Source organism: Ixodes scapularis, unplaced genomic scaffold (genome assembly GCF_016920785.2).
Source record: "Ixodes scapularis isolate PalLabHiFi unplaced genomic scaffold, ASM1692078v2 ptg000822l_1__unscaffolded, whole genome shotgun sequence".
NCBI lineage: Eukaryota > Metazoa > Arthropoda > Arachnida > Ixodida > Ixodidae > Ixodes > Ixodes scapularis.
In genome coordinates, this window is record NW_024610043.1 from 199,603 (window position 1) to 342,940 (window position 143,338).

The following is a 143,338-nucleotide window of genomic DNA, read 5'->3' on the forward strand; positions in this document are numbered from 1 at the left end:
TTGTGGTTGGAACCCACATCTGGTCCTTGCAGTAGGATGACTGCACTGCTGCTGGATGCAGGGGCCACCATGGCTGAGGGGCTACCCCAGCACTCACGGCAGCGAGCGTGGATGGAGGGCACTGGTTGGGCACTGTGGGGTGCAGCTCCGCAAAAGCGAGGTCCTTGGCAACTTGGTCCGTTCTTGGCGGCGGCGGAACGTACTTGAGGCGGTGCCATGCACGCTCCATGACGCCGCCGGCTTCCTTCGCAAACTCGCGCAGATTCGCGAACGTAAGCCCTTCGCACAAGTCTTGAAATTTTGGGTGCATCTGACGCCTGACACGTCTCACCTTCTCTTCGTCGGACACCGTCTCGCCGATCCTGTCGTAAAATTCGGCAATGACGTGGATGAAGTGGCGCAAGTTTTCCTGCGGGTGCTGTGTGCGTCGGTCGCGTTCCTCCTTCAGCCAATGCTTGTAATCGACAGACGCAAACTCGACGTGGAACTCCTTCACGAAGGTCTCCCAGTCTTCGAAGCCTCCCGCAAAGCGCCACCAAAGCTTCGCTGTGCCCTCCAGTGCGGCCGGGAGGACCTGCCGCACGCGCTTGCTGTCCGGAACGCCCGTAACCAGGCAGAAATTCTCGAACTTGTCGAGGAAGTCCGTCGGGCTTTGCCTGTCCTCATAGCCGATGAATTTCGGCAACTGGATGTTACCGCACTTCCAAGGCGTCGGCTCCTGCGTGCGCGCATCGGTGTCCTGTTGTAACGGTGTGTTCAGGAGCACGTCCCGCACACACGAAGACAATCGCTCCCGGTCCATGGCACTGCCGTCCGTCTGGGCCAGCAGTTCGCTGACCACGTTGTTCGTGCTCATGTCGGCGTGCTGGCGAGATGAGGACGTAAAACTGCCTCGCAGGACTTGCCGTTGGTCTAGCAGGGTAGTTCGAGTTCAGAGGACGAGCCCCCACTTGTCAGGGCCCAGCGAGCTTCCACGCTAGCTTCGCTTTCGGGTTCAGAACAAAGGCACTCTCATAACCGGAACTGCTTTATTCCGGAGCACTCGCGCTGCACCGCGCGCTCCGCTCGCCATCCCGCGTCCGTCCGTTTTCTCCCCGCTCTCCCCCAGAGCCACCGCATCCCGTGCGCCATCTCTAGAGTCCCGCGGAAGGCGTCCTCGCGATGCGCCGTGGCGCCATCTTGTGGTGAGGCATGCAACTGCATGCCTCTCCTAACAACCTACAGATAAAGAATACCAGTTCATTCCACCGTGACGTCATGTGATAAATGTTGACAGGGGCGTCCTTATTTGACAGGGGCGTGGGGATGTTTTGATGGGATTTAGAATGACAGAGAATTTATTTAGAGGTCGAAGTCTTTTCGCACCCCTCGTCAGACAGACAGGATGTCAAGGAAGGGGCCACGGTCAGTCCTTGATGGAAATTAAGTTTTTCTGAGCCCATTGAAGATTCCTCCCCGTCCGAAAACACTACCTTCAAGGCAAAGTGCCAAGCCTACGTGAAAGTAATTTCAGGATCAAAAACTTTCACTTCCAACTCCAAGCTTCACCTAATTTGGTCTCAAAAAAACTTGAAAAATGTATTGCAGTATCAGTAGTTCTGTATTTGTATTTCTGCCCTCCCTAAAATGTATTCCTGTATTTGTATTTCCAAATACTTTTTGCCTCTATTTAAAATGTATTTCCGATACGTATCGCGATACACTTTTACAGACATATTTCAGTATCAGTATTTTAGGTACTATTTTAAAGTATCCCAGTATTTGTATTTCCAAATACATTTTTGAGTATTTCTGCCCAACCCTGCACGCAGTACATTCGTGCACCGGACAGTCGCTGCAGCTGGTCGTCAATGTTTGGTAATGGGAAGTGTTCTGGCACAGTCTGGCTGTTAAGCCGTCGATAGTCTATGACAAGACGATTTTCTTCATTTTTCTTTTTCACGGGTAGCACTGGGCTAGCATATGGCGACGTTGTTTCGGTGACAATACCAGTCACTTTCCACTCTTCGACAATTTTCTGGATCGCTTCCCTTTCCGCCGCATTAGTCTTGTACGGCTTGCAGCTGACTGGGGTACTTCCAGGTTTCTCTGTGATAGTCATTTCTAGATGGTCGCAACACCCCAACTCAGACAAATTCAGTGCGAAGCAGTCCCTATACTCATTCAGCATCTTCAGCAGTGCATCCACTTGCTGTTCATTGATGTCTTTTCCGACATTCAGCATGCCATGATCTATGGGCTCTTGCTGAGGCACAGTCCTCACTGGGGTTAACTCTTCCCTCTCGGAGAGCAATTCAGCGTGAGCAAACAAACTTCCCTTGAGCAGCTGTTGGTCTTCATCCTTGTCGTTCAACACAGGTATCTCAACCCTTCCGTGTTCAATGTGAAGCAGCATTCCCTTGTCGGTCCCACCAGGTACGATGAGACTTCCTTCACTCTTACCAGTCTCCACTGTCACCCAACACACAGTTCATTTCGGCAGCACCATGGTTTCTTTGACACGCAGAGGTTCCTTGGAAGGCTTTATCAGGGCAAGGTCGATGTCACAAAACGGAAGGTCATCACGGTAGCCAATCCTAAGCTCATCTCCCATGCGCAGGTATGCAATGTGGTCTTGTTCCGTCCAGGTCCTACCGACCAGCATGTCCACAGGCAGGGCACTGTCGTTGACGACAATCACCTTGACCTTATGGCACACCACATCGTCGATTTCAATGTCGACCTCCGAAGTTCCAATGGACCGCACTGTAGATGTGTCGGTGTTCCCAAATCCACACAAGTCTTGGCCCTTGCACACAACTTGTAGGTTACACTTTTCAGCCGCTCGATGACGCAATATGGAGTCTGAACTTCCAGGGTCAATCATCACCGAGAGCTGGTGAGTTCCATTGATAAGAGCAGCCTTCAGGAATTTAGCTGGATCACTGTCACCTGAACTTTGATTCACCACAAAGTTGCCAACAGGGTTTGCTGCTGCGCAGTTTCTCGCCATGTGTCCATACTTTCCGCAACTGTAGCATTTTCGCTCAGCTTGGTCTCGCTTCAAGGATTCCGGTGTTTTCTTGGGTGGCCCCCCAGCACTTGCCTGATCCGTCGGTTTGATCATGTTACTTTCCTGACTTATTGAGCCTCTGGCCACACTCTTCTGATCTGTGAGGCGTATTCCACTAGTTGTCTGCTCAGTTGGACGTGCAGTAGCCCATGACCTTGAGGTTGATGACCCGACGCGAGGTGTTGCACCTGGATCACCGCTGTGTGGCTTGCCCCTTGGAGACATCTGAATCCTTGATTCACTTATTCTCTCCAGCCTTCGCAAGTCTGCCAACAATTCATCCTCGTCCCTGTGCTCCTTTGCCATCAAGGAGATACACGCGTCTCTAGACCGCAGCCCAACCAAAACTTGCTCCTTGGTATCTTGCATACCAAGACCCAACTTCCTGCACAACAAGGTCTTTTCGAGGAAGTAAGCAGTGGTAGACTCTCCCCTCATCTGGATTCTCTCCTGCATCTGCTTCCATTTTTCGGCTGTGCTTGTTTGGCTCACAAAGGTTTTTCTAAAGGCCACCTTGAAGTCCTCCCACGTAGTTAGGTCTTCGACACGGGCCTGAAGCCAGAATCGAGGAGGTCCCTTCACGTGGAGCCTGGCGTTCCTTAGCCTGAAGCTGTCCGGCCAGCCGTGCAGAACTGCCATGGAGTCGATACTCTTGAGCCACGCCCCGGCCTCATGTGACGAGCCTTCGCCGTCGAAGTCGTGAACAGCCTTATTGAGGTCCGGCATAACATTAAACGTTTCCGGTTTCCTCTCGACGAGGTCGAGTAACCTTTGGTTTTATTTCAGTAGCGCTTGCATTATCTCGTTTCCATTGACGTTAGCCATCTTGGGGTTGTCAAGACGTCTTCCTAGGCGTACACACAGTTGCCGTTTTTGTTTTTTCGCCTTCGGTTATGCATCTAGGCCTACAGACGTCACACAGAGCGTCCGCACGCATGGTCCCCACGAGGCAGCACGAAGACTCACGTTTCCGCCGTCGGCACCTCACGAAGACGGTACCCGTTGAGACAGCGTCCACATACACGCAGTCTGCAGGCGACACAAAGAGCCCACTTTCCACGGCCGCTACCTCACGACGACGGCACGGGCTCGGCACTGTCCGTAGCGTCAATTGAAAAGCCAGCGAGCATCACTGTCGGCGCAATCCGACGACATCGGCTTCCAGGATCGCCTTACCACGAAGGTTTCGGTGAATCCCACTTCTGAGATGTTGGCTTTCCTCACATTAAACGAACTTTTAGGAAAATAAAAGACTTTAATACAGGAAAATAAAATTAAAGGTTACACGTGCGGCGAACGCACACTTGCATGCCGCCATCTTTCCCGCATTGCTGGCCGTCTGCCCAATGTTGCTCCCTTCGTTTTCGAATTTCACTAACACTTGTATCCTGGTAGCACTGTAGAGTAGTTGTCCACAGGTAGGGCATGCCAAGCGAGAATCTATAGTAGGAAGAGCACGAGATTAGATGGCTGCCGCATCGTTGCCTAGCTGCCTCGCCCAGTCTTGCTCAAGTTCGTAGTGACGGTCATCTGCTTACATTCGTCAGAGTTCACGTCCTCTGCCATTCTGAGCACCATGAAGTTACAGCCTCAAGGTCATTTTGGAGGTTGCAATGGTCAGTCGGATCAAAAATTGTTTTATAAATAACAGAGTAGACTACGAATTGACGAATAGTTGAGATAATTGAAGTTTGACGATTGCTCACATAAATGTGAAAAAGAGGCCAAGAACGCTGTCTTGGGGGACAGCTAAAGTGACCGGGACGGCGTTGGATGAAGAGCTGTTCACTGAGGCTGGCTGATGTCTGCTTGTTAGAAACGAGGATCTCCATCATATGAGTGAAGGGCTAATCTGCAGAAGAGAAACATTTACGAGTAGTCTTTGGTGAGTAAGGTTAACGAATGCGTTGTCAAAGTCTATGAACATTTCCTCGTGCAAGACCGCGAAAAAACGCTTCCCCGTACATCTAGAAGATTGAAGATTACTCTCACTCCAAGTGTAAAGGATCAGGATGCCGGAACTATCTTGCCCAGTCAGTCTCACCATAGTTCACTCCCGAACATTCTAGGTCGAGTGCAGTAAACAGCTAGTGTAGTAGATAAATGGCCGAGTTGGGCTTTTCCTAGTCACCCAAGGCTCGTTCACACATTTGCGTCGTGCAGCACAGCGCCTCCCCATTGGTCCGTCGTTGGCCAGGCGGCGGTCGTAAAGTCCGCCGCCGGCGCCGACCCCTGGAGCCACCGGCGGGGGTGCTGGACTCCCTTCGTCGCCAGTAATTCGGCCGGCTCGTGCGCAAGTTGGACACGCGGAGTAGGTAGGCTGGCTTTGGGGGCGCATTGCGAAACGCCAAACCAGGGAGTACAAGGAGACATGGGATGGGCGTCATTTGAGGGCAGGGAAGCTGTGAGCAGGATAGAATTTGAGGATCGGTTGAGGCAAATGGACGAGGAGCAATGGGCACGAAAGGTTTTCAGCTATTATACATGAGGAGTATGTGGAGACAGCGCACTAGGAAATTAAGAGGAACGTTTTTAGGCTATAGTGGCGTTACGGAAAATCAGGTCTCAGTTAAGAAGAAAGTTAAGGCCACAGAAAGAGATCGGTGGCTAGAAGGAATGCAGACAAGGACGGCACTGGAAAGCTATAGATTAAGCAAACCAGTTATTGACAAAGAAAGCATTTATGATAATTCTGGGGGAAGCTCATTGTTGTTTGAGGCAAGGACAGGTGTTTTGCGAACCATGCACATACAGAGCGAAGTACCAGGAAATGGATACAGTGTGTGCTGCGTGTGGAGAGGAAGACGAGACGGCTGAGCACTTGATACTCTACTCTTAAGGGCTTCACCCTATGCCTACAGAAGACGACATAGATTTAATAAAGTCATTGGGTTTTAGAGACAGCCAAGGAAAAGTGGATTTCAAGGCAGTAGAGATTACCAAGCAAAGATTAAGTGAATGGTGGCAGAAAGCGAGAGAAAACTAGGTATTTTCTTGCTAACTAATGGCAAAAATGTTTATAGCCTCACTTTCTTTTCAGTGCGGAGTGAATATAGTTTTCACATTTAAATATTGTAAGCTTAAATGGTACAACAAAACGGCTAGGTGGCGTAAGCTACAGCACAATCCAAAGGGCTCAGCCGGATTCATCCATCCAACCATCCGGCGCACTGAAGTGAGGGAGGGGGGTACCCCTTTTCGCGGGAGTTCCACAACTGAGGAAATCTTGTGACGTTGGCTCGTTTGTTTGCGGCAGTTGGTGTCGCGCCCGCTTGCGTCATCTCTTGTCTACCATGCCAAAGCGGCGCCCTATTTTTGAAGACCGGTGGCTTCGCTGAGTTTCCATAGGAGTTGAGCCTTTTTCTTTTTTTACTTTTTCCTCGGGTAAGTTCGCTCTTTGCAAATTTTATAGAAAAAATGTACCACTGATTCTGTACAACGCTGCACAGAATCGCATCATGATAGGTGAAGAAACCGATTTTTGCGGTTGATCTAAAGAGTCTGGCCGCTATTTGAAACACCTTGTATATTCCTTATATTCAGCGTTCCTGATACCGTGGTCCTGATGGGCCGTTTAAATCGCTTCGTCGGAGCTAGACATTCCTCGACCGATCGCGACGGCTGCTGAAAGTGGAAACCCCTTGGCTAACTGCGCGTGCGGTGATATTGTGTTTTGTTTTGTTTTCTTCGCCGACATTTGTGTGAAATTTGGAAGAAAATAAGTGCCTGATTTGCCCTTTTATTCCCATAATTCACTTATTTTCGAACCTACCAAGGTGCAGCTAACCGCTGCCCCTAGGGAATCATGGGGCCTTAACAAGGGTCAGCTGGTCAACCACTATAGAGGTGGCCGTGCTCAGCTGTAGACTTTGGTCGTGCTCTTCTCAGTGCAACGTGGCACAGCAGGGCACGGCATAGTGCACGACGAACATTAGGGAGTTTTAGCAGACCTTTTTTCTCCTCCGCTATGGTGTCCCTAAAGAAAACGCCGCAGCTGCGCATGCGCGCCACCAGCCTCGTCTGCAGAGTTCAAGGTCTTGTGGCAGATCACGGAGAGCTATCCGGGTGCTTAGCGGGCTGTGCAAACGGTCTACTAAACCTTTCTATTGATATTCACTGGCGCGCAAAAATTTTACGTAGGTTAACGTGCAAACAGCCCAGGTTTATTGGTAACGCCCATCGCGTTCGGAACCTGATGGTCATACCTCGGCATTCGCACTCATGAGTACGATCACTCAGCTCATCATCAGATTTGAGGTGATCGTGAGTGAGGCCGCGAGTCCCGAAAAATTGTGAGTTTGAGTGTGAGTGTGATCGTGAGTTATGTGAACTCATGAGTGTGAGTGTGAGTGTGTGCCCTGAGGAGTCATGAGCGTGAGTCTGATTGTGAGTGTGATCGTGAGTTCTGACAACTCATGAGAGTTAGTGTGAGTCCAGCGAACTCATGAGCGTGAGTTTGATCGTGAGTTCTGAAAACTCTTCAGTGTGAGGTTGAGTCCTGAGAACTCATGAGTTTGAGTGTGAGTTCTGAAAACTGATGAGCGTGAGGGCGAGCACGAGTTCTGAGGACTCATGAGTGTGAGTGTGAGCTTGAGCTCTAAGTGAAGCACTCATGAGCGTGAGTTTTGCGATCTCTTGAGTGCAATTGTGAGTTTCGAGGCTCATGAGCATGAGCCTGAATCAAGACGTGAGTCGTAGGGTGGATATGAGTCCGGCGATTGTATTAGTCTGCGTGATGACGTGAGTGTGAGGACCATGGCCATGACGAGTCACGGTGAGCGCTGGTATTATCTTTGCTGGGTTGTTCACGTGAGCTCCCGGGCCATCTTAGTGGGCGAGGAGACTTTCGCCTCCCAACTACTGTGTGGGGTTCAGGGTTGGTTTGGGTGTCGCTCGCCTGATCCTCCGCCATGTAAACGCGCTGGGTCCTGTGGAGGGCGGAGTAGGAGGGGGGGGGGGGGATCTTGTTCTTGCAGGCTCCTCCTTGCCAGCGCCCTACGCAATGTCTCAATCAGTTGTGGAGGGCAGAGGGGTATGGGGGAAGGGGGGGGGGGGGGAGTTCGCTTTCGTCTCTCCTCGGCGTTCGCTCTTCGCTTCACAGCAGACGGCGAGACGCCAACGGACTGATGGCGCCTTAAAGGGACCATGAAGGCAGTTTCGAAGTTTTATTCCACGATTGAAATGGATGTCAGGCACGCCTTAGATACTGTTGACCAAGTTCTAGCTCGAACAGAAGTTTGGGTGCCGCACCAATTGAGCAAACAGGCGCGGTCATAATAGCGCCGGGAACGATGCCTGAGACCCCACCGAGGCGGCGGCAGAAAGGTGAACTAAAGTGCGCCGAAGCGTGACGACAACGGGCTCCTCGTCTGGCGATTGGTTTAAACGATAGACGTGCTCTTGGTTTTGATTTCGGCGGTGAGACGTGATGAAAAAAGTTTATTTGAACGTTGGATAATATTTTGAACTTGTAGTTGGGAATTAATAGGTTTCATACCGTGTATAAAAGCATAATCTGAAGCGATCCCTCCGTTTGTCACTGGTTGAACGCATCCCGCACTGCTACCTCGGGCGCGTAACAAGCATCGAGCCACCATGAACAAAAAAAGAAAAAGAGGTACGAGCGCCGGGGGCGGCGGACTTTTGGTTTTGGTTTCGTGCGTCGTCTCGTGTTCGCTTTGCGAACTGGTGTCTCACCAATGATGCCGCGTTTATGTGCAGTAGTAGGTTGCACGAAAGGTCGGCTAAGGACGTGCGGTCGATCGGGCGACGTTAGTTTGCATAAACTGCCGACCGATGCAGCAATGCGTTTGCGAGCGCGGCGTTGTCGTCCATTTCTTTCAGGTTTTCTTCACAGACCGCCGTGCACTAGAGCGAACCACGGGAACCACACTGAGTGAACACTAAATCCTACCGATGCCGACAGTGCTCCCTGACGTCACTTCTCTTTCCAGAGGCGAAAAGGGAAGAAATCTGAATGTCTGTTTCGGTTTGGCAAATTTATTTGCAGGTACAGAAATAGGAGTCACAACGTTCTAGAAAATATGGTGTGGCATGCCAGGGCCACAATGCTTCCGAAAACACCTTCTTTTAAAAAACAAATTAAATTGCCTTCATGCGGCGCGGTAACGTCGAAATTGGGGAAGCGCCCCCAACGGTTAGCTCTCCTCGTGTGGATTTCGGCTCCTGTTGCCAAGTTGGATTGTGTCAACTATAACGTTCGCACGGCTGCGATAAAATTAAGAGACTCGCATGATCCTCATCAGCACCCAGTCGCACAAACAACTTTATCTTTCCGCGCACCTCACCGTAGCTTTCGAAAATCCGTCATCACGCAGGAAGTGCAACAAAGGCGGTGTCATGATCGATCGAAGCTTCGAGTGAGGTCTTTCACATTGTGCGATATCATGCTTTTATGTGTCGTTTGGGGCAAGATGGTGCAAGTGCATGATAGCCAACCGGCAATGGCCAGGCGGCGCCACGAGAGTGCTGCATTCAGCGCCACAAGCGGCGGTGTCTCTGTTAATGGTGCGGCCAGTCTGCCCGTCAGCCCGTCAGGCCATGGCGAGCGGCGGCGACCCCAATTTTACCCAGCAGCCAGCAGGGGGTAGGGGTACTCGTGTACACGTGCGCGCCATGTCCCTGGTTCTTTCACGCGGTTTTTTAAGACCATCAGAGCTTTGATAGGTCCAAGCCTTTAGAGCATATTCGAGAGTTGTCATCTGGGCACCAGTTTGAGTTGTCTTCACAACTTGTGGGGTCGCCCTATAATAATCGCCGCCCGATTGGTATGCGCTTCGCTCGTCTCCCAGGAGGTGACACAACACAGCGAGAAGGCAACGAATGGGTTTACTTTACTCCCCGGTTGCCCGTCTTCGAGAGCCGGCAGTTCGGACCCGCCAACCCTAGTTGTCGCCTGTCGTTCATAGCTCGCAGTCGGAGTCCGTGTCCACGCCTGTGGATCGTCCTTCCCACGCCAGCGCTGCGTAGGCTAGCTGTTTCGGGCTATCACAGCCAGAGTCTCGCTGCGGAACCACTCCTGGATCGTCATAGCCTAGGCCGGTACGGCCAGGGCTCGCCGTTTCCGCCGGTCCTGGTCGGAACCTCGCTGGTGAAATGCTCCGGGAATCACCATGAGCCCCCCGGCCAGAACGGCTCTATCGTTCCTGCACTGCCCCAGCCTCGTGCAGCACGCTCTTCCTCCTTCCTAGCCGGCTGGCCCCCGCTCGCGCCTCGCTTGACCGTCCACTTCTTCTCCCGACGCCCCCACACACTAGAATAAAATGTGGGTAATCAGAACCAAACTCTGCATGCTGTACACAAGCCTGGTGTAAAAAGGTGACAGGCAACAAAGTGCACGTGTGAGAAGGATACTTACGCTTCGCATAAGCTCTTTTTAAAAAGAAAGGACTCAGCATTAAAGGGACCATGAAATGACTTTTTTACTTTTTCCAGATAACTTTTACAATAAACCGTCAATGTTCGCTGAATGCCGAACAGGCATCCGTTTTCGTCTCGGTCTATTAACTTCTACACAAAACATTAATGAAATATCGACTTTTTCTTGACCGCAAAACAAGCCGTGACGTACGATGTTTCCGGAACCGGAAGTTCTCTCTGCAGTAGGAGATGGGAGCGTTAGCGAGTTGGGGTGCGCCGGTGGGTTTTACTGCGCCGATGTCACCGACGTATTTTCTGAATCGGCGCCTCTCATCGCCGCATCGCAGCTGAACGAAATTCAATGAGATACGTTGCGCTACAGCGACAGCATGGGACTAGTCCCATACGCCGGTATGCCTGTTGGGAAGTGCAGATGGGAACAATTTGCCGCGGCGTTTTTAGCGGTCTCGGAGATGCACGAGCGAGCCGACGTTAAAAAAGATACGTTTGAACTGTCAGCAAGAGCCACGTAAATACCTGTTCACACTCGGAGCGGACGCGCGCGTTTGATGAAGTGCTGTATTCGCGCTGTTGGTAAGCGCTTCGGGACCGATCTTTTACAATTGCAACTCGATACTGACGCGACACTCGGCAAAGAAAGGTTGGACCGGTATTGCACGTATACCTCCCACGAACTGTTACAGCTCGACAGTGACGTGCAGTCTGTCAGAATAAAAATTGCATACCAATAACAAAGTGTACATACCGTGCTACGAAGGTAATCCATACAGCGTTTATTTCAGCTCTATATCACACAAAACAAGGAGAGGATCGACGAGGGTCCCTTTTCGACGAGTGTTCGTCAACACTGCCTCGGAAAACATGGGGAAGAGATTGACCTCCCCTCTTAACCTAAAATTGAGGTCAGCGATCAAACTATAATGCGGAAGGGTCCACAAGGGTAGCGCGGGCATATTCCATTCAGTACGCCAGCCGGTCGTAGGCAGACGGTCTTACGACGAAGCAGCGCTGCGCCGAGTCGGAGTGCCTGCTAGGCCTATATTCTGAGAACTTCGTCGGAGCGGGATTCGCGGCTGTTGTCGCTCTTCTCGGGTGTTTGTGGATCCAGCGTTCTTGTTCGTCGTGGTTTGTTTTAAGTACATTTCTTTCTTGCTGCTTGAAGTCGGCACGCGCGAGATGAACACGTAGAAAAATAAACGTTCAGTCAGTCAGAGTTTTGAGAGGAAGGAAACCAAAGGAAATAACCGTTCTGCACTTGGCCCTGCCCTACTGCGCACGCGCAGTAGTTGCTTCGTTTACCACACGATAGATGGCGCTTGGCTCTCAGCATTATCAAATTTGGCAATTTTCGCCACACATCTCTAATTATGCTACAAAATGTGGATCTGAATATTATTTAACAAAACTTTTAGGAAACATTCGCCGGCTATTTATTGTTTACGATCGCGGTGCTGGTGAGGTAGGCTCTTACCCAATAGGCGATGTGGATTCGGCTGACGTGCACCGATTCTGCGTATGCATCGTAGTGAAAAGGCAGAGCTTTCGAAGGAAAGAAGTCGCAAAAGAGTCCAGTTTTCTTTTAAAAGTTCTATAGCAAATAATTTTTTTTGGCTCCCTAGTCTTGTGTTTTTGTGTTCCTTTTCACACCTTTTACGACGTGCGGTGGATGAAATTCGATTTTAAAATCATTTCATGGTCCCTTTAAGTTTGGTAGCCGAAACAAACAAAAACTTGTTCTACGAAAATTCACTATTTGAAAACTCGTAGATTTGGAAGGTTTTGGTTGCGACCGCGCGTGCCGAACGCTGCGTGCGGTCGCAACAAAATGCACGCCTATGACCCCTACGGGGAGGCACTCACTTGATCGAATGACGTTTTAGCGAGCGCCCACGTTTCACCGAATGACACCTTAGCGAATAGTCGGACGCCGCGAAGCGGCGTTTTCGGGTGGGCCAAATGGGTTCACAATTTCGTAATGAGCCGTCGCAGACTGTCGCCGCGAAGCGGCGTGCGCAGAGCGGCGGATGGGTTAACGCGCGCTCCCGTTATTCGCTAAAAACTCGATTCGCTCAAATGTCGCTGTTCGCTAAAACGTCATTCGCTCATGTGATATGGACCCACAACTGGGTACAACTACGACTGACGGAACGGGCCCACGGGGATTCCGCTTGAAGACTTGATCGCCTGATTTTCGACATCACAGCGAAGCAACAATCGGCCCGATTTTCTCTTCCGTACTTCTCTATGTGGCTGTCCGAGAGACTCGTAAAACAACTTGTATAAATATGTTCTTTTGCCGAGTAGCTTTCGAAACGAGTTTGTCAGACCACTTTCCAAATCTCCACATCTATTTTCGTTCACTTCAACAATTAATGTAAAATTCACTTACTTGATGCGTCGCACTGCAGTAATCCACTTTGTCGCCGCGTCGCTTCCCAAGATCTTTAACAGGAAGCGGTAAAGTTTGACGCTTGAGTCACCTTCGCGACGGTGGCAGTCTTTCACGCAGCAGTCGCGACGTTTATTTTGGGGGGAAACTCTAGGAGTACACTGTAAAAAATTTCCGTAATTTTACAAACACTTCGTCGTAATTCTGACGGACAGTGTGTCCGTTTCTTAGTTAACGGACATAAAACCCGTTTTTCTTTAGGTTGAATAAAATAGTACAGTTGTGTGCCAAAGAGTACCATAGTAGAGGATAAAAGCGTTAGAAGAGCAATTCGTTATAGTAAAGAGGCCAAAGGCTATACCAAGAAACCCGCAGTACCCTGCAAAAGGAACAAATAAAAGTGGGGGGAAACACAAAATAGAAATCAAGTAAAAGTCTGCAATTCACGTTAAAGCACATAGGCACTGCTCTACCTCAGTGGGAGTGAAGGTAGCGAGTATCCTGTCTACAGATGTTTTCGAGCTTGTGATGATTGTTAGGGGGGTTCTGCGTGAGTGCAAATAAAGGGATTGCCAGAACAGTGAAGACCACACCAAGAAGGAAGGCTGTTGCTCTACAGTACGAAATGGTTGAAAGGCATCAGCACAATTCTTGCAAACAACTCCCTTCAGTGCTGTCTCATGAACTTGCAGTTCCACAACGCTGTTTAGGAGGCATAATAAGACAACCCGCTGGAGGGCCACACTTGAGATCAACTCTGGTCGTCCAGTGAAGGGCCAGAATTCTAGCCAATGTCAAAGCAGTGAGTGATCCGGAGTGAGCTTGGCTGCCGAAGAATAGTGTATAGTTTCCCTTCGATGAACACTTTCAACTGATCTTACAAGATCAACCTCACAGGAGTCTCATATGGAGCTGCGATACTCCAGGTGTGGCAGGACCAGGGCTGTGAAAGGCATGGGTGTACCAACCGGTGGGTCAAAAGGGGCGCTTGTCCCCCAGTTCTTAGAGTGCGGGGGGGGGGGGGGGGGGGGCAAGTCATGTGTTTTGCCCCCCCCCCCCCCCCCCCCCCTGAAACAGCCACCACTGGGCAGGGCAAACACTGGCTGGCAGCGCCCAAGGGATACCAAGGTCACCGCTTCTCGGGCCCGGGGGGGGGGGGGGGGGGGGGGAGGGGGGGGGGGGGAGGGGGGGGAGGGGAAGGGGGTTTAGTTTGCCCCCCCCCCCACTCAAAACCAAGTTGATACGCCACTGGTGAAAGGCACCTAAGTTTGTTATGGCCTGGTCTACTGGACACGCTAAGTACAAAACCCAGTGTTCCGCACGTTTTGAACAAAACTGTAGTCGGGTTGTGCGAAGAAGCATAGCTGGCTGTTTATATAGTAGACCTTGTCGATGTTGTTCTGCAAACCCTGGTGGTTTCTGGGGCCACCTGATGAGCGCCACCAGTATCAGTTTGTCCGTAACAGCAGCAGAGTTGATTGCAGGGATCACGATTAATAAACATGTTGAGAACAAGTGGACTGAGCACACTCTACCGTCGAACTGTCGAGTATTTGGGGCCACTGGAAATGGTTCCATGGTATACACTGCACTCCGAGCGACTCAACCTGAAGACGTCTAGTATGCACACATTTAATTAAATCGTGTTAATGAGCACCAGTGGCTCGCTGGGCAGGTCATAGGACTCAGCTTTCACGGAAGCCAGGTAGCATGCACAGTATAGCAGCCCCTTGCCATGCTTGTGAGAGGTTCCAGCTCCAGGTCGTGGCGTCGCCAAAAGGGTAGTAGAAAAGGTACCACGATCAGCACACCCCTACAGTTCTTAGCACGATCCTTTCTGTAAGCAGTGTGCTCCACTGTAGCAATTGACAAGGTGACTGCCATAAACCGAATCCTGCATCCACGCTTTACATGCCCCTAGAACTGTTCAGGGATGCGTCTGATAGAGTGAGTGAAGGTGCAGCAGCTTATTCGGGACCAAGTGCCCTGTTTGAGAACCACACTGCGAGTTGGAGCAACGCAAACCAGGGAGTACAGGGATAGGGTTCGTCTGGGCGGGCCAGGGTGGTGGAACACGGGGGGCAGCGTCGCTGGTTGCCAGGGAGCCAGAGTGCGGTGTCCGTACTCGACACAGCTGTCGCAATGATGGGCTCGAGGTTTGTGGGGACGGCAGCGAAATTCAAGGCGGCGGTAGTACACTGTGTAAGGGACATGGGTTCCGATGAAGGTGATGATGGCTGAACCTGTTGTGCCTACCCGCCTTGCGTGAAGGATGTCAGCTTGATAAGACTCCAGATCATTGATGATCTCGTCGGGGGTGGCCTCCGAGGCAATTCCACGTATAACACCTCGGCAGGAGTTGTTTGGAGCGGCTAGGTAGGAGTGGACGGGAGAGGAAGTGTTTTGTAAGGTGATATTGGTGATGCGAAGTAGCCAGTTGACGATCGCTTCGTGATGGGTGCGGAGGACGGTTATTTTGCCGGAGGCGGAGCGACACGTCGGTACATGTATGAGCAGGGTGCTGTGCGGCTTGCAAGAACGCCGGCAAACTGTCAAGAGGCAGCGCAGCTGCGTCAGCAGGACGGACTGGGAGATGCACTATAACTACGTGAAGTTCGGGGTCAAAGTCGGCCGGAAGACGAGATTTGCGGGGCTTTCCAGGGGTGATCCATTTCCCACCTTGGTCATCTCGCTCTAGAGAGATTTTCATGTCCTTGCTCAGGATGGACGCAAAGATATTGGTGTGCTGCGAAGCGGCGATGTCGGCTGTAGCCATATTCGAAGCAGAAACGAGCGTGCCGCTCGCAGAACGAGACTCGAGCGAACCGATCTCGGCGGACGTGCTGCGGCGGGCCGACGGAGCGCGGCGATGTTTATACCAGGATCACGTACAGTCGCGTACAGTTCTCTGGGGTTTGCGGAGCCCGGAGAAGACGTCCGCTCTCGTCGGAGGTTTGCGGCAGTCTCCGGACACTGAAGGTAAGGGCGTTCACATCGAAGAGTTCACTATTGAAGGGGGGCTACTGAGGTTTAAAGAGCCACTGATCGTAGCAATCGCATTCCAAAGACACCGCGTTGTCGTAGATTGTTTTTCACCGGCTACGTCCTGTAGGGCTGAAGCCAGGGCTGGGGGACCCATCGCCGGAAACGCGGAGGAACCAAGCAACGACGTGAGGCTTGTCGAGTCGGTTAGTGGGTGCCGACGACATTCGAGCAACGCTTTCAAGAAGACTGGATATTCTTTCCGGCGAGGACACAATACTTAGACAGCATGCTTGGGGCTGATGAGGATCGCAGGAGGTGGATAACAGGACAACCAATGCACAGCAAATAGGTCGAGCACGGTACAGGGCACAATAGTGGTCGCCGCCATGTTAAATTGAAACGAAGCTGTCGAAGCCAAGCTCCAGTTTAGTACACAATGCGCTTCGACATACTTTATTACAAATAATTTTATAAATCTTAAAACAATTTTTTGTATCTTAAAGTTTTAATTTAAGTCGAATAAAACAAACAAATTTACGTTGCGTCAAATGAACTTGGTCAGAACTCGGAGCCAACGAGCATCGCCGCATCGCCATCGCCATCGTAACAAAACGCAAAAACTTTCAAAAACGAAGCGAGGGAAGCGAGTTTCAAAACTTTCGCAACTTTCGGGCGCTCTCAGACCTTAGGAACAAACATCGAAAAACGTTCTTGGAAAAGGGAAGTGTCCTAGGTGCCGGCGTGTCCATAAAACCAGCTGTGGACATGAGTCTAATTGGTGAGTGCTCGCTCACTCGTTTTACTTTTTGAGTCCTTTCTGTTCGGAGCGTTTATGACGTGATCCTTTTGTGTACAGTCGGCATGAAAGCGAACGTGTGCGGTTCCTTGTCGCACAGGTGCGTTCCGCATTGGATGACCCTCCAGCTTTTGCCAAGGAAGCCACGGAACCGACGTGTCACTGCACGGGCACTCAGATTGCGGGAACGCAACCAAAGGCAAAGGTCCCACCGGAGGCAAGGGGGGCCAAGCGAGGCACTTGGTGAGTGTATCAGGGAGCTTGATTTCTGCAAATCGGGTGGCGGCTTGGTACCAGATAGCTAGGCGGTGTGTTTTGCGGAACCCATGACTGCTAAAGGTACCCGTTAGTGTGATGGCGCTTGTATTCGTTCCACTGTGGGAGGTTAGATTCAAGTACAATTTTCGTCCTCGGAAACTACTCGACATTGCGTGACGTGCACCTTTAGAAGTAAGGTCTGTATTGATGATGTTCCTTGCGAAGAGTTAGAGTATAAACGAGTTCTCTCTCGACTGGGGCACTGACTTCTTATAAAAGAATTCTGTATGGTGCACTTATTTACTAACCCTCTGGCAGTACTTCACTGTAAAGGTTAGGAGAAAAAAAACGCGCATTGACTACTGTCAAAAGAAACAGAAAAAAAAGTGTTTTAAACTACTTCCTCCTCAGCTCATAAGCAAAGGGAGAAATCACGTGGTCGCAATTCACTGGAACCCAAAATTATCCCAGCAGTCTGAGAGTCAGCAAGGGCAAAGCCCTTAATAAATTGCATGCTTCACATTTTGGCAAGTGCCAAAAACTATAAAGTATAAAACGCATGTAAGCAATTAAGCAAATTGAATTGTATGAACGCGAAAGACGCATGCAACTCACTTCAAATGCCTTTCATTTCAGGGCTACACTGCCATTTGCGTCCAAGTGCTGCACGGGCCTCGTGCACTGGCACTTTGACACCACTTAATAAACTAACACAAACTTATCCAGGGGTTTTAGGTGAGGTTAGGCATCCTACAGAAAGGTGCTGCTCAGTGAATAGACGATTCGCTATTTTCCCGAGCGCCCCGGCCCGCCCGCGAGGAATTGTGGGAGAAATTGTCCTCACCTGGCCGCTCTGCCTTGAGATCGCATTGCCTTGTCGCTTGCCTTCTCTTAATCTTGTTTGTCGATTCCATTACATATTTTTATCCATTCCAGTGCATTGTTCATCGCTTCTAAGGGTTTCTATTCTCTTCTGTTCACAATATTTCTTGTATATATATAGTATTTGTGGCTTTATTTTGCCTTTTTCGACGGGAGTGCCGACGGACAACACGCCGCTTCGCGCGTCCTTTCCCAGGATGAGTACTACCATTGCTACAGATTCCTATCGTGCTGTTAGCTGTTTGTGTTGTTCAATTTGACCCGCGTACGGTCGAGAGGAGCCGTTTATGAACACCCGCGCACATGTCATAGGGATAGGCACAGCTCTGAATCAACTATCGTGAGGCGAAAGCCGAGCACGCTGTGATTTGGCCACCCACGCTCGCTCCATTTACTCGCACTGTAGCGTATGCCTTCGAGTGCCGCTTACTTAACTAAGATACAGCACACCGCTGTATCTTAGGGGGGCATGGCAGGGCCCGAGGGTGGGGCCCTGCCCTGCCCCCCTCTCCCCCCCGCGGATCTCACCAGGGGGGGCACGAGCCCCGATGCCCCCCCGAAGTCTACGCCTATGCTTAGAAGCAATAAAAAATACATTGAAATAGATAAAAACAGGTAATGGAATCACAAAACAGAGGATTAAGACGAGGCAAGCGACAAGGCAATGCAATCTCAAGGCAGAGCGGCTAGGCGAGGGACAGTCTCTTTCACAAATCCTCTTGCTTGGGGGATTTTGCAAAAGGGCTATTTATATCAAGTTCAAAATGAACAGCACTCTTCATTGATGGCTGGTTCACACAACGAACTGATCCACGGACGGATTGATCATGTCCGCGGTTCATCCGTCTCCCAAGCGCATCCAGATGAAGGAGCAGACGCGCAAATGACAGCCAGGACGAGCTGAACATGTTTGCGACCACACTGTGGCACTGTTGTCCAAGATGGAAATCAACATTTGCTGCTTTGAACAAGAACTGTGCGCCACTGTTACGTGCAGAGTGAGACATAACACCATGATAGGCTTAGTGCGAAGCGCCACTAGCCTTACTAAACCAAACCATGGCAGAGACAGAAGCATGGTCCTGCTCGAGGAGACTTTGGCGTGGAGGCGGTGAAGTCCTGGGCCCGCTAAGTGGCATTTGGAGATGCCTTCACTCACTTTGCACTTGCGCCTTCAGTACACCACAGCCACAAGAAAGGGCTTGCTGGGTGAAAGCTTGATTGGAGATTCAAAGTGATTGCGACGTGGTGGACGCGTCTTTACAGAAGCTTTTCGACGCAGATGAGTACCAGATTCTGCGTCGTGTCAGTTGGGCAAAGTTCCTCATGCCAACCTTTTTGGTATGAGAAATGAAATGAAAGAATATTTTGTTGCAATAGTTTAGGTCATTTTTTTTTTAAAGCCTTACTTGCAACTTTCAGGAAAGCACAAGCATTACAGACCAGCTGCCCTCACAATCATGACCCCCCCCCCCCCTTTCTCTTCCTGGTAGTTGCTGTCGGTGAGTAACCTGATAGCCTTGGGCTTTTCTAATAGAAATTAGCGGTTCTTGTACATGTGCAAATGTGAAAAGTATGCTACTGCCATGTTTGTCAGTTTTGTAACTCTTTATTCCCTCAGACCGCAAATTTGTCTTCAGCTTGGTTCACATGCACAGCACATTCATGGCATGTTGTATCCAAATATATCTATTCTGGGTTGGATGTGTGTTGGGGGGGGGGGGGGGGCATTACTTTGCTGGTTGAGTTGGTAGGCAGGAGATTGCGCGAAACAAAAGTGTAGATAAAATACAACTGTCACTTTTACTATGAAAACTTTTTAATACACGACTGGCAAAAAAATGAGAACATAAAAAGGTATGACGTCCCGTCCTCCTCTTACTCTTCACTTTCTGTACCTAGTCCGGTAATTTAGGATCATATACTACTACATAAGATTCAACGACGTGGAAGGTGTTGGTGCACCTTAACCCATTTTGGACGAGCCTCGCTCGTCCACCTAGGGCCGTTCCTAAACCGTTTAGGATGAGTGTAACTCATCCGCACACTATACCTCGCCCCTTGGCTCTTTTTGGACATCCCAGGCTTGTTCCGAGCATAGTTTGCGGTGCTGCTCAGAGATGGCAGCATGTATTTTTTTTATTGTACACATTTTTAAGGATGGCGACTGATTGTGGAGACATGTGCAGCTTGGGCCGTACGTGCAATAAACATTGAAAAAACAACTTAGGATCAAAAACTGAAGAAAAAAGAAACGGTTAAGGTAAACAGTGTGTGACATTATTATGCAGTTTCCTCGTTCCTTCGACAATGTCTAATTGGATACGAGACACACTTTTATGACGTGCAGGCAACGTCAACAAAAATGTTTGGCGTGAAATGACACGCCAAAAATACAATATAAGATAGCTATACTGCTAGGACCCATTGTATGTTCCTGTAACCCTGCTAGATTTGTTTTGAAAATTACGCGATAGTTTCGTGGATAAATCCACTTATATGTGAATCCTTCGGAGGGGCGGATCCAAGCAGAACTGGAGTTTGGCTTTGTAGCCAGCCTCCAGCGCGATTTCTCTTTGAACGCACTCACAGATTTGGCTATCTTAAAGGTCTCGAGCTTCAGTTCTCTCGTTTACCTTCCACGTTTCGAGCATGCGGTTTGTGATGATTACGTCTACGACATCGCTCGCCTTGTCAAAGTGTTCGACATTGATTGCAGCAGCGATGAGTATGATTGCTATCAAGAGTGTTGAAAGCTGTTCATTTTGACTGCGACCCGCTGGCGACCAGCTCCAGCGATGATGAGCTACGGACGAACTCGTTTTGGTCACTGTCGCCCTGGAATATCTCGCAGGTGCATGCAGGGTGGAAGGTCAATGGGCCGGCGGCGAGAGCGAGAAAAGCATTTGGGTTACCGAGTTGCGCGAGCGGTTTTGATCGTACCGCGGCGAGGAGAGCTTGGGCGATCATGGGGGCCCCTAGAATGAGAGAGCGTTCATGGTCACATGCTTTATGGGCACCATGAGTGACTAACTTGGGCAGTGTTGCCTGGTCGCCAGATGAAAATGATACAAATTCGTAAATTGAATAGTGCAATTACCAGAGCTCTAAAATTGCGTAACTTGGTGTATATACTATGTAGTCTATGAGCAATCCATTTCAAGAATAATAGATCCGTTTAATTTGTGTCATAACCCCTTTAATGACTGCAGACTCCGCTGTCCACTTATGGCCAATTCACATGATGAACTTATCCGCAGATAAATTTATCAAGTGACAAGACGTCCACGGAACATTAGTCCCCCAAGCACATCCATACGGAGGAGACGAGCAGATGACAGCGAGGACAAACTGAACCTGTTCCCGACCCTGCATTTCCGAAAAATGCCAACATCGCACTGTGGCACAGTTTTCCAAGGTCAGAAGTGATGTTTGCGACTACGATCACTGTGCTATTATGAAAAAGTATCGTGTGCTGCTGTTACATACCGATCGAGACAAAGCATCATGACAGGCTTAGCGCGAAGCGCTACTAGCTTTACCAACCACGTGACACAAGTATCGTCCTGCTTCAGGAGGCTTCAGCGTCTAAGTGATGAAGTCCTGGTGTTGCGGAGGGGCATTTGGAAATGCCTTCACGCACTGCTTGCTTGTGCATTACTCTTCAGCACACTACAGCCGTAAGAAAGGTCTTGGCTGGGTTGAAAACTGGGTGGACATGCAGGGAAGCTTGCAACTTTCTAGGCAAGTTTTCACTGATCTTCTTGACACCTACCGGAGGAGTACCAGAACCTGCGGCTTGTCGGCTGGGCAAAGTTCTTGCAGCTTCTTTCACGAGTGGAAAATAAGAATGGTTCGACAAAATGCAACAGTGAATTGACAAAGTACAGTGCACTATCTTTGTTTGGCTCATTCGAAAACCAAAAATATTGCTCTGCTGTTGGTGCTCTACCGTAAACGCTTTTTCTGTTACTCACCCGCTAAAAATCTGGGCATGGAAGTGCACTTTGCCTTTAAGTCTGAGCGTCTGCTGACGAGGTGCAAATCGGAGGAATAGCCGACATGATGGTAACGTGACAAACGTTCCACGAATGAAAATTGCGATTCAATCCATCGCGTCAATCTGCCATTATTTGACAATTGTCCTAATATGGTTAATTGATCCCTATTAAAAAAGAACAATTGTTCTCTGAAACAATGTAATGAAAGGAAGTTTTTATAAACAATGCCTGCTCCTTTGACAACGGAATAGTATGAGCCTTGGTATAACAGGAACTTTCCGTAGATCAGACGTACGTTTACTCCATGCTCAAAGTAAAGACATGAGTTTGTCTTGGCAATGCCAACCTCCTGTGTATGATCTTTGAAAAGTCCTTAATGACCGTGGTCAAGGGAGAGGAGTTTCTGCTTTCAAGAACAGGATGGGGTGAAAGAAAAAGTGTCTTGATGAACAATGAATGCTCCAGCTAATCCACTCAGCCAAGTTTCTGCAACATAAACTAGGCTCCAAGAGAAAGACGTAGGATAAGCACTTCGAAATCTTTAGGATTTGCCAAGGGATGAAATTAATTAGATGCACAAAAAAGTAGGGGGAGGAGGATGGCAAGAAAATTTTGGGGCCTGTGTTCTTACACTTGAATTGTTTGTGCAGGAACCATTACTGAAGCAGCACTTCATTCCTGATGCAATAATTTATTGCTAGTCAAAGCCTGTTTCCAGAAAAGCACATCAGGTGAGCGGCTTTTTTCTTTTTCTCTTAAACATGAGGTGCTTTTTAACGTTGCCCTCCAATCTCAAAATGTTGTCCATCCGTCTGTGCGCTTTGTCGCTAAATTTAGTGGGGACATTTTTGTTGCGTGACCTCTGCACAAGTTCAGTTTCCTCTCTAAATTTAGCAGAAAATTGATGTCACAGGACCTACAGACAATTTCAAGCTCTCTGATAAATTTAGCGGAAAAATGGATGTCCCGTGAACTATGCAGCAATTCAGTTTTCCCTCTAAATTTAGCGGAAAAATTGATGTCATCTGACCTATGCACCAATTCAGTTCCCCTGCTAAATTTGGTGGGAAAATTGATTTCACATGATCTGACGTCATGTGACCTACAGACAAATTCAGGTTACCTGCTAGATTTAGCGGAAAAATTGATTTCACGAAACCTATACACCAATTCAGTTTCCCCACCAAATTGGCAGAAAAATTTATATTGCGTGATCTGACGTCATGTGACCTAGAGACAAAGTAAGGTTCCCGCTTAATTTAGCAGAGCGATTTATGTTACGTGACCTTTGCACCAATTCCGCTTTCCCACTAAATTTGGCAGAAAAATTGATGTCGCGTGATCTGACGTAAGTTTATTCATTACACATTCAGTTTAAAATAAAATGAACAAAAAGAAAACTACCTTTTAAATACTTCCTTTAATGCATTATAGCACTTTGAAGGTAAAAGTCACTTCCAATTTTAAATAATGTTGTTACTTTAAAGAAACAACTTTTCTCTAATTGTTTTGATTGAGCACCAGTGTTGTAAACTGCTAATAGGAGCCTTGAACAGTAAAGTTTGCACATCAGAAGGGTTGCTGATTTTTAACAGTATCTTTTGTCTCTTCCAACTCTTCGTTTCTGGGAAAATAAGTCATCGCTAGTCAATGCCTGATTCCACAGATGCATATCAGGTGAGCACCTCTTAATGAAACAACTTTGCCCTCATTGTTCTAATTTAACACTAGTGTGGAAAATCTTGTTTTACTACGGTTCTTGAGGTGAAAACGGGTATAGTATTTCAGGTTAAAAAGTCAAATTTGGGGGTTTTACGTGCCAAACCAACGACGGGCATCTGGCACGCCCCAGCGGAGGACTGAGGACTAATTTGGACCATCTGGGGATCTTTTGATGTGCGACCGAAAGCTCGATTACACGGCGCCTTCTCCGCAATAAGCCTCCGTCAGATTGCGGGCTCCTCGGCCGGGATTCGAACCCGCCACATGGGGATCCGTAGGCCAGCGCTCTTGCCTCAGAGCCACCGAGGCGGCTATTTCAGGTTAATGAAGTACTTTATAGGCACCATGTTTAAAGAAAAACTAAAAAAGTCCTTGAATTACAACAAAAAAAAAAAGTTAGAATGTGGACACCTTAAAAATGGTGTCTTAAGTTTTCTTTTGATATCGTTAGTAGGAGCGTCAATCATTCATTAAAATTTCAGTGTAGCCCTGCATGTTGCGGCACACCGAACAAAGCAGAGCGCGTAGTAGCCGGGAAGAAGCCTTCAATTTCTGTTGCTGAAAGTTGAAATATGCTCATGCATCAATTTCGAATCGTTGAATCGTTGACAGACTCGCTCCGGCAAAAGGCCCATCTCGACTTTGCTGTTTTCAGTTCTCGACAAAAGACACACTTGTAGGCACGGGATCCTCAAATAAAACGTTTATAAACACCGATGCATGAGCATGTTTCTATGTTTATAAACAGTGATGAATGAGCATGTTTCAACTCTAAGTAACAGAAATTGAAGGTTTCTTTCCAGCTACATTATGTACTAATTCTGAAGATAAGAAGAATCTAGTCGCATTGTGACGGTCAGCATGGGCTCATGGCTCTCTGGTATTGCGCAGGAGATTGGGATTCAGGCAAAGCTATAGAACTAACTTTTTGACAATCGCTAGCCACACCTGGCGACGAAAATCAGCCTTCAACTAAGTGTTGTAGATAATAAAATTGAGTCAATGTCACCACTTCGAAATATCTATATTAAAATAAATTCAGTTCCAAAATGTTACAAGCTGAAAGCAAATATCAGGAGAAAACTTGCACGCACCTTGCCAGCGCACCCTATGTTCATCGACGGTACAGCGTTAAATGTGATGCCCACTTCATTCACAAAATGTTCCGAGCACAGTCGAGAGGATGGTGTTGGGGAAAAGTCTTTTCGATTTAGGGACGCAAGCCACTACTGCCGGAAATCGGGGTCATGTGGAAAGCGATGGAGCTTAAAGACACTGCAGTCGCACTCGCCTTGCCGGATTTCGTGCAAGCTACACAGGCTCTCGGACAGTATTCAACGCTTTCTGTCGTTATTCGTGCACCTTATAACTGAGCAATGGTGTCTTGATGACCGGGGGACTGTTGCCATCCAAGCCCGTGGCTCTAATTAAGTTTGGGAGTTCGGGCAATGCTTACACCGAACACCGGCAAAGTCATCTGGTGCTTTCACTGTCTTTAAAGCTCCAGCAAGGGGGAAAGCGCCGGTAGCCCTTTCCCCTTTTATCTCTCGCACTCTTTTAGTAGAACAGTTTATACGCGGTTCTGCTCTGCTTTAACGTTAAACAAACTTCTTACCAAGCACCGGTGCACTGCGGAAAAGCAACACCAGCGGAAGCAAGCTCCACGGGTGTTGCTTCTCCGCAGTGCACCGGTGCTCCGAAAGAAGCGCGCTCAACGGTGCTGCGAGAACAAAAAGTATGAATTACACGAAAACATTGTTCGAGTTAAGCGGCTTATGAATACATTGAAAACTTAGCGAGTCAACCAAAGTTTCGAAATTTGTTTTACTTAACCAGAAGCATTAAATATCCGAGTTTGAATTATCGCGAGCTTACTGTATATACTAAGGGAGATCTGGCTCAATCCAATGTGCTTAATATCACTGAATAGTTGTGCGATTTTAATTGGCTAGTTTTATTTCTCAAGCACTTGATATGTTCGGTATTCAAATCAATGCAAATTTTTACTTTGGTTCAATTTAGGGGGGGTTTATTTTATATGTCATGTTTAGTAGGAGCTAGGATAGTTGGTAAGCACGTTGCTCACTTACTTTAACCGTGCATGCCATATACAATTTGTTGCGATTGTGTTTGAATGCAAATCCTCTTCTGCTCTTTATTTCAAGCTGCCCTTACATGCACCATGAAGATACCGAGGAGGTCTTCAATTGAATGACAACTTCAAGGACAAGCATGGAGGGGCATCTAAATGGCCAGCACAAGGACAACTGTAATGTAAATTTTCTCCAAAGTTAAAGCAAGGCATGCCTTCTTCCAATAAAGGTATTGTGGCGAAACTTCTTAATTGGTTTGTTTGTTGAGCTGTCATCTATAGGAACAGCTGAGCTCACAAAAACAAAATCCTGGCATTGAGAAGTACAGGTTGTGTGCTCTTTCTCTTTTGCAAAACATGAACCTTTTGGTTGAGGATGAAAGATTATTCAAGTTCATATATTAAATGACAGAGCTATGAACCCTCCATACCAATCTACCCCAAAAGCTTCATGTGACTTAGGCTTGCTTGAATATGGAAGCTTTTTGCACTAAATAATGAAGCACTTGACCTGAACGTCTTTTTGAACTGGACTCTCCGTAAAAGAAGGCATATAATTTTGTAGAATGGCGAAATGTTTGTAGCCCACATTATGGACAGCTATCCATATGAAATGTGAAAGCTGTCCGCACTAAATAACGAAGGACTATACCTTTCCGCCTTATACAAGGCCAAAGCTACGAGTCATCCGCACCAATCCTGCACCTCTAATACGTCAGGTGACACCCCTGGCAGATCTAGAGCTCTGCCAGGTGAGTCGCCCGATGTATCAGAGGTGCAGGTGGTACGGATGGCTCGAGGCTTTGGCCTTATAAGGCGGAAAGGTATAGTCCTTCGGTATTTAGTGCGGATAGCTTTCACATTTCCTACGGATAGCTGTCCGTAATGTGGGCTACAGACGTTCCGTCGTTCTACGAAATTATATGCCTTGTTTTTACGGACGGTCCAGTTTCTAGATTACGGCAAACCATACCGGCAATATTGAACCAGCAACTTTTACCCGTAAAATGGAAAACGGATAACTGTCTGTAAAGTGAACTACGGACGTTTCGTCATTTTACGAAATTATATGCCTTGTTTTTACAGACAGTCCCATTTCTAGATTACGGCAAACCATACCGGCAATATTGAACCAGCAACTTTTGCCCGTAAAATGGATTGAAAATTTTTTACAGTGTAGGCGAGACATCACAGGAACCCGGTGAGGCCATAGAGACGTGAAGTTGAGACTTACTTTTACGAAAAACGGTTCCAAAAAGGCTCACGCCGATCCGAAATGCCACGTTCACCCGTGGCTTCTAAAGGCGCCCGCCCGCAGTCCCCGCGACCCGGACCCCCGGGCCGCCCATGCCAACCCAATTTGTTTTATTTTGCGGCCGCTAGATGGCGCAACGCGTAGTGCCAAACTAAGGTCCCTGTATGCCAAACTGCATTGCTGGTTATGACTTAGCAAACCGTGGAAGCTGCGACTCAGTTATGGTTAGGGGTGTCGCGAACCGGCCGCGGTTCGAGTTCGACCTGGTTCGACTTTTTCAAACTTTTAGTGGAAAGTTCGACGAACCTTGTATTGAGGTTCGACTCGTGTGCGCATGCGCGACAGGCTTGCCAGTTGGCTTCGGATTGGATTGTGATGGCTAAGAGATTAATTAAGTGCAGCGCTGATTGACTATTTCAGCCAATAAAGTACTAAAAATTAACGACAAAATGAATCCCTGGAGAAGGGGAACAAGAGGGACAAAGGACAAACATAAATCTCCAAACACAGCTAGGTGACTGGTGAGCGACCAAAAAAAACCGCCTGATCCGGATGGACCGAAAAATCCGCTCGGACCAGGCGGATTTTTTCGGTCGCTCATCAGTCACCTAGCTGTGTTTGGAGATTTACGTTTGTCCTTTGTCCCTCTTGTTCCCCTTCTCCAGGGATTCATTTCGTCATTCTTGTCCAGCTCACTTGCACCTTTGCATTTAATTGCATTATAATCCTAACCTTAAATTTGCAAGCTTCACCCTTGTTGGTGTTAGACTGGTGGCAGCTGATAAAACCCGTTTGCTCTACTGACGTCTAACCCCTGGTTAGCTCAGTTGGGTAGTTGATTCCACTCCCGGCCGCAGAAGCGAAAGGACGTGTGAGCATGAGCTCCGTCGGAGCGGGTTCAGCGGCCGCTGGCCGCGGTAACAGGAACATGGCTTCTGCCGAACAGGACTACCAAGTTATCCTGCCAACGCTTCCAACAGGTACAACAATTTTGAATACTGCTTTTTTGCACGCCGATGTGACCATGAGGCCATACCGTCTGGAACATTTTCGTGACGCCCTGGTTGGCCTAGCGCTGCTCCCCGAGGTGGTCGCCTTGGGGGCGTACCAGTACAACCACGTTTGGGCCGTCACCTTCAAGAGTGTCGAGGGCAAGAAAAAACTGCTCGCCGCCGGGGATTTCACAGTCAAGGAAGGACGGTGCGTCGTTGTCGACCCAAGCAACCAGGACACGCGGCTGAAGCTCCACTGGCTGCTGCACCACGTCCCGGACTACGAAGTGCGAGTGGCCTTGGCGCAATACGGAAAGGTGACGGAAGTCACCAGAGACATGTGGCGGGCCCAGGGGTGCGCCGGCATGTGGTCCACGACGCGCTCGGTGTCCATCAGGCTCAAGGCCGGACTCACAGTGGACTCCCTCCCTCATCAGCTGCGCGTCGCTGGGGACCTGGCGCTCGTGGTTGTACCGGGCAGGGCGCCGCTGTGCCTCCGGTGCCGAGGGAAAGGCCACATTCGTCGAGAGTGTCGTGTGCCGCGTTGTGCTCTGTCGGCGCTTCGGCCACGAAGACAGCCAGTGCGTAAGGACGTACAGAGCGCGACACTGTTAGCGCGAACAAGCGGTCGCCGGTTTTTCCAGTTTTTCTCTTTGAAACCAAGGGATTTCATCCAAGTTATTATTGCTACAGAAAGAGGTAATTTAGTTTTATAAAGTAAGCGATAAAATTTCGCGCTCGCTAATACTATTTAGAAGTAAAATGCGAAAATGTGCCGATGTCGTGTTCGCGCTAACAGTGTCGCGATGTGTACGTAAGCGTCACGGGGCCCGTGGGGAATGAGGACACGTCTGAGTTACTCATGGATGTGGTCGAGTCCCAAGAAGCAGCCGGCGGCGAAGGTGGCGAGCCTCCCACAGAGGCGACGCCCACCGAGCTTTCCGCCGGGGGCAGAGCCGACAGCGGGAGCGACGGTGGGCGACGCCGTCAGCCTGAGGCGCAGCCTGAGGGCGATACCCCTGCTCCGAAAGGTGTCACAGAGACCGCAGTTTCGGCTGTGGCGGCGACGCCCAGCGAGGAGTCGGAAGCCATGACCGTCGAGGAGGCAGGCTCCAGCGGCGCAGTCCCCAAGCGGGCTCGCGAAGACGTCGACGAAGGTCTAACCGTAAGTGCGGCCCTTCCCGGGGAACCGCCCCGAAAAGCGGCTCCTGTGCGTCGGGCAAGCATCAAGCCTAAGCCCAACATCCCTCCGGAGCGGCGACCAACGGCGACACCGGCGACACCGGCGACACCGCCCCCGTAGAAGCGAAGGCTCTTTTTTTTTTTTGTCGGGCACCTCTTCTCGGATTGGAAACCGACAGGACTCCGAGGGGACGATGTCCTTGTGCCGCCGCTTTGTGGACCGAACTTTCGGCGAACCCTCTCGTCGGACCCACCGGGCGGCACACCGGGACTGTGAGTCTGTCGCCGGTTTTCAGCGACTTGAGGTGAGCACCATGCGGCCCGTTTGATCTAGTGTTAGATGGCAGTAAGCCTTGAGACAGCACTTCGCGTCGCCACGCTGAACGTGCGAGGCCTGGGAGCAAGGCGGCGGCAGTACCAGCTGAGCCGCCTATTCCTGGAAAACGACCTTGACGTAGTCGCTGTCCAAGAGACAAAGGTGGAAGGCGAAGAGCAGACGAACCGCATGGTGCAACCTTTCAGATCACGATACAATGTATGTGTGTGCCACTCCGTTGGTACATCAGGGGGTTGTGCTCTTTTTTTGCGTAATTCTTTGGAAATTGTAGAAGAAACAGTGATTGTCTGTGAATCAGGTCGCTTGATTGTTTGTGATTTTTCTTTTTCGGGGTTGCTGTGGCGAGCTATCTGCGTTTATGCGCCAAACCGGGAGAGTGATGGGAGAATTTTTTTCGAACACGTTGAATCTTATCTAAACTGTGAAAGATTTGTTATTTTTTTGGGTGATTTTAACTGCGTCTGCGCAATAGAAGACAGGGCGCGACAGCTGCCGCTTCGGGACCAAAGTTCTTTATTTTTTAACTCGTTAGTGCAGGAGTGCAATTTAGAGGACGTCGGGTTTGTTTTGTCGAAGGCAGATTTTCCCCAGTTTACACACTTCCAACGCGAGAGTCATGCGAGGTTAGACAGAGCGTATATCTCCGCAGCCCTGGTTTCACTGTGCAAAAATTACGAAGTGAAACACGTTTCTTTCAGTGATCATAGCCTGGTATTTTTTTCTATCGGATCAAAGGAAACAAAATCGCAGTTCAACTGGGAATTGTGGAAATTTAATGATAAGCTGCTGAGAGATGAGATTTTTATAGACGGGGTAAAACAAAGCATTGGGAAATTGCTGGAAGCTGAGTCGGGAAATGCTGTTGAACTGTGGGAGCACTTTAAAGACGAAGTCAAAATTAACGCGATTGAAAGATCGTGTATCTTACGCCGCCAGGAAAAGCAAAAAGAAAAAGTGCTACAGTGTCAGTTAGATTTCCTTTTAAGCGTTGAATGTGCACAACCCGGAAAGTTTACGAGAGAAATAAAAGAAGTTAAAAGTAAACTGGAGCTTATCGATATCGAAAAATATAGAGGAGCCGTGATAAGAGCCCGCGCCGAACGTCTGTGGTTGGGTGAAACGCCGACGAAGCGTTCACTTGGGGACGAGAAAAGTATTGCGACGCAAAATGAAATAAAAGAAATAGAGCATGGGGCCCTGGTGACTCGCGATAAAAAGACCATCGAACGCGCTTTCGTGGAATATTACCAAGATCTTTTGGGTCGCCGCAGACACGTGGAAGAAGGATTTGCCAGCGTCCTTTTGCCCCTCATGCCAAAATTAGATGATGAAATTAAAGCCGGCCTTGAGGCACCGATTAACGTGAGAGAAGTAGAAGGCTATTGATGAACTGACTCCAGGAAAATCGCCCGGTCCCGACGGCTTATGTGCCGCCTTCTACAAGGCTTTCAAAGCTGAAGTGGCTGAGGTCCTGCACCGCACGATAACGGAGGCGTACGATAGAAAAGCAGTGCCTCCATCCTTCCGGAAAACGTATATAGTATTAATCCCCAAAAGTGATGATCCCGCGAAACTGTTGTCTGTTAAGTCCTACCGTCCCATTAGCCTAACAAACGTAGACTATAAAATCGTCATGAAGGTCTTAGCGCGAAGGCTGCAAGGTGTAATAAAATCTATCGTCGGACCCCATCAAACATGTGGCATCAAGGGGCGAACGATTGCAACTAACATACACGTAGCAAAAAGTATCTTGGAATGTTGTGATGCTTTCGAAGGTCGCGTAGCTATGTTGCAGCTTCATTTGGAAAAGGCGTTCGATAGAGTAGCACATGACGTCCTTTTTTGTATTTTAGAGCACGTGAACGTTGGGTCTTTATTGTTGGAATGGGTTAAAATGTCCTACGCGGAGTGTTATGCGAGTGTGATTGTTAATAAGAAAGTTACAGAAAGTTTTCAAGTCCTCTCCTCGGTACGGCAAGGGTGCCCATTATCGCCATTGTTGTTTGCTCTCTATTTAGAGCCTTTTTGTTTAAAACTCCTTTTTAATGAAAGAATACGCGGTTTTAGGTTGTTGTCGAGCGAAGTCAGGATACTTTCATACGCAGACGACATTGCCGTCTTCTGCGAGGACAAAGAAAGCGTTTGCGAGGTAGTCAAAGAAGCACTTAATTTTTGTAAATTTTCGGGCAGTGTTATCAATTGGGATAAATGCGTGGGCTACTGGCTTGGTAGCTTGGAAAGTACACCAGCTGTTTTTGAAAGAGTTACTTGGTCTTGTTTGCCGGGCAGGTACCTCGGAGTGCCGCTTGAGCACTACCGCGATTCTACTGAGTATTGGAGGGAAGAGGTCGAGAGGGCTCGGGATAAAACGGCAAAGTGGGGGGGTCTAAATCTTTCAATGTTTGCCCGCTCCACAGTTTGTAATTTGTTTATCGTTGCTAAAGTCTGGTACGTGCTCCAGGCTTTGTGTATGTCTAGAGTAAGCGTTCAAAAGTTTCACCGAGTGTTCGCGATTTTTGTGTGGGGGTCGGTGTGGGAGCGAACCGGGCGTACAAATTTGTTCCGCTCTGTGAAAAGTGGCGGGCTAGGCCTGGCTCATCTATTTCTGCGGCAAGTGGTGTCAAGATTTATGTTCCTGCGGGATCAGGGGGATGCTTTTCTGCGGTCTGCATTACAAGTTAGGCTCCGTAATGCATTGCCGGAGTTTGTTGTGTCCTCGAGTGATGTCAGATGTACCCGGGTTCGAGGTTTTCTGCGCGAAGTGATTTTGGCTTTCCATTTTCTCAAGGTTCGATTTTCGTTGGAGTACTTAAGCGAAGTTACACGAAAGCGCCTGTACAAAGACTTAGTCGAGGTGGTCTTCCCTGTGCCTTTGTATCGGACTCTTTTCAGTGAGGGCCCGGGCCAGGATGTCCTTAAAAGAGTTAAGCGGATGCCAGTAAGGCCAGCCGTGAAGTCTTTCTTTTTTCAGCTACACACCGGCACGCTTCCCGTTAAGCCATGGCTTGAAGAAAAAGGCATTTTTGTTCCTTGGTCGATTAACTGCCTCTTGTGCCGGAAACCCGAGACTATCGATCATATTTTCTTGGATTGCTGGGATGCGATATTCCAGTAGGACATTATGCAGCGTACTTTAAAAAAGGGTCTCCAAGTGTCATCCTATGGCATCCGTTTTCTTCCCGTAGAAAATGAAGGGGGCGTTCCCTACGACATGTTTATGGCCTTGGCCCTGCACAGCATGTGGAAATCGAGGATGGCTGTGCGACATGCTGACGTCGATGCTCGCCCCGTGCGGGATTACTTTATCGAGCATATTGTTCACTTAAGAGAATTGTACAGAGCACAGAGTGAACAGCCTGACTGGATTCCAGTGTTAGACAGTCTTGTCGCCCTGAGAGTCTTTTAAACCATGTGCGCCGGCTAGGCCGAGCCGGATGCTTTTAACCTTCCAATTTTTGTGCGATTGTTCAACTACGTTTATGTTCCAAGCCGGCAATAAAGAAAAAAAAAATCCTCGTTAGTATAGTGGGCAGTATCCCCGCCTGTCACGCGGGAGACCGGGGTTCGATTCCCCGACGGGGAGTTATCTTTTTACGACCGCAACTCCGTTTTTTTTTTGTTTTTTTTTTTCTCCCACTACTGTGGAACGTCCATTCAGCGGCTCGAGTTTGACTCCCGCTTTTCCCATCCTCCTCGTTAGTATAGTGGTCAGTATCCCCGCCTGTCACGCGGGAGACCGGGGTTCGATTCCCCGACGGGAAGTTATCTTTTTACGACCGCAACTCCGTTTTTTTTTTGTTTTTTTTTTCTCCCACTACTGTGGAACGTCCATTCAGCGGCTCGAGTTTGACTCCCGCTTTTTCCATCTCTCCTCGTTAGTATAGTGGTCAGTATCCCCGCCTGTCACGCGGGAGACCGGGGTTCGATTCCCCGACGGGGAGTTATCTTTCTACGACCGCAACTCCGTTTTTTTTTTTGTTTTTTTTCTCCCTCTACTATGGAACGTCCATTCAGCGGCTCGAGTTTGACTCCCGCTTTTCCCATCCCTCCTCGTTAGTAGGATTCCACTTCCGGCCGCCGCAGCGTACGGACGTGTCAATCATGAGCTCCCCGGGAGCGGTTTCAGCGGCCGCTGGCCGCGGTAACAGGAACTCTGACGCTGTTGCCCAGGAATACCAAGTCATTCTGCCGCCACTTCCAATAGGTACTACAGTTTTGAATACAGTTTTTTTGCATGCCGACGTGAGTGCAAGGCCCTACCGTCTGGAACATTTTCGCGAGGCCCTTCTCAGCGCGACACTGTTCGCCGAGGTGGTCACCATGGGGGCGTACCAATACAATCACGTGTGGGCGGTTACCCTCAAGAGTGCCGAAGGAAAAAAGAAGCTGCTCGCCGCCGGCGAGCTGGCCGTTAAGGGGCGCCGGTGTATCGTGGCCGACCCGAGCAACCAGGACACACGCCTGAAGTTACACTGGCTGCTGCACCACGTTCCCGACGATGAAGTGCGAGTGGCCCTGGCACCCTATGGCAAGGTTACGGAAGTCGTCAGAGACCAGTGGCGGGCCGCGGGCGTGTGCTCAACAACGCGCTCGGTGTCCCTCAGGCTCAAGGCTGGAGTCACGGTGGACGCCCTCCCACATCAACTGCGTGTCGCCGGCGACCTGGTCCTGGTGGTCGTCCCAGGCAGGGCACCGCTCTGCCTTCGGTGCCGGGGGAAGGGGCACATACGGAGGGAGTGTCGTGTACCGCGTTGTGTGCTCTGTCGACGCTTCGGTCATGACGAGAGCCAGTGCGTTAGGACCTACGCGTTCGTCACGGGGCTCTTAGGAAACGAGGACGAGGCTGAACATCTTATGGACGTGGCCGAGTCCGAGGCAGCTGCCTGCGACGAAGCTGGTGGACCACTTCTAGGGGCAACGCCCCCTGACCGTACCGCTGGGGATAAGAAAGATTTTGAGGGTGAAGGAGAGCAGCGCCTGCAACCTGCAGAGCCAGTAATAGGCGACACCCCTTCGGCGGAGGGCACCAAGACCGCAAATTCGGTCCCTGCGACGACGTCCTGCAAAAAGCCGGAAGCCATGAGTGTCGAGGTGGCAGGCACCAGCGGCGCTGTCGCCAAGCGAGCTCGTGAAGAAGGCGTCGACGAAAGACCCAACTCCGGTGAGGCCCTCCCCGATGAGCCGCCTCCCAAAACGGCTTAAGTGCGCCGGGCAACCGTCAAGCCGAAGCCCAACATTCCGCCGGAAAGACGTGCGTCGGTGATATCGCCCCCATAGCAGCGAGGGCCCGCGCTCGGCTAGGCGGCCGCTTATTGAACTGGAGACCGACGTGACTCTGACAGGACGGCGGCTTCGCGTCTTCACGGCGAGGCATGTAATGAGGTGTTCAGCGATCCCATGGGTGGGTGCACCGAGCGACGCAACAAGACTGTGAGTTTGTCGCCGTTCTCAGCGACCCGAGGTAAGCACCATGCGACCCGTTTGCTCTAACTCTTAAATGGCAGTGAACCTTACGATACCTCTCCGCGTCGCGACGTTGAACGTGCGGGGCCTGGGAGCAAGGCGACGACAGTACCAGCTCAGCCGCCTTTTTCTAGAACACGATCTAGACATAGTCGCCGTCCAAGAAACGAAGGTTGAAAGTGTGGAGCAAACGGACCGCATGGTGCAGCCTTTCAGAGCTCGATACAATGTCTGCGTGTGTCACTCTGTTGGAATGTCAGGAGGTTGTGCTCTGTTTCTGCGCAATTCGTTGGGTATTGTTGAAGAGACAGTAACAGTATGCGAAACAGGCCGTTTAGCTGTTTGTGACTTCTTTTCTGGCTCACAGTGGCGGGCAATATGTGTTTACGCCCCAAATCGTGAATATGAACGAAAAGTGTTCTTTGAACGTGTTGAATATTACATAAAATGCGAAAGACTTGTCATTTTGTTGGGGACTTTAACTGTGTGTGCGCAGCAGAAGACAGAGTGCGCAGGCAGCCTGTTCGGGATCAGAGTGCTCTATTTTTGAACCTGGTATTGCAAGACAGTAATTTTGAGGATATTGGCTATGTGTTGTCCCATACTAATTCTCCCCAGTTTACGCACTTTCAACGTGACAGCCACGCTCGCTTGGATAGGGCGTACGTCTCTGCGTGTCTTGTTCCACTGTGTGAAAACTATGAAGTTAAGAACGTATCTTTTAGTGACCATAGTTTAGTCCTCTTTACAATTGGGCGAAAAGAAGTAAAATCACGGTTTAACTGGGATCTTTGGAAATTTAATGATAAGCTTCTGAATTATAAAACTTTTACGAATGATATGAAAGGACGCATTGGACAAATGCTGGCGTCTGGGACGCGAAACTTTGCTGAACTTTGGGAGCAGTTCAAGAATGACGTTAAAATAAGAGCGATCGAAAGATCATGTATTTTACGCCGGCAAGAAAAAGAGAAAGAAAAAGAGTTGCAGTGTCAGCTAGATTTCGTATTAAGCACGGAGAGCGCGCAACCCGGAAAGTTTACAAAAGAAATTAAACAAGTTAAAAGCAAACTGGAACTTATTGATGTAGAAAGATACAAAGGAGCTGCGATAAGAGCCCGCGCCGAGCGTCTGTGGTTGGGTGAAACACCAACCAAGCGCTCGCTTAACGATGAAAAGAAGTACGCATCACAAAATAACATAATAGAAATACAGTACGGCGCCTCCATGACTCGCGAAAAAGAACTAATTGAACGCGCATTCGTGGAACATTATCAAGATCTTCTGGGGCATAGTAAGCGTGCAGAAGAAGGATTTGATCGCGAGTTTCTACCACTCATGCCCAAGTTAGATGCCGAAGTTAAAGCGAGTCTCGAGGTACCAATTTGTCTGCAAGAAATTGAACGGGCAATCGATGAACTAGCTCCTGGAAAGTCGCCTGGGCCCGATGGCTTAGGCGCTGCTTTTTACAAAGCATTCAAAAGCGATGTAGCTGTGGCTTTACACCGCGTGGTAATGGAAGCGTATGACAAAAAAGAGCTGCCACCGTCTTTCCGTAAAACTGATATCGTTTTAATACCTAAGTTTGACGATCCAGCAAAGCTTTTATCGGTGAAGTCCTACCGCCTTATAAGTCTGACCAACGCAGATTATAAAGTGTTCATGAAGGTTTTAGCAAGAGGGTTGCAAGGCGTCATATCATCAATTGTTGGGCCTCATCAAACATGTGGAATTAAGGGACGAACAATTTTCACCAATATCCATGTCGCGAGAAGTATTTTAGAGTGTTGCGATGCATTTCAAGGGCGAGTAGCCATGCTGCAACTCGACTTGGAAAAGGCTTTCGATCGCGTTGTGCATGATGTTCTTTTCCGCATTTTAGAGCACGTCAATGTTGGCTCGGTAATTCTAGAGGGGGTTAAAATGTCTTACACGGACTGTTCTTCGAGCATTATTATTAATAGGGAAGTTAGTAAAAGTTTTCAAGTTCAGTCGTCGGTCAGACAGGGGTGCCCGTTATCACCCCTGTTGTTTGCTGTTTACCTCGAACCGTTTTGTCTAAAGCTTTTGTATAATGAACGAATAAGGGGCTATCGGTTGATGTCGAGTGAAGTTAAGGTTCTTGCCTACGCGGATGAGATAGCTGTTTTCTGTGAGGATACAGAAAGTGTTTGAGAAGTCGTAAGGGTGGCTAATTTATTTTGTAAGATGTCAGGTAGTGTCGTCAATTGGGGTAAGTGCGTGGGATTTTGGCACGGCAGCTGGGAAAGTGCACCTCGTGTTTTCGAAAATATTCAATGGACCCGTTCACCGGCAAAGTACCTCGGGGTGCCACTCGAGCATTACCGTGACACTACGGAGTATTGGAAAGAGGAAATCGAAGAGGTCCGAGCGAAAACACTCAAGTGGGGGGGTCGTGATTTGTCAATGTTTGCTCGCTCGACAGTTTGTAACCTTTTTGTTGTGGCTAAAGTCTGGTATGTACTTCAAGCGCTCTGGATGACGAGGGCCAGCGTTCAGAAATTGCATAGAGTCTTTGCAGTTTTCGTTTGGGGATCAGGATGGGAACGCACTAGTCGTACCAACCTGTTTCGCTCTGTGCAAAGTGGGGGGCTGGGATTAGCCCATTTGTTTCTTCGGCAGGTTGTGGCCCGTTTTATTTTCTTGCGTGATCAGAGGGATTTATTTTTGCGGACTGTATTGCAAGTTCGCCTCTGTTATGCACTACCCGATTTTGTTGTCTCGTCTAGTAAGGTTGATTGTCCTGGGGTGCGTGGTTTTCTGCATGAAGTTGTCCGAGCCTTCCAGTTCCTGAAGGTGCGTTTTTCATTTGAGTACCTGAGTGTTGTATCGCGAAAACGTTTGTACAGAGACTTGGTAGACGTGGTGTGGCCAGAGCCTCTTTACCGATCTTCTTGTTGCGCTGGCCCTGGCAAAGATGTTCTCAAAAAACAAAAAAAAATGCCTGTTAGGCCATCTGTAAAAACGTTCTTTTTTCAACTGCATAGTGGCACACTCCCTGTTAAACCCTGGCTTGAGGAAAAAGGACTATTTGCTCCCTGGTCAGTTAACTGTTTGCTATGTCGAAAACCAGAAACTATAAACCACATCTTCTTGGACTGCTGGGATGCAGTATTCCACTGGGACATTTTACAACGAACTCTGAAAAAGGATCTGCCAATAACAGAGTATGGCATTCGTTTCCTCCCCGTTGGCAGTGAAGGGGGCGTGCCCTATGACATGTTCATGGTATTGAGCCTGCACAGTATGTGGCGAACAAGAATGGCCGTGCGACATGCTGACGCAGATGCACGTCCCGTGAGGGACTATTTTATTGAGAGTGTTGCGTACATCAGGGAAGTGTACAAAGCCCAAAATGAGCAGCCTGAATGGCTGCCTGTGATGGATACTCTGGTCGCCCTGAAGGCATTTTAAACCATTTGCGCCGGCATGGGAAGGGCGGGCGTTTTTTAACATTTTGTGTTCTGTGTGTTGCATGTATTTGTTTGGTATGCCAAGCAGGCAATTAAAAAAAAAAAAAAACTCCTCGTTAGTATAGTGGTCAGTATCCCCGCCTGTCACGCGGGAGACCGGGGTTCGATTCCCCGACGGGGAGTTATCTTTTTACGAGAGCAACTCCGTTTTTTTTTTTTTTTTTTTTCTCCCACTACTGTGGAACGTCCATTCAGCGGCTCGAGTTTGACTCCCGCTTTTCCCATCCCTCCTCGTTAGTATAGTGGTCAGTATCCCCGCCTGTCACGGGGGTGACCGGGGTTCGATTCCCCGACGGGGAGTTATCTTTTTACGAGAGCAACTCCGTTTTTTTTTTGTTTTTTTTCCCACTACTGTGGAACGTCCATTCAGCGACTCGAGTTTGACTCCCGCTTTTCCCATCCCTCCTCGTTAGTATAGTGGTCAGTATCCCCGCCTGTCACGCGGGAGACCGGGGTTCGATTCCCCGACGGGGAGTTATCTTTTTACGACAGCAACTCCGTTTTTTTTTGTTTTTTTTTTTTTTTTTTCTCCCATTACTGTGGAACGTCCATTCAGCGGCTCGAGTTTGACTCCCGCTTTTCCCATCTCTCCTCGTTAGTATAGTGGTGGGATTCTGCTTCTGGCACTCGCCGAGAACGGTCGCAGGATGGCTGGCTCCAACGGAGCTGCGACAATGGCCCCTGTTGGCCGCGGTACTTTTGCTGCGTCATCGTCTGCCGACGACTACAAGGCGGTGTTGCCTCCCATCCCAATGGGTGCTACGATTTTAAATTCAGTACTTTTGCACTGCGATCTGAGAGGCCGCCCCTATCGTATCGAAGATTTCCGGCAAGAACTGAAGCGGTGCGCCGTCCTGTCCGAGATAGTGGTGCTCGGTGCTTTCCAGATGAACCATGTCTGGTTAGCCACGGTGCGAACGCCGGAAGCCAAGAAGCGGCTCATCGACTGCAAAGAGTTGAAGGTGAAGGACCTGAGGTGTGTCGTCATCGACCCCAGCAGCACGGAAGTCCGCCTACGTCTCCATTGGGTCCCGTATCATGTGACGGACGACGCGGTGGGCAAGTTTTTGGAACCCTACGGCAAGGTTATAGAAGTCGCACGTGAGAAGTGGCGCGTCGAGGGATTCCAGGGCATCGATCGAGTCAACTACCCGGGTGGCAAGCATGACGCTGAAGAGCGGCGTCACGCCCGACGGAATGCCTCATCAGCTGCGGCTTCAGGGGGCGAACGTCCTTATCGTAATCCCGGGGAGTGCGCCGGTCTGCCTGCGCTGTAAGCGTGCCGGGCACATCAGGCGCGACTGCCGCGTGCCTAAGTGCTCGGTGTGCTCACGTTTCGGCCACGAGAAGGAGGAGTGCGTAAAGACCTACGCCCGAGTAACTGGTGGAGCGGCGGCGGAAGACCTTTCGCCCCTAACCATGGATGTCGACGAGGCTGAGCGTTCCGCTCAGGGACAACAAGACGAAGCTTCACCGTCTGGTGAGCCCTGCAGCCATCCTGTTTGAGCGGACGGCTCGACTGAAATCTCGCCTGTAAGGGACAAGAAGGAGGTGGCTGGTGGCATTCCTGAACCAGGCAGCGCGGCACCCCCTCCCACGGCGACGCCAATGGAGAAGACCGCAGCCCCGCGCGAGGCCTCCCCCCGACTTTCAAGAAGGCGCCTTCCGAAGGTCACGACACTATGGACGAAACCACCGAGTCCATCAAGCGTGGCCTCGACGAGAACCCTCCATCGACGCCGGGCATGACACCCAGGCCCAACCCTTGGATGGAGAGGACAAAGAAGGGGCGTTTCCAGCCCACGCCCACCTTAACCCCAGATGACCGGAGGCGACTCAACAGCAAGTAAGGCGGCTGACGCCTGGTTACAAAGACTGACGTCCGAATGCCAATGCAAGTGCTACAGCAAGACACATGATTTGTACTTTCCAACCAGCAATAACGGTCGCATCGCTAAATGTTCGAGGTTTGAGCGCCAGGAAAAAACAATACCAATTACAGCGTTTGCTGCTTAAAGAGAAACCCGATTTCTTAGCGGTGCAAGAGACTAAAATGGCTGAGGAGGAACAGGTTGCTAGTGCGCTTAGGCCTTTTCTGCAGTCGTACGAAGTTTGTGTCACCCACGCGGTTGGTTTTTCTGCCGGATGTTTTCTTTTTCTTAAAAAATCCCTGCCCTTGTCGGAGTTAGCTGTAACCACCGACACGGAAGGGCGGTTCATCATGTGTGATTTTTCCTTGGCGTCTTTTCAGTGGCGAATTGTTTGTGTGTATGCGCCTAGTACGGTTAAAGACCGTGTTTCCTTTATTATTGGCTTACGCCGTTTTCTAGATTGTAATAAAACGATTGTGTTGTTGGGCGATTTTAACTGCGTTGTAAGGGCAGCAGACAGGACGCCCCTGAGGCGGAGCAGCGACAACAGTGCGCAAGTTTTAAGCGAACTGGTTGAAGACTTTGACTTGGTTGACGCCGGAACGGTGACGAATGAAACGAGCGAGATTCGTTTCACCCATTTCCAAGCGTCGTCTCATGCGCGCCTAGATAGAGTATACGTATCGGCCTCCGCGGCAGCAATGCTAAGAAAGTATCGCGTCACACCAGTGTTTTTTTCGAATCATTGCATGATTTCGACAACGATCGGCGAAAAAGCGCCGCCCAAGGCCAAGTTTAACTGGAAGCTGTGGAAGCTTAGCACAAAACTGCTTGATGATGAAAGTTTTCTTACAGCGGTAGATAACGTCTTCAAAACGTTTTTTAAAGCCGCAAGGGACGATGTATTCGAGACATGGGAGCTCATCAAACAGGAAGTAAAGATGCTCGCTATCGAAAGGTCGTCGATTTTAGCGTACGAGGCACGTTGCGACGAACGTGGCTTAATCGAAGATTTGCAAGCTCTGTCAAGAGCTGAGTGTGAGCGACCCGGCACAGCTTTTAAAGATTTGGAAACGGTTAAGCAACACCTGGCGCATTTTCATCAAGAGCGTTACCGCGGAGCCATTGTTCGGGCTCGATCAGAGAAGTACTTGATGGGAGAATAGCCTACTAAACGGTCTTTGGCGGATGAGAAAAGGTTCGCGCTTCGCAACGAAATTGGCGAAATCGAGTACAACGGAGTGATTAACACGAGCCCCGGTAGTATTGAGCAGGCGTTTGTCGCACACTAGAGGCAAGTTTTTGAAACCCAAGTTAAAGGAAGGCAGGACCCTATGTGTGGAAAACTTCTAGAGTCCCTGCCGCAACTAACGGAAGAGGAGAAGGAAAACCTCACAGAGCCGATCACTCTTCAAGAGGTCGAGAGAGCAATAGACGATTTGCCGAGCTCGGAAACGCCAGGACCGGACGGGCTATGCGCCGAATTTTATAAGAAATACAAAAGCGTAATCGCTCCGCTTTTTTTAGAAGTGATTTGTAAAGCATACGAAAGGAAAGTACTGCCGCCGTCTTTTTCACGTACATACACTGTGTTAATTCCCAAAAGTGATGACGTTGCGAAACTACATCAAGTCACTGGTTTTCGCCCGATAACTCTGTGTAATGTAGATTACAAGATTTTTGCTAAAATCCTAGCGAGGAGGTTCCAGAGTTTTGCCTGCCAGCTCATTGGAGATCATCAGACCTGTGGAATACAGGGTCGATCTATTTTGACGATTGTGCACGTTGCCCGAACTGTTTCGGAGGCATGTGACGATGGCATGGGCCAAGTTGCCATGCTTCAACTGGACCTAGATAAGGCTTTCGATCGTGTTAAGCACGATGTCCTTTTTGATGTTTTAAAGCACGTGAATGTGGGCGAGCGTATTTTGGACGGGGTTAAAAGGGCGTACCAAGAGTGTACCACTAGGCTCATTGTGAACAGGGAATTGACTGAACCGATACGTGTGCGAACATCCGTAAGACAAGGATGTCCCTTGTCGCCGTTATTGTTTAACCTCTATTTGGAACTTTTTGGTTTAAGTGTTCAGAACAGTAATCAATGTCACGGATTCCGGATGGAAAATGAGGAGATAAAAGTCATGAGCTATGCAGATGATGTCGCGGTTTTTTGTAGCGATAAGCCAAGTATTAGCGCGGTTGTGAAGTTGGCAAGAGACTTCTCTAAGGCTACAGAGGCAGCCATAAATTTGAGCAAGTGCCGTGGGTTTTGGCACGGAGAGTGGGCCACAACCCCTTTGGTGTTTGAAGGGGTGTGTTGGGACCGTGTGCCGTGCACTTACCTCGGTGTGCCACTAAAATGTTACAGGCAAAGCAAATCCTATTGGTCGGGAGTCGCCGCCGACCTGGACAGACGCGCTTCCCGTTGGAAGCAGCGTGAGCTGTCCATATTTGCCAGAGCGACAGTATGTAATATTTTTCTCATTGCAAAATTATGGTACGTGATGCAGGCCATTCATTGTGCTCGCTTGAATGTGCAAAAATTTCACCGTGTTTTTGCCGCGTTTATCTGGAATTCAAAGTGGGAGCCGATGAGGAGAGACAATCTTTTCCATCGGATTCGTCACGGTGGTCTCGGTCTCCCGCATTTGTTTTGCAAACAGATTGTGTCCCGATTCTTTTTTCTACGAGACCAAGAGCATCCTTTCATACGTACATTTATACAAACCAAATTGTCTCCTCATTTACCATCTTTTCTCGTTTCGTCCCATGGCGGCGAACTTAAGAGATTAGTGGGATATCAAAAGGAGGTGGTAGACGCAGTGTTATTTTTGTCTGCCCGTTTTTCTTTTGAGTATTTGTCTGCTGTTAGCAAGAAAACACTTACACGCGATTTATTGATAAGTTTGTTTCCAAACCCGTTGTATAGAACTGTAGTCTGTAGCGGGGGCCAAGATGTGCTCAAGCGAGTGAAGAATATGTGCGTTCCCGCTTCCGTTAAAACGTTTTTTTTAAAACTGCATTCCAATATACTGCCCGTTAAGGTGTGGCTTCAAGGAAAGGGTGTTGATGTTCCGTGGTCGGTAGACTGTATTTTATGTAAGAAACCTGAGACCATCGAGCACGTTTTCATTTTTTGCTGGGATGCGGTATTTTTTTGGGATGTGCTCCAGCGCACGTTGAAGAAACAACTGTGCATTAGCCAATCAGTTATACGTTTCTTGAATGTGAGTAACGATGATGGCATACCTTTTGATATGATTATGTTGTTGGGTTTGTGCAGTATTTGGAGGTCGCGCATGGCGGTCCGTCATGCCGACCCTAGTGTGAAAGAAGTGCATCATTATTTTTTCAACCTTGTTAAGCAAGTGGAAAGTGGTTTTCAAACCGTAAAACGAAACCCGAGTGGCTAGAAATTTGTAAACCGCTCCTCGAAATGCGAGGATTTTAATGAGCCTTGCAATAAGCCTTGCAGAGCACTTTTTTTTTAAAGTGACATGACCGTTTTTGCATTCCTCCTGCAATAAAGAAATAAAAAAATCTCCTCGTTAGTATAGTGGTCAGTATCCCCGCCTGTCACGCGGGAGACCGGGGTTCGATTCCCCGACGGGGAGTTATCTTTTTACGACAACAACTCCGTTTTCTTTTTTTTCTTTTTTTTTTCTCTTATTACTGTGGAACGTCCATTCAGCGGCTCGAGTTTGACTCCCGCTTTTCCCATCTCTCCTCGTTAGTATAGTGGTCAGGGGATTCTACTTCCGGCCGCCGAAGCGTACGGACGTACTATCATGAGCTCCGTTGGAGCGGTTCCAGCGGCCCAGCCTGGCCGCGGTATAAGGAGTGCTGACGCTGCATCTCAGGATTACGAACTTCTTTTGCCGACGCTGCCGTCAGGACCGTCCGTTCAGAACACCGTTTTTTTACATGCCGACGTGAAAGCCAGGCCGTACCGTCTGGAACACTTTCGAGACGCCCTCGCACTGGCGGCACTTCTCCCCGAGGTGCTTACCTTGGGGGCGTATCAGTATAACCATGTGTGGGCAGTGACCTTCAAAAGCGACGAGGGGAAAAAGAGGCTGCTTGCAGCTGACGAGTTCAAGGTTAAAGACCGTCGCTGCGTCTTGGTGGACCCGTGTAACCAAGACGTCCGTTTGAAGCTCCACTGGCTGCTGCATCACGTCCAAGACGACGAGGTACGTGCGGCCCTGGCACCCTACGGAAAGGTGACGGGGGTTACACGGGACAAGTGGCGCGTCTCAGGATCCACAGACATGGCTTCGACGACGTGCTCGGTATCCCTCAAGCTGAAGCCCGGAGTCACGGTGGACGACCTCCCCCACCAGCTCCGCATCGCAGGTGACCTGGCGCTGGTGGTGGTGCCCGGCAGGGCGCCACTTTGCCTGCGGTGTAAGGGCAAGGGCCACATCCGACGGGAGTGCCGAGTGCCGCGCTGTGCGCTCTGTCGCCGCTTCGGCCACGACGAGAGCCAGTGCGTCCGTACCTACGCCAGCGTCACGGGACCCATGGGGCTCGATGATAATTCAGAGCACCTCATGGACGTTGCAGACGCCGAGGAGGCCGCATCGGGTGCCTCGGACGGGGCAGACGTCAAGCCGGCATCGGAAGCCGAAGAGAAGCAAAGCAAGGTCGACGCTGCATTGGGTGCAGAAGCTACGCGGCACGCTGGGGAGCCTGATGCTCCACCGGCTGAGAGGGCTGCAACGAGCAGCGTAGAAACCAGCGTCGTCGAGAAGTCTGCCGTCGACGCGACCATGCTTGACGATGAGGCCTCGGCAAGCTGCCCTAACATCAAAAGGTCTCGCGAGGACGACGTCACGAACCCTAGCACAGCAAGCCACGAGGAGCCGCCTCCGAAGGCGACACTGCTCAGGCGACCACGGCTCAACATGAAGCCGAAGGTTCCTGTCGACGACCCAAGGGTGGCCAAACCACCCCCGTGACTGTCTGCGCCGGCAGCTCGTCTCCGGACTCGGTACGGTTCAACGCCAGTTCCGCGTCGATACGAGTGGGAGGGCCTTCGACCTAAGGTAAGCACCATGCGGTCTCTCTCTTTGTGGAATGGCCCTAAAATTAGCAGCGCCCCTACGTGTTGCCACAATTAACGTCCGTGGGCTGGCAGCGAGGCGTCGGCAGTACCAACTCAGTAGATTGTTTGCGGAAAACTAGCTCGATATTGTGGCTGTTCAAGAAACAAAAGTTGAGAGCCGGGAACACACGGACCGCATGGTGCAACCTTTTCGAACACTTTTTAATGTGTGCGTTGCGCACTCAGCGGGGATGTCGGGGGGTTGTTGTCTGTTCATTTGCCAGTCGGTAGGCATTACCGAAACGGCCGTTGTTTCGTGTGCGTCCGGGCGATTTGTCTTGTGCGATTTTTCTTTTTCAAATATTGAATGGCGTGTCCTTTGTGTTTACGCGCCGAATCGGGAGTGTGAACGTAAGGTTTTCTTTGAAGGTCTGAGTGCGTACCTCGATAGTGATAAGGTTATCATTCTTCTCGGAGATTTTAATTGTGTTTGCGCGCCAGAGGACCGTGCGAATAGTGCCCGTATTCGAGATCAAAGTGCTTTGTTTTTAAATGATAGGGTCGCGGAGAACGCACTCGAAGACGTAGCATGCCTTTCTTCCAAAGGTAGCGTTCCGTTCACTCACTTCCAGGACTTCAGTCATGCCCGATTAGACAGGGCCTATATCTCGCTTGATCTGGTTCCACTTTGTGATCACTACAGCGTCCAACCTGTCTCGTTTAGTGATCATGCGTTGTTAATGTTTACGCTTGGTCACAAAGAAAAAATGCCTAAGTGGAATTGGTTGCTGTGGAAACTCAACAGTAACCTACTGAAGGACGAATTCTTTAGAGCTAAAGTATATGAATTATTTAGGAAGTTACACGAGGATGAACAAACATTGTGGGGTGTAAAGTGGGAACTATTCAAAGAAGAGGTGAAAATGAAAGCCATTGAAACAAGTAGCACCTTAAATTACGAGAAAAAGAACAAATAAAAAGAACTGCGGCGTCAGTTAGAAATCTTTCTAATCAAAGATAGCGCCAAACAAGGCGAGTTTGCGTTAGAAATAGGAGATATAAAAAACCAGCTTGAAGTCATCGATTGTGAGAAGTACAGAGGGGCGGTTGTGCGAGCGCGTTCTGAGAGGCTTTGGTCGAACGAAAGACCGACGAAGCGCGCGCTTAGCGATGAAAAAAGGCAAGCCCAGCGCAACGAGATAAAAGAAATACAGTATAAAAATACTATCACCCGCGATAAGAAAACGATTGAGCGAGCTTTTGTGGAGTACTATCGGGAGGTTTTTGGGCAAGGAGCACCAATAGGCGATGGTTTCGAACGCGAATTTTTATCGCTCATGCCTAGGCTGGAGGATCACGTTCGTGAAAGTTTGGAAGCACCGATTAGCGTTCGCGAGTTAGAAGCGGCCATTGACGAGCTAAGCGTGGGAAAGACGCCCGGACCGGACGGTCTTGGCGCTTGTTTTTACAAAGCGTTTAAGAAGGAGGCTGCAGAGTCCCTATACGAAGTGCTGAAAGAGGCCTACGATAAAAGTATTTTACCGCCGTCGTTTTTGAAACCGCATACGGTTCTCATTCCGAAATCTGATGACACCGTAAAACTTTTGTCCGTGTCATCCTTCCGACCCATTTGCTTAACGAATGTAGACTACAAAATTTTCATGAAGGTCCTGGCTAGACGATTGAAAAAATGTTATAAAAAGTCTCGTCGGGCCGCACCAGACATGCGGTATTAAAGGCCGCACCATTTTTACGAATATTCATGTTGCCAGGAGTGTCCTTGAATGCTGTGACACCTTTGAACGCCAAGTAGCGATGTTACAGCTAGACCTGGAGAAGGCATTTCATCGCGTGTCACATGAGGTTCTTTTTCGGATTTTAGAGCATGCGAATATAGGTTCTGTAATTCTAGATGGTTTAAAAATGGCATACGCTGGGTGTACAACATCGCTAATAGTCAACAAAAATATGAGTGCCGGTGTGAACGTTAATTCTTCTGTAAGGCAAGGTTGTCCCCTGTCTCCCTTGCTCTTTGCGATCTATTTGGAACCTTTTTGTTTGAAAATAATCAACAGTGAAAACATACATGGCTTCACGTTACAGTCATGTGAAGTGAAGGTTCTCTCGTACGCAGACGATGTGGCTGTCTTTTGTGTTGACCGAGAAAGCGTGCGTGAAGCCATTAGTGTTGCCTCCTCTTTTTGCAAAAATACGGGCAGTGTAATTAATTGGGGTAAATGTGCAGGTTTCTGGCACGGCAGCTGGGACACAACGCCTCATATCTTTCTGAATGTTCAGTGGACGTCCTTGCCCGTGAAATATCTTGGTGTGCCACTCGAGCACTACAGAGATAGCACCCAAATGTGGAACGAAGCGACGGAGAGAGTGAGAGAAAAAGCGGAGAATTGGAAGGGCAGGGACTTATCGATGTTTGCGCGTGCTACAGTATGTAATTTATTTTTAGTAGCAAAAGTGTGGTATATACTGCAGGTTATCGCTATGTCGCGCCTCAACGTACAAAAGTTGCACAGAGTTTTTGCAATCTTTATCTGGGGTTCAGTCTGGGAGCGTTCTACTCGTACAAATTTGTTTCGCGCTGTTCAAAGTGGTGGCCTGGGATTGTCCCACCTGTTTATTCGGCAGATTGTGTCTAGGTTTATGTTTTTACGTGACCAAAGTGATGTATTCTTACGTACTGTGCTGCAAGTGCGATTACAAAATGCGTTGCCGGAATTTGTTGTTTCGTCCAGTAACATATTGTGCCCTAGTGTTCAAGGCTTTATGCGCGAAGTTGTTCTTTCATTTCAAATGCTAAAGGTACGTTTTTCTTTAGATTACCTCAGTTCAGTCACTCAGAAAAGACTATATAAAGATTTAGTGGATGTTTTGTTACCAGTGCCAGTCTACAGGTCATTGTACTCCGAGGGCGATGGGCAGGATGTTCTAAAGAGAGTTAAAAAAATGCCAGTTAAGCCATCCGTGAAGTCTTTTTTCTTTCAATTGCATAGTGACGTCCTGCCAGTCAAGCCTTGGCTGAAGGACAAAGGCATTTTTGTACCGTGGTCTATAAACTGCATCCTATGTAAAAAACCTGAGTCGATTGAACACGTCATAGAATGTTGGGACGCCGTATTCCACTGGGACGTTCTTCAGCGTACGCTGAAGAAAGACCTTCCTCTAACTGCACAAGGCATCCGTTTTTTACCTGTCGAGAACGAGAATGGTGTCCCTTACGACATGTTTATGCTTCTCGGCCTCCATAGTCTATGGAAGACAAGAATGAGTGAACGACATGCGGACGTTAATGCGCGCCCCGCAAGAGAAAACTTTATAGAAAGTGTAGCACATATCCGGGAAGTCTATCGAGCAATGTCTGAACCTCCTGATTGGTTGCCAATTCCGAATGAATTAGTGTGTCTGAAAAGATTTTAACGCAATAGTGTTAGCCCCAAAGTGGCTGACACGATTCCTCTTTGTGAGCATTCTTCAAGTGTACGTGTGTGCGTGTGTTTTGTCGCCAAAATGTAAACAGGAAATAAAGAAAAAAAAAGTATAGTGGTCAGTATCCCCGCCTGTCACGCGGGAGACCGGGGTTCGATTCCCCGACGGGGATTTATCTTTTTACAACAGCAACTCCGGTTGTTTTTTTTTTTTTTCTCCCACTACTGTGGAACGTTCATTCAGCGGCTCGGGTTTGACTCCCGCTTTTCCCATCCCTCCTCGTTAGTATAGAGTCTGTGGCCGACCACCGAAGTGTTCGGACGCAAGATGACGAGCTCCCAAGGAGCGGTATCAGCGGCCGTATCTGGCCGTGGCTTATCTGATGTTGAAGGCTCCGCTGACTATAAGATTATTTTGCCACCCCTGCCCAACGGATACATCGCTAAAAATTCTGTTTTTTTACATTGCGACGCCCGCGACCGGCCGTATCGCATTCAAGATTTTCGAGAGGAACTTCTGCGTTTGAAGGTGCTTCCTGAGTTGGCGTCGGCGGGCGCCCACCAGATGAACCACGTGTGGATGCTTCGCATGCACACGTTAGCAGCAAAGCAGTGCCTAATCGACGCCAAGGAGCTGCGAGTCAAAGGTGGGCGGTGCCTGGTCCTTGACCCCGCCAACACCGAGGTCAAGTTGCGGCTTCACTGGGTCCCTTACGACGTGTCCAGTTGTCAGGTACGTCGAGAACTCGAGCGCTACGGGAAGGTCTCGGACGTCAGCCGGGAACACTTCCGCGAGAGGGGCTTCGAGGGCGTCGAGGCAAACACGAGGGTCGTCCAGATGACCCTGAGAGACGGCGTCACGGTGGATGACATCCCTCATGAGATTCGTCTCGAGGGGTGCAAAGTCCTCGTGCTGGTTCCCGGACGAGCTCCTCTGTGCCTCCGCTGTCGGCGCAAGGGGCACATCAGGAGAGACTGCCACGTCCCCCGGTGCACGGAGTGCCACCGGTTTGGCCACAAGAGTGCGGACTGCGTCCGCACTTACGCTACCATGGCGCAAGAACGGGTGGACAACGATAAGAGCGACTTGCAAATGGACGAGGCGGAGGCGGAAGACGCGGCCGGAGGAATCACACCCCCCACCGCAGATCCCAAGAACACGAGCCCGGACGTCCGCCCGACCACTCAGGTCGAAGCCTCCACCCGAGTGCGACGCCTACCGCTAGCGACGACCGCTGAGTCTGGGAAGAATGCGGCTAGCACCACCCAGCCCTCCTCCCGGATGACGCAGAGTCCGGTAATGTCCGGGGCCAACGCCGGGGACGACCAGCAGCCCCAGGAAGACGACAGCGGAGCAGCGGAAGCCATGGATGCCGAAGCCATCCTGGCTGGCAAGCGGCAGCTGGACGATGCTCTCGCCGAGACCGCTCCCGAAGACGAAGGCGGGGGCGAACCGCCCTGGCACCACATGGGACCCAAGAAGCACCGAAGAGCACCGCCCAAGCCCCGCATCCCCGCGGATGGTCGCCAGCGCAAGGACTCGTTGTGAGTGAATGACGCTCGGACTTTTTCGTATGTGCTTAGTTATAAAACTGGTTTAAACGGGTGAACCTTTCCTTTTGGCAAAAGATCGTTTAAAAGCCTTTTTTCTTAAATGACACCTGAACGTTACCAACCTTTTCGTTGCGCCACATTAAATGTGCGAGGGTTTAACTCTAGAAAAAAACAATACCAGGTGCAAAGGCTTTTAAACGAGGAAAACATCGACATCCTTGCCGTCCAAGAAACTAAAATGCACGAGGACGATCAAATTGCACTCGCATTAAGACCATTTTTAAAGGGGCACTCAAGTGCTTTTTGGAGAAGCTTGTTTTTAGAAGCATATTGTTTGTTGGGCTTCAGTCAATAAAAATGACCAGTTCTAAATGGCAAGGCGCCCTAGTAAACTCACAGCAATAGAAATACACAGGCACTATATCCTCTTGCGGGGTCCATCCCGTGTCTCCACCACCTCCATAGAATTCGACCAATAGAAATAGCGAACTACGAGAAGATTGCTAAAGTTATTATTATTGCTCTTTTTAGGCACATGCACATTATATTTTGACAACAACGTCAAATCTTTGGCTGTAGGTGACGTAATACAGCTATTATTGTTTGAAAAAGAGCGAACTACGTTTTCTCCTCGCCTTGTTACGCGGGAGTGATGTGCCCACGCGGCGACGCGGCTCCGTCGTGGAAAGCGCGTGGCTCGCAGCTTATCTCGCCGCGAGAACGAAAAGGAAGAGGATCTTCTTCCCGAGGCTCCCACTTCCCGTTCTCAAAGCAAGGTTCACTGAATCGATCGACATCCACGTGTTGAAACGTTTATTCGTCTTCGCTTCCGTGGAATGCCGAACGTTTGTGTGGTAAAGTTGTGCCCGAATCGAAAGGTAAAAAATATTCGAAAAGGTCTCCCGTTTTTCGCTCTGCCGGAGAAGGATCCACAAAGGCACGAATGGTTACGTGTCGCCGGGCGAGATGACGACACCGAGGACTTGAACCGGACTCCCCGTTTCTGTGCCAAGCATTTAGAGACGTCTGCGTTTTCCAGCGGTGACTGCAAACGCCTTCGATGCACAGCTCTGCCGAGACTTCTGCTTCCCGTCGCCGGCAGGACCGAGGAGCCCCCGAGAAAGCGCCAGAGAGTCCTGGTGAGTGTTTTGTCAAAGATTCATGAGCCTTGCATTGTGCAGCAGTCCGCGTGGCATATACCGGGAGTTTCCGATGAAAGATATAATCGCATCTTTCGACCTGGGTAAGTAAACTATGCATCCCATAAAACTGGAACTCCATGAGAATGTGACGCTAGCGGTTAGGACAGAACGCGAAAGGTTGCAAACACGACGTTACCCGAATCAGAAAATGATTCGAAATAAAGTTCTTTATGGGCCGATGTTAGCCCTAAGTCTAACGTCTTCAAAACAATAGATGCCTATTTGCGCGCTTGTAGAAGAAAGAAGACGATCTTGTATTTCTTGCAGACAAGTGTCCCTTATTGATATAAATCCTACAAGCGTCCATAATGTCATATATTGTTTTGAAGATATTACGCTTAGGTGGATGTCGGCTCACAAAGAAATTTTTGTTTCCAAATTGTCTTCTGATTCAGGTAACGTAGGTTTCCTGAATCTTTCCGGCACCCATGAATGCCGCCTTTACGAGGCCTTCCAAAAGGGAACTTGTGGAGGCAAAGAGGTCCCGGTTCGGCCAGGTTACCCCGTGAGGGACCCCCTCAAATCCCTCCTGTCACCCGTGCACTCGATGGTAAGTTTCCAAGGCCCCTTCACCTGCCAGGTGAAGCCAAGTTCCAGGCTGAGATAACACGTTTCGTTTCGCAGGACACCTGCCTCGGCCAAGCGAACACGCACGGAAGGGGGGATCTTGCAAACCCGCTCCTTATCCTGTTACGAGAGCCCGACCTGCAGTAATGAGAACGTCAGTTGTAACTGCAGTAATTTGTCAAAGATGATGAGATCCATTGTGATAATGAAGTTTCGATTCCAGGATCATCGACCAGCCGATAGAGCAACACGAAGGCTCAAGTTCTGGGAGCTGCCATGTAGTCAGATGTGCCGAACCTGCCAGGGGAACTTTGACAGCGTGAACCATAACGGAAAAAGCCAGTGCTGCAGCTTTTTCTTTATTATGTACTATTTGCAAATAGGTTAAAGCAGTGCAGATCATCGTGACCCTGATAATTTTGCCCTACATGGCACTAATTACTGCATTGTTTCATCAATAACACAAAGGAAGTAGTGACCAGTAAACTCTTGCAATTTTATGCAGCTCTTTACAAGGGATCCTAGTCTAAATTCACAAGCTTAGTATGCTGTCAATGTTTTCCTAATTGCGGTACTGAAACCCCAAGCATTATAAGCAATATGGCTTACAAATTCGTCTGCTCTTTGCTACGTTTGATCACTTCCTGCATGCGACCATAGGCTTTTGTACTCTCCCAATGGCAGCATGGGCTTGGCTGCTTCATTGTTGCGCGTTCTTTGTGCTATCTTTTTGTCGCCGTTAATTGGTCTGACCCTTGTATTCTAATGCACCAAAAAAAAGTTTAGAAACACTCACTGTCATCACATTTTTCCATGTCCCCCAAACGTAATACAGTATTGACTTTTCTTTTCATGTGCTCCCACGCTGACATCCTGAAGAGGCTGCGCCTTGGCAAAGCAGCTCTCCCGTTAGTTTCTAATAAATGGGGTTTTCATCCAGGAGGTAGACTGGAACTGTAAAAATTAAATTTGGGCAACTGTGCATGACAGCACAAGGACACCTAACCTCAACACCATTCATACTTGGAAAGGGAAAAACAGTTTCCAGTCTACACCACGGTCCCCCCCCCCCAATCTGCAAGCAACACTGTCTCCTTTCAATCATTGACTTGTTCACAAAGCAACCTATTATATTGACACACCTTGCTAATTGATGCTCTGGCTTGTTTTATCACTACCTTTTGCATGATTATCCAAGCTCCAAGGAGCATGCTGAAAGTGCAGTTACACACAGTGGCATCTGCAACAGTTGCAAACGCCAACACATGCACACTCAACACTTGGCTACATCCCCATCTCTCCCCTTTGAGTGTTAGCAGAAGATCCAATTTTAGCTGAAAAGAATGTCAAGTAAAGATGCATTTTTACTGGGTAACTTTTATGTGCATTGCAGGAATAAGAACAAGAATTCCTAATTAGTGTTCGAGTCTTCCTAGCCAATTTGGCTCCGAGAACACAGCACTTGGCTAGGCTTTACATGAAAACAATCTGTCCATGCTCGTGTTCTCCAGTCTTTCCCTTCGTCTGTATCTAGTGGCGTTGTTCCAAAAATAATGTGTTATTCACAAAATCCGTCAAGTCGGTAAAAAAAATTATCTTGAAAAAACGTGCTTTTTCTCAAAGGTTATGGGAAACTCTCAAAGTGCCTTGGATTCGCCTCAATGGCTCGTAGCATCCACAGCAGTCGGTTGTTAGGTGACACGGAGTATAGCAGTAAGTGCTCAAAGGCGCCAAGAAGATGGCAGCCAATGAAAACTCCCAACGTTCTCGCTGAAACATGAAAATCGATAATGACATTGAACTGGACAAAAATAAGTTGTCATCTGGTTCTAACGCCTAACATTACATTTGGGCGAAGAACGACTGCTGGGCAATGCATTGTTTAGCGCTTTTATTTTTTCAAAGGGAGGGGTACCGAAACCCGGAGTAGGTGTCGCTGGCAAAGTGACCTCTAATTGCCTTGACCATGCAGGAGGGCAGTGGTCGCCTGTTCTTCTGTCCAAGTCTCCGCCACAGCCAAAGCACACACTGCCTATAAGCAGCGAACCGGAAGTGCCTGAAATAGTGTCCACATTTATTGAATGTAAGGAACACCCACCAGCCATACACCTGAGGCAATGACCAGACTAATCAGATGTAATAAGCAATATTCGCTACTCTGAAATCTACACCTCTCTTGTGATTGTTTCCCCGGAAAAACCATTATATATTATGGTTCTCTTTTATGTTTCCTTTCGCTGTGCATGTGATGTATTTGCAAACAAACAAATGATCGGCACAACTAACTATACACCAACTCATGTTTATAAACAAACTGGAGCGCCCCCAGCAGACGCCACCGGCGCCGCGCATGCGCAATGGAGTGTGGGCAAGAAGCTCGCCTTTGCCCATAAACAAACCATTGAAATGCGATGTTGCCGGCGTCTGTGTGACTCCCCTTGTATTTTTTTGCGTTTGAATAGTTGACTACGTTTTCCTTGCAATGTCTGACTACTCGAGCAGCCTCAAGAACCGACGAGAGACAGTAGTCCAACTCTGACTCCATGTCAGTCTATAAAGCCACGTAACATCTATTCTCCCGGCAGCCAGAAGAATAATTTCCCCGAAATTCAACCGGCAGTTGACTCCCATTGGACCATTGACTGTCGCCAAGGGAAAGCGGAGGCGAAGAGGGGGGGTTTAACACTGGCCCGAGGGATACACGGGCGATGAAGTGTCCCTACAGCGTGCAATTCGCGTAACGAGTGTCGATGAAACGTCAGCGTCGACAATACGTGTCCAGGAAAAGTTGTCCATGAAACGTGTTTCCATGAGATGTTGAAAGAACAAGAAAATCTGCATTCTACCGGCAGTTGTATGGTTTCAGACAACCAATGGGAGGCGATCGTCGGTAAAATTTCGAAAAATTATTCTCCCAGCTGCCGGGAGAATAGACGCTGTCATAAAGCTACCCGTCCTTATCCTTGGCCCGCGGCTTGGGAGGCATGGGCATGGAACCAAAAACGCACGGCAAACAAGAAAAAATCAGACACGCAAAGCGAAAATCATTCAAAAGCAGTTGAACGCTAATGATGATTTCTATTCAAAGCTATCACGCCGCTTCAATGCGTACGCAAGAAAAACGGGGGCCGAGGCAGAACAGCAAGTTTCGCGACCGGTAACACGAAGTTATACTCACTCGTTCGAGGTTGCCCCCATGTTTCTTTCACCATAGTGGCGCATGTTCAACAAGGCCAGCTGTAGCACACCCGGATCGAGGCACAGCCCCTCGAAATCCGGGTGGCTTGTCACGCAGCTCTGCCGGCCCTGCTGCTTTCGAACGGCGGCCGGGTAGTCACGGCAGCAGACACACTCTGCGACGGTTTCCATCGGCACGCAGCAACTGCATTGGCACCTTAAAACAGAAAACCAGCATCAGCTATACATATGAGAGGTATAATAAACAGCTCATCACCTACCATTTGGTGTTCCCAAGCCGCTGGGTTGCGTCGTCGGTTTCGTCGTCTTCCTCTTCCTCCGGTGTCGACATTGAGCATCGCGAACTGTCGTCCGAGTCCGTCGCGTTCGGGGCATCGGCGTCGCGCGTAGGAGTGGCGTCGTAGGAGATTGAGCTGATATCTGCCGTCCGCCGAAGAATTTCCACCTCCAACGGTGTTAGATTTGGCAGGTCCATCTCCGCACGACGCAAGACCCGAAGTAAACAAAATGAGTCCCAACGAGAATCCATCAAATACGCGCACATTCGGAAGATCACTCCGCCGGTTCGAAGGATCAATCCGCCGGGAAGCCGTCACTCGTGATTGGATGGCGCACGCCCTTCCCTGCTGCCTTCCCGTCCGACAGCGCCCCTGACGGCGTGCGCCTAGGCGCAGAACAGCGATCTTTGATTGGATTTCTAATAGGGAAATCGGCCGCCCTTGAATGTAATTTTGGGATTTCTAGGATGCTTAGAGCCCGCAGAATGAGTTATGACAATAAATAGACGATCTCACAATTAACTTGAGTGCCCCTTTAAGTGCGTACGAAGTGTGTGTCAGCCATGCTGTCGGTACATCCGCGGGATGTTTTTTGTTTCTTTCGAAGCGTATTGCGCTTACTGACCTTAAGGTCACTACAGATAGTGGGGGTCGCTTGATTTTTTGTGACTTTTTGCTGGGGGGTTTGCAGTGGCGTGTATTGTGTATTTACGCCCCAAACAGAAACTTTGAGAGAGAGAGCTTTTTTTCGTCAGATAACAGAATATATTAATTGCGAAAATTATATGATTTTTTTAGGAGATTTTATTGTGTGTGTAATGTCCGAGATAGGGCATCAGCGAAATCGCCTAGCGATAGTAGTAGTACCTTGTTAAGAGATATTTTGGATGAGTATTTGTTGACGGACGTTGCGGATATGCACGTCGAACGTGAGGAACTTCGTTTCACCCACATTCAGCAGTCATCGCATGCGCAATTAGATCGCATATATGTGTCCGCGGAATTAGGCCCTATTACAGTGGCATACTCTGTCAAACCTGTGTTTTTCAGCGATCACTGTCTCGTAGGCGTAACGGTTGGGGAAAATGTAAATCGTCACGAAAATTTAGCTGGGGTCTCTGGAAATTTAATGTCAACCTCCTCAAGGATAAAAGCTTTACTGATGGAGTGATTAATATTTTAGATAAATTAGGCGAAAATAAATACTTAACTTTTCACTGAGAAGTGGGAATTATTTAAAGAGGAGGTTAAACTGTTAGCTGTAGAAAAGTCGTCCATCGCCAACTACGTATCAAAGAAAGAAGAAAATGGTTTGCAGCAGTACTTGCTCGCGCTTCTCAAAGACGATAGCGAGTGCCCTGGTAGATACGCTGAAGAGATAAAGGTAGTTAAGCGTGAATTGCAACGTTTTCAAAATAATCGCTATCGTGGTGCGGTTGTGCGGGCGAGGGCGGAGAAGTTTTGGCTCGGCGAACAGCCCACAATGCGAGCACTGGCGGATGAAAGATGCTTGGCGCTGGCAAAAGAGATAACCGTTTTGGACCATGAAGGCGTCATCTGCAAGGACAAAGACGGCATTCAAAGAGCATTTGTTGCACATTACACGAACCTCTTTGGAAACAAAGGTGAGCCGAAAGAAACAGCCGCCTTGAAAGGTCTTCTCCAGATAGCACCTGAGCTATCCACAGAAACAAAGAACTGGATGGAACAACCCATCACAAAGTCGGAGATTGACCGAGCCATTGAGTCTCGCTGCTCATAAAACGCCAGGTCCAGACGGCCTCTGCGCTGAATTCTATCAGCATTTGAGAGACCAGTTGTCGGTCTTCCTTTTCGAAGTAATCCGTGAGGCTTATCGACGTCAAGCGCTTCCGCCCTCGTTCCTACAATGGCACACGATACTGATCCCCAAGTCTAAAGATGAAGCCCAGAGATGTAAGGTATCGAGCTATATACCGTCCTATTGCGTTGAGCAACGTAGACTATAAGATCTTTGCGAAGGTGTTGGCGAGACGACTTCAGCACGTTATATGCCAGTTAGTTGGGGACCATCAGACCTGTGGAATTAAAGGGAGGGCAATTCAAACGAACATTCATGTCGCGAGGACTATTCTCGAAAACTCTCGAGCAGAGGGAAGCCAGGTAGCGATGATTCAAATTGACCTGGAAAAGGCGTTTGACAGAGTATGCCACCGGGTGCTGTGGGAGGTTCTAAATAAAGCCAATGTAGGTAACATTGTTTTTGAAGGAGTCAAGATGGCGTACTCAGGTTGTACGACGCGTCTTGTCATTAACAATTCCTTGTCAGAAAAGATTAATGTCCTATCTTCTGTGCGACAGGGGTGTCCCATGTCTTCTTTATTATTTTGTCTCTACCTTGAGCCGCTCTGTCTAAGTGTTATCAGAAGCGAGCACGTAGAGGGGTACACAATGGGGAACGTGGAAGTGAAAGTACTGGCATATGCTGATGATGTTGCTTTTTTCTGTCAGGACAAGACTAGCATTTCAAAAGTTCTAAATTTGTGCAAAATTTTCTGTGATGCTACAGGTGCTAGTATTAACAAAAATAAATGTCTCGGGATATGGTACGGCAGGGGGGCGATGCGCCGGTTTTTTTTTTTAGGGGATTCATTGGACATGTTCCCCGGGTAGATACCTGGGAGCTCCTCTGGATCACATGGAGAAGAGTTCGCCTTACTGGGAAGGTGTGATAGAGGATTTGAAGGAACGCACGAGGAAATGGAGGGGTCGTAACATGTCTATTTTCACCAGGGCTTCTGCTTGTAAGATTTTTTTAACCGCGAAGCTCTTGTACGTTTTGCAAGTGCTATACTGTGCGCGCTGCAATATTCAAAAAATGCATAGAGTTTTTGCGCTTTTCATTTGGCAATGTGCTGGAGAACCGATGCGACGAGATAACCTTTTTCTACGTCCGCTCAAAGGCGGTCTTGGGCTGTCTCATTTGTTTCTTAGGCAGTTAGTATCGCGTTTTATTTTTATGAGAGACCAGAGACACCCATTATTACAAGTCATGTTTCAAACGAAACTTACCAGTCATTTGCCAGAATTTTTTGTATCGTCCGTTATCGGTTCCCCAGCAAAGATGGTTGGGTTCGTTAAGGAAGTAGTTGCCGCCTTTCGTTTTTTGAGTGTACGGTACTCTTTGGAATACTTGGCCACCGTCAAAAGGCGGACCCTGTACCGGCACCTACTAGAAAGTGTTTTTCCTGTACCTGTTTATCGTTCACTATATGAAAACGGACCTGGAAATGATGTGTTATGCCGAGTTAAGAAGATAAGAATACCTCCAACCCCAAAATCTTTTTTCTTTCGCTTGCATTCTGGATCGCTGCCGGTAAAAACCTGGCTTTGGGAAAGAGGTTTGCCTGTTCCTGGGGGCGTTAACTGCCCACTATGTAAAGTCCCGGAAACAGTAGAGCACTCTTTTTTGTACTGCTGGGACGCTGTTTTTCTATGGGATGTTCTCAAGAGGATTTTGAAGAAAGAATTAGTCATAACATCCTATAATATACGTTTTCTGGCTGTTGAACGTGAAGATAATGTTCCCTATGATCTTTTTATGCTGCTAGCAATATTCAGTCTCTGGAAATCTCGCAAGTCGGTTAGACATGCCGAGCACCCACCAAAAGGGGCAAGAGCATTTTTGATTGAACTGGTAACCCAGGTGAAGAGTGTCTATGAATACAGTGAGAGTTTGCCGGAATGGGCAAACCTATTTGATGATGTGATGAGAATGAAAGAATTTTAATTGTACGGCTGCCTACAAGTGCTGGGTAGTCGTTTTTATTGTTTTAAAACGCTGAATAAAGAAAAAAAATCCTCGTTAGTATTCGCAACTCCAACGCCCTATAGGTGGCGGGGCGGTAGTTCCAAGATGGCGGAAGAGACGGGGATAGATTCTCCAGGATATCCCGAGCGCCTGCTCGCGCTGACGCTGTTCAGCGCGCTTAAAATGCTTTATTTGTCCACAAAGGCGAAGCGGTTAGGGAAGGTTAATATTACAGGTGACGGAGATGCTGATGCACGTTAGGAAAACGAGCATGCTGTTATTTAAAAGTTGCAGAAACCTCAAATTGCGAAGCTTTGTGGTGAGCGAGCGTGTTTTAGGCACCGGCCACGTTACTGTTTGTGGCAGAACATTTTTGAGGGTGATGAAGATATGTTTGCGCTTTGCCTGGCCATTAGTGCTATAAAACGAGAGCCGCGAACGGTGACCGTCAAGCTTCGGAAGAGCAGCATTCACAGTATTGGTGTCTTCACGTCACAGCCTCACAACTCGCTGCTCACCGTCTCGGTTTTAGTGTATTGCAACACGTAATCAAACTGCTCTATGATTATTGATAGAAAGTTTGTTACCGCAGGCTATAGCCTGCGGTAACAAAATGGTACACCGCACGGTATACCGTTCGGTGTACCATTACAACGGCAAGCTCTCGCTGCGCCTTTGAAACACTATTTTCTGTGCGCTCCAGGAGAGTTGCCGTGCTCATCACTCTAAAAAAAAAAATGTTGTAGTTTTTACACCGCTTGTTACATATACGACACTCCAAAACTTCAGTTCGCCGTGCAGCCCACTGACGTCAAACTGACGGCCCCAACTTTTACGAGAGGCTTGACGACGGCGCAATATATAGATATTAAACAGCTAAAGTACGCATCAAAGGGTACCGAAAGAAAACAACAACAAAAAGAAACACCAAGGTTCTGCAGTAGGGCGAAAAAAAAAAACGATTACTTTTTTTTTCCGGTCATTTACACTCACTTAAGCTATTTTAATAAGTTGCACAACTCGGCTTTCAAGCCGCTCGTGAAAGTTGGTAGCGCTGGTTGAACGTCAGTGCGCTGTACGTCCAACTGAAGTTTAGGGGTGTCGTGCGACTGCCTATTAACATAATCGGCGTTTTAGGTGTTTTATTTATTGCTCTATCACAAATAAATATTTTAATTTAACGTACATTTTTTGTACCGTGTTATTTGCAACATTGCGGTCCCTCTGGCCAAAACTGCGCGTTCTAAGCTCTCGTCACGAACGGCTGGCTAACACAGACGCACTTAAAATGCTTCGAGCATTTCTTTATTTGCTTTGTAATTACCTGAAAGCAAGTACGGGTATTCTGTCTTTTTAAAGTGCTTGGAATAAATAGCCATGTTCCTTGTAACGGCCTTAAAACACGAACTCATTCCCGATTTGTGTTGCTCGACATACCGTTGCGCGACGAGTTTTCTCCTACTTATGGCAAAGAATAGACTTTTCGTAGACCGTACTATAGAGTTCTTCATCATTAGCGGGAGCGTCTTCCGTCACGTTGAGCACAGATTGAGCTGGCGGCCATGCACAAGACCAGAAATCCGCAGCGTATGCGATACACGAAAAGTCTCTAATGAAATTAGACATCTCGGTTCTTCGCGCAAGGCTGTTGCAAGACGGAGAACAAGAATTCTTTTTTTTTTTTTTTAACGCGCTCACTTTTTTTGTTAAAACGGCTTCGCATCAAGGCCGACAGTCCCTGCCACCGTTTCCGCGCCGCCGCCGCCACTGCCGTCCCCGGTCCTCTGGTTCTCCGTTCGTCCGCTTGAGGGCGAGCGGCGCGCTGGAGTTGCGATATTCCACTTCCGGCCGCCGAAGCGAAAGGACGTGTGAGCATGAGCTCCGTCGGAGCAGGTTCAGCGGCCGCTGGCCGCGGTAACAGGAACATGGCTTCCGCCGAACAGGACTACCAAGTTATCCTGCCAACGCTTCCAACAGGTACAACAATTTTGAATACTGCTTTTTTGCACGCCGGTGTGACCATGAGGTTATACCGTCTGGAACATTTTCGCGACGCCCTGGTTGGCCTGGCGCTGCTCCCCGAGGTGGTCGCCTTGGGGGCGTACCAGTACAACCACGTTTGGGCCGTCACCTTCAAGAGTGTCGAGGGCAAGAAAAAACTGCTCGCCGCCGGGGATTTCACAGTCAAGGAAGGACGGTGCGTCGTTGTCGACCCAAGCAACCAGGACACGCGGCTGAAGCTCCACTGGCTGCTGCACCACGTCCTGGACGACGAAGTGCGAGTGGCCTTGGCGCCCTACGGAAAGGTGACGGAAGTCGCCAGAGACGTGTGGCGGGCCCAGGGGTGCGACGGCATGTTCTCCACGACGCGCTCGGTGTCCATCAGGCTCAAGGCCGGACTCACCGTGGACTCCCTCCCTCATCAGCTGCGCGTCGCTGGGGACCTGGCGCTCGTGGTTGTACCGGGCAGGGCGCCGCTGTGCCTTCGGTGCCGAGGGAAAGGCCACATTCGTCGAGAGTGTCGTGTGCCGCGTTGTGCTCTCTCTCGGCGCTTCGGCCACGAAGACAGCCAGTGCATAAGGACGTACGCTAGCGTCACGGGGCCCGTGGGGAATGAGGACACGTCCGAGCTACTCATGGATGTGGTCGAGTCCCAAGAAGCAGCCGGAGGCGAAGGTGGCGAGCCTCCTACAGAGGCGACGCCCACCGGGCTTTCCGCCGGGGACAGAGCAGACAGCGGGAACGACGGTGAGCGACGCCGTCATCCTGAGGCGCTGCCTGTGGACGGTACCCCTGCTTCGAAAGGTGTCACAAAGACCGCAGTTTCGGCTGTGGCGGCGACGCCCAGCGAGGAGTCGGAAGCCAGGAGTGTCGGGGAGGCAGGCTCCAGCGGCGCAGTCCCCAAGCGGGCTCGCGAAGACGTCGACGAAAGTCTAATCGTAAGTGCGGTCCTTCCCGAGGAACCGCCCCGAAAAGCGACTCCTGTGCGTCGGGCAAGCCTCAAGCCTAAGCCCAACATCCCTCCGGAGAGGCGACCACCGGCGACACCACCCCCGTAGGTGCGATAACCCGTTTTTTGTTGGGCACCTCTTCTCGGACTGGAAACCGACAAGACTTTGAGGGGACGATGTCCTCGTGCCGCCGCTTTGTGGCCCGAACTTTCGGCGAACTCTCTTGTCGGACCCACCGGGCGGCACACCGGGACTGTGAGTTTGTCGTCGTTTTTCAGCGACTTGAGCTGTGCACCATGCGGCCCGTTTGATCTAGTTTTTGATGGCAGTAAGCCTTGAGACAGCGCTTCGCGTCGCTACGCTGAACGTGCGAGGCCTGGGAGCAAGGCGGCGGCAGTACCAGCTGAGCCGCCTTTTCCTGGAAAACGACCTTGACGTAGTCGCTGTCCAAGAGACAAAGGTGGAAGGCGAAGAGCAAACGGACCGCATGGTGCAACCTTTCAGATCGCGATACAATGTATGTGTGCGCCACTCCGTTGGTACATCAGGGGGTTGTGCTCTTTTTTTGCGTAATTCTTTGGGAATTGTGGAAGAAACAGTGAATGTTTGTGAATCAGGCCACTTGATTGTTTGTGATTTTTCTTTTTCGGGGTTGCAGTGGCGAGCTATCTCCGTTTATGCGCCAAACCGGGAGAGTGATAGGAGAACGTTTTTTGAACGCGTTGAATCTTATCTGAACTGTGAAAGATTTTTTATTTTTTTGGGTGATTTTAACTGCGTCTGCGCAATAGAAGACAGGGCGCGACAGCTGCCGCTTCGGGACCAGAGTGCTTTATTTTTGAACTCGTTAGTGCAGGAGTGCAATTTAGAGGACGTCGGGTTTGTTTTGTCGAAGGCAGATTTTCCCCAGTTTACACACTTCCAACGCGAGAGTCACGCGAGGCTAGACAGAGCGTATATCTCCGCAGCCCTGGTTCCCCTGTGCGAGAATTACGAAGTGAAACACGTTTCTTTCAGTGATCATAGTCTGGTAATATTTTCAATCGGATCGAAAGAAACAAAATCGAAGTTCAACTGGGAATTGTGGAAATTTAATGATAAGCTACTAAGAGATGAGATTTTTATGGACGGGGTAAAACAAAGCATTGGGAAATTGCTGGAGGCTGAGTCGGGAAACTCTGTTGTACTGTGGGAGCGCTTTAAAGATGAAGTCAAAATCAGGGCGATTGAAAGATCGTATATCTTACGCCGCCAGGAAAAGCAAAAAGAAAAAGAGCTACAGTGTCAGTTAGATTTCCTTTTAAGCGTTGAATGTGCACAACCCGGAAAGTTTACGAGAGAAATAAAAGAAGTTAAAAGTAAACTGGAGCTTATCGATGTCGAAAAATATAGAGGAGCCGTGATAAGAGCCCGCGCCGAACGTCTGTGGTTGGGTAAAACGCCGACGAAGCGTTCACTTGGAAATGAAAAAAGATATGCGACGCAAAATGAAATAAAAGAAATAGAGCATGGGGCCCTGGTGACTCGCGATAAAAAGACCATCGAACGCGCCTTCGTGGAATATTATCAAAATCTTTTGGGTCGCCGCAGAAACGTGGAACAAGGATTTGCCAGCGTCCTTTTGCCACTCATGCCAAAATTAGATCACAAAATTAAAGCCGACCTTGAGGCACCGATTAGCGTGAGAGAAATACAGAAGGCTATCGACGAACTGAATCCAGGGAAATCGCCCGGTCCCGACGGCTTAGGTGCCGCCTTCTACAAGGCTTTCAAAGCTGATGTGGCGGAGGTCCTGCACCGCACGATAGCGGAGGTGTACGATAGAAAAGCAGTGCCTCCATCCTTCCAGAAAACGCATATAGTATTAATCCCCAAAAGTGATGATCCCGCGAAACTGTTGTCTGTTAAGTCCTACCGTCCCATTAGCCTAACAAACGTTGACTATAAAATTGTCATGAAGGTCTTAGCGCGAAGGCTGCAAGGTGTAATAAAATCTATCGTCAGGCCCCACCAAACATGTGGCATCAAGGGGCGAACGATTACAACTAACATACACGTAGCAAGAAGTATCTTGGAATGTTGTGATGCTTTCGAAGGTCGCGTAGCCATGTTGCAGCTTGATTTCGAAAAGGCGTTCGATAGAGTAGCACACGACGTCCTTTTTTGTATTTTAGAGTACGTGAACGTTGGGTCTTTATTGTTGGAATGGGTTAAAATGTCCTACGCGGAGTGTTTTGCGAGTGTGATTGTTAATAAGAAAGTTACTGAAAGTTTTCAAGTACTCTCCTCGGTACGGCAAGGATGCCCATTATCGCCATTGTTGTTTGCTCTCTATTTAGAGCCTTTTTGTTTAAAACTTCTTTTCAATGAAAAATACGCGGTTTTAGGCTGTTGTCGAGTGAAATCAAGGTACTTTCGTACGCAGACGACGTTGCTGTCTTCTGCGACGACAAAGAAAGTGTTTGCGAGGTAGTCAAAGAAGCACTTAATTTTTGTAAATTTTCGGGCAGTGTTATCAATTGGGATAAATGCGTGGGCTACTGGCATGGTAGCTGGGAAAGTACACCAGCTGTTTTGGAAAGAGTTACTTGGTCTTGTTTGCCGGGCAGGTACCTCGGAGTGCCGCTTGAGCACTACCGCGATTCTACTGAGTACTGGAGGGAAGAAGTCGAGAGGGCTCGGGATAAAACGGCAAAGTGGGGGGGTCTAAATCTTTCAATGTTTGCCCGCTCCACAGTTTGTAATTTGTTTATCGTTGCTAAAGTCTGGTACGTGCTCCATGCTTTGTGTATGTCTAGAGTAAGCGTTCAAAAGTTTCACCGAGTGTTCGCGATTTTTGTGTGGGGGTCGGTGTGGGAGCGCACCGGTCGTACAAATTTGTTCCGCTCTGTGAAAAGTGGCGGGCTAGGACTGGCTTATCTGTTTCTGCGGCAAGTGGTGTCAAGATTTATATTCCTGCGGGATCAGGGGGATCCTTTTCTGCGGACTGTATTACAAGTTAGGCTCCGTAATGCATTGTCTGAGTTTGTTGTGTCCTCGAGTGATGTCAGATGTACGCGGGTTCGAGGTTTTCTGCGCGAAGTGATTTTGGCTTTCCATTTTCTCAAGGTTCGATTTTCGTTGGAGTACCTAAGCGAAGTTACACGAAAGCGCCTGTACAAAGACTTAGTCGAGGTGGTCTTCCCTGTGCCTTTGTACTTTGTACAGGTCTCTTTTCTGTGAGGGCCCGGGCCAGGATGTCCTCAAAAGAGTTAAACGGATGCCAGTAAGGCCAACCGTGAAGTCTTTCTTTCTTCAGCTACACACCGGCACGCTTCCCGTTAAGCCCTGGCTTGAAGAAAAAGGGATTTTTGTTCCTTGGTCGAGTAACTGCCTCTTGTGCCGGAAACCCGAGACTATCGATCATATTTTCTTGGATTGCTGGGATGCGGTATTCCACTGGGACATTATGCAGCGTACTTTAAAAAAGAGTCTCCCAGTGTCATCCTATGGCATCCGTTTTCTTCCCGTAGAAAATGAAGGGGGCGTTCCCTACGACATGTTTATGGCCTTGGCCCTGCACAGCATGTGGAAATCGAGGATGGCTGTGCGACATGCTGACGTCGATGCATCGCCCCGTGCGGGATTACTTTATTGAGCATATTGTTCACTTAAGAGAATTGTACAGAGCACAGAGTGAACAGCCTGACTGGATTCCAGTGTTAGACAGTCTTGTCGCCCTGAGAGTCTTTTAAACCAGTATCCCCGCTTATCACGCGGGAGACCGGGGTTCGATTCCCCGACGGGGAGTTATCTTTTTACGATAGCAACTCCGTTTTTTGTTTTTTGTTTATTTTTTCTCCCGCTACTGTGGAACGTCCATTCAGCGGCTCGAGTTTGACTCCCGCTCTTCCCATCCCTCCTGGTAGTATAGTGGTCTGTATCCCCGCCTGTCACGCGGGAGACCGGGGTTCGATTCCCCGACGGGGAGTTATCTTTTGACGACAACAACTCCGGTTTTTTTTTTTTTTTTTTTTTTCTCTTCTCTTAATGCTGTGGAACGTGCATTCAGCAGCTCGAGTTTGACTCCCGCTTTTCCCATCTCTCCTCGTTAGTATATTCCACTTCCGGCCGCCGCAGCGTACGGACGTGTCAATCATGAGCTCCCCCGGAGCGGTTTCAGCGGCCGCTGGCCGCGGTAACAGGAACTCGGACGCCGTTTCCCAGGAATACCAAGTCATTCTGCCGCCACTTCCAACAGGTACTACAGTTTTGAATACAGTTTTTTTGCATGCCGACGTGAGTGCAAGGCCCTACCGTCTGGAGCATTTTCGCGAGGTTCTTGTCAGCGCGACACTGTTCGCCGAGGTGGTCGCCATGGGGGCGTACCAATACAATCACGTGTGGGCGGTTACCCTCAAGAGTGCCGAAGGAAAAAAGAAGCTGCTCGCCGTCGGCGAGCTGGCCGTCAAGGGGCGCCGGTGTATCGTGGCCGACCCGAGCAACCAGGACACACGCCTGAAGTTACACTTGCTGCTGCACCACGTTCCCGACGATGAAGTGCGAGTGGCCCTGGCACCCTATGGCAAGGTTACGGAAGTCGTCAGAGACCAGTGGCGGGCCGCGGGCGTGTGCTCAACAACGCGCTCGGTGTCACTCAGGCTCAAGGCTGGAGTCACGGTGGACGCCCTCCCACATCAACTGCGTGTCGCCGGCGACCTGGTCCTGGTGGTCGTCCCAGGCAGGGCACCGCTCTGCCTTCGGTGCCGGGGGAAGGGGCACATACGGAGGGAGTGTCGTGTACCGCGTTGTGTGCTCTGTCGACGCTTTGGTCATGACGAGAGCCAGTGCGTTAGGACCTACGCCTTCGTCACGGGGCCCTTAGGAAACGAGGACGAGGCTGAACATCTTATGGACGTGGCCGAGTCCGAGGCAGCTGCCTGCGACGAAGCTGGTGGACCACTTCCAGGGGCAACGCCCCCTGACCTTACCGCTGGGGATAAGAAAGATTTTGAGGGTGAAGGAGAGCAGCGCCTGCAACCTGCAGAGCCAGTAATAGGCGACACCCCTTCGGCGGAGGGCACCAAGACCGCAAGTTCGGTCCCTGCTACGACGTCCTGCAAAAAGCCGGAAGCCATGAGTGTCGAGGTGGCAGGCACCAGCGGCGCTGTCGCCAAGCGAGCTCGTGAAGAAGGCGTCGACGAAAGACCGAACTCCGGTGAGGCCCTCCCCGATGAGCCGCCCCCCAAAACGGCTCCAGTGCGCCGGGCAACCGTCAAGCCGAAGCCCAACATTCCGCCGGAAAGACGTGCGTCGGTGATATCGCCCCCATAGCAGCGAGGGCCCGCGCTCGGCTAGGCACCGCTTATCGAACTGAAGACCGACGTGACTCTGACAGGACGGCGGCTTCGCGTCTTCACGGCGAGGCATGTAATGAGGTGTTCAGCGATCCCATGGGTGGGTGCACCGAGCGACGCAACAAGACTGTGAGTCTGTCGCCGTTCTCAGCGACCCGAGGTAAGCACCATGCGACCCGTTTGCTCTAACTCTTAAATGGCAGTGAACCTTACGATACCTCTCCGCGTCGCGACGTTGAACGTGCGGGGCCTGGGAGCAAGGCGACGACAGTACCAGCTCAGCCGCCTTTTTCTAGAACACGATCTAGACATAGTCGCCGTCCAAGAAACGAAGGTTGAAAGTGTGGAGCAAACGGACGGCATGGTGCAGCCTTTCAGAGCTCGATACAATGTCTGCGTGTGTCACTCTGTTGGAATGTCAGGAGGCTGTGCTCTGTTTCTGCGCAATTCGTTGGGTATTGTTGAAGAGACAGTAACAGTATGCGAAACAGGCCGTTTAGCTGTTTGTGACTTCTTTTCTGGCTCACAGTGGCGGGCAATATGTGTTTACGCCCCAAATCGTGAATATGAACGAAAAGTGTTCTTTGAACGTGTTGAATATTACATAAAATGCGAAAGACTTGTCATTTTGTTGGGGACTTTAACTGTGTGTGCGCAGCAGAAGACAGAGTGCGCAGGCAGCCTGTTCGGGATCAGAGTGCTCTATTTTTGAACCTGGTATTGCAAGACAGTAATTTAGAGGATATTGGCTATGTGTTGTCCCATACTAATTCTCCCCAGTTTACGCACTTTAACGTGACAGCCACGCTCGCTTGGATAGGGCGTACGTCTCTGCGTGTCTTGTTCCACTGTGTGAAAACTATGAAGTTAAGAACGTATCTTTTAGTGACCATAGTTTAGTCCTCTTTACAATTGGGCGAAAAGAAGTAAAATCACGGTTTAACTGGGATCTTTGGAAATTTAATGATAAGCTTCTGAATTATAAAACTTTTACGAATGATATGAAAGAACGCATTGGACAAATGCTGGCGTCTGGGACGCGAAACTTTGCTGAACTTTGGGAGCAGTTCAAGAATGACGTTAAAATAAGAGCGATCGAAAGATCATGTATTTTACGCCGGCAAGAAAAAGAGAAAGAAAAAGAGTTGCAGTGTCAGCTAGATTTCGTATTAAGCATGGAGAGCGCGCAACCCGGAAAGTTTACAAAAGAAATTAAACAAGTTAAAAGCAAACTGGAACTTATTGATGTAGAAAGATACAAAGGAGCTGCGATAAGAGCCCGCGCCGAGCGTCTGTGGTTGGGTGAAACACCCACCAAGCGCTCGCTTAGCGATGAAAAGAGGTACGCATCACAAAATAACATAATAGAAATACAGTACGGCGCCTCCATGACTCGCGAAAAAACTAATTGAACGCGCATTCGTGGAACATTATCAAGATCTTCTGGGGCATAGTAAGCGTGTAGAAGATGGATTTGATCGCGAGTTTCTACCACTCATGCCCAACTTAGATGCCGAAGTTAAAGCGAATCTCGAGGTACCAATTAGTCTGCAAGAAATTGAATGGGCAATCGATGAACTAACTCCTGGAAAGTCGCCGGGGCCCGACGGCTTAGGCGCTGCTTTTTACAAAGCATTCAAAAGCGATGTAGCTGTGGCTTTACACCGCGTGGTAATGGAAGCGTATGACAAAAAAGAGCTGCCACCGTCTTTTTGTAAAACTCATATCGTTTTAATACCTAAGTTTGACGATCCAGCGAAGCTTTTATCGGTGAAGTCCTACCGCCCTATAAGTCTGACCAACGTAGATTATGAAGTGTTCATGAAGGTTTTAGCAAGAAGGTTGCAAGGCGTCATATCATCAATTGTTGGGCCTCATCAAACACGTGGAATTAAGGGACGAACAATTTTCACCAATATCCATGTCGCGAGAAGTATTTTTGAGTGTTGCGATGCATTTCAAGGGCGAGTAGCCATTCTGCAACTCCACTTGGAAAAGGCTTTCGATCGCGTTGTGCATGATGTTCTTTTCCGCATATTAGAGCACGTCAATGTTGGCTCGGTAATTCTAGAGGGGGTTAAAATGTCTTACACGGACTGTTTTTCGAGCATTATTATTAATAGGGAAGTTAGTAAAGGTTTTCAAGTTCAGTCGTCGGTCAGACAGGGGTGCCCGTTATCACCCCTGTTGTTTGCTGTTTACCTCGAACCGTTTTGTCTAAAGCTTTTGTATAATGAACGAATAAGGGCCTATCGGTTGATGTCGAGTGAAGTTAAGGTTCTTGCCTACGCGGATAATATAGCTGTTTTCTGTGAGGATACAGAAAGTGTTTGAGAAGTCGTAAGGGTGGCTAATTTATTTTGTAAGATGTCAGGTAGTATTGTCAATTGGGGTAAGTGCGTGGGATTTTGGCACGGCAGCTGGGAAAGTGCACCTCGTGTTTTCGAAAATATTCAATGGACCCGTTCACCGGCAAAGTACCTCGGGGTGCCACTCGAGCATTACCGTGACACTACGGAGTATTGGAAAGAGGAAATCGAAGAGGTCCGAGCGAAAACACTCAAGTAGGGGGGTCGTGATTTGTCAATGTTTGCTCGCTCGACAGTTTGTAACCTTTTTGTTGTGGCTAAAGTCTGGTATGTACTTCAAGCGCTCTGGATGACGAGGGCCAGCGTTCAGAAAGTGCATAGAGTCTTTGCAGTTTTCGTTTGGGGATCAGGATGGGAACGCACTAGTCGTACCAACCTGTTTCGCTCTGTGCAAAGTGGGGGGCTGGGATTAGCCCATTTGTTTCTTCGGCAGGTTGTGGCCCGTTTTATTTTCTTGCGTGATCAGAGGGATTTATTTTTGCGGACTGTATTGCAAGTTCGCCTCTGTTATGCACTACCCGATTTTGTTGTCTCGTCTAGTAAGGTTGATTGTCCTGGGGTGCGTGGTTTTCTGCATGAAGTTGGCCGAGCCTTCCAGTTCCTGAAGGTGCGTTTCTCATTGGAGTACCTGAGTGTTGTATCGCGAAAACGTTTCTACAGAGACTTGGTAGACGTGGTGTTGCCAGAGCCTCTTTACCGATCTTCTTGTTGCGCTGGCCCTGGCAAAGATGTTCTCAAAAGACAAAAAAAAAATGCCTGTTAGGCCATCTGTAAAAACGCTCTTTTTTCAACTGCATAGTGGCACAGTCCCTGTTAAACCCTGGCTTGAGGAAAAAGGACTATTTGTTCCCTGGTCAGTTAACTGTTTGTTATGTCGAAAACCAGAAACTATAAACCACATCTTCTTGGACTGCTGGGATGCAGTATTCTATTGGGACATTTTACAACGAACTCTGAAAAAGGATCTGCCAATAACAGAGTATGGCATTCGTTTCCTCCCCGTTGGCAGTGAAGGGGACGTGCCCTATGACATGTTCATGGTATTGAGCCTGCACAGTATGTGGCGAACAAGAATGGCCGTGCGACATGCTGACGCAGATGCACGTCCCGTGAGGGACTATTTTATTGAGAGTGTTGCGTACATCAGGGAAGTGTACAAAGCCCAAAATGAGCAGCCTGAATGGCTGCCTGTGATGGATACTCTGGTTGCCCTGAAGGCATTTTAAACCATTGGCGCCGGCCTGGGAAGGGCGGGCGTTTTTTAACATTCGTGTTCTGTGTGTTGCATGTATTTGTTTGGTATGCCAAGCAGGCAATAAAGAAAAAAAAAAACTCCTCGTTAGTATAGTGGTCAGTATCCCCGCCTGTCACGCGGGAGACCGGGGTTCGATACCCCGACGGGGAGTTATCTTTTTACGACAGCAACTCCGTTTTTTTTTTTTTGTTTTTTTTTGTCTCCCACTACTGTGGAACGTCCATTCAGCGGCTCAAGTTTGACTCCCGCTTTTCCCATCTCTCCTCGTTAGTATAGTGGTCAGTATCCCCGCCTGTCACGCGGGAGACCGGGGTTCGATTCCCCGACGGGGAGTTATCTTTTTACAACAGCAACTCCGTTTGTTTTTTTTTTTTTTTTCTCGCACTACTGTGGAACGTTTATTCAGCGGCTCGAGTTTGACTCCCGCTTTTCTCATCTATCCTCGTTAGTATAGTGGTCAGTATCCCCGCCTGTCACGCGGGAGACAGGGGTTCGATTCCCCGACGGGGAGTTATCTTTTTACGACAGCAACTCCGTTTTTTTTTTTTTTTTTTTTTTTTTTTCTTCTACTATTGTGGAACGTCCATTCAGCGGCTCGAGTTTGACTCCCGCTTTTCCCATCTCTCCTCGTTAGTATAGTGGTCAGTATCCCCGCCTGTCACGCGGGAGACCGGGGTTCGATTCCCCGACGGGGAGTTATCTTTTTACAACAGCAACTCCGTTTTTTTTTATTTTTTTTTCTCCCACTACTGTGGAACGTCCATTCAGCGGCTCGAGTTTGACTCCCGCTTTTCTCATCTAACCTCGTTAGTATGGATTCCACTTCCGGCTGCCGCACAGTGCGGACGTGTTATCATGTACTCCGACGGAGCGGTTCCAGCGGCCCACGCCGGCCGCGGTATCAGGTTCGAAGAGGCCCAAGATTATCAGTTTATGCTGCCTCCCCTGCCCACCGGGTATGTTGTTTTAAATACAGTTTTCTTTCACGCCGACATGAAAGGTCGACCGTATCGCGTTGAAGATTTCCGGGACGCGCTGCATCGTCACGGTACGCTCCCCGAGGTTTCGGCCATGGGGGCGTACCAAATGAATCACGTGTGGGCGGTAACCTTCAAGTCGGCGGAAGGAAAAAAGAAGATGCTGGAGACAACCGAGCTCATCGTCAAGGGTCGCCGATGCGTTGTCGTCGACCCCTCCCACCAAGACGTAAGGGTAAAACTCCACTGGCTCCTCTTCAACGTGGCCGACGACGACGTGAGGGAGGCCCTGACGCCCTACGGCCGGGTTCTCGAGGTCACAAGGGAGCGGTGGCGCGTGGACGGCTGCCAGAGCGTTGGTACCATGACGCGGACGGCGGTACTACGGCTGAAGGCGGGAGTAACCTGCGAAGACATCCCGCACCAGCTGCGGGTGGGTGGCGAGCTCGCGCTCGTCGTCGTCCCTGGCAGGGCCCCGCTGTGCCTCCGGTGTCAGCAGACCGGGCACATCCGGAAGGAGTGCCGCGCCCCGAGGTGCAACCTCTGCCGCCGCTTCGGTCACGAGGCGACTCAGTGCGTCCGCACCTACGCGGCCGCCGCTGCTCCAGTGGGGAGCTTGGAACGATCCGAGCTCCTGATGGACGAGGGAGAGACCGAGGATGCAGCCACCGGCTCCACGGTCAACACGGACCCGGGGGCGAACACCCCATCGACATCAGAAGGAGGAGAGAGCTCAGGCGTCATGGACTCGGAAACACCTGCTGCCGCGATGGAGCAAGGGGCGTGCCAGGAAGAGTCGGAGGCGGCAGCACCCGCACCAACCGGGGCGGAAGTCGACGACGACAAATCCGTCATCAAGAAGACTGCTGACGACGTGGCCATGGCCGACGCTCCGGCTGGCAGCGTGGCAGCGAAGAGGACCCGAGACGACGGCAACGCGGACAACGACGAGCTGAAACGGGTGGAGCCGCCCCCCAAGACGGTGCCCTTGTGGAGGCGACGTGCACCCGTCAAACCGAACGCTCCGGTGGACGACAGGACGGCCGGCAAGCCTCCGCCGTGAGGCGCACGCCAGAGTTCGTGAGGGGCTCGGATCCAGTGATCGCGAGGGACGGGTGCCAGTCTCGCGGCGCGGCAGAAGAGCCGGGCTGTTCATCCGAGGTAAGCACCATACGGTCTCTCTTTTCCTGAATGGCGACAATGTTGAATGCGCCTTTTCGTGTCGGGACCCTTAACGTCCGCGGGCTGTCGGCCAGGCGCCGGCAATACCAGCTGAGCCGTCTGTTCGACGAACACGAGCTCGATATCGTCGCCGTTCAGGAAACCAAGATCGAGAGCCAGGAGCAGACGGACCGTATGGTGCAGCCTTTCCGAACTCGTTTCAATGTATGCGTAGCGCACGCTGTAGGGACATCGGGGGGGTGCGCTTTGTTTTTGCGAAAGTCGCTGGGGGTATTGGAAAGTTTTGTTCTGTCCTGCGCGTATGGACGATTCGTACTGTGCGATTTCTCCTTTTTTAACGCCGATTGGCGAGTCATTTGTATCTACGCGCCGACCCGCGAGGGCGAGCGCAAGGTTTTTTTTCAAGGTATTAGTGAATACCTCAAATGTGACAAGTTTATTATTTTTCTTGGTGATTTTAACTGCGTGTGGGCGCCTGAAGACCGCGCAGATATGACCCGGGTTCGCGATCAAAGCGCCTTTTATTTGAACGATGTTATTTCGAATTATTCATTAGAAGACGTCGCTTGTGTTTCGTCCAAAAGTAACGTCCATTTCACCCATTTTCAGGGTTCCAGCCACGCCCGTCTCGATAGGGCATATGTTTCTCTCGATTTCGTTTCAATGTGTAATCAATATTCTGTTGTACCTGTTTCGTTTAGCGATCATGCTCTTGTCATGTTCACGATCGGAAGGAAGTTGAAAAAACTTAAGTGGAATTGGTCGCTTTGGAAAATGAATAGTAGCCTTATCAAAGACCAAGTTCTCAGAGCTCACGTAGAAACATTGTTTAGAAAGATACGCGAGGACGAGCAAACAATGTGGGGGGTACGTTGGGAACTTTTTAAGGAGGACGTGAAGCTTTTTGCCATAGAGCGAAGCAGCATTTTAAACCACCATAAGCGGCAGAAAGAGAAGGAACTGAGAGACCAGCTGAATGTTCTTGTAAAAGAAGAAAGCGCGAAGCCGGGGGAGTTTTTAAATGAAATCAGACACTTGAAAAATCAGCTTAAATCACTTGACTGCGAAAGATATCGAGGGGCCATCGTCCGTTCGCGATCGGAGAAGCTGTGGCTGGGCGAGCGGCCCACGAAGCGTGCCATAAGCGACGAAAAGAGGCACGCTAGGCGCAACGAGATAAAAGAAATTCTTTACTGTAATGCGATAACGCGCGAACAGGCAGATATCGAGAAAGCCTTTGTAGAGTATTACCGCGGGCTGCTTGGTCAGTGCCCGCATAAAGATAATGGTTTCGAAAAAGATTTTTTACCGCTTATGCCTTCGCTCGACAGGCACGTACGAGAAAGATTAGAAGTGCCTATCACAGTCAGTGAGCTGGAGGCAGCAATCGAAGAGTTAACCACGGGTAAAACGCCCGGGCCTGACGGACTCTGCGCCGAATTTTATAAATCATTTAAGAAAGATACCGCTGCAGTTCTGTACGAGGTATTAACCGAGGCGTATAAAATATCTGTGCTACCGCCATCCTTCCTAAAGCCGCACACCATATTAATCCCCAAGTCAGACGAGTTAAACTTCAATCTGTTTCATCATATAGACCAATAAGCCTCACAAATGTTGATTATAAAATTTATATGAAAGTCCTAGCTACTCGGTTGCAAAGTGTTATAACCTGTCTTGTTGGGCCACATCAGACCTGCGGCATAAAGGGTAGGTCCATTTGCACAAACATCCATGTTGCTCGCAGCATTTTAGAGTGTTGCGACGCCTTCGAGAGACGTGTTGCAATGTTGCAAATAGACTTCGAAAAGGCGTTCGATCGGGTGGGTCACGATGTACTTTTTCGTATTCTTGAACACGCAAACGTGGGTTCCGTTATTTTGGGTGGGTTAACGATGGCATATGCGAATTGTTCAACATCTATTATCGTCAATAAGAATGTCAGCGAAAGTATCAATGTTTACTCTTCAGTGAGGCAAGGTTGCCCCCTATCCCCGTTATTGTTCGCGATTTATTTAGAACCCTTTTGTTTAGGGCTTATTCATAATGAATGCATCCGCGGCTTTAGCTTAAATTCAACCGAGGTTAAAGTCCTCTCCTATGCGGACGACGTCGCTGTCTTCTGTACTGACCAGGAGAGTTTGCGTGAAGTGGTCAAAGTCGCGGCTTCCTTTTGTAGTCAAACGGGTAGTGTAATAAATTGGGGTAAATGTACAGGGTTTTGGCACGGAAACTGGTCCGCCGCGCCAGGTGTTTTTCTGAACGTCCAGTGGACAACCTTGCCGGCGAAGTATCTCGGTGTGCCGCTCGAACACTACCGAGATACTACGCAACTGTGGGACGTTGAAACGGACTTGGCAAGGGCAAAAGCGGAAGGTTGGAAGGGGAGGGATTTTTCAATGTTTGCGCGAGCAACAGTCTGTAATTTATTTATAATCGCTAAAATATGGTACATTTTACAGGTATTATCTATGGCGCGCCTAAATGTACAGAAGCTGCACAGGGTCTTCGCGGTTTTTATCTGGAGGTCGAGCTGGGAACGCTCTTCCCGCACTAATTTGTTTCGCTCCGTGAGTAGTGGAGGTTTGGGATTGTCCCACCTTTTCATTCGCCAGATTGTATCGCGGTTTATGTTCTTTCGAGATCAGAATAATGCATTTTTGCGTACAGTCCTGCAAAACCTGTTGCAGGATTATCTGCCCGAATTTATTATATCGTCTAGCAACCAAAATTGTGTCAGTGTTCGTGGGTTTATGCGAGAAATAGTTTTATCTTTTCGGATGCTAAAGGTTCGTTTTTCAATGGAGTACCTATGTTCAGTTATTCGTAAAAGGTTGTATAAAGACTTGGTAGATGTTCTTTTGCCTGTACCCCTCTATAGGTCCCTGTATCATGACAGACCAGGGCAGGATGTCTTGACGAGAGTGAAGAAAATGCCGGTTAAGCCGTCTATCAAGTCCTTTTTCTTTCAATTACATTGTGGTGTGCTTCCTGTTAAGCCATGGCTCGAGGAGAGAGGTCTTTTTGTCCCATGGTCGGTTAACTGTCTGTTGTGTAAGAAACAAGAAACGATAGAACATGTTTTTCTGGAGTGTTGGGACGCGGTCTTTCTATGGGACATACTTCAGCGAACGTTGAAGAAAGACCTCCCCCTCGATCCATACGGCATACGTTTTTTACCGCTTGAGAACGAAGGCGGGGTTCCGTACGATTTGTTCATGCTCCTCGGCCTCCACAGCCTCTGGAGGACGAGGACAGAAGTGAACAACGCAGATGTCAAGATACGCCCCGCTGAAGATCATTTAATTGAAAGTGCCGCGTATATACGCGAAGTGTATCGCGCTTTGCAAGAGCCCCCCGACTGGGTATCCTTGCTTGATGAATTGGTCAATGTAAAACGTTTTTAGATGTAACCGCGGGGCCTCTCAGAGGTTCACGCGCTTTTAACATTTTCATATATGTGTGTTTTGTTTTTCTGTTATAGCGTTTCAATGTCTAAGCAGGCAATAAAGAAAAAAACAATCCTCGTTAGTATAGTGGTCAGTATCCCCGCCTGTCACGCGGGAGACCGGGGTTCGATTCCCCGACGGGGAGTTATCTTTTTACGACAGCAACTCCGTTTTTTTTATTTTTCTTTCTCGCACTACTGTGGAACGTTTATTCAGCGGCTCGAGTTTGACTCCCGCTTTTCTCATCTATCCTCGTTAGTATAGTGGTCAGTATCCCCGCCTGTCACGCGGGAGACCGGGGTTCGATTCCCCGACGGGGAGTTATCTTTTTACAACAGCAACTCCGTTTTTTTTTTATTTATTTTTTCTCCCACTACTGTGGAACGTCCATTCAGCGGCTCGAGTTTGACTCCCGCTTTTCTCATCTATCCTCGTTAGTATAGTGGTCAGTATCCCCGCCTATCACGCGGGAGACCGGGGTTCGATTCCCCGACGGGGAGTTATCTTTTTACAACAGCAACTCCGTTTTTTTTTATATTTTTTTTTCTCCCACTACTGTGGAACGTCCATTCAGCGGCTCGAGTTTGACTCCCGCTTTTCTCATCTCTCCTCCTTAGTATAGTGGTCAGTATCCCCGCCTGTCACGCGGGAGACCGGGGTTCGATTCCCCGACGGGGAGTTATCTTTTTACGACAGCAACTCCGTTTTTTTTTTTGTTTTTGTTTTTTTTTCTCCCACTACTGTGGAACGTCCATTTAGCGGCTCGAGTTTGACTCCCGCTTTTCCCATCCCTCCTCGTTAGTATAGTGGTCAGTATCCCCGCCTGTCACGCGGGAGACCGTGGTTCGATTCCCCGACGGGGAGTTATCTTTTTACGACAGCAACTCCGTTTTTTTTTTTTTTTTTTTTCTCCCACTACTGTGGAACGTCCATTCAGCGGCTCGAGTTTGACTCCCGCTTTTCCCATCTCTCCTCGTTAGTATAGTGGTGGGATTCTGCTTCTGGCACTCGCCGAGAACGGTCGCAGGATGGCTGGCTCCAACGGAGCTGCGACAACGGCCCCAGTTGGCCGCGGTACTTTTGCTGCGTCATCGTCTGCCGACGACTACAAGGTGGTGTTGCCTCCCATCCCAATGGGTGCAACGATTTTAAATTCAGTAATTTTGCACTGCGATCTGAGAGGCCGCCCCTATCGTATCGAAGATTTCCGGCAAGAACTGAAGCGGTGCGCCGTCCTGTCCGAGATTGTGGCGCTCGGTGCTTTCCAGATGAACCATGTCTGGTTAGCCACGCTGCGAACGCCGGAAGCCAAGAAGCGGCTCATCGACTGCAAAGAGTTGAAGGTGAAGGACCTGAGGTGTGTCGTCATCGACCCCAGCAGCACGGAAGTCCGTCTACGTCTCCATTGGGTCCCGTATCATGTGACGGACGACGCGGTGAGCAAGTTTTTGGAACCCTACGGCAAGGTTATAGAAGTCGCACGTGAGAAGTGGCGCGTCGAGGGATTCGAGGGCATCGAGTCGACTACCCGGGTGGCACGCATGACGCTGAAGAGCGGCGTCACGCCCGACGGAATGCCTCATCAGCTGCGGCTTCAGGGGGCGAACGTCCTTATCGTAATCCCGGGGAGGGCGCCGGTCTGCCTGCGCTGTAAGCGTGCCGGGCACATCAGGCGCGACTGCCGCGTGCCTAAGTGCTCGGTGTGCTCACGTTTCGGCCACGAGAAGGAGGAGTGCGTAAAGACCTACGCCCGAGTAACTGGTGGAGCGGCGGCGGAAGACCTTTCGCCCCTAACCATGGATGTCGACGAGGCTGAGCGTTCCGCTCAGGGACAACAAGACGAAGCTTCACCGTCTGGTGAGCCCTGCAGCCATCCTGTTAGAGCGGACGGCTCGACTGAAATCTCGCCTGTAAAGGACAAGAAGGAGGTGGCTGGTGGCATTCCTGAACCAGGCAGCGCGGCACCCCCTCCCACGGCGACGCCAATGGAGAAGACCGCAGCCCCGCGCGAGGCCTCCCGGCCCCCCCCCCCCCCCCCCCCCCCCGACTTTCGAGAAGGCGCCTTCCGAAGGTCACGACACTATGGACGAAACCACCGAGTCCATCAAGCGTGGCCTCGACGAGAACCCTCCATCGACGCCGGGCATGACACCCAGGCCCAACCCTTGGATGGAGAGGACAAAGAAGGGGCGTTTCCAGCCCACGCCCACCTTAACCCCAGATGACCGGAGGCGACTCAACAGCAAGTAAGACGGCTGACGCCTGGTTACAAAGACTGACGTCCGAATGCCAAGGCAAGTGCTACAGCAAGACACATGATTTGTGCGTTCCAACCAGCAATAACGGTCGCATCGCTAAATGTTCGAGGTTTGAGTGCCAGGAAAAAACAATACCAATTACAGCGTTTGCTGCTTAAAGAGAAACCCGATTTCTTAGCGGTGCAAGAGACTAAAATGGCTGAGGATTAACAGGTTGCTAGTGCGCTTAGGCCTTTTCTGCAGTCGTACGAAGTTTGTGTCACCCACGCGGTTGGTTTTTCTGCCGGATGTTTTCTTTTTCTTAAAAAGTCCCTGCCCTTGTCGGAGTTAGCTGTAACCACCGACACGGAAGGGCGGTTCATCATGTGTGATTTTTCCTTGGCGTCTTTTCAGTGGCGAATTGTTTGTGTGTATGCGCCTAGTACGATTAAAGACCGTGTTTCCTTTTTTATTGGCTTTCGCCGTTTTCTAGATTGTGATAAAACAATTGTGTTGTTGGGCGATTTTAACTGCGTTGTAAGGGCAGCAGACAGGACGCCCCTGAGGCGGAGCAGCGACAAGAGTGCGCAAGTTTTAAGCGAACTGGTTGAAAACTTTGACTTGGTTGACGCCGGAACGGTGACGAATGAAACGAGCGAGATTCGTTTCACCCATTTCCAAGCGTCGTCTCATGCGCGCCTAGATAGAGTATACGTATCGGCCTCCGCGGCAGCAATGCTAAGAAAGTATCGCGTCACACCAGTGTTCTTTTCGGATCATTGCATGATTTCGACAACGATCGGCGAAAAAGCGCCGCCGAAGGCCAAGTTTAACTGGAAGCTGTGGAAGCTTAACACAAAACTGCTTGATGATGAAAGTTTTCTTGCAGCGGTAGATAACGTCTTCAAAACGTTTTTTAAAACCGCAAGGGACAATGTATTCGAGGCACGGGAGCTCATCAAACAGGAAGTAAAGATGCTCGCTATCGAAAGGTCGTCGATTTTAGCGTACGAGGCACGTTGCGACGAACGTGGCTTAATCGAAGATTTGCAAGCTCTGTCAAGAGCTGAGTGTGAGCGACCCGGCACAGCTCTTAAAGATTTGGAAACGGTTAAGCAACGCCTGGCGCATTTTCATCAAGAGCGTTACCGCGGAGCCATTGTTCGGGCTCGACCAGAGAAATACTTGATGGGAGAACAGCCTACTAAACGGTTTTTGGCGGATGAGAAAAGGTTGGCGCTTCGCAACGAAATTGGCGAAATCGAGTACAACGGAGTGATTAACACGAGCCCCGGTAGTATTGAGCAGGCGTTTGTCGCACACTATAGGCAAGTTTTTGAAACCCAAGTTAAAGGAAGGCAGGACCCTATGTGTGGAAAACTTCTAGAGTCCCTGCCGCAACTAACGGAAGAGGAGAAGGAAAACCTCACAGAGCCGATCACTCTTCAAGAGGTCGAGAGAGCAATAGACGATTTGCCGAGCTCGAAAACGCCAGGACCGGACGGGCTATGCGCCGAATTTTATAAGAAATACAAACGCGTAATCGCTCCGCTTTTTTTAGAAGTGATTTGTAAAGCATACGAAAGGAAAGTACTGCCGCCGTCTTTTTCACGTACATACACTGTGTTAATTCCCAAAAGTGATGACGTTGCAAAACTACGTCAAGTCACTGGTTTTCGCCCGATAACTCTGTGTAATGTAGATTACAAGATTTTTGCTAAAATCCTAGCGAGGAGGTTCCAGAGTGTTGCCTGCCAGCTCATTGGAGATCATCAGACCTGTGAAATACAGGGTCGATCTATTTTGACGAATGTGCACGTTGCCCGAACTGTTTTGGAGGCATGTGACGATGGCATGGGCCAAGTTGCCATGCTTCAACTGGACCTAGACAAGGCTTTCGATCGTGTTAAGCACGATGTCCTTTTTGATGTTTTAAAGCACGTGAATGTGGGCGAGCGTATTTTGGACGGGGTTAAAATGGCGTACCAAGAGTGTACCACTTGGCTCGTTGTGAACAGGGAATTGACTGAACCGATACGTGTGCGAACATTCGTAAGACAAGGATGTTCCTTGTCGCCGTTATTGTTTAACCTCTATTTGGAACTTTTTGGTTTAAGTGTTCAGAACAGTAATCAATGTCACGGATTCCGGATGGAAAATGAGGAGATAAAAGTCATGAGCTATGCAGATGATGTCGCGGTTTTTTGTAGCGATAAGCCAAGTATTAGCGCGGCTGTGAAGTTGGCAAGAGACTTCTGTAAGGCTACAGGGGCAGCCATAAATTTGAGCAAGTGCCGTGGGTTTTGGCACGGAGAGTGGGCCACAACCCCTTCGGTGTTTGAAGGGGTGTGTTGGGACCGTGTGCCGTGCACTTACCTCGGTGTGCCACTAAATTGTTACAGGCAAAGCAAATCCTATTGGTCGGGAGTCGCCGCCGACCTGGACAAACGCGCTTCCCGTTGGAAGCAGCGTGAGCTGTCCATATTTGCCAGAGCGACAGCATGTAATATTTTTCTCATTGCAAAATTATGGTACGTGATACAGGCCATTCATTGTGCTCGCTTGAATGTGCAGAAATTTCACCGTGTTTTTGCCACGTTTATTTGGAATTCAAAGTAGGAGCCGATGAGGAGAGACAATCTTTTCCATCGGATTCGTCACGGTGGTCTCGGTCTTTCGCATTTGTTTTGAAAACAGATTGTGTCCCGATTCTTTTTTTCTACGAGACCAAGAGCATCCTTTCATACGTACATTTATACAAACCAAATTGTCTCCTCATTTGCCATCTTTTCTCGTTTCGTCCCATGGCGGCGAACTTAAGAGATTAGTGGGATATCAAAAGGAGGTGGTAGACGCAGTGTTATTTTTGTCTGCTCGTTTTTCTTTTGAGTATTTGTCTGCTGTTAGCAAGAAAACACTTACACGCAATTTATTGATAAGTTTGTTTCCAAACCCGTTGTATAGAACTGTAGTCTGTAGCGGGGGCCAAGATGTGCTCAAGCGAGTGATGAAGATGTGCGTTCCCCCTTCCGTTAAAACGTTCTTTTTTAAACTGCATTCCAATACACTGCCCGTTAAGGTGTGGCTTCAAGGAAAGGGTATTGATGTTCCGTGGTCGGTAGACTGTATTTTATATAAGAAACCTGAGACCATCGAGCACGTTTTCATTTTTTGCTGGGATGCGGTATTTTTTTGGGATGTGCTCCAGCGCACGTTGAAGAAACAACTGTGCATTAGCCAATCAGTTATACGTTTCTTGAATGTGAGTAACGATGATGGCATACCTTTTGATATGATTATGTTGTTGGGTTTGTGCAGTATTTGGAGGTCGCGCATGGCGGTCCGTCATGCCGACCCTAGTGTGAAAGAAGTGCATCATTATTTTTTCAGCCTTGTTAAGCAAGTGGAAATTGTTTTTTCAAACCGTAAAATGAAACCCGAGTGGCTAGAAATTTGTAAACCGCTCCTCGAAATGCGAGGATTTTAATGTACCCTGCAATAAGTCTTGCAGAGTATTTTTTTTTTAAAGTGACATGACCGTTTTTGCATTCCTCCTGCAATAAAGAAATAAAAAAATCTCCTCGTTAGTATAGTGGTCAGTATCCCCGCCTGTCACGCGGGAGACCGGGGTTCGATTCCCCGAGTTATCTTTTTACGGCGGCAACTCTTTTTTTTTCTCTCCCACCACTGTGCAACGTGCATTCAGCAGCTCGAGTTTGACTCCCGCTCTTCCCATCTTTTTACGGCGGCAACTCTTTTTTTTTTTCTCTCCCACCACTGTGCAACGTGCATTCAGCGGCTCGAGTTTGACTCCCGCTCTTCCCATCCCTCCTCGTTAGTAAAGGGGATTCCACTTCCAGACGCGATAGCGAAGGGACGTGTCATCATGTGCTCCGTCGGAGCGGTATCAGCGGCCCAAGGACGGGGTAACAGGAACACGGAATCTGATGCCCAGGAGTATCAAGTAATTTTGCCGCAAGTTCGTACAGGTACGGCAGTTTTGAATACCGTTTTTTTACACACTAACGTGAGAGGAAGGCCCTACCGCCTGCATCATTTCCGCGACACCCTGGATGGCTTGGGGCTGTTTTCCGAGGTGATTGCCCTGGGGGCGTCACAATACAACCATGTGTGGGTGGTCACCTTCACGACTGTCCAAGGGAAAAAGAAGCTGCCCGCCGCGAGTGAGCTCCGAGTCAAGGCAACACCGCCTAGACTATGTCAAGGCCTCCGCAGGCTCCCGTGACGTCGTCGAAGTGAGATCGGCCTGGAAGCTAGCTTCACCCACTCGGCAGGTTTTGTAATGCGTTTCCTATAATCTCTTCGTCCTCGGCGCTGAATTTTCGAGAATGGAACACTGACAATACGTTTTACTTCAGAAGAGCTCGTAAGAATTAGGACTGGTTGAGCTAGTTGGTTCATGATTATTTAAAAGGTTAAAAGCGTAAAACAAGACGAGGACGAAGAAGAAACGCACACGAAACAGACTGGCACTCGCAGGACACGTTTCAATTCGTGATTTGTATTCATTCTTCGAATTCTCACTTCCATGTCGCCTATGTCTACAAACATTTAACATTAAAGCATACTTTGTTCTCTCAAATTCTTCCGAACATTCTGATTGCTCTCAGAGGCCTTGTCAGTCGTTTGTTTATGTTTTTAAACCCGGGTGCGTGACAGGTGTACCTCCACTCGCGTCACGTCGCGGCCTAGGGTATTACCGGTAAACACGCAGCAACTTTTCCAATTTACTTTAGAAGGAAAATTTGTCCACAATATGGGATCGCAGCATTGGTTTAATAATTTGTAAAAGATGAAAAGTGTGTAAATAAAAATTGATTGCAAGGGCAGCTTCCCACTTTGTGAATTGTGGCTTTCTTATATGCGAAACATTTATTTAAATCAAAAACTGAAAATTTACCGAATGCTCAGATGTCCTGATCTTGGTCCGAATGCAAGTGGCGGAATGCTTTGTCTTTATAACAATAAAATCAATAATGTTTGAATCAAGCAACAGCTCAAACTGCCTAATTACATTTCTGATGTATGTTTATCTCTGCATTGTACCAGGCCTTAGCCGCGAACGAGCTCTTCAGAGGCTGCCATCATTTTTTCTGGTCTACCTTGCCAAAGAAAGACTCGTGTAAAAACCATATTGAACTTTTTGGAGTCAACTTCGCAGTCCTCATTGTCAGTACTTCCATGGAACCACCGGAAAGGAGGGCCCCTGTCATTTCATCGACACATGTTTCATCAACTTTTTACGACTCTCGTTTCATCGACACCAAAGCGCCGTTCACACTCTTGCGACTGAGTGAGACCGAAAGAGACCAGACCGGTTTTTAAGCCTTTTGCGACTTCTTAGGACCGGATGCGCTGCAACGGGGCTGGTCCTAAGAGATTGCAAGAGGCTTAAAAACCGGTCTGGTCTCTCTCGGTCTTACTCGGTCGCAAGAGTGTGAACGGGCCTTGATTGTTTCGCTGATACTTCAACACCGTGCTGTAAAGTTTCATCGACACAAAAATTGCACCCTGCATGAACATTTTGTTGTGCGTTTATCACTGGGGCACATGTTAAACTATCTGACCCACCAAGTTCACGAAGTTTTGCGGCGACAGTCTCCAGCAGTTCATTAAAAAAATGTGGACCCATTCAGCCCACCCGTACATGCCGCTTCGCAGCAGCGTGTAAAAGTGGTCCTGCCCTCGTGCATGTACCCGTACCCTTGCTCAACAACAAACCAGCGCACCCCTAACCAAACAAAAATCTTGTCGACGAAACATAGCAAGATATGTCGATGAGCGAGTGTCGATGAAGCAATATGTTTATAAAACATCGCAGCGTTGATAAAACGAGCTGTTGGGGAAATGTCATTCGATGAAATGAGTGGCACCGCAAAAAAGGCCTGTTTCCGAGCCGCGTTACTTAAACACTATCGCAGGCATACTTTTTAGATACTCATTGCCAGACAAAATGCACTTTAAACAAACAAAAAAATGAATTTCACGTCCCTCTGCTGTTAAAGTTCACGACCTGGAATTGGATACGGAGCAGCTGGTTCGTATCCATCAGGCAAATTTTAAATGGTCCTGGACTAGACAAGATGTACTCGTTATCGGCGTTATTATGCAAAGTACAGCGGGCTCGGGCCTGAGAGCTAAGGGTTAACGTGGGGCCCCCCAAGCCAAGGGGTATGGCGAGTGCACACCGACAGTGGGAAGCGACCACCTACCTATCTGATCTCGTTGCAAGTCTTAGACCACAGCCTTCAAAGGGCTCTGCATGATTCGTCGTGTGGGATAACTTGTTAGCAGCCCACTAGACTGATCCTACAATTCTGCTCCACCAGTACATGCCCAGGCCTTCCAGGAGGCGACCCACTTGATCCGGGTGCAAGAAGGGATCCCAAATCGTGACGTGCACTATATATTTGACCTCTTGGCCAGCTGATGGGGGCACTACAGCAGCACCAACGGAAAATGGGATTACGCCGGTTACAGACCATAGCATCAAAATTCCCAGAAATACCTTCATTCATTCTAAACCAGTTTCAGAAGTCACCCAAGCACTCAAAAACGACCTTTCAGTACTTCGCAACTCTGTCCTTGGCAACAAGTCTGGCTGCAATCTGTGCATTGTGGTTCTTAACGGCTTCAAAAAGGTGTGATTTAATCCTTTACACTGCACTAGTCCGGGAGGCTCAAGACCGAGGTCTCTGTGGAAGACCGCTTCACTTCATCACAGCGTTTCTGCAAGACGGATGATATCAAGCTTGAGTCGAACTGAACTAGGCCAGTTACTGGCATTGGCATTCCTCAGATCTCTGTCCTCTCACCAACCCTTCATCAATGTTGTAGCCGACTTTTCCTCACCCCTACAAAAATATGTATGGACGTCCTATGTCCATACTTTTGCCGTTCTATTACCCCTTTGTCCATCCTATGGATTCCTGTAGACAGTTCTTAGACCGTCTATGTACCACTGGTTTGCCACAGAATGGACACAACAATGCTATAGAGATCTTCGTGAAAGAAAAAGTTTTTTCATTCCTTCCTATTTCCGTTCTATGGTCCCGGTGAGTCTATGGACATCACATTGCCTCTCTATGGTGTGAGCTATATATTGCTACATTAAAGGGGTAGTGAAACGAAATTTTAGCGCCGATCTTGTTGCATAAATATGGGCTAGGGACAGGCACCACCTCGGAAATATAAATATTGCGCTGTAAAACACAGGAGAACTAATTTTAAACATAATTAAACGATTTCAAATTCTCATCTGGTGGATGGGGGGAAGTTCTCGTGACATCACTTGTGCCAAAATAGCAGCGCCGTTCTGCGGCAATACGGCGTGCCGGCAGAATTCGCCTAGGCCTGAACGCGTTCGCAAAGCCTTGGCGGAGAAAGCCAAAGCGTAGTTGGCCACAGTGAGCTCGTTCTCGTTGCGGCTCTTTGCACGACACGGCCCGAGCATGCTTCTGGCACGGCCGTTATTAGTAGCTGCGAGTCGCGAGCTGCAAGCCGACGTTAAAAAGGATATGTTTGAACTACGAGGGTGTCAGCAAGAGCCACGCAAATGCCAAATACCTGTTCACACTCGGAGCGGACACGCGCGTTTGATCGAAGTGGTGGATTCGCTCTGTTAGACCGCGTTTCGGTAAGCGCTTCTGGACCGATCTTTTACGATTGCAACTCGATACTGACATGACACTCGGCAAAGAAAGGTTAGACCGACATCGCGTAGCTCCCACGAACTGCTATAGCTCGACACTGACGTAGCGTCGAGTCAGAATAAAAATGGCATACTAATAACAGAGTGTACATACCGAGTTGCCAAGGTAATCCGTATGGCGTTTATTTGAGCTCTATATCACACAAAACAAGGAGATATAATCAATGAGAGTCCCTTTTCGACGACAGCGTTCGTCACCCGCTGTCTCGGAAAACAAGGAGATCGAGATGACAAGGGGGAAATATTGACCTCTGAAATTTAGTTCAGGGATCAAACTACTCATCCGGTAAGGGTCCACAAGGGTCGCGCGGGCATATTACATTCAGCAGGCCAGCCGGTCATGGACAGACGGTCTTGGCCAAGGACCGCCGGAGCAACGGTGCGCCGAGTCGATGTTGCTGCTAGGCCTACTATATTCTGCCGAGCTCGCTCGGTCGGCAGAATCGTGGCTGTTGTAGCTCTTCTCGTGTGTTTGTGGATCCTGCGTTCTTGATCGTGGTCTGTTTTAAGTACTCCTTCCTTTTTTCTTGCTGGTTGAAGTCGGGACGCGCGAGAAGAGCACGAAGAAAAATAAATGTCCGTTAGTGGCCGATACCAAGTAACTGAGCGACGCTGTCGGCCTTGTTGATTTGATCGTAAAAAGTGCGTAAGACAGCTTCGGAGCTGTCGTAGGATTCTGTCATAACCTGCGAAAAGGTTACGACAATTTCGTTTCGAGAGCACGGGTTTTCTCTCAAATTTGTCGTACGCACTTTTTTCGTCGTGAATTCGCTTTGAGAATCCGGCCTCAGAGCTGGTTTTGTGAGTGCTGCCGTGGTTGCCGACTTGCCGTGGTCCCGTGGTGCAGCGTGCGTGCAGCCCTTGCACATCTCAAACGGCCACGTTGTCGCAGTCGTAAATCGTCGACGCGCCACCAAGTGGCAACGCTCGTAACCACAACATTCACGCCGTAGCCTTTCCCGACCGGCACAAGTGACGTCACGAATGCGCCCAATATCCCAAGACGCATCGCGCTCTCCGATGGCCGATTTTTGAGCGCGCGCCCAATCGGGCCCATCAGGGTGAAAAATATAGCCATCCGTTCAAAATACAAACGCGCGATTATGATTTATGATTATCATTGACCATATTGAACCTATTTCTGACCATAATAGGTGTATTTCAAGTTTCGCTTCAGTATCCCTTTAATAAAGTGATGCCGGGTAGATGTTTTCTTTAGGTGTAGCGAGGTGTCCGAGTTAAAGAGTTGTTAATTAAGTTCCGGCTATCAATATGTTACATTGATGTCTGAAGCATATCCAACCTCAGGGTATATTCATTGTGGAGATGGAACTGTTGTATGTGCCGGAATAATGTTTTTACTTTCTCAGTGGGAGGTAGGTATATGTGGGTCGCTGCGGCCCCAGTAGATATTCGCAACTTTCACAACCCATAGGGGGCGCACTGGTGCCTATCAAAATTGCGGTCATCTGGATGATCGTTGTAAAACAGCGGTATACTAGGCTGGGTCTACGCGCGACGCGTAAGTAATTCTACTTATGCTGTATACGCGCCCAGGTAGCACGCCAGAGGAATGCCCAACTTGGGCAAAGGTCTGGCAAACATAAGGGCCCAACTTTGGCGCAGTTAGGTTTTTGCACCATGGCACTCATCAGTGCCAAAGTACGGTGCCTAACTATAGCCTTAGTTGGGCGATCCTAGGGCATGCCGAAGTTTGGCTCTTCTCTGGTACGCCAGAGGAGTGCCAAAGTTGCTGCCATACTTGAGCCATAACTGCCATAGTAAATCCTAATCTGGGAATTTGCGGCATGCCAAGGTTTGGCGTTTCTCTGGTCCGTCAGAGGAGCGCCAAAGTTGGTGCCATACTTCAGCCATAACTGCCAGAGCAACGCCTAATTTCTCTATTTGGGACATGCCAAAGTTGGTGCCATACTTCAGCCATAGCTGCCAGAGTAACGCCTAATTTCGGTATTTGGGACGTGCCAAAGTTTGGCGTTTCTCGGATCCGCCAGAGGAGCGCCAAAGTTGGTGCCAGACTTTAGCCATAACTGCCATAGTAAATCTTAATCTGGGAATTCGGGGCATCCCAAGGTTTGGCGTTTCTCTGGTCCGCCAGAGGAGCGCCAAAGTTGGTACCATACTTCAGCCATAACTGCCAGAGCAACGCCTAATTTCGGCATTTGGGACGTGCCAAGGTTTGGCGTTTCTCTGGTCCGCCAGAGGAGCGCGAAAGTTGGTGCCACTCTTCAGCCATAGCTGCCAGAGCAACGCCTAATTTCGGTATTTGGGACGTGCCAAGGTTTGGTGTTTCTCTGGTCCGCCAGAGGAGCGCCAAAGTTGGTGCCATAATTCAGCCATAACTGCCAGAGCAACGCCTAATTTGGGTATTTCGGACACGCCAAAATTTGGCGTTTCTCTGGTACGCCACAGGAGTGCCGAAGTGTGCCATACTTGAGCCATAACTACCAAAGCAGCGCCTAATTTCGGTATTTCGGCCTCGCCGAGTTTGGCTTTTCTCTGGACCGCCACAGTTGTGCCAAAGCAAGTGCCAGACTTGAGCCATAACTGCCGCAGTAAATCTTAATTTGTCGATTCGGGGCATGCCGAAGTTTGGCTTTTCTCTGGCTACCCACTGAAGTACCAAATAAGTGCCAGAAGTGGCAAAGAAAGCCGAGAGGCCAGCCCAAGTTACGAAAATCTCTGGTGTGTCACAGAAGTGATCTTTCACGCGTCCGAGGAGAGAAATAAATTAAATAAGCGTTGGAAACACGATGGTAAGATGTCATCACCTCCGTTCACAAGCAGCACGGCAATACTTTGCAGTATCGTGCCAGTGCCGGCCGAAAGTCGGTTCCAATATCGCTCAACTGTCCAGTTTTGCACCACCGTTTGATACCCGGCAGGTATTGCCGTACAGCTGTTTCGTCCCGGCCTAGCGTTCGCGCAATATTGTGCGAAAACTCTACGATGCGTCTGCTTCGTATTGGCCGAACGTCGTGCAAGTATGTGTACATTGCATGTCATTTCTTGCATATCCAATCACATATACGGACAAACAAATTTTTTTCGATCGCCCCCAGAAGTTTATTAAACAACTATCATTGAACAGAGTGTATTCTCAACATATTTACAAAGGTCACACTTCTCTGTAAAACGAAAAGCAAATTATAAAATACAATTAACACTCTCCTCATGCCAAGCAAAACTCATCACACAAAAACCGCGGAGATTGAGAGGAAAGCAGGACGACTATCAGAATCATGCTTGTAGTGCACTTACTAATAAAAGAGCGATATCATGTAATCCTTGATAGATGCATAATCCAACTCAGGCACCCCACAAACACATTCGAGGATTCGAGGACTGACGTATTGTCGTCGGCGAAGAGCAGTTTTTGTCGAAGCGTGTCCAACAAACACATCACAAGTATTCCACGAACTCCGGTGCAAAAAATGGCTGTTACCGAAAAATTGGCATGGACGTATTCCGACCGTTTACGACGAAAAAACACAGCAGCGTCTGCAACGCACGAAAGCAACAGAACACTGAAGAGCAGTTCGAAAACCGGACCTACGTGGCCCGCTTATTTCTATAACTAGGCAAACGGCGAAAACGACAGCCCCAGAGATCCCATCAGCGTGTGTCACAAACTCTGGCGCCGGCCGTCTCTCCCGCGAACTTTTTTCTTTCTGTTTTTGTGCTGCTCGCCGTGCCACTTCGCCAATTTGCCTTTTCGGTGAGCCGCCTCGCGTGGCGGCGACACAAACGGGAAGACGAAAGCCAGTTTTGTTTGTTTCTTCTTGTTTTATTCCGGGGGGTACCCTCGGCGCCGACAAAGGCGGGAATGGCGCCTTTGACGCCGCCGTGGAGAGGGACGGTTCGGGACGGTCTTCGTGGGGAGCCGGGGTAGTTTTTCGGGGGAGAGCTTTTTGGATCGTCAAGGGGACGTTCGTGGTTGCGGGTTAAGTCGGCGGGAATGGCGGTCCGGCAACGCGATTTCTTCTGAGGCTTCTTCATCGTCACCGCCGCCGTCCTCCTGCCAGCTCACCACCGCCGAGAGCCCGACGATGCCCCTCCGACACCAAATTTGAGTGAGACCCGTCCGTACACTTCGGACTCTTCCGGACGTTTTACTTTCACTTGCTCTCCGTCCGTGGCTCCTTTGTTTCATTGTCTTTATTTTGTATTGCTGTAGCGCGCCAACCGTTTCTCTATTGTTTCATTTGGTTTTAATACTGATTGAAGTTCCGTGCTATGAGGTTTTCTTGTTGTTGTGTATCGTTTGCCTTTGCGCCAACCTTGAATTAACATTTCTTTTTCTTTCAAGTAAATATATTGTTCATTGTTCAGTCTATGTGTCCGCCTGAACTCATTCCGTTCTTCCCCAACTTGAGCACACGCGCCAACCGCGCGGGCTGACCGACCTCAACAAAAATAAATATTGTACTCAGTCGTTGTAGAGGGCCGGCGGGCGAACCGTCAAGGGGAATCGCGCCTCTAACCTCCAGGCGGGGGCGACTGTGACAGCGTGACAGAGAAAGTCACGTGAAAATTTTTCGTCCAAACGTTTTTGTCCTACGCGTCCTACGTAGAGAGGTCACGCTGGGTCACGCGTTTCGCTTCACCCTTTTTCACCCTTCGCTTCACCACGCTTTTTCAACTTTTTACTGTTTAGCTTTCCTCCTCAACTCATAAATTGCGCATTGTACCAAAGAGTTCAAGAAGTCGGAAAGGGGGGAGTCCCCTCTTGCTCGGAATCTCGCTTGACTAGCGGGACACAGCCATTGTCCCCCTAGAAGATTAGCCCGTCGCTCAAAATTCTGACTAGTTGCTTTCCCCACACCGTTCACCCCGAAGCTGACAGTGCTGTGGAAGCTACGTGCTCGTTGGGCCAGCCACACATTTTCCACGTGATCATGCTCTCTCGCGCATACCGACCCGCAGAGAATGAGGTCAGGTGATGAAAGGGAGGCGGCTAATTGGTCCGGCAAGCGCGTAGCTTCCACCGCAATGTCAGCTTAGGGGTAAAGGGATTAAGTGAGGTCCGGTGTCGTGTGACGTGCGCTTGGGCCCTGGTGACGCGCTGCGGGGTCCGCGGATGTATCACAGTGAAAAGGCGGAGAGTTTACGAAGGGAAGGAGGTACGAAATAGCCCGCTATGTTTTGCAAATTTTCGTAGCGAAAGTCAGGCTTCTGACTTTCTACCTTGGTTCTTTTGGCCCACTGAACGATGTGCTATTAGTAAAATCCCAATATAAATTGATTTACTCCAGCCTAAAATTCGTTTCATGGGTCCTTCAAAGCGGCTGTCGCGCTCGCTGACAACCACATGAAGACACAAAAGCAGGTGGGGAGGATTTGCAAAAGGAGAGGTCGAAGGGGAATCAACAACGCATAAAAGGAAAGGCCGCTTCTGCCGGTGACCTTGTCGCCTTGCCTAGTCTGTCAGCGTGCGGCTTCCATTGAGGGCCTCAGAAAGATAATCGGGTATAGTTCGGAATCCGGCCCGGAATCCGCCTTCAAAACGGGGACCCTCCCTAATGAGGGGGAGAGGGAGGGAGTCTCACGCTGATTGCAGCGATAACGTGGGGAGCTTTTGGTGGGTGGGGTGGTCCGCTCCGTATGCTAAGAAGGCTGCGGTCATTATGGTAGAGAGGAAGGGGGAACGGACGGGTCATTATGGTAGAGAGGAAGGGGGAACGGACGGGTCTCGGGAATGTGTGGAAGGGTTGGAGGGGACAGGTGGGGTGGGAGTGATACGGCCTCGGGCGACCTCGTCAAGCGCTGTTAGCGGCCGAAAAGTAAACTTCAAGGCGTCTTGGCTTGACTACGCCAAATGGTTTAGCTCGGCTAGGAGAAAAATACATCGGCTAGAGTGACGGCGGAGAGCCGCGAGGGCGGCGGATGGCGCTTTCGACTTCTTCATGTCGGGTCGGATCTTGTTGGCTATTCGAAAGTGACGGCGCTGTTCCCACGACCGACAAACCGCGCTGTCAACGCGAACACGACATCGGCGATTGTGTGCATTTTATGCGAAAATTGTATTGTGTTAATTCCGTTCCAGTTTCACAAGTAATGTTTCTTTGTGCGTGTGTGTGTGTGGACGTGCTAGGGCTTGTGCATTAAACAACCCAGACTCCGGTTGAATGCGTATCGTCCCGTCGACCGTTTCACCCCGCGATCGCGTCGGCCGCTTTGATCATCATCCTCCGTGATCATCCGCGCGAAGCTCGCCTTGCACCGGTAGACGTGCTCAGTCGCCCACTTTGCCGATGGTGGTGACGTACAAAACCACCGATGAACGCACGTATGGTTGTCACGCAGCGCTCAGTTCCGCGCAGCCCATACATTTTACCAATGATCCAAACTCGAATACGAATACCCCAGAACCGCGCGAGACGGCAAAGCCCGCCGAGGAGCCTCTTTGCTCTCCTACTTCTGCGTGTTTTCTCGTACTATGTCGGCTTTGCGGAGTAAGAAAAACAAGGGGAAAATAAAAAAATAAAAGTGAAGGGCAACCACACGCGCGTCTCTTCGTTTTATTATTTGTGTCCCCGTCTCGGATTAATAATGAGTCGTTCTCCGTCTATACTCAGTTTCACCTTATGTTGTACCGCAGAGAAGGCCAGAAGCGCGAGCTCATAGCGTTGGCACCCTTCAATGGTTCAAACCACTGCTTCATGCACCACACAGGTGACTGTGGCATAGTGACAAGCACAACCAGGGTGCTTGCTGTTTAATGTCAGAAACACTTTGGAAAATGCAGTTACCACATGACCCTGAAGTCCTAGAGAACCTTAAACCTTGGTGCCATGCAAAATAACTAAGCTAAAGAAACCGCCAAGGAAGAGTCACAACAGGTGCAACCCACAGGTTATCGTGACTCCACATACCGGGCCGGGCAGCTGTAAATCAGCGAGCAGGTGTCGTAGAGTAGCTGCCACTGCAAGCGGTGCAGTGTCTCATAAAAAGAAACGGTTGCTGGAGAAAGCTCCCATGAATGCAAAGTCTGTGGTGAGCTTGGAGTAGTGATAGTGATCCTGAAGCAAAAAGGATTCAAGCCAAGCCTGTTCCAGTGTTCCATGACGTATGGCATCCTCCCCTTACCAGAATTCCTGGCTGTTATTTTCCTTCCTTACGTGTGCGTGCCCCCATCAGCAGCAGTAGTAATAATTGCACGTTGCTTCGACAGGACGTGCTGATGTGGAGGGGCCTGGTGGCAGAGTGTGTTAGCCCACTGCAGCTCGCAGTGTGTGGAGCGAAAACTTGCACTGATCGCCCCTGCCCGTTTTGACCTGGATGAGCACTGCACCTACACGTGGGCGTGCATTACTGCTATATGAATCATTTTAAAGACTTTGGGCTATCGGTTGTACCCGCACTAGTCAAATTTCTCACATAGAGCGTGACAAAGTGTCACCATGCGCTGCCAGACCGACCTTCCTTCTTCTGGACAAATAATGTCCAATTTTCTTTGTTCCTGCTAATTTGGCAGTCGAGTAAAAGAGAAAAAAAAAGAACTACTTTTGTGTGTGATGGGAAACGTATAAACCTCTCCATATACCAGGTTTACCTACAGCCACCTGAAAACATTGCACCTCTTCAAGTGTGAAAGAGGGTAGGCCTGCACGCAATCCACTACACTCTGTTTCACATTAATTTGGGAAACTGTAGAAACTGCGGCATCTGTGCAAGCCGGAGGAGTCTGCTGTGAAATTAGCACACTTGGGAAGAACATACCCCATGTACCTAAAGACATTAGATGGTTTTAAAAAGGCATTCATACTTTCAGTCGGCTTGCAAACTCTAGCAAAAATGTTGGTTTGTACCATAGAAGTTTCAATTTCCCCTGCTTGAACTACTAGGAAAATAACTTCAAATTCACAATAGTGCTGAACGCAACTAAAACACATGGCGGAACGGTGGCCCGAGTCGGCTAGCACGTCTCAGCTCCGGGCATGTGGAGCGAAAGCTTGCGCTGCAGAACCTGGGATCGTGGGCTAAATCCCAGCACTTGCTCATTTCGATCTGGACAAGGATCATACCAGTAGGCGTTTGTGTAATCACTACTACATGATGCACGTTAAAGATCCCAGGCTTTCGGTCATACTGCCCTGGCTAAATTCCTCATCTACAGCGGCAAGCTTGGCACCATTCGAGGCAGGCCGACCTTTCGCTGTCTAAACATCCTCAACACAATGCTACTTTTTTTTTTTTAACTGAAACACGTACAAAAGAAAACATGCCTATGACCTTGTACAGTAATGCATCGAACTGTTTGTGAATGCTTGTGATACACAAACGGGCAAAAGGCAAGAACAAGAGCATGCACATTCACACTGTGGCAGCAAATACACCACAGCAGCCTCCTTTGCCGTTGTTGCCATGGCGGATGGAAGAGCAGGGCAGCGAATGCCGATATGACTGAAAACATTGTAAAAGTTATTGCTTTGCTTTTAATAACAGTTCAAAAAAATTTAGATTAATAGCTTTTCAAAACAAAGCCACGGTAGCAGTACTTTTTGGCGCAGATGGAACAGTCTGCCGCGATGGTGAGGAAATGCTGTAGCCGTTGCCTTTTGCCAAGTTATGGAGAAACACAGCACAGATCATTCCACTCGGAGAGAAGACGCACCCATGAACCAGAGCACTCAGACGGGGCTTTTCCTCGGTGCGTCGTCTGCGTCAAGAAACGAGCTGTACAAATGATTCGTTAGCATGCAACATGGTTCCAAATCTCACATTTAAGCTATTTCAGGTGCAAATTTAGAAGTGGGGGTTAGCATGCAATGCCATACTTGATGAAGAGATTAACAGGGCACAATTGTGCAACCATCTCCTGTGCAAAGGAAACAGAAAACTGAAAACAAGCACATAAACAATGTGCACAGTCAGTCTGCTCTGGCAACAAAACAAAAAAAGCTTTACACCAATTTGGATCGGAACTCATTGAACCCCCTAGATTATGCATATTCAAGGCATTTCGTCGACGAAAAACAAATCCGCCGCCTCAAACCCAGTGCTTGCTAAGCCTTCCAGAAAAAAAAAACAAGGGTGCTTACATTATTGTTGATATTTGTGGCAGCGTTATACACCAACTCATGTTTACAAACAAACCGGAGCGCCCCTAGCGGACGCCACCGGCGCCGCGCATGCACGATGGAGTGTGGGCAAGAAGCTTGCCGTCGCCCATAAACAAACCATTGAAATGCGATGTTGTTGGCGTCGGTGTGAGTCCCCCTGCCCTTTTTCGCGTTCGAATCGTTGATTCTACGTCTTCCTGGCAATGTCTGACTACTTGAGCGGCCTCAACGAAATTACCGGGGCTCGTTACACCGCAAAACTTTGCGTGAATAATGCGACATGCAGCGATTCATTCCGCGCGGACGCCGCAGAATGCATGCTTAAGCCTGATTCGCATGATAAGATTTTGCTCGCAATTTTCAGTTGCAACGTCGCTGGGGCTGCAAAAGCATGAACCATAACTGAAATGGTCGACGTCAATACTGAAAATCGCAAGCACAATCAGACCAAGTGAACCAGGCATAACAAGTCAGTGACGCCCACTGGTAACAATGATCAACATCTCCTTGTACCTACTGTCTATATCGAGCCTGCTTAACAACCTTCAGACTTCAGTGTCTTGAGGCCTGCACTTCTTATCACAAGTACCAGGCCAACATTCGGTCTACGGGCCGGTGTCGTCTAAAAGAGGAGATGACAAGCAGAAACGTTTGAAAGAGCACACAACAGTGCGAACGATCAGGCGGCCGCTTAACCTGAAGACGCACTCAGCGTAGTCCGCAGGTGATTCGTACAACTTGACGGTTTTCTGGCGTTCATGTTCATCAAATAAATCTGATGACCACAAGTATCCGTGAACTCAACCCAGAGTGCTTCCCGCCCAAGCAATCGTGGTCCGGCGGCGTCTGGTTTTCCCTCTCAACGGCACATATCCACGTTCTCGAACGAACCGAGCACAAGAATACTGACCTTCAAAGCTTTCTCGACTCTTTTGGTACAGGCCCAGTCGCAGAGTTCTGACGAGAGAGCAGGTTTTTGTCCGGTTCCTTTCAAAACAATGCAGGAATACACGTCTCACATGGGGTACTTTCGCCCACAGCCCCAGACCGAAAGTGCGCCCCACACGCCACCACCGCGGTGTGACGTAACAGAGCCGAGTTTGTGTATACAGAAGAGAGGGCGGGGGGACATATAAGTCACATACCTGCCTTTTAGATGTGGCACATGGGACAGAACGCTTGGTACGTTCAGAAGTAAGTTGGATGTGATCAATTATATCCGTAAATAACAATCGCACATTTGTAATTCGAGTGGATGGCCATATTTTTTGCCCCAAACAACCCACCCTGGCAGGCGCTCGACAAGTTGCAGTCGGAGAAGAGTTCATTTGTTACGTCGCTTGCTTCGTATCCCACAGACCACAGGCCACGCTACTTCCAGGCTGGCGCGATTATTGGCTTTGCCACTTGGCGATGCCAGCACGTCACTACTTGGCCCTCTGAGACGCCCCAGGACCGGCCATGACAGCCACGGCTTCGCAGTTGCGTTCAGGTGGACGCGCCAAACTTCCATGGAGCGGCACTGCTCTAGATTGGCATTTATCTGGTGGTCTCATTGCCTATGCTCCATCCCACAAGTCGTCTGCAGCAGGTGCAAAGGCACGAGCACGTTGCTTTCAAACGTGCCATTCTTGCGCAAGTGCTCATGCAAACAAAGCTCACTGCAGTCCTATGCCCCCGTGCCCTCGCCTTCGTCTTTGCTGCGCACACCCTGCGAAACCGAGTATAGTCGACATCTATGGCTGGTATCAGCACAATTGAAAGCGCGATAAATCTTAAGCTGTCTCTAGGTTCGTATGTAAGAACAATCGTGCATTTGCGTCAAGGATCGAGGGAACCAACTATGAGTTTTGCAAAGTATGAAATCGGAACCATATTAGTCTCTCGTGCAATAGACGTAGTAGCCGGAGGCAGTGCCGCCAGTAGGTGAAATTTCTCTGGACGTAATAATGGAATACCTATGCTAGGTGATTAACGCATGAAAGGAGCAGCAGACAACATACCGAGCCCAAAACAGCCATTCAGGCGCTGCACAAACGAACAGCATCACACAAGCAGTAAGGAGGGGGCCGCTAGATGTTTAGTACAGCCCACCACAAGGTACAGCTGAAAATGGCGAAATGCCCGCACTTGGCTCGTGCCCTCTCCTTCGTTCGCCCTGCCGAATTCCGTGAAATTGCCCAGATGCACATAGACAGCACGGCAATCGGACAACATGACGCCACCCTGAAAGCCCCAAGTTGAATGATGTATAGCCATTGACAGGTGTCACCACAAAAATAAGAGTTGCAGCTGCTTGCTTTGGCTTCAATGGTACAAGCTGTGCCAACAGCTCCATCGACCTACTTTGCACAGCTAATACAACCAATGCTAGACAATGATACAATTAGATAGCCAAAGCGGTGCAAGTGACAGCACTCCTAAGCCCCATATTTATTGCTGTAGCAGACACATGGGCCATAGTCGCTTGCTGTGTTCGCTATAGTTAGTAATAGCACCCGAACGGCAGCATGGCCTTGCAGTTGTCCCATCTACGGCACAAGCTTATTGCCTTCAAGAATGCTTTGGAATCTCGTAAGCTTGGAGCATGATGGGGCCTAGAGCCTGTGCAGCCAAAGCACAACGGGAGGTGACGAGCGGGTGCTGGAGGCCTGCCTGCTTACCTACAGTGACACGGGACAGGTTTATGAACCTCCGAAAGGATGAGTTCACATGAAATTCACAACCGTTGCATTGTGGATATCGCATTATTTTTGTGTCTGCACGCAAGGGCAACATTTGAGACGCCACGCAGAGTGCTCGCTCATTGCCCGGCAACATCAACATGACTTTTGAGGCGGTTCGCTAGCTTCCGAGCGGCAGGTCACAGCTGCTGTATTATATTGAGTGGTGCCATCTACCCGAAGTCAATGAAAGTGTTCCCTCCCCGCTTCCCACTTTGCTGTTGGCCGGCGACTGACGAGCCTGACCTTCGACGCCCAAGTCGGTTTTCTCCGGTTTCCCCAATGTGCCCTCATGGCACATCATAAATCGAGCGATCCGAAGGCGGTGTACAGCTGAGGAGCAGAACAACTGCCGGAGTTATTTGGCCGAAGTCCGAAAATCGTTTCGTGGCCCCTTTAAAGACCAGCTTTGCTACGCACAAGCAATCGAAAGGATACAAACGTTTAGATATGCCCAACTACCTCGCATAAGGGTGGGTCCAGGAGCCGCCACTGAGAGCAGAATGGTCGACATCCCGCAGGCCAGCTAGGCTTGATGTTTACAAGATCACGGCCAGTCAATCCGGTTTTGGTGGCGTGTCGTCATGTACACAATTTTGTGCTGCACACACGACTGGTTGGATTGTTTTCATCACTACAGAGCATCGCTCGTTAGAGAAATCGAATGGCTCTTCTTAGTGCTTGTACAGTCGGGGACAAGAGTCCCCAGGACGGGTGAGCTGTGACTGAAACGCATTGCTGTGCCATCTGCCGGCTGGTTGGCTGGTTTCGAGATTACACAAAAGCGGATGCGCGTCCTACTGTGCCTGCAAACATGTGTGTTTTCCCGCTGGTCTGCGGCGCGGCGCCTAACTCGGAATCAGGCGCGTGGTAGGGGCTCGGAGATAGCGCTTACTGACACGGCACCTATAAAGCAAGAAGTCACGGCAGCTCAACTGAGCGATAAACTCGACTGGTTATAAAGCAAGGTGAGCTGACATGGCGAAATGCGGCGCAATGTCGCAGGCGGTATCTCCAGTTTCGGAATGTGCAGCAGATGCTCGTCAGCCGCAAGCGCCATCTCCGAGGCAGTACCACGCGCCCAATTCCGAGTTAGGCGCCCTGCCACAAAATAGCGGGAAAACACACGTTTGCGGGCACAGTAGAACGCGCATGCGCCTTTGTGTGATCTCAAAACCAGGCGACCCGCCGGCAGATGGCAGAGCAATGCGTTTCAGTCGCAGCTCGCGCATCCTGGGGACTTTTATACCCGGCTGTACAACTCACCGCAGGCAGGTTAACTTTACCCTGACGAAACATCCATGAAACCTATATGGCAGTTTTTTTGCATTAGCAAACCAACACACCAATCTGACTGGATTTCGCAAGCAACAAAAGTCTGGCTCCTCTACGAGATGATGATCATCCTTTTGGTGCTCACGGCTTTCAGTGGTGGATAATTGTACGCACTCAAAGATCTGTACACCTTTGATGACTCGCATGTAACGAAACTGGTCTTAAAGACTGGAGATCAGGTGGTCGTGGATATCCGTCGACTCGCAGCCACAGCTCACTGTCTTGGACATGTCACCACTCCCAAACAGACCTCCAACAACTTTCTAACTCCCCTTGCAACAGTAGTGGAAACCCCAGCACAAGCACACCGGAGGAGCACTTTCAAGTACAGCACCTTCCACAGGAATACAAGGAAGGCACGAAACCAAACAAAACAACAAAGCACCTCGGTGATGGCTCGCTACCCTTCCTGGAAGAAACAGATTAGTTGCAGGCAGTATGACAGGCACGCCCGTAAGAGACCATGTTGGAATCTAGGCTTCATCACTTTGCTTATGGTGAATTCCCCTCACAGTTCTCAAGCGCTCCCAAAGCGCTCCATTTTGAGCGCACATATTCCGCTTGCAGATCTGGCTCGACTTGGTCATCTTCCGCTCATAGATCTCTGGCAGCTCCCGCTCATTGGAGCGCCTCCAACTCCACCGAACTAGATCTACAGGATTTCAGAGATCTACATGCAAGTTGACAGAGCACGCTACGTCATTTCCCCTCCCTCGGCGGTGGCTCCACCGACGGCAATCGCTGTGCACGCCTTGCCGCTTCGAGGCGGCCGAAAGGTATGCGACGGTGCCGAATGCGGAAGTCTTCCTCGTTCTTTGTGACATGGGCTCCGTGGTATGTATAATTTCGTCCGGCCTGTGTTGTGTGTTATTTCTGCAGCTAAGCAGTGACAGTTGTCACTGGTCATCGGAAAGATCAGTCAGCTGAGGCGTCGGTGGGCTTGTTAATTTCAAGCAGCGGCCATTTTGAACGGCCGAGGGGAGAGCAGGGGGGGGGGGGGGGGGGGGAAGGAGTCCCTCTAAAAAGGCGAGTTCATCTTCCCCTCGTCGTTCCGATGCGGGGCCCACAGAGCGGAATTTCGCCTCCCTCGCGGATTTTGGAAAGCACTCCAGATCTACGAGTGGAATTCACCATTAGTTTGAGAATCCAAAAAATAAACGAATGTGGACAAATGCAGTTTTGTTTTGCTCTTTGTATTTCCTTAAAATCCTCGTGACTAGGAATCGCAGTGAACAAACAGAAAAGAAGATAAGATTAGACGCAGGGTAATATGCAGCCTCTTATCTTCGACGATATCCGTCGTTCCGCTCTCGCTCCTCAATAGATTGCCGGCAGCTTCCCCGGAGGCGACGCTGACGCTTTCCGGACATGCGGGAAGTAAAACATTTGATCAAAGCGGGGCTCTTTGACAAGGCTGAGTCACATGTTCCTTGCAAAACGAACTTCACTTACTGACGATGTTCTCGAATGCCGACGTCAGAGCGCGCTTTCAAAGCAACAAGCGCACACCTTTTGTGGTGTTACGCGGACAGCACGAACGCGCGCTGCCCCAACAAGCAGTCTCGACAACGCAACCGTTTGTTTCGTTGTGGGATACGACAACAGATTACATAAAAGCATACCTCCGCAGGCACGATTTCAGCTACAGCTACAAATCGTGCCAGGTGCGCAGAGAAAGAAACGAACGAGAAGACGTTTCGAGCAAGAGTTATTTGAAGAAAGCGATTGTTATTTCTGCATCCTTAAATACTTCTTACTGTACTAATATAGAGATTGCCTGGAAATGCTCGAAAGTTGACCATGGAAGTGAAAGTGAACGTACCGACTCATCTCGCAGCACAAAAGTCGCCATCTTGACATTCCGATTTGGATTTGGATTGGATCGATGAATGGATGATGGATGGATGGATGGATGGATGTTAATGGCTGTTCCCTTTGTAACGGGCGGTAGCTTGCGCCACCTAGCCTAAGTCTAAAAAGACAAAAACGTGATTCCTCCCGCCCTTTTAAGACCAATTTTTCTCCCCCTAACTATCACCAGGCAGTGTGGGATATCACCAGGATGACCTTCGGGGGATCGGGCAAAAAAACTAAAAAACATCACCCCCCCTGCCTCCTCCCCCCGGCGAGGGAGTCGCCAATTTTCCTCTGGTCAAACCTTTTCGGCGTTACCCCAGCACCGGACCCACTGGGAGACAGGGTTGAGACTTTGGGCCGGAGCCACGCGGGAGGGAGTCCCAATTTTCCTCTGTCCCGCCTGTTCCCAGCTGTGCTAGTTAGTTGTCCATCATTTAATTTTCCCTAGATAATTTCCACCAATCTTCTAATCGTCTCTTTGTCACTGTAATCTTTTTCTCTACCATCCTTCCATCGTCGCCAGTGAAACCCAGGGCCCCGGCCAAATCCGTTACCCCTTCAAGGAGGGCAGGACGAAGCCTCGTGCACTTCAAAACCAAGTGCTCCAGTGTCTCGCTATCATTATGGCAGGCGGCACATAATGTGTCGGTCTCCTGAAATTTAGCCCTATATGTCCTTGTCCTCAAAACTCCCGTTCTTGCCTCGAACAGCAAAGCACTTCCCAGTGAATTGTCAAATAGCCTTTCCTTTCTTATCTCCTGTTTTCGTGACCTGTACACTGCTAAAGCTGATTTCTCCTGCATTCTCCCCTCCCACATTTTCCTCTCCGCCTCTTTCACCTTCTTTTTCACTGACGTAGTCTGTTCAGCCCCATCACCAGTGTGTAGATATTTAAATGTAAGCTTTCGGGTTCGGTTTGTCCATTTTGTGTTTAAACTTTTCATGTATAAATACTTGAATACCTTACGTGCCCACCGCGTATCCTCCATTTCAGTCAACCTTTGTTCAAATTTCAACTTACTAATTGCCTCCCTGCTCTCAAAAGACGACCATCCCATGTCCCCCTGTACTCCCTCATTTGGTGTTTTTCCATGTGCTCCCAGCGCCAATCTGCCTACGCTTCTTTGTCGAATTTCTAGCCCTGATTGAACCTCAGATTTCATGCACAGCACTGCATTGCCAAAAGACAGTCCTGGCACCATCACTCCCTTCCATATACCTCTGACCACTTCATATCTGTTATAGTTCCATAGTGCCTTGAGCTTCATAATAGATGAATTTCTTTTCCCTTTTCTAATTGTATTCTCCTCGTGTTCCTCTAGATATTTCCTTCCTTCATTGAGCCAGACCCCTAGATATTTGTACTTTTCTACGTGTTCTATCACTGTGTCCTGTATCTCCAGGGGTTCCCCCTTCTCATCGTTGAAAACTATTATACCCGACTTGTCCCTACTGAATTTTAGTCCTAAACTGTCCCCTTCCCCGCTGCAAATTCTAATCAGTTCCTGTATTGTCTCACGGCTTTCTGATACGAGTACAATGTCATCTGCATACATTAACCCTGGCAATAGTTGATTTACCTTATGTCCTTCCTCCATGTAATTCAGGTCAAAACCTAGGTTGCACTGTTCTAATCTTTTTTCCATCTCACTGAGGTATATCATAAAGAGCAGGGGAGACAATGGGCAACCCTGTCTAAGTCCTCTTTTTATTGCTGCTGGTTTTGTAGTTTCGGCTTCCCATTTTATAATCACCCTATTCTCCGTATAAACCCGTTCTAGGAACTTAACCGTGGTTCCCCCTAGGCCATATCCTTTTAGCTGTTTCCAAAGTTTTTCCTGATTCACATTGTCATATGCCCCTTTGATGTCCAAAAATGCTACCCATAATGGCCTTTGGCTTGTCATTGCTATCTCTATGCACTGAGTGATTATGAACAAGTTATCATCTAATCGTCTATCCATCCTGAAACCGTTTTGGAGCTCCCCCAGAATCTGCTTTCTCTCTGCCCATTCTTCCATTCTTCTTTTTACGATTTGCATAGCTAGTCTGTATATTACTGAAGTTACTGTGATTGGTCGGTATGATTTGATACTGTCTTTGTTTCCCCTGCCCTTATATAATAATCTCATTCTGCTCAATTTCCAGTCACTGGGTACCTCCCCTCCCATTAGTATCTGGTCAATCACCTGCCTTAGTTTCAATTTGCTTGTTTGGCCTAGAACTTTTATCAGTCTCATTGGTATGCCATCTGGACCTGTCGCAGTTCCAGCCGGAACCCTTCCTTCTGCTTTCTCCCATTCCCCTATGGTCGTTTCCTCTCCTTCACTATGATCCTCCTCTTGTGTTGTGTAGATGCTATTATTCCCTATGGCCTGATCTGATTCTAACTCTGAAAATGCTGCTTCGATTGTATGTCTAATGTATTCCCTTGCCTCTTCCCCCTCTACCTTTGTCCCTTCCTGTGTGATTAGTGTCTGCTGGTACTCCTCAGTCTTTTTTCCCTGTGCACTGATGTGTTCCCAGAACCTTTTTGCCGCATTCCTATCCCTTTGGTTTATCTCTATCATCCCTCCCAATTTTGGCCTGTATTAATGTTGATGCCTCCCGCTTTCGTTCCTGAAAGTCCTCCCATTTTGCTGTCACTTCGGCTGGAGTGGCCCCCTTATTTTTTGCCCATCTGTGTTCTCTAGATGCCGCTTGGCGTCTCAATATTGCTGCCTTAACCTCTTTATCCCACCAGCTTTTGAGCTTGCGTTTATGTTTCCTTCCTCCTTGTCTGGTTCGATATTTCTCTAATTCTCTTTTGAAAAGAGTAACTAAGTCTTCATATGTCCATCCTCTTTCCGGTAGCTTGGATACTATGTTCTCGATCCGCTTAGATACCTCCTGTAATTGTTTATCATTTAAGTTATTTCTACCCTCTTGTTTTTGATTTTGTGTTTCTGATTTTACTGTGCCAAATCTGATCTTGATTCTCTTATGGTCGCTCCCCAGACTTTTTGTGCTTTCCTCATCTATTTCCATACCTCCAAGTCTGTTGTATATCTTCCGTGACATTAAACAGTAGTCGATAGTAGAGTGTGAGTTCTTTCTCTCCCATGTTATTTTTCCATCACATTTTACCTGGGCGTTAACCAATACCAGATCAAGAGCTTCACAGAACTCCTCTAACATCCTGCCTGTTGTATCCGTATGTCCATCAAAGTCTTCCAAATGTGCATTCATGTCCCCCAGGATAATTATTTCCTTGTTAGTGCCGATTTCCCTAACGTCTCCTGATATGCATGTTAAGTGTTCTGCGTTTTCCTCCCCTGCATCGCTCCCTGTTTTTAGATACACAAAACCCAGGCTGGCCATGATAACGGCTGGTGACCAGTGTTGCCGAGATGCTCGCTTCTTTTCTTTTTTTTTTTTCTGATTGCAATCCAATTTAACATTTTTTTTCAAGATTTTCTAGATTCCGCCGGGGAGATTTCTTAACTTACTGGTAGCCTTTTTAAAACGTGTTAAAATTATTTGTGAAAATTTAAGTGAAAAGTAAACCAGATCATGGCTAATCAACACCTCGCTTGCGTTTACGATTTTTGTCCTTGTGATCCGGAGTTTGATCTTTCCTTCTGTTCGTTTTGAACGAAATCATTAGGCTGGATATGCCCGAAAAACAATTTACGCAGGTTAACAAACCTTCTAATCTCTGTTATTCCCCGACACGTCGTCAAAATCCCGGGCCCTGGGATTTGGAAGATTCGTTAGGCCTAAGGATTGTTGGCCCGTCGGTCACTGGGATAATGGCTTAATGTGCCATATCAGCGGAGTCAGCATGTTTTCTGATGGGCTTAAGCGGCTAAAGCCAAGGTGCCATGCTGGTTGCCGCACCGCGGCATTCAGGCAGTTGTGGAATACGGGAGAATGAATTTCGAGCGAACGCGTTTGTTTCATTGATACGTCTTCCCACGTTTTGGGGACATTTCTTTTGTTGCGACGTTGCCATGAATATGCATGGCACCCTTGGTTTGAGATAAATAGGTCTGGTTGCGACAACGTGTACGCCGCTACGTTTAGGTAGTTTAGTGACACCGGGTTCTGCGTACTGCGAAGACTTGTCCCGATGACTCTCGTTGCTGTCTATCCAATCACTCTGATCCAACGCAAGTGTGGTGATTGTGCTAGCCCGCGTATTTGATGTTGTTCTGTCATAGCAAAACTCCCTTCACCAGCAAGCTCACTGGAGCAAAGGCTACGGACCATACAGAGCTCACTGGAGCTAAGGCTTTCGGCAAATCGTTTCCAAATCAAGGATTTGTTAGAAATAACATAAATAGCACAGACGTTCGGTAAAACCGAGACTTTGTCTTCGTCTCGGGTGTACCAAAGTGTTGAAAAATTTAGTTTTCTCATTTGTAAGGGCTGTTACTTTTCTCCTGTGCTTTGGATATCTAGATGGTAGTAGTGTGTCCGTGATAGTATGTAGCACCACACTTGCGTTGGATCAGAGTGATTGGATAGACAGCAACGAGAGTCATCGGGACAAGTCTTCGCAGTACGCAGAACCCGGTGTCACTAAACTACCTAAACGTAGCGGCGTACACGTTGTCGCAACCAGACCTATTTATCTCAAACCAAGGGTGCCATGCATATTCATGGCAACGTCGCAACAAAAGAAATGTCCCCAAAACGTGGGAAGACGTATCGATGAAACAAACGCGTTCGCTCGAAATTCATTCTCCCGTATTCCACAACTGCCTGAATGCCGCGGTGCGGCAACCAGCATGGCACCTTGGCTTTAGCCGCTTAAGCCCATCAGAAAACATGCTGACTCCGCTGATATGGCACATTAAGCCATTATCCCAGTGACCGACGGGCCAACAATCCTTAGGCCTAACGAATCTTCCAAATCCCAGGGCCCGGGATTTTGACGACGTGTCGGGGAATAACAGAGATTAGAAGGTTTGTTAACCTGCGTAAATTGTTTTTCGGGCATATCCAGCCTAATGATTTCGTTCAAAACGAACAGAAGGAAAGATCAAACTCCGGATCACAAGGACAAAAATCGTAAACGCAAGCGAGGTGTTGATTAGCCATGATCTGGTTTACTTTTCACTTAAATTTTCACAAATAATTTTAACACGTTTTAAAAAGGCTACCAGTAAGTTAAGAAATCTCCCCGGCGGAATCTAGAAAATCTTGAAAAAAAATGTTAAATTGGATTGCAATCAGAAAAAAAAGAAAAGAAAAGAAGCGAGCATCTCGGCAACACTGGTCACCAGCCGTTATCATCCATTCATCGATCCAATCCAAATCCAAATCGGAATGTCAAGATGGCGACTTTTGTGCTGCGAGGTGAGTCGGTACGTTCACTTTCACTTCCATGGTCAACTTTCGAGCATTTCCAGGCAATCTCTATATTAGTACAGTAAGAAGTATTTAAGGATGCAGAAATAACAATCGCTTTCTTCAAATAACTCTTGCTCGAAACGTCTTCTCGTTCGTTTCTTTCTCTGCGCACTTGGCACGATTTGTAGCTGTAGCTGAAATCGTGCCTGCGGAGGTATGCTTTTATGTAATCTGTTGTCGTATCCCACAACGAAACAAACGGTTGCGTTGTCGAGACTGCTTGTAGGGGCAGCGCGCGTTCGTGCTGTCCGCGTAACACCACAAAAGGTGTGCGCTTGTTGCTTTGAAAGCGCGCTCTGACGTCGGCATTCGAGAACATCGTCAGTAAGTGAAGTTCGTTTTGCAAGGAACATGTGACTCAGCCTTGTCAAAGAGCCCCGCTTTGATCAAATGTTTTACTTCCCGCATGTCCGGAAAGCGTCAGCGTCGCCTCCGGGGAAGCTGCCGGCAATCTATTGAGGAGCGAGAGCGGAACGACGGATATCGTCGAAGATAAGAGGCTGCATATTACCCTGCGTCTAATCTTATCTTCTTTTCTGTTTGTTCACTGCGATTCCTAGTCACGAGGATTTTAAGGAAATACAAAGAGCAAAACAAAACTGCATTTGTCCACATTCGTTTATTTTTTGGATTCTCAAACTAATGGTGAATTCCACTCGTAGATCTGGAGTGCTTTCCAAAATCCGCGAGGGAGGCGAAATTCCGCTCTGTGGGCCCCGCATCGGAACGACGAGGGGAAGATGAACTCGCCTTTTTAGAGGGACTCCTTCCCCCCCCCCCCCCCCCCCCTGCTCTCCCCTCGGCCGTTCAAAATGGCCGCTGCTTGAAATTAACAAGCCCACCGACGCCTCAGCTGACTGATCTTTCCGATGACCAGTGACAACTGTCACTGCTTAGCTGCAGAAATAACACACAACACAGGCCGGACGAAATTATACATACCACGGAGCCCATGTCACAAAGAACGAGGAAGACTTCCGCATTCGGCACCGTCGCATACCTTTCGGCCGCCTCGAAGCGGCAAGGCGTGCACAGCGATTGCCGTCGGTGGAGCCACCGCCGAGGGAGGGGAAATGACGTAGCGTGCTCTGTCAACTTGCATGTAGATCTCTGAAATCCTGTAGATCTAGTTCGGTGGAGTTGGAGGCGCTCCAATGAGCGGGAGCTGCCAGAGATCTATGAGCGGAAGATGACCAAGTCGAGCCAGATCTGCAAGCGGAATATGTGCGCTCAAAATGGAGCGCTTTGGGAGCGCTTGAGAACTGTGAGGGGAATTCACCATAAGCAAAGTGATGAAGCCTAGATTCCAACATGGTCTCTTACGGGCGTGCCTGTCATACTGCCTGCAACTAATCTGTTTCTTCCAGGAAGGGTAGCGAGCCATCACCGAGGTGCTTTGTTGTTTTGTTTGGTTTCGTGCCTTCCTTGTATTCCTGTGGAAGGTGCTGTACTTGAAAGTGCTCCTCCGGTGTGCTTGTGCTGGGGTTTCCACTACTGTTGCAAGGGGAGTTAGAATGTTGTTGGAGGTCTGTTTGGGAGTGGTGACATGTCCAAGACAGTGAGCTGTGGCTGCGAGTCGACGGATATCCACGACCACCTGATCTCCAGTCTTTAAGACCAGTTTCGTTACATGCGAGTCATCAAAGGTGTACAGATCTTTGAGTGCGTACAATTATCCACCACTGAAAGCCGTGAGCACCAAAAGGATGATCATCATCTCGTAGAGGAGCCAGACTTTTGTTGCTTGCGAAATCCAGTCAGATTGGTGTGTTGGTTTGCTAATGCAAAAAAACTGCCATATAGGTTTCATGGATGTTTCGTCAGGGTAAAGTTAACCTGCCTGCAGTGAGTTGTACAGCCGGGTACAAAAGTCCCCAGGATGCGCGAGCTGCGACTGAAACGCATTGCTCTGCCATCTGCCGGCGGGTCGCCTGGTTTTGAGATCACACAAAAGCGCATGCGCGTTCTACTGTGCCCGCAAACGTGTGTTTTCCCGCTATTTTGTGGCAGGGCGCCTAACTCGGAATTGGGCGCGTGGTACTGCCTCGGAGATGGCGCTTGCGGCTGACGAGCATCTGCTGCACATTCCGAAACTGGAGATACCGCCTGCGACATTGCGCCGCATTTCGCCATGTCAGCTCACCTTGCTTTATAACCAGTCGAGTTTATCGCTCAGTTGAGCTGCCGTGACTTCTTGCTTTATAGGTGCCGTGTCAGTAAGCGCTATCTCCGAGCCCCTACCACGCGCCTGATTCCGAGTTAGGCGCCGCGCCGCAGACCAGCGGGAAAACACACATGTTTGCAGGCACAGTAGGACGCGCATGCGCTTTTGTGTAATCTCGAAACCAGCCAACCAGCCGGCAGATGGCACAGCAATGCGTTTCAGTCACAGCTCACCCGTCCTGGGGACTCTTGTCCCCGACTGTACAAGCACTAAAAAGAGCCATTCGATTTCTCTAACGAGCGATGCTCTGTAGTGATGAAAACAATCCAACCAGTCGTGTGTGCAGCACAAAATTGTGTACATGACGACACGCCACCAAAACCGGATTGACTGGCCGTGATCTTGTAAACATCAAGCCTAGCTGGCCTGCGGGATGTCGACCATTCTGCTCTCAGTGGCGGCTCCTGGACCCACCCTTATGCGAGGTAGTTGGGCATATCTAAACGTTTGTATCCTTTCGATTGCTTGTCCGTAGCAAAGCTGGTCTTTAAAGGGGCCACGAAACGATTTTCGGACTTCGGCCAAATAACTCCGGCAGTTGTTCTGCTCCTCAGCTGTACACCGCCTTCGGATCGCTCGATTTATGATGTGCCATGAGGGCACATTGGGGAAACCGGAGAAAACCGACTTGGGCGTCGAAGGTCAGGCTCGTCAGTCGCCGGCCAACAGCAAAGTGGGAAGCGGGGAGGGAACACTTTCATTGACTTCGGGTAGATGGCACCACTCAATATAATACAGCAGCTGTGACCTGCCGCTCGGAAGCTAGCGAACCGCCTCAAAAGTCATGTTGATGTTGCCGGGCAATGAGCGAGCACTCTGCGTGGCGTCTCAAATGTTGCCCTTGCGTGCAGACACAAAAATAATGCGATATCCACAATGCAACGGTTGTGAATTTCATGTGAACTCATCCTTTCGGAGGTTCATAAACCTGTCCCGTGTCACTGTAGGTAAGCAGGCAGGCCTCCAGCACCCGCTCGTCACCTCCCGTTGTGCTTTGGCTGCACAGGCTCTAGGCCCCATCATGCTCCAAGCTTACGAGATTCCAAAGCATTCTTGAAGGCAATAAGCTTGTGCCGTAGATGGACAACTGCAAGGCCATGCTGCCGTTCGGGTGCTATTACTAACTATAGCGAACACAGCAAGTGACTATGGCCCATGTGTCTGCTACAGCAATAAATATGGGGCTTAGGAGTGCTGTCACTTGTACCGCTTTGGCTATCTAATTGTATCATTGTCTAGCATTGGTTGTATTAGCTGTGCAAAGTAGGTCGATGGAGCTGTTGGCACAGCTTGTACCATTGAAGCCAAAGCAAGCAGCTGCAACTCTTATTTTTGTGGTGACACCTGTCAATGGCTATACATCATTCAACTTGGGGCTTTCAGGGTGGCGTCATGTTGTCCGATTGCCGTGCTGTCTATGTGCATCTGGGCAATTTCACGGAATTCGGCAGGGCGAACGAAGGAGAGGGCACGAGCCAAGTGCGGGCATTTCGCCATTTTCAGCTGTACCTTGTGGTGGGCTGTACTAAACATCTAGCGGCCCCCTCCTTACTGCTTGTGTGATGCTGTTCGTTTGTGCAGCGCATGAATGGCTGTTTTGGGCTCGGTATGTTGTCTGCTGCTCCTTTCATGCGTTAATCACCTAGCATAGGTATTCCATTATTACGTCCAGAGAAATTTCACCTACTGGGCCCGTTTGCTCGAAGCTGGTTAACTAACCGCGGTTAACCGGATTTCCCTACGACGGGGAATTTTGGGTCACGTGACCGGCAGAGTAAGGACGGCGGGGAAACATGGCGGTGCCCCGGTGAGTGAGCTCCGCTCGCTTTGGAACTAATACGTCGCAGTAGCTGCAGTAGCGGGCGCGTTAGTCAGCAATGAATGGTGCAGGAGGTTTTCGCGCTGCATTACCTCACTTAAAACGCAAAACATGAGCAATGACCTCGCCGCATTTTTTAGATAGACTTTCGACTCTGACCATTCCTAGGCCTAAATGAACGCGATAGTTGTCGGCATGGCAACGTTTTTGGAAAGTGGATTGCCTTGACTCAATCGGCCGGGTATTGATAGCACACAGAAGCATGGAGCGTTCCCATAGACCTCTTGCTAAATTTCAAAAGCACCGAGGTGCATGCTACGAGTGTAGTTACACACGCTGCACCTGCTGGCGTCTGCAGTAATAACTGTTCTGAAGCAAAAAGCCTAAAACAAATGTTGCCGTGCACGGGCGTTCGTCAACGATTTATTATGATTATTTACTTCAAATCTTTTATAAGTGGAAGGCCAGCGCGCGCGGATCATAGAATTACACTTCCTGCGTTCTTCTCGATGTTCGGGTAATTTAATAGGTCAATTTTCAGTGGAGCCAAGCTACAGGTTTTTCAATTTATGAGTTCTTACATGCTGGCCAACCATGCTGCCGGTGTACCGCCCGCCTTTCACTGCTCACTTCTTTCTCATCGTTTTTAGGACTCAACTTCGTCGTCCTCTTTCGAAGTCGGAAGGAAATTTCAACGAGGCTTTTCTTCACTTCATACAGCCAAATATTTAGAAAATTTCCAAACAAGGGTTGATTTAGTTTTACCTTGCCAATTATTTGTACCACGAGCAATAAAAATGGTTTCTTAAGCTCAAATGTATGCCACGCTGCGTCGCGAAAACCAGGCAGCGCGCATTTTTTGGGTCCCCCCATTTCGGGAACCTTTCCACAGAAGCCACTTATATTCGCTACAGCCAGTAGGTGACACCAGCCACCGCCCCATAATAAAACACGGAGCTATCGCTCATCCAGCCCTCTTCAAACTTGGCTAGGTACTTGTAGGTACCTAGTAGGGAAGGTCGGTTAACTTTTAACCGCGGTTAGAGTTAACCGGCTTCGAGCAAACAGGCCCTGGTGGCACTGCCTCCGGCTACTACGTCTATTGCACGAGAGACTAATATGGTTCCGATTTCATACTTTGCAAAACTCATAGTTGGTTCCCTCGATCCTTGACGCAAATGCACGATTGTTCTTACATACGAACCTAGAGACAGCTTAAGATTTATCGCGCTTTCAATTGTGCTGATACCAGCCATAGATGTCGACTATACTCGGTCTCGCAGGGTGTGCGCAGCAAAGACGAAGGCGAGGGCACGGGGGCATAGGACTGCAGTGAGCTTTGTTTGCATGAGCACTTGCGCAAGAATGGCACGTTTGAAAGCAACGTGCTCGTGCCTTTGCACCTGCTGCAGACAACTTGTGGGATGGAGCATAGGCAATGAGACCACCAGATAAATGCCAATCTAGAGCAGTGCCGCTCCATGGAAGTTTGGCGCGTCCACCTGAACGCAACTGCGAAGCCGTGGCTGTCATGGCCGGTCCTGGGGCGTCTCAGAGGGCCAAGTAGTGACGTGCTGGCATCGCCAAGTGGCAAAGCCAATAATCGCGCCAGCCTGGAAGTAGCGTGGCCTGTGGTCTGTGGGATACGAAGCAAGCGACGTAACAAATGAACTCTTCTCCGACTGTAACTTGTCGAGCGCCTGCCAGGGTGGGTTGTTTGGAGCAAAAAATATGGCCATCCACTCGAATTACAAATGTGCGATTGTTATTTACGGATATAATTGATCACATCCAACTTACTTCTGAACGTACCAAGCGTTCTGTCCCATGTGCCACATCTAAAAGGCAGGTATGTGACTTATATGTCCCCCCGCCCTCTCTTCTGTATACACAAACTCGGCTCTGTTACGTCACACCGCGGTGGTGGCGTGTGGGGCGCACTTTCGGTCTGGGGCTGTGGGCGAAAGTACCCCATGTGAGACGTGTATTCCTGCATTGTTTTGAAAGGAACCGGACAAAAACCTGCTCTCTCGTCAGAACTCTGCGACTGGGCCTGTACCAAAAGAGTCGAGAAAGCTTTGAAGGTCAGTATTCTTGCGCTCGGTTCGTCCGAGAACGTGGATATGTGCCGTTGAGAGGGAAAACCAGACGCCGCCGGACCACGATTGCTTGGGCGGGAAGCACTCTGGGTTGAGTTCACGGATACTTGTGGTCATCAGATTTATTTGATGAACATGAACGCCAGAAAACCGTCAAGTTGTACGAATCACCTGCGGACTACGCTGAGTGCGTCTTCAGGTTAAGCGGCCGCCTGATCGTTCGCACTGTTGTGTGCTTTTTCAAACGTTTCTGCTTGTCATCTCCTCTTTTAGACGACACCGGCCCGTAGACCGAATGTTGGCCTGGTACTTGTGATAAGAAGTGCAGGCCTCAAGAGACTGAAGTCTGAAGGTTGTTAAGCAGGCTCGATATAGACAGTAGGTACAAGGAGATGTTGATCATTGTTACCAGTGGGCGTCACTGACTTGTTATGCCTGGTTCACTTGGTCTGATTGTGCTTGCGATTTTCAGTATTGACGTCGACCATTTCAGTTATGGTTCATGCTTTTGCAGCCCCAGCGACGTTGCAACTGAAAATTGCGAGCAAAATCTTATCATGCGAATCAGGCTTAAGCATGCATTCTGCGGCGTCCGCGCGGAATGAATTGCTGCATGTCGCATTATTCACACAAAGTTTTGCGGTGTAACGAGCCCCGGTAATTTCGTTGAGGCCGCTCAAGTAGTCAGACATTGCCAGGAAGACGTAGAATCAACGATTCGAACGCGAAAAAGGGCAGGGGGACTCACACCGACGCCAACAACATCGCATTTCAATGGTTTGTTTATGGGCGACGGCAAGCTTCTTGCCCACACTCCATTGTGCATGCGCGGCGCCGGTGGCGTCCGCTAGGGGCGCTCCGGTTTGTTTGTAAACATGAGTTGGTGTATAACGCTGCCACAAATATCAACAATAATGTAAGCACCCTTGTTTTTTTTTTCTGGAAGGCTTAGCAAGCACTGGGTTTGAGGCGGCGGATTTGTTTTTCGTCGACGAAATGCCTTGAATATGCATAATCTAGGGGGTTCAATGAGTTCCGATCCAAATTGGTGTAAAGCTTTTTTTGTTTTGTTGCCAGAGCAGACTGACTGTGCACATTGTTTATGTGCTTGTTTTCAGTTTTCTGTTTCCTTTGCACAGGAGATGGTTGCACAATTGTGCCCTGTTAATCTCTTCATCAAGTATGGCATTGCATGCTAACCCCCACTTCTAAATTTGCACCTGAAATAGCTTAAATGTGAGATTTGGAACCATGTTGCATGCTAACGAATCATTTGTACAGCTCGTTTCTTGACGCAGACGACGCACCGAGGAAAAGCCCCGTCTGAGTGCTCTGGTTCATGGGTGCGTCTTCTCTCCGAGTGGAATGATCTGTGCTGTGTTTCTCCATAACTTGGCAAAAGGCAACGGCTACAGCATTTCCTCACCATCGCGGCAGACTGTTTCATCTGCGCCAAAAAGTACTGCTACCGTGGCTTTGTTTTGAAAAGCTATTAATCTAAATTTTTTTGAACTGTTATTAAAAGCAAAGCAATAACTTTTACAATGTTTTCAGTCATATCGGCATTCGCTGCCCTGCTCTTCCATCCGCCATGGCAACAACGGCAAAGGAGGCTGCTGTGGTGTATTTGCTGCCACAGTGTGAATGTGCATGCTCTTGTTCTTGCCTTTTGCCCGTTTGTGTATCACAAGCATTCACAAACAGTTCGATGCATTACTGTACAAGGTCATAGGCATGTTTTCTTTTGTACGTGTTTCAGTTAAAAAAAAAAAGTAGCATTGTGTTGAGGATGTTTAGACAGCGAAAGGTCGGCCTGCCTCGAATGGTGCCAAGCTTGCCGCTGTAGATGAGGAATTTGGCCAGGGCAGTATGACCGAAAGCCTGGGATCTTTAACGTGCATCATGTAGTAGTGATTACACAAACGACTACTGGTATGATCCTTCTCCAGATCGAAATGAGCAAGTGCTGGGATTTAGCCCACGATCCCAGGTTCTGCAGCGCAAGCTTTCGCTCCACATGCCCGGAGCTGAGACGTGCTAGCCGACTCGGGCCACCGTTCCGCCATGTGTTTTAGTTGCGTTCAGCACTATTGTGAATTTGAAGTTATTTTCCTAGTAGTTCAAGCAGGGGAAATTGAAACTTCCATGGTACAAACCAACATTTTTGCTAGAGTTTGCAAGCCGACTGAAAGTATGAATGCCTTTTTAAAACCATCTAATGTCTTTAGGTATATGGGGTATGTTCTTCCCAAGTGTGCTAATTTCACAGCAGACTCCTCCGGCTTGCACAGATGCCGCAGTTTCTACAGTTTCCCAAATTAATGGGAAACAGAGTGTAGTGGATTGCGTGCAGGCCTACCCTCTTTCACACTTGAAGAGGTGCAATGTTTTCAGGTGGCTGTAGGTAAACCTGGTATATGGAGAGGTTTATACGTTTCCCATCACACACAAAAGTAGTTCTTTTTTTTTCTCTTTTACTCGACTGCCAAATTAGCAGGAACAAAGAAAATTGGACATTATTTGTCGAGAAGAAGGAAGGTCGGTCTGGCAGCGCATGGTGACACTTTGTCACGCTCTATGTGAGAAATTTGACTAGTGCGGGTACAACCGATAGCCCAAAGTCTTTAAAATGATTCATATAGCAGTAATGCACGCCCACGTGTAGGTGCAGTGCTCATCCAGGTCAAAACGGGCAGGGGCGATCAGTGCAAGTTTTCGCTCCACACACTGCGAGCTGCAGTGGGCTAACACACTCTGCCACCAGGCCCCTCCACATCAGCACGTCCTGTCGAAGCAACGTGCAATTATTACTACTGCTGCTGATGGGGGCACGCACACGTAAGGAAGGAAAATAACAGCCAGGAATTCTGGTAAGGGGAGGATGCCATACGTCATGGAACACAGGAACAGGCTTGGCTTGAATCCTTTTTGCTTCAGGATCACTATCACTACTCCAAGCTCACCACAGACTTTGCATTCATGGGAGCTTTCTCCAGCAACCGTTTCTTTTTATGAGACACTGCACCGCTTGCAGTGGCAGCTACTCTACGACACCTGCTCGCTGATTTACAGCTGCCCGGCCCGGTATGTGGAGTCACGATAACCTGTGGGTTGCACCTGTTGTGACTCTTCCTTGGCGGTTTCATTAGCTTAGTTATTTTGCATGGCACCAAGGTTTAAGGTTCTCTAGGACTTCAGGGTCATGTGGTAACTGCATTTTCCAAAGTGTTTCTGACATTAAACAGCAAGCACCCTGGTTGTGCTTGTCACTATGCCACAGTCACCTGTGTGGTGCATGAAGCAGTGGTTTGAACCATTGAAGGTTTGAACCATTGAAGGGTGCCAACGCTATGAGCTCGCGCTTCTGGCCTTCTCTGCGGTACAACATAAGGTGAAACTGAGTATAGACGGAGAACGACTCATTATTAATCCGAGACGGGGACACAAATAATAAAACGAAGAGACGCGCGTGTGGTTGCCCTTCACTTTTATTTTTTTATTTTCCCCTTGTTTTTCTTACTCCGCAAAGCCGACATAGTACGAGAAAACACGCAGAAGTAGGAGAGCAAAGAGGCTCCTCGGCGGGCTTTGCCGTCTCGCGCGGTTCTGGGGTATTCGTATTCGAGTTTGGATCATTGGTAAAATGTATGGGCTGCGCGGAACTGAGCGCTGCGTGACAACCATACGTGCGTTCATCGGTGGTTTTGTACGTCACCACCATCGGCAAAGTGGGCGACTGAGCACGTCTACCGGTGCAAGGCGAGCTTCGCGCGGATGATCACGGAGGATGATGATCAAAGCGGCCGACGCGATCGCGGGGTGAAACGGTCGACGGGACGATACGCATTCAACCGGAGTCTGGGTTGTTTAATGCACAAGCCCTAGCACGTCCACACACACACACGCACAAAGAAACATTACTTGTGAAACTGGAACGGAATTAACACAATACAATTTTCGCATAAAATGCACACAATCGCCGATGTCGTGTTCGCGTTGACAGCGCGGTTTGTCGGTCGTGGGAACAGCGCCGTCACTTTCGAATAGCCAACAAGATCCGACCCGACATGAAGAAGTCGAAAGCGCCATCCGCCGCCCTCGCGGCTCTCCGCCGTCACTCTAGCCGATGTATTTTTCTCCTAGCCGAGCTAAACCATTTGGCGTAGTCAAGCCAAGACGCCTTGAAGTTTACTTTTCGGCCGCTAACAGCGCTTGACGAGGTCGCCCGAGGCCGTATCACTCCCACCCCACCTGTCCCCTCCAACCCTTCCACACATTCCCGAGACCCGTCCGTTCCCCCTTCCTCTCTACCATAATGACCCGTCCGTTCCCCCTTCCTCTCTACCATAATGACCGCAGCCTTCTTAGCATACGGAGCGGACCACCCCACCCACCAAAAGCTCCCCACGTTATCGCTGCAATCAGCGTGAGACTCCCTCCCTCTCCCCCTCATTAGGGAGGGTCCCCGTTTTGAAGGCGGATTCCGGGCCGGATTCCGAACTATACCCAGATAATCTCCTTTCTTGGGAGCGAAATGGACGGGGTGGTTATGTTTTTCGGGCTTGTCGCCATCCGATAGGCCTCAATTATTTCTGTCCCCACTCGCTCGCAGTGGACTCCCATGGCTGTCGTGCCGGTGAAATTATTAGCGCAAAAATACTCCAGAAGCCGGACGAAGACATGATAAATGTAATAACAAAAACGGCTTGACATAACAAAAATAACAATTTCATTAAACGTTTCGCCTTCCATGCGGGAGGCACCTTCAGTAGAGCGCAGAGCGAGTGAGAGTGGCACAAAAAAGTTCGGCTATTTAGGCATAAAGTTTGTGTACACGTCTGGCAGGGGGCCACGGTTCTTGTTTACCAGCGATGAATCACTTCCGCGTTTGTCGTTCTGGATGAACCAAGATTCCAGCAGCTTCCTCGGTCCCCACCTTTGATCCCTCGCCTTGTCAAAGTCAAATTGGCGTCCTGACGCCCGTGCATGGTCGACGAGTTCGGACTTGAAGCGGGTGGCGTTCGTGGAATTGGCGACATCCCGTGCGTGTTCTTTTAGTCTCGTTTTTCTTTTTCGTTCCGTCTCTCCAATGTAGGAAGCGTCACATTCCTTGCACTGCACCCAGGGTGTCGAACCGAAATTTTTATCGGTTCGGTTCCGGTTCGGGTTCACGGCTTTCGGTTCGGTTCCGGTTCAGTTCCGGGGAGCAAAAAATAAGGGTTCAAACCGGTTCGAACCGGTTTGAACCACAAAATTGAGAATATATTTTCCGCGTTGTCCTAGCAATATACACTATTTACGCCCTGAAGCGATTAACTCTATAGTTTCTTCGATCGTCCGTGCAATTTACTTTTGTTTTAGGTACCAAAAATATTAATTTCAGTTATTTAATTTCCACGTAAGAGTAGAAGAAAATCTACATTAACGTACATAACGTCGTGTTCATACATCCCTTTGTTTACGAGTAAAATATATTTTACCTGAATCGAAATGTTTAAGTACAAGAGTAAAAACTTGAGCTTGTTGGTACATACCTGTAAATAGATCAGCTTCTAATTTAGAACTATACTATACTTTCTTGTCATTTCTTCGTGTTTAAGTAAAATTCTAAAGTTCAAGCTGATCTATTTACACGGTATAAAATGTGGTCCCGATGTGTGGTAGGTCGTCTAAAATACCCGTGATTGGTACAACTTTGTGTCGCAGCATTAAAAGTTAAATCGTGTCCTTGAACCAAGAAATTAATTACATCACATTAAATTATGAAATGAGCACCTCGTGGCCATATATATCATAAAATAAGGTTTACGAAATAAACTTCACAATATATATATATGTATATGATGACGACCCTACTGAGCTAAAGCAATGAAATTTTCAATATGTAACAAAAGTTTTAGGATAATTCCTTTCAGTCTACTTTTTATAAAATCACCGAGCGGCAATCCAAATGCCTGTTGTTCTAACCAAACATTGTTTACACTCAGCACCGCATGCATGCGACTAATCATGCAGCAAGGAGTAATCGCAATTGTTCACTCTAATCTATACGCACCTTCGAACTCAGATCAAATCTGGCCCAAAATAGCGCTTGCCCAAGTGAACATTTTCTTATACAGAATAAACTGGCATAGCCTGCCTGTTGAGGCTTGTTCTTGACAAGATGCCGGACAATTTATTTTGCAAATGAGCATCACCCTTGGTAATTTATGATTTTTACACAATAGCGTTAAGGAGCTCATGTGGCAGGAAATCCGATGCCGGTGGCGTGATTAGAAAATCCATATTGGTCATAGGATCATGACGTCAGAGCTACATACCCTCGCGCTAGAATTTCAAACAACCCACAATGCTTACGTGAAATTTGACATCACGCGTGGAATGAGTGATTAAAAGATGACATGTAATGTCAATTAAAGGTCACCGTATGTTTCAAATGATTTTACTTTTGAAAGTAATTCCTTTGCCTTAAAGAACAAAAATAAGAATTTTAGGCGGGATTCGAACCCACGACCCTTTAGTTGCGAGTCAGACGCCACGCGAGGCACGCTTGCGCGGCAAATGAGAATGCGATGCAGACGAGACCCGTTGACGCTATCGCGTTCCACTTTTAAAGACGAAGCTTAAGCGTCCTTTGAGATTGTTTTTTGATAAGTAAGACGAAGTAGTATATCACGTTCTACTCGACATGGCAGCTACTTAATTGGACACTTTCTGACGGTTTGCGTGCGTAATCGTCATAGTTTGAACGCGCGCCCCTGTTTACTTTGTTTCTGTTTTTTCAACACATAAAAGAGGCAATAACAGACTTCTATATGTTTGAGAAGTTAGACGTGTGAGGAACACATAGTTATATAAATTAGCTTCAAAATCAGAAATGTATGTAAGGCCGCCCCATATCACTTACTGTCGAGGATAAAAACGCGAGAAAAGATTGGCGGAACACCTTTCAAATAATTTGGGGGCATTGCTTTAGAGTGGACGGACTTCTGTTTATGTTGTCAAATATTCAGTTATTAATCAAATATATTTTATATTGATCAATAAATTTTACTTTATAAAGTTCTCATGACCGCTTGAGACCGACGCGGAAGGACGATACTCGAAACTACGCGAGCAGTGGAGTCTGCGTAAAAGTGTTTTTCTGCTTGGCTGATTGGCAGTTGTGAAACGTCGGTTTGCAGGGTTCGCTAAAAAAAGACTCTGTGCTCACATAATGGATTGGAAGTCAGATACACGAAATGCTCAAAAAGAGAGAGATAAGTAATGTTATTTTTTCCAAATAACTCCTTGCAGAACGCCTCACTGCAAAAAGAGATGCGTAAAGATGCGCGCAATGAAATTCATGATTTTGCTTAAATATCGCGAAGGACAGACAAAGATTCTTGAAATCTTAATATAAATCACATTTAATCAGCTTGCATGAGCTCGAAACTTCGCGAAATACTGCCTCGGGAGGCTAATGTTATATTTGGTTTTACCTGCACTTGTTTTGGGCCCTCACTTTACAACACTATGCTATAGTAGTCATGCGCTCTAACATTTCTCTAGGCTGCCGTATGTCATCGCGAAACTGCTATAAATACTGCACCACTTTACAATTACGACATTTATTGCTAGTATGGCGAGCATCACATTTCACCGGAAAGCTGACCTGTTTAGCATGGTATGCACGTGACGTCATCACACTATAGGCTAGTGGTCATTCTGATTTCTTCTTTCTGAGAAAATCGAATTCGATGGTGCAAAAGGCACGCTGCAGGAGGTTCAAGCTCAGTGAAACCCAAGGATCTGAAAGGCGCGTATTATTATTCTTAGTGCATCGTCGTCAGGAACGGCGCGACCGTCCGGCACGACAAAAACGTGCTTTTTGGCAAGAGCGTTTTTGCAAACAAAGTAGTTTCCGAGGTCACGCTTTTTGGTGTGCGCCAAAGATGCAGGGAAGAGGAACCTTTAAAACACAGTATGCTTTTAAAACTCCCCCCTCCCCCCCTTCCCCCCCGCACACACACATACACACAGACGCACTTCTTTATACAGCGGTGCTGTTAAGGGCTAGTTTCCCATTGTTGTAACCGTCAACAAACAAATGATGACACTAAACTCCGCCTTCTATAAATGACGACGGCAACCAGACAACCCGCTTGCCGGTTGTCTGGTTGCCGCCGTCGTTCGTAGAGGGGGGCAACCCCTCCAGCCTTTCCACTCTGGCTTACCGACTTGCGGCCGGCCAGTACTTCATTCCCACCATATAGTACAGCTTTATTGGTCGTCACCAGAGTGGAAAGACTGAAAGTATTCCTGAGGAATTACCTCCTTTGTTTGTGTCTGTTTTTGGCAATTTTATTTGACACTTGTTAACCGCAACCCTTCATTGCTTTTATTTTGCACCCTGTGAAGCTCCAAGGGGTCATGAAACGATATCGGGTTGGAATGTTCATGACCTTTCCGAGGCGTACTGGTCCTCTGGCCCAAGTGTACTCGCCACAGGGCGCCACTGATTCAGAAGCTTCTTCGTCGGGGTGAAATTGCGAAGATTGAACGAGACTATTTCTTGTAGTCTTGCCGTCCCAAAGATTTATGACGTAATTGTGGGATTGAAACCAGCCGCCTGCCGACAGTCGAGCGCGGCTCATGGATTGGACACGAGAACTGCGTCAGCACTGGACATCGGCTCGTAACAATCAATGCCTCGGTGGACACTCGGGCAGTGGCTCGTGTCCAACCACTGCGGTGATGAGAATAGCCGAACTCTAACAATGACTGGAGTTCAGCACGCGTTTTCGACCTTTAAAACCCCAGTGCGGCGGTATGATCAACGTTGGCGGCATAAGATAGGCAACAGGCCACGTGGCCGCTTCTGGCTCCGAGTTGAGGGATGAACGATGCTCATATTTCTCTAACTGTTTGGCGACTGCAATTGCCTAGAAAAATAAGCAAAGCCAAGTTCAATCAGTTATTAGCGTTAGGGAGTGATCCTGAGTAGTATTTAGTAATGTATAGAAATATTTTTATAGCTCATTTAAGCAAACTACAGACGGGGCCGAAACTTTGGCAATATCTTGAGAACAACGCTCGTGTGAGATTTACCACGACTGCCAACCTTCGGCTGTTCCTCTGAGGTCGCTAAAATATCTTTTTTTTTTTTTTTTTTTTAGGTATTCCTTCCGTACACACGTGTAGTTCTATGTAACGTCACATTAATAAGTCGCATTTAGACATTTCACAACTTCTATTCTCAAGGACATTTCTCGGATGCAGTTCAGCAACAACGAAAAAATGTTTCGGTGCCTCAATAATGTAAAATTGGTCTTGCAACATTTCTTTTTGTAGTTTCAATAAATAGTGTTAAGAAATAACCCCTGACGTTGATAGCTTGCGGAAACATCCATTAGTTTTCCCCTAACACCAGATGTAGAAAAATAAAGGACCGAGACAGCTGTCGCTATCTCCTTAACTCGCAATTCGAACAAGCGGCCACGTGATCTGACGCTAATTATATACCACCAGTGTTTGTCAGAGTCATGCCCTCGGCGGCTAGGGTTTGGAAAGCAAAAGCTTGGGCAGAGCTTTAGATATTGTTACAGTTGGGCTATTATTATCATTATCATATTATAATATTAATTATCATATGAGCCGTTACCCGAATGTTTGGCGATGCTGATTGTCATGAACCCGAGCACTCGACTAGGAGTTATGAAAATCGCCAACGTCACGGTGTCACGTGACCCTCGGTGCGACATCGTGATGTCATGTTACGTCACGCTGTGAACAAGTCATCTAGTGACTTCCACAAATTAAATCGAATTGACGCAGTGAGTCACGTGACGTTACGAGGCTACGTGACATTACTTGACAGCACGTATTGACACCATGACGTCACGTGACAACGTGACATATGGTTAATCATAGTGCCAATACAAAGGTGCCACAAAAACCCACAATTTATCATACATTACAATTATGTATATGACGATTTGATCAATAGATAGGAATACAGTCGCCAATTTTTTATTCCTATATGTTCATTTTGTGATACTAACAAAAAATAAATAAATATTTCCTTGAACCGTTTTGAACCGGTTACCGTTATATTTTTTTTCGGTTCGGTTCCGGTTCAGTTCCAAGATGGCGGCAAAAATTTCGGTTCGGTTCAGTTCCGGTTCGGCTAAAAATAACGGTTCTGTTCCGGTTTTCGGTTCGGTTCGGTTCCGGTTCGACACCCTGACTGCACCTGGTAGATCACGACCCTTTCTGCCTCTTGCGGGGTCGGGTCTTTTGGCTTGGAGATAACATTGGCGATTGTTCTGTAGGGTTTGTATGCAGTTCGTACCCCCAACGGCCTAAGGGCGCGTCCCAATGCCTCCGAAACCCCCTTAACGTACGGGACGCACACGACGTCACGTGTTCGTTCGGCTCGATCCGGGCGCCGACGGGACATTTGTTCCTTAACGCGATTGATAAACCGGTCGGGGTAGTTACGTTTCTTCAAAGCCTCCCGCACATGGCTAAGATCTTAATCGCTAAGTGTTGAGTTAGATGGGACTGTTTCTGAACGATGAAGGCAACGATCTTACAACTGAGCTTTTGTGTTGAGTAGGGTGATGAGAGTGGTAGTCAAGAAAGTTTTGTCTGTCACATGGTTTACCATATACGGATGTTTCCATCTTAAAGAAAGATTCACAAAACGGCAAGGTACTATCGGTTTCATGTTCGCAGGTGAACTGAATTGAGGGGTGGACACTATTCAAATTGCGGTGAAAATCGGTTACGTTCTTTCTGTTAACTATTACAAAAGTGTCATCGACATAGCGACGGTAGAACTTCACGGGGAAATCAATGCCAGACATTACCTTTTCCTCAACATATTCCATGACGAGATTTGAGACGGTTACGGAAACTGGACTCCCCATAGGGCATCCGCTGACCTGATGATATATGTCCCCATTAAAACTAAAATTACACTGCATGGTTGAGAGAAAAACGCAAAAGGAGTATAACGTCATCAACAAGGAGGGTTGTGCGAGTGGACAACGACTGGTCTGCCAACAACCGGTCACGGGCGACATCAACCGCCAGGGCGTTGGGGACATTCGTAAATAATGAAATCACATCAAAGGATACCATAGCCTCGTGCGGTAGCAGGGTCTGAGCGCGTATAAGTTCAACAAAGTCACGGGAATTCCGGACGCTAAACTCATTGTTTCCCGTAAGAAGGCTCAGAATCATAACCAGATATTTGGAAAGGCTGTAAGTGGATGAACCAATAAAAGATACAATCGGGCGTAGGGGGCAACCCGGTTTGTGAATTTTGGGGAGTCCATACATCTTGGGTGTCGCGGCATCAAAGGAGAAGATACGACGATATAGGTCGTCACTGATGCGTCCTTTCTTCTTCAGCTCTCGAAGGTGGTCAACTAACTCTCTTTCGGACTTAGCAGCGGGATCTCTTGATAGCCTCACGAGATAGCCACTGTCATTTATAACTTCATACATCTTCTTCATGTAGTCATCCCTATCAAGCACAACGGTTCCCTTTCCTTTGTCGGCCTTTAAAATCATGATGGAGCTGTCTGACTTCAACTCATTAAGAGCAATGCGTTCTTGTTGCTCTAAATTTGACCCGGCCGGTTTTGCATTGTTCAAAACACTGACAACGGGGCTTCTCGCGAGATTTACCCCTGTGACATCGTGCACATCTCTGAGTTTTTCTTCAATTTCAATTATGAAGTCACGTTTTGGAACGTACCGTGGAGCAAGGGCACAGTCCAGTCCTCTGGATAGCAGAAATTGCAAGCCAGGGTTGGTAATAGTAACCTAAGGTACGTACGACAGAATTCCCTGCCATAAATAAAATGATTTGGCTAACGCCAATGTAACGCGAAATAGGTGCAAAGAGTTTTGCGATAGGAAGCGTAAACCGAAAAAAAGGAAAAAGAAAGAAAGACTGAAGGAAAGGAGAAATAAGAAAAAAATCTCTGGTGACGTGGCCAAAAAAAAAATTCTGTTCACGTGATTTTTTCGTCACGTGACCAAACAAAAAAACTAAACGAAATAAAAAAAAGAACACGAGAAAAAAAACATCCCCTGCCCGGTTTCGAAGCTAGGCCCTCTTGATCGTGAAACTAGCGCGCTGTCATTTGCGCCAACATAACTTTTTTTTTCTTTCTTTATTGCAAGTTGCGAGAACATAACTCTGCCTGTAATGCTCACGCATTCTCCCATCATAGGAGAAAGCTTAGTTGCCTTCGTAGTTTTTCATGCATGTGTTATTTTTATTTGTGGCAAGAGTTCACGTCCAGAATGCTTTTAGAGTTTTCGAGCAAAACGAGTTTTCTTCATCCGAGTCACCTTCTAGAACCAGTAGACCACACTGGGTCGTCCGGCTAATCAAGCAGCTAACGTGCCCGTCCTCGGATCCGAGGTCGCCGTTTGACAAGCTTAACTTTCTTCCACCTTTTAGCCGGAACCCCCACGGCAGCTTTGTTCCGTCGCCACTCCCTCTCGAGAGGATGGCTCGCCCCGAGGCTAACCCAATTCTCTAGACGCTCTTTCCACCCAACGATGGCCCTTTCCCTCCCCGTCCCCCAGCTTCGGGAGATAAGGTTCTTCTCTGTAGAACGTCCCGTTTGTACAGCGACCTTTAAAGTTTAGATTGTCCTGTCTAGAGTGCCTTCATGTGCGCTTCGCATAGAGTGATGCCAACTGCCTGTTTCCCTTTCCCACACCCTCTTCCACCGCCATTTCGTTTCTCTCATTGTTTCCCCGTGCGTCGGAAAGTTTCCTTTGTGTCCATCGGTAATCCTATCCGAGGGGGAAAATGCTAATCCTCCCTCCGTGGGTTCCACAACGCTGCTCCGAACTTCTGAGATAAGGTGCTTGTTTCCGGGAGGGTTATAAGCCCCACGGATTATCGCCGAGGAACAAAATGGGTGCTGGTTTGTCGGCGAGTGGTATTACAAAGGGTGGCGTCACCCTAGCAAAGCGCACATGAAGGCTCCCTAGTCCTGTCTGTGTCATCCCTTTTGTGTCTCCACTTTTAATGTTTAAAAAGTATCAACACGCTAAAATAGTACAATTTCCGGGATTTCATTTTCATTCCCCAAGTGTGATGCGGGAGCCGCGCCACGGAGCCCCGGTCGTTTCCGCTCTTTGTTATCGCTAGGATTTGACAGTGCTCAATCACAATGCAAGACACGCGCAGAGCCACGCTCGCTTTTGCAATGCGCCGCCTAATAATGATATCTCTTGTGGAAACGTGCGTACATCCGTCTTGCGCAGTGTTAGCTCAATGGCAGCACTTTCTGTAAAGGCGGATTCACACCGGGGATGTAAGCAGTCGCGTGATCCAACTAAATCGCATCGCAAAAAAAAAATAAAAGTAATTAGTTGGTCAATTTGGCGTGCGCGATGAGCGAGTCCATCGCCTTCGTTGGCGAGTCGCTTCTCAAAAACTCTCGCTCCGAACGCCGTTGGTTGGCTCGGCCTCTCCGCGACTAGAGTGCATCGTAAAAAGTCGGGTCAGCAAGCGACTGCTCAAAACCCGTCACTTTTTTCCCACGATGGTCGCTTTTGCGATGAAAGTTATGGCGCGACTAGATCGCATCGCCGGTGTGAACGTGCCATAATGTCGAACCAGTCTCACGGCGCGTCCCGATATTGGCTTGTGTACCTACGCGCGAGTGCAACATCTGGTACAATTTGCGCTTGCAAAGCCTGCTCCAGCCGCGTCAAAACATTCAGCCAACCTTTGGACTGCAGAAATCAAAAGACACCCAAAATAAGATAAAGTTGCCAGGGCTATTTAATTAAGATGAAGACCACCCGCGTACATCAAATACCTCATCAGCCGAACTCCAAGACAGTAAACCTAGTCGTGGCACTTGTTTGGCAACTTTGGCCCACAGCTGCCAGATCACAGCCAAACTATCGGGAAGCGAAGCCTAACTTGGGCGCTCGTTTGGTGACTTGGGCCCAAAGATGCCAGATCTCAACCGAACTACAAGGTAGTAAGCCTAACTCTGGCACATTTGTGGCGATTTTGGCCCGAATGTGCCAGGTGACAGCCGAACTGTCAAAAAGTGAAGCCTAACTTTGGCATTAGTTTGGCGATTTTGGCCCGAAAATGCCAAAGCTCTGCCGAACTACAAGGTAGTAAGCCTAACTCTGGCACATCTGTGGCGATTTTGGCCCGAATGTGCCAGGTGACAGCCGAACTGTCAAAAAGTGAAGCCTAACTTTGGCATTAGTTCGGCGATTTTGGCCCAAAAATGCCAAAGCTGTGCCGAACTACAAGGTAGTAAGCCTAACTCTGGCACCTCTGTGGCGATTTTGGCCCGAATGTGCCAGGTGATAGCCGAACTATCAAAAAGTGAAGCCTAACTTTGGCATTAGTTTGGCAATTTTGGCCCAAAAATGCCAAAGATCTGCCGAACTACCGGGCAGTAAGCCTAAATCTGGCATTTTTTAGGCGATTTAGGCCCAAAGATGCCAGACGACCGCCGAACTACCCGGCAGCGAAGCCTAAGTTTGGCACTTGTTTGGCGAATTAGGGCCAAGATACCCAGACTGTTGCCAAGGGAGGTCAGGTTTGGCACTACTTTGGCTTCTTCGGGCTTTTTAATGCCCTAAACTGCCAGACGCAAGCCAAGTTTTGGCCCAGAACTCGGTGCTGCCTGGGCGCAGTATCCAAGCCTTACTTTATGTTTTTTCACGCCAGGAAAGTGTAGGCAAGCCATTTTATTATCAGGCCAATCATCCAGGAGCTAGGGAGTGCGATTCTCACACCGCGGTACCACCATCGCTTAAAGTGGCTTCTCTATGGACCCCGTAGGGACTCCGTGCAGACCATGTATGGCTTCTCTGCAGACTCCATAAGGAGCCCGTGTAGACTCTGTATGGCTTCCCTGTGGACCCTGTATGGCTTCCCTGTGAACCCCGTACGTACTCCCTATAGACCTTGTATGGTTTCTTTGCAGACCCCTAAGGACCCTACACTCTTTAAAATGAAATTTACAGAGCATGTTTTTGCGTAAAAACAAATGGGAAAAAGCTCTTCTTGTAGAAACCTTTATTGGAGATCAGTACAAAATGACAAGAGCGTGATGTTTGCATACACTTTTAGCTTACAGGGTTTTGCGGCACAATTAATATTTTTTTTACAGCCATGCCTCACCGGCGACTGCAGGTAGCGCGTCCCGACTTGGGTGCGTCCTAACTTCGGTTGTAATTCGCGGCGCGTCCGCCCGGGAAACGGGGGCTGGCATTTCTGAAACCCCTCTTCTACCGTATATGTTCCGGCGCCAAAGTGGCCGATTAAAGCCAAAGCAGAACAGTCACATGCTGTAGAATATCGGTAGTCCCAAAACCAGCACACGCGGTAGTGCAGTTATCCGAGTGGCCACTGCGGGTAGAATGGTGGCGTTGCGATCGCAATTAGTTCGGTTTTCGAGTACAGATCGGTGCTGCTTTTTCAGAGCAAGCTCTTTAGCCGTTTCCGAACTGACTTGCTCTAGAAACGTTGGTCGGTGCGGACCCCGTAGCAGACCCCCTGCAGACTGAGTGGCTTCTCTGCGGAACCTGTTGGGACTCCCTGTAGATCTTGTATGGCTTCTCTGCAGATCCCATGAGGACCCCGTGTAGACCTTGTATGGCTCTCCTGTGGACTCTTTAGGGACTCCTTGCAGACTTCGTATGGGTTTTCTGCAGGCACCCTATAGACACCCTATAGAGTCCCTATGGACTCTATATGGCGTCTTACCATAGAGAGGGTATAGGATGACCACACATCATCCATAGAATAGGACGTCCATAGAACGTCCGTTGGCCAATATTCTATAAGGCAGCCATATTACGACTTCACGGAGGCAACAGAGGTCGTGGTCTGCCTATAGATGCCTTTTGTTCTGCCTATGGACGGTGCTCTATAGAACGTCCTAGAAGTGTCCATACATATTTTTGTAAGGGCACGTCAAGCAATCGGTGCTGTTTTACGATATATTTCAAGCGAGCACAATGGCACCTCTCAAATTCAGGAAATCTATGCCACACCCCTTCAGACCGCACCTCGGCACACAGGGCAGTCTGCTCCTCATCCACCACGAGGTGTTAGCCAACTCACCGAAGTGGGACGCAAGAGTCATAATGACTGTCGACTTCAAGGGAACCTTCGACGTCCCTATTATGCTTCGAAACGGAGCACTAGCACTGGGATTTTGCTCTCCACTGTGCTAACACAAGGTATTGTTATTCCCAGGGTGGCCGCAGTCGTGTAAATGGCCACAAACGTCCCGCTTATGCTTTGAAACTGATCATTAGCAGTTAGCGTTAGCCGCCCACAGTGCTGACGCACGTTGTTGTTATTCTCAGAGTTTCCTCGGTCGTGGGAATCGCCACCGACAACCAGTTTATGCTTCGAAACAGATCATTGGCAGTTGGAGTTAGCTGCCGCAGTGCTGACGCACGTTATTGCTAATCTCAGAGTGGCCTTGGTCATGTGAATGGCCACCGACGTCCAGTTTATGCTTCGAAACAGATCATTCGCAGTTAGAGTTAGCTGCCCACAGTATTGACGCACGTTAATGTTATTCTCAGAGTGGCCTCAGTCATGTGAATTGCCACCGACGTCCAGTTTATGCTTCGAAATAGATCATTGAGAGTTAGAGTTAGCTGCCCACAGTAATGACGCACGTTATTGTTATTCTCAGAGTGGCCTCGTCGTGTGAATGGCCACCGACGTCCAGTTTATGCTTCGAAACAAACCACTGACATCAAGAGTTAGCTGCCCACAGTGCTGACACACGTTATTGTTATTTTCAGTGGAGCATCGGTCATGCGAATGACCACAGGCGTGCCCTTTAGACTTCGAAACAGAGCACTGGTACTGCGATTTCGCGGAATAACAAAACACACGGTTTTGTTATTCCCAGAAGCCTCAGTCGTGTGAATAGCCACAGACGTCCCATTTATGCTTTCATGCAGAGCACTGGAAGTGATCTGTTGTGTCGTTTTTCTTAGACAAAAAAGAGCTTATTTGCAATCAAAATTCTATTTGTTGCGTAGCGAAGATTTTTAGACAGCGGGAAGGGCCAATATGGCATCTGATGTCTTTGCCGTAGATGGGTTGCAAACTTTTGTTTTCGCGAAGTTGAAATCTATGCTGGTGATTCATGGCACAGTGCAATCTATAGACCAGCTTAGACATTATCGCAAAAAAAAAATAAAAAAGTTTGTCGGGTGGCTGCATATCGAAATGCTATACTGCAACGAGCAGAGAAGCATGACAACATGAGACACGGGAGGTCAGTGGTGGACAAGAACAAGAATCCGATTTTAAAGCGCATGAGTGGTCCTTAAAAGAACCGTTTTGCGTTCCGGGATGTTCCACGCTTTCTCCATAATGGTGGCGTTAAGCTTTGTGAAGGGGCTCGACATCAGACTGGTCACTCTCGGATGGGGTGTCCTCTCCATCCAGCTGGATGCGGGCACTTGTGGCACCGCCTCACCGGAACGTTGTTTCAAGGTCAATAACGTGCCTGACCTTCACAGTTGACCTTGCCAACTTCTTCGTTGAGGAGTGTCCCCACGTCGGCGATCTTGAACGTCGTGTTTCGGGCAGCAACGCCGTTCTTGATCTGGGCCCATATCAGTTCAATGGGGTTGAACTCGCAGTGATACAGTGGGAGCCTGACCACAGTGCAGTCAGCCGTCTCGGCAGTAGTGTCCACGCGATACTTTAGGTGCTGTGGCTTCACCAAGGCCAATGTCGAGCAGCTGCTCCTTGAGCATCTTATGGTCCCATGAAATTGTTTTAGACGTCAGCCACTATCGGATGTCGTCCTTGCGGGAACTCGTCGTCGGCACTGCTTCCAAATGCCGTGAATGGTAAGAAGCGTTGTCCATGAGGATAACGTTTCCTATCGGCAGTCTGTCGAGGACACCGTTCAACCACTTCTCAAAGCGGGCGCCATCCATTTCCTCGTGGTAATCGCCGGTCCTTTGTCCGCGGAACACGTCCGGGCAGCCGTCGACGAAGCCCTCATCGCTGCCGATGTGGGTGACAATAAGACGCTGGCCCTTCCACGATGGCTGCTTGAGGCCAGTCGAGAGACCACGCATTAAGGCCTCGTGAAACGAGGCCACTGTCGTGTCTACCCACACCCTTGAGACAGTGTGCCTTGCCGTCACCCACGTCTTGTCCAAGTAGAAGATCTTCCGACCATCTTTTCGGTGACGTTCGATTTCATGCAGGTACTTCTTCTGCCAGGCGACGATGTCCTCTCTTTCAATCAGCCGCGAGTTTCGTTCTCTCTTGTCATGCTCGAATCCGATGTCGTGGAGAAGGTGACGCACAGTCCAAGCCTTCAACGGAGAAGTTCAGTGCTCGTGCAGAATTCGGCCCTTATCTTCTTGACCGTGGGGACCTCGTTCCGTCGAAAGAATTTCAGCGCGCACAACGTGAAGTCGTCGTACCTGACTTTGCGCCGCCTCGTGCCTTCACTTGCTGGGCGCTTCCGAGAAAGTGTCACAACTTGTCCCTTAGTTTCTTTCGCCTGCTTTCTAATCTCGAGGATGGTGCGCACACCAACGCCAAGCAGTTTGCTGACTTTGATGCAGGACTCCTCCACAGTGAGGCCGTGCTGGCCCGGCTTCGCGGGCGGTTCGTGTCGCACCTGAACGTACGCGTTCATTATCAGCTGCCGTGCAACTCGGTTGAGGACATCGCCGCTCTTATGCTTCCTGTAGAGGCACCTTGGAGTAGACGGTGAGGCTGCACCAGACCCTCTTGACGAAGAAGAATCGGAGGAATTGCATTCCGCTGTCTCTACGTTGGGATTCATAACGAAAAAGAAAAGACGAATTCGGATTTGACAAAACGGGAATCGCAGCGACTTTCAAAATCCAAAACGCAGGTCGTTGTTTGTGTGTGTGTGTGTTTTTTTAACAAACGCAGCAGATGCACGGAATGTACCTAATTCGTGTAGAATGGTTATCAAGCTAAAATCAACAACCATTTATGCATTACTTATAAAAGTTACAATCTTCGTTGCACTGAAGCCTTCTTTTTACTTCAACCTTCCGGAGCGAGTAATGTAGAAACCTAAAATACATAATTTGGCGCGGCTAGGTGGCGCAAGCGGCCGCCTCCTACAAGGTCTGTCTGTAGCCAATACCTATTCATTGAAGCGGAAGGGGCGTTTTCAGCGAACTACTTTCTCGACTGCGGAGGCGTGTGAAGCGTGGGCATCACGCTTATGCGGAAGAGCTTCTACTACCTTCTTAACTTGTAACCGACTATAGACCGTTTTATCGTGGGTAGCGCCATTTTGAGAGCGAGAGAGAAAAGGGGAAAGGGCTACCGGCGCTTTCCTCCTTTCTGATTGTGTAGAAAGAGTGAAAGTCCCGGATGAAGAGGCTTGGCCGGTGTTGGGCGTCTGCAGTGCCCCAACTTCGTTCGCGCTTTCTTCTACGTTTCAAACTCCCAAACTTAATTAGAGCCATGGTCTTTGATGGCGCCAGTCCCCCGGTCATCGGGACACCATTGCTGGGTGATAGGGTGCACGAATAACGACAGGAAGCGTCGAATACTCTCTGAGGACCCATGATAGCTTGCATGGAATCCGGCAAGGCGAGTACGGCTGCAATGTTTCTAAGCTCCATTGCTTTCCGCATGACTGGAAATGATGGACCATTTATACATTTTTGCTTGCAATGGGCCTATTTCAAGGTAGCCGCTTTTAGTTGTAATCAACAAGCGATACACGAAACGGGAACCTCAATTAACTTTGTAAACGCCCGGAGCTGCTACATATCGTCTTGCTCTGCTGTTTTTATCTTCGTGTCCCTGTTCTTATATTTCCTGGTGAATGAACGACGAAGACGCCCTAGATGTACTTTTATCGAACCGCAGAAAGCCTCGAAGCAGTCACGAATTATTTTACTATTTGATGGAATATTTTGAGTACTCACCTCCAATTTCTATAACTGGCACGTTCGCTGCCGCTGTTCCCCCCGTCGCCACACTGGCGGATGCCATGACTCAAACAGAGAAACGTGCACACTGGGCTCGAAAACGCAGATCGCAACACACGAGTCGTTCCCTGCAGCGACTATCAACCGCCTCAAAGCGCCTTAGTCAACGGAAACAACCCACCAGCGGCACTCCAAGGAGCGCTTTTGCCGGCTCTCTGGTATCGCGCAGGAAATCGCAATTAAAAAAAAAAAAAAAAAAAAAAAAACTAATAGAACTACGTTTTTAACAATTTCCAGCCTCACCCGGCGGCGGAAATAAAAGCCTTAAACTAAGTGTTGTAGATGATAAAATCGATTCAGTCACCACTAGAAATTATCACTATTAAGATAAGTTCAGTTACGAAGTTTTACAAGCTGAAAGCAGTTATCATGAGAAAACTCGCACGCACATTGCGAGCGTACCCCATGTTCATCGGCGGTACAGCGTTCGGTGCGCGCTCATTCACGAAATGTTCCGAGCGAAGTCGAGAGGATGGCGTTGAGGAAACGCCTTTTCGGTTTACGGACGCAAGCCATCCACTGCCCCCGGAGACAGGGGTCATGTGGAAAGCGATGGAGTTCAAAGACATTCCAGCCGCTCTCGCCTTGCTGGATTCCTTGCAAGCTATATATGTCCTCGGACAGTATTCTATGCTTTCTGTTTTTATTCCTGCACCCTATGACCCAGCAATGGTGTCCCGATGACCGGGCGACTGTTGCCATCGAAGCCTCTGGCTTTAATTAAGTTTGTGAGTTTAAAACAGAAAAGAAAGCGCGAACGAAGTTCGCGCACAGCAGGCACACAACACCGGCGAAGCCTTTCATCCGGGACTTTCACTCTTTCTACACAATCAGAAAGGGGAAAAGCGCCGGTAGCCCTTTCCCCTTTTCTCTCTCGCCCTCTTTCAGTAAAACGGTCTATAGCCCGGAGTCGAGAGAGCGCCCCAGTGTCCCGCCTCCCCTATTTATAGCCTCACCCCTGGCCGAACACGTGCACCCCCACAACCTGTTCACGTGCCACCCTCGCGATCCCCGGACGGGGGTGACGCACCAGGTGATAGGGCTCGCTCGTCCGGGGATCCGGGAGAGCGGGGAAGGGGTGCCTTGAAGAACGGCCGCGGGAGCGAGGGGAAAGCAAGGAAGACGGGGCCCGAGGTAGCGGCCGCGGGTAGGATTCCGACACCTCCCCTCCCTCAAGGCTCGGACTCCGGGGGGCTTAATTCGGCGGAAGGCGGACGGCCTCCGGCGAGAAATTCCTCCAGCTCCGCCATCACCGTGTCCTTGGTGGGCGGAGGCGGCAACGGGGCGACGAGGGACTCGGCCGGGCAGGGGAACGGCGTCAGCGGGGGCTGCAGCTGGTCCGAGGCCGCGGTGGCGGATGTCGCGGCGGTGGAAGCAGCGGCAGCGGCTGCGTGGGAGGCCTCCTCCTCAGGAAGCTCCCGGGCCTCCGAGGCTAGGAGATCGAGCAAACCATATCCCGTACAGCACCTGGCCACACCCCCTTGTCACGTGACGTGATGTCACTTCCGCCAGTAAATTCCGTTATGTCACGTGACATGACATCACTTCCGCTTCAAATCAAAACCGGCTATTTCATTGCTTTGCAAAATGTCACGTGACGTGATCTCACTTCCCGTTAAATTAAAACCAGTTGTTTTATTGGTTTGCAAAATTTCACGTGACATGACGTCACTCGCGCTGCTTTGTCAAGGCAAACATGGCGGCCGCCGCCTGAAACTTGAGGCTTACGCGGTCGGTGTAGTGGCGGTTGAAGTCTGGGACGCTTGAAACGCGAAGCCTACGCAGTCGACGCAGTCGCGCCTGAGACCACACCGGCCGAGACGCTGTGAACGCGGTGCCGCGAGGGACTGAGCACTTAGTAACGCAACTATGCGACGCCCCGCAGTATGCGACGCCTCACATCGTGCTTCAGGAGTGCGTAAAAGGCGCAAGTACTTTTCTCCTTAGTGTTCCCAACTCGTCGCTTACTACCAACGCGTACCGCTGGTTTCCGAGGTCGAGCCTTCTCTCGATGTCGCCGCTGGTGTAGACTTTATTCTTGCTGAACAAGTTTGTCGCCGACGCGGTGGATGTGAAACATGTCGTGCATGAATGCTTGGCTTGGTGGATGTGAACCATGTCGTGCACGAATGTCCTCCTAAATATGCTCCGTCTTCACGAACGCTTACGCTGACCCATAAGCTCAGTTTGAAGTATCGCCAACATTTTTTCTTCGCCTGTACGCTGTAATCGCACCACCGTTAAGGCCCGACCACACTAGCGTGAACGGCGCCACCGGGCCGCGCCGCCGGGCGGCACCGCCGTCCGGCGTCCCAACGCGAGGAGTCCACATTGGCCTCCGTTTTGCAGGCGTCACGTGACAGCACTGGTTCCCGCGATCGCGCCTCCCGTCGGATTTCCCGCTCTTTCGTCGTCTGCTTCGTTACATTCATCCGTTCCGCACTCGCTGACACACATGGTAGGAATCCATAATGACCTGGTGATCAGCGTGAATGTGATTATCCTAGCCTGTTCGTTGATCTTGCGACGTCGCCGCGCTCTGAAGGGAAGGAGGCGCAGGTTTTGGGTCCGGCCGAGTTGGTTCTACCGAAACACCGCGGGACAGGACAGGTCTGGCGCGCCGCCGGGGCTTTGCTGCCGCGGCGGCGCGCCAGAGATGAAGGCTACTTTCGAAAGTGTCACCAAATCAACACGACATCCGTCACAACACAGACGACATGCAACAAGTGCCACGGAGAAACTCACTTGTAATTCCGAATTCCTCTCCTATAATTTCCCAGCGGTTGTTCTTAGCGTCCTTATCTAGGTAGTCTGGCTGCGTCTTGTCATATAAAAAGGGAAACAGTCGCACAGTTTCAAGGAACCGCTCCGTTGGGGAATCATCGGGGGAAAATAGGAAGAGCAGACGACGCGAAACACGTCCTTCGGAACGTGAAAGACAAGCCGAGGACCGGCTTGAGCGTTGCCATGGCATCGCGACGTCACTATCTACGCCACTTCCCATTGGCTCCTCTCTTCTGCGGCGTGCGGCGCCCGGCTTTGAACCGCGCACGGAGCGGTTGACTCTGCGGCGCCGTACGTCGCGCCGTTGAAGCCGAAAACTGGTTTGGGTCGGCAAACGGCAGCGCCGACCGCCGCGCCGCACGCCTCCGCGACGCCAATGTGGTCGTGCCTTTACTGGCGACGACGCAGGTCTTCGTGCTTGCCTTCCATCGGCGCCGCGGCTATCCCGACCCAAAATGAATGTGGCTATGTAACCGCGAATTCGGGAAGTCGTAAAGGGATCAGCTTAGCACTGTTCGAAACATTCGTGCTATTGGAGAACATTTCGTGGTGGAGGCACGCAGATGACGATACGCATGCCCAGTGGAACTATAAGAAGAGAGAAAAAAGTGCATACTTTGAACTTGTTATTTCACCACATTTCACCACACTAAATATGTCACTTCACTGCAGAGCTGGTTTCAAACAATGTTACAACCAAGGCCCTTATATCAGGCACATACATGCAAAATTGAACAATGTGAAGATGTTGGAACAGTATGGCCATGAGCTATAAAGCAAAATGGCAAGTTCACACAGAAAAATAACAGTATACATAAACATTAAAAGGAGTTGACGAATAAAAATCATAGTTTCTCCAAAGAACTAGGATAAAGCAAACAGGCATGTCGCCTCAAATGTGCGAGGCGCATGAAAGTTGTAACTTTGGAAGGTACTTAGCTAAATCATGTAAGAACGGGTTCACACACGTGTAACTGCTTACGACCAGAGTGGCTGCCCAGCCAAACAGTCACAAGAGACTTAAAACCGGTGTCACGCCATTCTTGTAAGCAGTTGCACATGTGTGATACAGCCTGAACTTGTGATGCTTCTGCTGTAAACACCAATTGTAAACGATGAATACGCCTCTTCTGTTCTTACTTAGTTTGCACCATGTCGGATGTTGTAAGAGCATCTCGCATCACACTTGTGTGCCCAAGCCCGAAACTAACACGGCTTTAAAATAAGCAGAGATCTGAAAATTCGGTTTGGATTCGAAATCACACCCAACAATCCTGGACATATAGCAAGCATTCGATTGTATCTGTTTGAACAAGCATCTGTGTTTTTCCTTTCATTAATCTAGACAGTTTAAATGGATGTAGCCTTTGCCGTTATACATAACCTGTGACAGTGAGCATTAACAATAGAAGAATGAAAACACGTTAGAGAGCGGCTGGACATAATTCTACTTGCTGGCTGACGAGATCGTGGACTACAACATGAAGCGCGCAGTCTTCTGCCGCGCATGTGAGCCTCCGTGTACGCTCCACTTTCAATCTATTTTTCTCCGCTTTTCAAGCATCTTTAGAGATGCTAACAAAAAAAAAAAGAACATTAGGGCTAAGGGCGCTGGTGACTGGTCACCGGATCATGCTCAACAAGTGCTGAAGGCGAGTCTGTGCCCGATTACATTGCTGAGCTGCGTCATGTCGCTCAGCACTGCGAGTAGACATCATGATCGTACAAGATGTTTTGCGGACGGTTGGTTTATGGTGTATGCGAGGAAGTCAGTTAGCGGCACCACCTCGCCACGCCAGATCTCACTTTTGCTAGGCCTCAAGAACTCGTGACTGCTGCCAAGTGCGCCACAAACCTTATACGAGAGACCCCAGACTTCCGGGCTCCAGAAGTGGCAGAGGTTCGCCACATTGACAAACACGACCCACACAAGGCATCAAACGGTTCATGAATGCCAAGCCAGCTGGAACCCTGGCGCAGTGAAGACATGTCCGAGTACAGCTGGAAAACGTTGTCATCAAAATGTTGTGCACGACGCAAGTAGCTACAATTTTGAACATGTTATTTCTGTGACGTAAAGGGACACGTGATATGTGCATGCCGTCGGTAGTTGGCGAAATCCAAGCACGATTCTCTGGAAGAGGGATCCAGTCATCGTCTGGAATAAGGCGGATCAAAGGCAGAGCCTTAACTTCATAATTGTCAAGTTCGACTAAATGATATTTCCATCTGCATCGCAGTAGACACTAGATCTGCTTAGTCCGTAACTGTTTTAAAGAAAATGTGTTATCTTGGAACGACTGCATAGACTTAAACGTAAACCGCTTTCCGAACGTATCCACAACGCAAGTTTGCGGTTCTGGGAAGTGTAAATTTTTCCACACGGTTAAAGGGAAAGTAGCGTGAGCCACCATTGGCTCATTCCGATTCCTAGTGTTCAATAAGCTCTCACTGTCGCACTAAATCCAAACTTCCTACTCAAATAGCACAAGCTTCGATTTTTTCCTTTGGCACTTGAGCCAAACTTCATGCAACTCGCGACACAAGGAATTTTGCCCCCAGTGCAGAACTCTGCATGGGCTACGCCAGCTGCGCTCGTGGGGAGGTAAAACGGCACAATCCGGCTATGTGGAGGTTATAAACGCAATATTAATCAAATCTCGAAACGGGAGTCACACCCACTGCCAACAGCAGAGCAAATGTCGGCATAACTTGTACCACAGTCCTTTTAATACGCTCTTGTTCATGAAACTTCTCCGTAAAGCTATCGAAGGGCTTGGTATGCAACTATGGTGTGGTGCTGAGGTCGACAAGGTGCCCGAAAGCTGTCCATCTAGACAGCACTGCTGGGAATTGGGCATCCAGGAAGTGTTATTGTAATTTCGAACCAACTCTGAATGAGCCAGCTTTAGATCACGGTGACGCGTCACCGCACCGACAGCGTTTCTCGTAAGTCTAAGTGTATTTGGTTCTGTACGCTAAGTCAACTGGTCAAACTTTAAAACCTTTACTGCAAGTACCAATTGTAAACAGTGTGAATGTCATATCCGGCAGAAACACTTGTAAGAACACCGTGCAAATTCGAAGTGCCGACGCTCGCACGGATCAACTATTGTTCGCAGCAGGAAACGGCGAACATAGCTGGAACTCTCTCAATGAATGTCGCAACGTCCAGTCCGCTGCGCCGTTATTTCAACCGAAACTCATTAATGAAACGCATTTAACTCAAGTATGCATTCAACTGACGACGAGGAAGTTTCTGGACCCCTGAGGATGGACGACTCCGCTCATCACGGATTGATTCTTAAGTTTTCCCCCGGTGGGAACTGCAGTTAGTGGTTGGAACGCCTCGAATTTTACTTCGAGGCTAAGAACATCACAAGCTCCGCAAAGAAGCGAGCCGTCCTCCTGATGTTCTGCGGTGAAACAACCTACGACACTGTATGAGCCCTGCTCGCACCCAAAAAACTTTCAGAGGTTCAGTTTGAGGAGATAATCAAGCTCCTCAATGAACACTATGACCCCAAGCCGGTGGAACTGCTCAGTCGGTTTAAATTCTATCAACGAAACAAACCAAACACCGACAGGTACCATCTCCGAGTATGTGGCCGCACTGCAACAAATCGCTGCCGACTGCAACTTTGGCACAGCGACGCCACGCCGACCACACCCACCCCGACAACAGCCACGACAGCCATGCCCGTGTCAAATGCCAGTTCATCACGAGAGATTCGACATGCCCCGCAAGACCCAGCGAGAGCATTCTCCACTGTGCTACCGCTTCAAGTGATACTGAGGGACCGATTCATTTGTGGCATCAAGGATTCCCACCTTCAATGTTTGCTAGTGGAAGGGAATATCACCTCTGACTGCGCCTACACTCTCGCATTGGCAACAGACTCTGCTGCCAGCCAGCAACTCCAGATCCAAAAAACAAGAAGGTAAGGTACACAGTTCCTCTACAACCACAAGGGGGCGAAGTCACGAAAGAAACCCTGTTTTTCGTTGCGCAGGTATCCGTTCACCTGTTGAATGCAAGCACGCTAAAGTCGCGTGCAAATTTTTACACAAGGGACACCTCTAGAAAGCGCCTTTCAATCACAAAGTTCGGCGCAAGTCACAGGAACGCTCGTCAAGTCGAGCCCGTCGGTAGACAGTTACGCAAGGTGAGACACATGGAGACCACTTTGCAGTGAGCAGCGTCGTTGAAGGGGACCCGTTGTGGATCATTGTCGCTCTCCTGGTGAACGGACGACCGTTGGAAATAGATAAGACACTCTCAGCAAACGTTGCAGCCTCCAGTTCGCTTCACCGTTCTTTCAACCGAAACTCATTAATAAAACGCATTTAACCCCAGCATGCGTTAGTGAATAAACCTCTTCTACACGTCTCCCATTTGAAATGTGTTGCAGAATGCAGTCAGGTCTAAAATAAATGAGACTGGAAAATAAGCGCATAACGCATGGGAGATTAGCAGACTCCCGCGTCAAATAAGAAATCTGGGGGTACAAGAAACGTAAAGCCAAAAGGGTCCAACCGGACAGTCAACCAGAGTCAAGACGCGACACAAAGAGGGATGTTCATAGTACCAAAAAAATGTATAGGAAAAACTGTTACTGTGGAAGGCCACGCTATTCTCACAGATGACTTGTTTTGTCGTTGCAGACCCACCAGAGTGAAGCTGTCGTTCACGTCCCTGGCAAGGACTGCTTTACAGGGTCAGTTGCCAACACCGATGCAGCTACACTAAAATCGCTGATTACCACAGACACACCCCTTGGGCAAGACAAGGTATGCCGGCGGTGCCCGAAACCAAACTGCATGTCCGTGTTTACAGAGCGCAAGGTCGGTCTGCCTCAGACTGCCCGTCGAATGCGGCGACACTGGTTTACGCCATCGATAAGAAATTTCGCCGGTTGCGCTATGACTGCCGGCCTGGGGTCTTTAACGTGCGTCACACAGTAGTGATACGTGACCGCACGCCGGTACGATGCTCGTCCAGATTGAAGCGAGCAGGGATGGCAATTAAACCTCGAACGCCTGGGTTCTGCAGTCCAAGCTTCCTGCTTCAGGTGCTCCGAGCTGCGGCGCACCAACACACTCAGCCGCCGATCCCCCTCAGCAGCGTGCTCTTGAAAAGTTGTGTGCCTCGGCCCAGTTCCATGAGCCGATCACTCGTCCAATGTGGACACTGTAACCCTGCGGGCAAAGAAGGTGCTCACGGTTGCAGATTACCATTCATCTGTGAGTTCAATTGACGTTAACACAGTGGTGTTTCTAGGCCTGGGTCCGCAACTGAGTGAAACCTACCTGACATGGGTCACAAGGAGGCCGCCAGCTCTCAAAGCCTTTAGTGCAGTCTTGCACTGGGCACATTGTCCTGCACATTCATTCCTCTGTAGAAAATGGGGTCTCTTTCTTGGCCTCTTGGCAGGCTGGTCACTTGGTGGGCGTCCGGCTAACACCCTTTTTGAGCCCCTCGTCAGCCCTGGCCTACGTCGGGCAAGGCTCGTAGGCTGCACCCGGATCTGGCGTCCCCGGCGCCTTCGTCCTGCCGCAATCGCCTTGAGGCTCACCATGAGGCCGGTGGCGTCGTTGCCATTGGGCACACGGTCCAGCTCGTCCCATGGACCCTGCAGGATCTCGAGGTATCTTATGCTGTCCTCGTTCAGGGCCAGACTCTGGTACACTCATTCTCGTGCCTGCACAGAAAGCGTTGAGGCAAGCAGGTGAGCAAGTTACTTCCTGTCCGTACTCTGTCTCACTTTAAGAGGGCGCGGTACCTTTATTTTTCGTCCGTTTCAGACACCAGATGGCGCGCAGCTTGTGAAGTGGTTGAACGCGCCACTTCTAGATGGCGCCAGTATCGAAGTGTGAAAAGGCCCGCGCTATCCGCTGCGTGAAATAGATCCCCGAAATGTGCCGTGTTCTCCCGGTGGAGGAAGTTTCTCCCTTTCTAGCGCGCGCTTGGTATGTCTGTGGTCAGTCAGCTCACTGTACACTGCATCGGACGTCCGTGATAATAGTATACGCGCAGTGGCCGAGTCCGGCCTCTGCGCTGTGTGATGCAGTGGATGGCGCTCGTTTCTGTTCCTAGGTAGGGATAAAAATGTCGGTCCCCTTTTTTACGACGCTCCTTTCTGTTGCTTGCTTTTTTTTCAAGTGACCTACAGTACCGCCTTTTCGAAATCGTACTTTGCCGTGAGCGATTGAGAGTCAGGTTAGCATTTTATTTTGGAAGTGGATATTCTGCCGGCAGCCGGCACAGTAACCTGGGGAAAAAAGTGGCGGCAGTTGTGCCCCATTGGGCCTCGTATACACTCTAAGAAAAAAAGAGAGTCAGGTGGAGTCAAATACGTTTTTGACTCCCCTTGAAAACTTAGCAGCATCGTTTGACTCCAGTTTTCAGCCAAAGGGAGTCCAAAGCGGTTTAGATTCCCTTAACGCACTGGAGTCATATGAGTATGCTTGAACGCCTGTGGTCAACTGACCCCCTGCGACCCAGGGGGGGGGGGGGGGGGGTCACCTGACCTTCTAAAACAGGTGGAGCCACCGTGACAGAGTCTCACCACTGGAGTCAAAGGAGCACCTTTGCATCGGAGGGAGTCCGAAGCAGTTTAGATTCCCTCACCACAAGGGAGTCAAATGAGTCTACTTAAATACTCCCAGGCTTTAGAGTTTCTTTTTCTTTTTTTCTCGGCTGCTTTATTTAGATGTTCATATATTAATCAGATGCTTGAATTTTAATCGGGTCATATCATAAAGATTTATCCATTAAATGATATGGAGTGGCGTAGTTATAAGCGCATAACTTGCCAACGCGGAAAATGTAAAATACGCAGGCATATTTGCATGATTAAAAAACCCCGAAACTGCAGGTAACGACACACACATTCTAAAGTTTCAAAGCCTTTTGTGTGTGTGTGTGTGTCGTTACCTGCAGTCTCGGGGTTTCTGAATTATGTTTCATGTACTATCGGGGAAAAATGAAATGCGAACAGAGGAGCGCGTGGCTCGCGGTACAGGCTGCGCCGCCTGGAAGTGAACCTAGGGGTGAGGGTGCGTGGCCTACTTCGATGTGTTCACGCCCCTCGATTGGCGCTCCCCCAGCTTCGGCAGTGAGCCTCTCAGTGCGCTGAAAGCTGTCGCCGCTATCTTTGCCTGCTCGGCGAGTGCGGCGAGCTTCTTTGCACCGCACACGCTGAGGCAGCAAAGATAGCGGTGATAGCTTTCAGTGCACTTATGGCGCA

The 143,338-nt window shown here is 49.1% G+C and overlaps 3 protein-coding genes, 9 non-coding genes and 1 pseudogene across 12 annotated transcripts; all 13 read left to right on the plus strand.

Annotated features, from left to right (window-relative positions):
- Positions 1 to 27,785: 27,785 nt before the first annotated feature.
- On the plus strand, positions 27,786 to 53,397 carry LOC120842992 (annotated as a pseudogene).
- Trnad-guc lies at positions 33,214 to 33,285 on the plus strand. The gene has a single exon. It is a non-coding gene; the product is annotated as a tRNA-Asp (tRNA).
- Trnad-guc lies at positions 38,352 to 38,423 on the plus strand. The gene has a single exon. It is a non-coding gene; the product is annotated as a tRNA-Asp (tRNA).
- Positions 38,705 to 38,776, plus strand: Trnad-guc. Its single transcript has one exon. It is a non-coding gene; the product is annotated as a tRNA-Asp (tRNA).
- Trnad-guc lies at positions 43,715 to 43,786 on the plus strand. Its single transcript has one exon. It is a non-coding gene; the product is annotated as a tRNA-Asp (tRNA).
- A 7,800-nt stretch (positions 53,398 to 61,197) lies between the features above and the next one.
- On the plus strand, positions 61,198 to 62,258 carry LOC120842996 (the record flags this gene model as incomplete). The annotated part of the gene is made up of 2 exons (XM_040214213.1): positions 61,198 to 61,996; positions 62,209 to 62,258. Coding segments are annotated over 2 exons (849 nt in total), but the record flags the coding sequence as incomplete, so codon positions are not given.
- Positions 62,259 to 66,411: 4,153 nt separating this feature from the next.
- Positions 66,412 to 77,389, plus strand: LOC120842999 (the record flags this gene model as incomplete). Its single annotated transcript, XM_040214220.1, has 2 exons — positions 66,412 to 67,396; positions 77,385 to 77,389. Coding segments are annotated over 2 exons (990 nt in total), but the record flags the coding sequence as incomplete, so codon positions are not given.
- On the plus strand, positions 71,421 to 71,492 carry Trnad-guc. Its single transcript has one exon. It is a non-coding gene; the product is annotated as a tRNA-Asp (tRNA).
- Trnad-guc lies at positions 71,784 to 71,855 on the plus strand. The gene has a single exon. It is a non-coding gene; the product is annotated as a tRNA-Asp (tRNA).
- Positions 76,841 to 76,912, plus strand: Trnad-guc. The gene has a single exon. It is a non-coding gene; the product is annotated as a tRNA-Asp (tRNA).
- Positions 77,017 to 77,088, plus strand: Trnad-guc. Its single transcript has one exon. It is a non-coding gene; the product is annotated as a tRNA-Asp (tRNA).
- Positions 77,196 to 77,267, plus strand: Trnad-auc. Its single transcript has one exon. It is a non-coding gene; the product is annotated as a tRNA-Asp (tRNA).
- Positions 77,390 to 77,795: 406 nt separating the features above from the next.
- On the plus strand, positions 77,796 to 79,017 carry LOC115312957. Its single transcript, XM_040214225.1, has 2 exons — positions 77,796 to 78,720; positions 78,839 to 79,017. Exons 1-2 carry the CDS (start codon positions 77,796 to 77,798, stop codon positions 79,015 to 79,017), a joined length of 1,104 nt encoding a protein of 367 aa, XP_040070159.1.
- The last annotated feature ends 64,321 nt before the right edge of the window (positions 79,018 to 143,338 follow it).

Excerpts from the sequence above, each read along its gene's own strand:
- LOC115312957 (XM_040214225.1), top strand. The coding sequence starts at position 77,796 with ATGGCTGGCTCCAACGGAGCTGCGACAACGGCCCCAGTTGGCCGCGGT. Across the intron at positions 78,721-78,838 it reads TGGTGGCATTCCTGAACCAG|GTCACGACACTATGGACGAA; the intron begins GCAGCGCGGCAC and ends CGCCTTCCGAAG.